This window comes from Crocodylus siamensis, chromosome 2 (genome assembly GCF_052110815.1).
Source record: "Crocodylus siamensis isolate JL-2025a chromosome 2, ASM5211081v1, whole genome shotgun sequence".
In the NCBI taxonomy this organism is placed as follows: domain Eukaryota; kingdom Metazoa; phylum Chordata; order Crocodylia; family Crocodylidae; genus Crocodylus; species Crocodylus siamensis.
This window is the reverse complement of record NC_143396.1, coordinates 282,123,108-282,267,286: the sequence shown is the minus strand read 5'-3', so window position 1 is coordinate 282,267,286 and position 144,179 is coordinate 282,123,108. Positions and strand designations below refer to the sequence as shown.

The 144,179-nt window shown below is 43.6% G+C and overlaps 1 protein-coding gene across 7 annotated transcripts; it reads right to left on the bottom strand.

Annotated features, from left to right (window-relative positions):
* Positions 1-36,893: 36,893 nt before the first annotated feature.
* PPP2R5E (protein phosphatase 2 regulatory subunit B'epsilon) lies at positions 36,894-143,804 on the bottom strand. 7 transcript variants are annotated; one of them, XM_090034219.1, is made up of 16 exons: positions 139,835-139,974; positions 139,288-139,470; positions 137,708-137,871; positions 82,187-82,383; positions 61,359-61,460; positions 59,274-59,366; positions 51,953-52,083; positions 51,810-51,869; positions 50,017-50,125; positions 49,020-49,073; positions 48,879-48,929; positions 45,900-46,019; positions 44,181-44,308; positions 42,150-42,251; positions 41,391-41,522; positions 36,894-39,088 (listed from the first exon to the last, which is right to left on the bottom strand). In XM_090034219.1, the coding sequence occupies exons 2-16, from the start codon at positions 139,404-139,406 to the stop codon at positions 38,989-38,991; spliced, it is 1,662 nt and encodes a 553-aa protein (XP_089890345.1). In that variant the 5' UTR covers positions 139,407-139,470; positions 139,835-139,974; the 3' UTR covers positions 36,894-38,988. The 7 variants fall into 7 exon arrangements, with proteins under 7 accessions (XP_089890345.1, XP_089890349.1, XP_089890350.1 ...); XM_090034223.1 differs by lacking the exons at positions 139,288-139,470; positions 139,835-139,974 and adding an exon at positions 140,413-143,804; XM_090034224.1 differs by lacking the exon at positions 41,391-41,522.
* Positions 143,805-144,179: the final 375 nt, after the last annotated feature.

Here is a 144,179-nt window from a genome sequence, read left to right as displayed (position 1 = left end):
TCCCTGCTGTGGCCAGTGGGTGCTCAGTATCACCTGTCTGTGTGTGCCTGTGGGACACCACTGACCAGAGAGTCTGCTAGACACTTTTCTTGGGAAGGACAGCAATTGCAAAGGTGGTTACATACCACTGCAAACTGGGAACTGGAATGAGGGTTGCTGCTTTTCCAATTTCCAACCCAGACTGAGGCCCCTCATGGGAGGTACTGTGCTAATAGGAAGAGTCACCCAACAGGTTTCAAAGCTAAACAGACACAACACAGAATACAAGAAAGCCCCACGGGGAACTGATACACAGAGAAATGAAGGAATTTGCCCAGGGTTACACACAGAGCAAAGAAATGAACCCTAATGTCCTGAAAACAAAGCCAGTGCTGTCACCACAAGATCATCAGGGCATTTACAAATTGTAGTGATGGTCTATCATGAGAAGACCTGGAGGACCTGCAATACAGGTACAAGACTATGGTCAATGTTCTGCCTTGAGCTTTGTCTCCCATTTCCAAATGCCAACATGAAGCTGAAACAAAGAGTCAGAAGGCTTCAATAGACCCACTTTATCCTGCTTTTGTTTAAGGGCTTAGACGAAAAAGGCTAATAGACAGGGTCTATTTTAATGAAATTACCACCATACATGAGCACTGGGCTGGTCCTCCCATGCTTGGTCCCAGAGAAGTCAGTGGGACCTGTCAGCCAACCTGAACTTTATGGGGAAAGCCCTATCATAGAGTTATGTCAAAAAATACTAATAATTTTCTACAGGAAATTAAAACTTGTTTTAAAAAATGCTTTGATTTTGTTTTTGTTTTTCTTATAAAAATGGTTTGTTTGAAGTTTTTTGCTTTGTTTTTCATCTTTAAAAATACTTTGAAAGTTTGACCCAAATGAAAATGTTCTCTGCTCGGAGCTGTTCCAGGTAATTCTTTCAGGAAGTCTGGCACATGTTTATTTTTGGTGTGGATGAGGAATATGTATTTTCCAGCTCATTAATCACCTTGTCATTTCTCTGTGAGCAGGCTTCTGTCTGTCTTGCCCTCCAGGAAGAGATGGTTCAAAAAGGGGCCAGTAAGGAAGAAGTCAAGCATGTTTCTCTTCATGGGTAATATATACATCATCTTCCATTTGAAAGAAACTGGAAAAGGGGGAAGAAGGGACAGATCCTTCATTTCTGAGAGTCTGGGGAGAGTTACATACTAGGGCTGTGCAAAATTTCAACAGCCGTTTTGTTTCAATGCTGTTTTGACTCATTTTGAGGTCAAAACAGCAAAATTGAAATGAAACAAAGGCCGTCAAAATAGCCTCAAAACAAAATGAGGCTAGTTAAAACGTTTCGAAAATCGAAATGTTTCAACCATAGCGCTGGGGATGGGAAGGCAGTCCAGCTGTGTTGTCTCTCCATCCTTGGCACTGGATCATGGGGGAGGCAGCCCAGCTGGGCTGCCTCATCATCCCCAGTACTATATCATGGGGGATGGGGAGGGGAAGTAGCTGGGCGCGATCTAGTGCTGGAGATGGAGAGGCAGTCCAGCTGGGCTGCTTTCCTGCCCCTGGTGTGATCTGAGGAGTCAGTCCAGCTGGGCTGACTCTCCACCCCTGGCTGGGGTTGGGAACTCCTTTCCCCAGCCCCATGGTCTGGCAAAACTGTTGAAACAGGGTCAAAACAGCCTCACTGTTTCGACGAGGTGAAACAGCAAGGCTGTTTTGACTCAAAATTTTATTCAATACAAAACACTGTTCTGTCCAGACTTCAAAACTGAAGTTGGAATGGAACAGTGCTGTTTCACACAGCCCTACCACATACCACACACACACAAAAGCCATGCAGGTGATTCATTTTTTGCTAGTCCTTAAATATAAAAAAAAATTACCATGGCAACTGCTACATTGCATGACAATAATGTTACCCATGAGACAGTGCAACTTCTTTAAAAAGCAGCAGATGCTGGACACCCTCCTGGGGAAAGAACACCCAAGAGAATGAACATCCACCACCTTTGAGCAGAATGAATCAGAGAGACTCGCAATTCCCACCTCTTCCCACACACCAGCCCTGTCCCCTGGATCAGCTGAGTCATAGGTACCCCAGAGCTGGGCTCTGAGTATAACCTAAGGCAAGATGTCCTGGGTACAGTACCTCCAGCACTACCAGGACTTGTTCCCTTGATTAGCCTAAAAGAGCCAAGTTTGACTTTCTAGGGAACCATGATAGGCATCACTTCATGCTTTCTTTTGGGAGTAGGTTACATGAAACACCTCCTTTCCAAGGACTGAGTAGAACAGAGGTCAGGAGTGCCACAGCCAGGGGTGATTAAGATAGTATCACCTAGGTCCTATTCAGCAGCTTTCAACAGCAGATTTCAAAGTGCTTCAGAGATGGTCAGTACTCAGTAGCATTCCCCAGTGGGGAAAATGAGACACAGAGGACTGAAATGATATGTCCAGCATAACCTCTCAGGCCCACAGCAGAGCTGGGAACACAAGTAAGTTCCCCTGAGTTCTAGCCTAGTGCTCCTGCACAAAGAGAAAGCAACCATTAAGTCTGAACACAGCCCAAGGTCGCAGTGTAAGGAGGGTCAAAGATAGCCCTCAGGTTTCGAGGAATGGACTTATAGTGATGTGACCAAAGGCCACAGAGGAGAGGTTGATGGAGAAAATGAAGCCACCTGAGAGCAGAAGTCCCAGAGAGAGATGTCTGGTTGGATGGAGGCTGGTTAGGATAGAACGGTAGATCTACGGGCCATCAGATGAAGCCATCTGAGCAGAACTCAACCAGACCAATAGTGCAAAGCTCATTCCATCCACAGCAATCTCATCATACCCCGTAGGTTTTGATCTGGTAGTCTGCTTCTTCTTTACCTGTAGCTGTATAAGGAAGAAAATCCTTGTTTCACAAGCACGTTCAGATTCTTTAATCCAGTGAGGGGCCAACCTTTTTGGCAGGCATGCCACAAATTATCGCCATGCCCTCCAAGTGCCCCTCCAATCCCCTTTCACTGTCCAGTCTGCTGCTTCACTTTCTGCTCCCAGCCCTATGCTCCCTGCCTGATCTCCTGCTCTGCTTTTTGCCCCATCTACTGTCCTGTCCCTGATCTGTTACAAGACACACACACAGGCTGCCCATGCCACTTGTGGCACTCATGTGGCAGATTGCCCAGCCCTGGATTTATTGATCCATCCTCATAACTGCTATGAATTTGCCTTACAATGCGTCTTTTCACCAGGTGCTAAAAGATGTGAACTAACTTGGAAAGCAACGGACAAACAAGTTTAACTTTGCAAGGGGCAAAACAAGTTCGTAAATTAGAATCAAAGGAAATGTGCAAAGTCCTGCTGAATGTTACTGTAGAACTATTGCCAAGTGCAAGCACAGAAATCACATTGTAGCAATCAGGAAATGTGCTTTCCCTTAAGTAAATACTGACATGCCCTCCTGACAGTGGGAAGCCAGCCCTAAGCAAAGATTTTGGATGCACACAATTCCTCCCTCCCACCTGCTTGAATAGACTGCTGCTCATCACACTTCCTGAACTTGGAGCAACCTAAATTGGCAATGCCATAACACACATTCTGGGGAAGAGAAACGAGGTCAGAAAAGAAGATTTGTCAAGCCAGGAACTGAAGTGAACCTTGCTGTAGTTGGCACATTGCAGAAGGGCCCTTCTTACAGAAGTATTAATAGTTAATTACTGCTCAGAGAGCCGGGTTTGGCTGGGCTGTTATCTGAGAGGCAATGTGGTCCATGGATAGTGTGGTGACAAAGGACCCAGGGCACTAGGTTTGTATACCCTGCTTTGCTAATACCCCGCTGTGTGACTTTGGGCAAGTTATTTCACTCCCTGTTTCCCCTCCTGCTCCAGTTTGTTTGGTCTATCTAAACAGTAGTTCTTTAGGGAGAGGATTTTCTCTCCTAGGTTTGTGAAGTGCACAGAGCAATGGTATCCCAGTCTCAGCTGGGGTCTCTGGCTATTACTATATTACAACCATTAGTCCTGATGATTTAAATCAGTACTGCCTTCTCTTACGGAATCATTCCCACATGCCAGGGCAGCGATTACTCTGCTAGAGACATCACTACACAATACCAATTTACCACCGCAGCCCCAAAAAGAGAGCTCTACAGAACAAGTCACTCTAGCTCCTGTGGGCTGAAGCCTTAAACAAATGAAAGGCTTTGTTATGAGGCAATTGTGCTGAACCAGACATTGTTTCCAGACAAGGTTCTTTGGGTAAATGTGATATCTTTTATTAGACCAACTAAATACTTGGAAAAAATGTTCTTTGCAAGCTTTTGGGCACAAACACCCTTCTTCAGACCTAAGGAGAGTCTGCTGGTGTTTCATGAGGTCTTCTGGGTGGAATAGAAGCCAAAATGCAACATGTAGGTCTGAAAATGCAAACGCATGGCAATGAGGATCAGTGGGAATGAGATAATAGGTGTGAGACAAGTAGTAGGGGAGAAAAGAGGGAATGCTGACCTGGTGATAGAATGTAGCTGGTAAAATGCAGACGAGTTACCTGGGGTTATCAGATGGCAAGCAGGTTATATAATGTGTAAATCCAATATCTACATTTACTCCATGATTTTTTGTATCCAGTAGATTATGAAGTGAAGTTCGTAGGCTTGTCTATGAAAGGTGTTTTGTAAATTCCCTTTGTGGATTAGAACTGAGAGATTGGAGAGTGGGTGCCTTGTGAGTAATGCGCACACACAAGTAATTGGGTATTTCTGCCTTTGATCGATTTTCAGTGTGTGTTCATTCTGGTACACAGTTGCTGTTTGATTTCTCCTACATATTTTCCATCAGGTCATTCAGTGCACTGGATGAGACATATTACATTTCTGGAGGTGCAGGTATAAGATCCAGGAATGGTGATGGTTCTGTTGTGGAGTGTGGTTATTGTGAGAGTAGTGAAGATATTTTGGTAGGTTTTACATTTTTCATCCTGGCATGGTCTGGATCCATTTGGTGTGCTTTGGGCCAGAGGAAATTTGCTTCCGGTGATGAGGTTGGCAAGGATTTCTTTAAGAATTGGGTCTTCTTCTACTATGGGTTGCAACTGTTTGAGGATTTTTCATATAGGTTCCAGGGAAGGATAATGTCGTGTGTCACTAATGGGGTGCGATTCGTGGGGATTTTTTTTTTACTGAAGCAATTTTTCATGTGGTATCCAGGTGGCTCTTTCAAAACTATGATCTCTCTCTCCGGAGGCGTGTCCTTGTTGGGTGAAAACTCTTTTGAGATTTATGAGGTGACAATCATGGGTATTCTCTTCAAAATCAAAATCAGTGTATCAGAGGCCTTGGCTGTATATTACAGCATTCTTGGTGCATTTAGGGTGATTGCTGGTTCTGTGCACATATGTATGTTGGTCCATAGATTTCTTCTTTATGCTGGGTTGTATTTTTCCATTTTGGATATTGATCATAATGTCTAAAAAGGAAATGTTGGTGCTGGAGTATTCAGGAGAGAGTCTGATGAAGGGGTGATAGTTCTTGAATTTGAAATCAATCAAGATGTCATCTATATATATCTTAGGTATAATATGGGCTTGATAGTACAGTTCTTGAGGAGTTTTTCTTTCAGGTGGGCCATAAAAAGGTTGGCATATTATGGGGCCATGTTGGTGCCCATAGCTGTGTCCATGGTCTGGAGGAAGTGTTGGTTATTAAAACTGAAGTTGGTGTGTGTGAGGATGAAGTGTATGAGTCCAGTAATATTTTCAGGTCTTATTCTGAGTTGTAATCTTGCTCTTGTAGATATGAAAGGCAGGCTTGGAGTCATCCTGGTTGGGATGCTAGTATATAAGCTGGTAATATCCATGGTAGCTAGGCGGGTATTTCTGGGGAGGTGATCTACGTTTTTAAAGTTTTCATAGAAAGCCTGTTGTGTCTTGGACAAAACTCGGTCTTTGGGTGACAAGAGGTTTTGGGATGGATTCAATGAAACCTGATATTTCCTCAGTTGAGGTTCCATGGTTGGATAGAATAGGCGTGTCTGGGTTTCCTTGTCTGTGGATTTTAGGAAGCATATAAAAAGTCCCTAGATTGGGTAGTGGAGGGGAAGGAGAGGATCAAGTTCTGTAGTTTTTCTTGTAGTTCAGATAGAAATGATATAATGGTGATTTTGAGTTTTAAGGTGAAAAGAGAAGTTGGATCTTCCCCTAGTGTTTCGTTGTAGGTGGTGTCAGAGGGTTGTCTGTTGGCTTCTTTTATGTAGTCTTCATGGTTAAGGAGAACTATAGCTCCTCCCTTATCTGCTGCTTTTATTACTATTTGGTGTTTGGAACTTAAAGATGCTATGGCTCTCCTCTCTGAGAGGTTGTTATGATGGTGTTTCTTGTTGATTATTTCATTGTTTATTCTTTTCCTGAAGCAGTCAATATAGTGGTCGAGGTTTGAATTTCATTCACTGTGAGGTATCCAATTTGATGGGGGTTTTGGTGTTAATCTTTTCTTCAGTGTTGTCCCAGGATGAAGTGTCGTTGAAAATGGATTTGTTTTGGTTGTGGAAATATTCCTCAAGACAGAGGTGTCAGAAAAATTCTTCTAGTTCTCCACATTGTAGTTTCTTATTAGGGTATTTTTCCAGACAGAAATTAAGGCCTTTAGAGAAGATATATTTTTCAGCTGTGGTAAGTGTGTGCATGGAGAGATTGATAATATTTGAGGGTTAACTGGTTCCTTCAGTTTCATCTAGTATGAGGTTGATAGGTTGTACGGTATTAGTGTTGTTTCGCTGATGGTTGTTTTGTGTCTGGGAAAGTTGTTCTTATAGCAAGTGGCTCAATTTCTTCTTTTTATGTTGGATGGATGTTGCAAAAACTATTTGGTAGTCTTTAGTAGTTGTATGTTTGGGAAGATATCTGGATTTCTCTCTTTTAAGTTATTGTACCATGTTGATTTCCTTCTTGAGTTTCCTTCTCTTTTGGAGTAGGTTATGTGAGGAGATGGTTTCTAAGTATTTTTGAAGTTCTCCTACATAGCTGTTTAGCATATTTGGAGTTGTGTGTAGTAGTCGAGGATTGTAGATGTTCAGTCCTCTGGGCATGATGTTGCGTTTCTTGCATAGGCTTAGAAAATATATGTTGCTTCCATGCAGTTCAGGCATATCTACTCCAATGCTTCAGTACAGAGAGAAGCAACAGTTTGGACAGCCTACTTCGGTGGCAAGACCTTTAGCCTTTGTGGATTCATGGGCTAGGGACAGAAATTACACATTCACCTGTGTAAGCAGTTGGAAAACCAGTTCAGGTGACTCACTGGGGCATAGGCCACATGTCGCTGGGAAGAGGAAGCACAGGCAATGTAGTGGAGGGGGCCATGGTGTGTGGGACATGGGGTTGCAGCCGGGCCACATCAGCTCCAAATGAGCCACCTCCATGGCCCAGTGGGTGGGACTCTGTGCAGGAGGGAGTGCCGTGCCACCATGACCACCAGGGTGAGCTGCCCCTTGCCCACCTGGCAGCAGCAGGGGACAACTCCACATTGCTGCTGCTGCCACTGCTATGCCTCACTGTGTCGGCATAATGATCCCTCCTGCACCAGGTCCTGCCCACTGGGCTGTGGAGGCAGCTCCTACCTGGAGCTGATCTGGCCCAGATGCAGCCCCATGCCCCAGTATGGGTGCTGAAATCTCAGGGGGCATGTGCCCCTCATGACCCTGCCATGTCACCTGTGTCTCCCACAAGAATTGCCTGTGCCTACACCCTCCCTTCCCCACATTCCCAACCCCCTTCCTCACACACTGGGGGCCTGGGGGCAGGGGGCAACAGGTCAGGAGTGAGGGGCACCAGCAGGGCCAGAAGGCTGTGGCTTGGGAGTGAGGGGCAATGGCAGGGGCAGGGGCAGGGCACCAGCATATCAGGGCTACCCAACACCACAAAGTGGCTGGGGGAACAGCCACAGCTGGACCAGTGTCCTAGTGAGTGAAGGGGGCAGGGGGAGCTGTGATTTTCCATGATAAAAAAACCAAAATCAAATGCCAATATATATAGGTATTTAGAATTTATTGTATTATAATGATAGAGGCACTGGTAGGCTTCCAAGTTACTTTAAAATTGTAAATAAATTGTAAATATCAATAAAGCATTGTGTTCAATGGATACTTATAGGTATATGTAGTGGAGCTTCATTTTAATCACGGAAAAGCATGGATTTGGGGGTTTTTAATCCGAGACTTGGGGATTATCATCAGAAAACTTGGGATTTTTAAACAGAAAAAACCAGGATCCCAGGCTAATTAACTACTGAGACAAACTCACAGGAGAAACAGCAGATTCTTTATCTCTCGATATTTTAAAATCAAGGCCAGATGCCATGGTACAAGTTATGCTTTCCTCAACAGGTACTGGGCTCCACACAATAAACACAAGGCAAAACTCAGTGGCTGAGAGTCAGACTATGGCCTTGTCTATATTGTCCTGGGGAGCATGTATTGAACACACCCCACCACCTGAGTCTGCTGACCTACTCCAAAGGAAACAATTTGCCAGTGGGGCTGCTCAGACTCACCCCTAACACCTTCATGAGCAGTAAGGGCTTGCTGGGAATGAATCCAGAGCTAACCCACTGGTGAACTTCCTGTTCTGGAGTGAGTCGGAGAACTTGGGTGGGTGGAGATGCTAAGCCCTGTCCTCCTCAAAACCTACCACTGCTGATATGATACATACGTGTCCTAAGCATGAGAATTTAGAAAAGTGGGGTGTGGGAGCAGTGCCTGGCACTGCAGGTGTGGCTGTACCCTGGCTCCCAGCCTACCTGCACACACCAGGGTGGACAAATCATGCTCTGCCTTCCTTGCCCCTACTGCTCTTCCCAGTTGACCTGAGAGCAGCGGTAGAATCATAGAAGCATAGAAAATGAGGGTTGGGAGGAACTCAGAAGGTTACATCTAGTCCAACCCCCAGCTCAAAGCAGGACCAGCCCGAATTACATCATCCCAGCTAAGACTTTGTCTAGCCAGGCCTTAAAAAACCTCCAAGGATAGAGATCCCACAGCATCTCTGGGTAACCTGTTTCAGTGCTTTACTACTCTCCTCATTGGAAGGTTTTTCTCTAATATCTAACTTAAACTCCTGTTGGAGCCCATTGCTCTTTCCTCTGTCATCTGCCACCACTGAGAACAGTGTAACACCATCCTCTTTCAAACTCCACTTCAGGGAGTTGAAGGCTGCTATCAAATCCCCCCCTCAGTCTTCTCTTCTCCAGACTAAATAAGCCCAGTTCCCTCAGCCTCTCCTCATCAGTCATGTGCCCCAGCCCCTAACCATTTTCATTGCCCTCTACTAGCCTCCCCTCAATTTGTCCAACTCATTTCTGTAGTGGAGGGGGGGGCAAAACTGGACACAGTACTCTAGATGCAGGGGGGCAGTCAGGAAGGCCAAGGCAGAGATGGAACTGGGACTAGCTTCCTGGATCAAGGACAACAAGAAGTCCTTTTTTAAATACACAGGGGGCAAAAAGAAGTTACCGGGTAACGTGGGGCCTCTGCAAGACACGCTAGGAAATTTGGTCGTCACACCAGACAACAAAGCTAACCTATTTAATGACTTCTTTGCCTCCATTTTCCTGAGCAGGGACTGTATCAGCCCCCCCACTGAGTCCTCCTCAGGCCCCAGGGTAGGCGCACCTAGGCCAAGGGTCAGGGAGGACCTAGTCAGGGAACTTCTGGAGGGACTGGATGTATTTAAATCAGCTGATCCGGACGATCTCCACCCCAGAGCGCTCAGGGAATTAGCTGAGGTCATTGCGGGACCCCTGGCATGGCTGTAGGAGCACTCGTGGTGCTCTGGTGTGGTGCCAGAGGACTGGAAGAGGGCCAATGGGGTTCCCATCTTCAAAAAAGGGAGGAAGAGGACCCGGGAAACTATAGGCCAGTTAGTCTCACCTCGATCCTGGGTAAGCTTTTTGAGAGAATTATTCTGGCACATGTCCACAAGGGGCAGCAGGGGAGATTATGCTTAGGGGCAACCAACATGGGTTCATTAGAGGCAGGTCCTGTCAGACCAACCTGGTGGCCTTCTATGACCAGGTCACCAAATCCTTAGACAGAGGGGTAACAGTGGATATAGTCTTTCTGGACTTTTGGAAGGCCTTCAACACGGTCTCTCACCCTGTTCTCACTAAAAAACTGGGGGACTGTGGTGTTGACACCTACACAGTCAAATGTGTCGCCAACTGGTTGAAGGTCCACACCCAGGGAGTGGTGGTGGATGGGTCATTTTCGACATGGAGGGATGTGGGCAGTGGGGTCCCCCAGGGCTTGGTCCTCGGGCCTGCACTGTTCAACATCTTCATCAGTGACTTGGATGAGGGGGTAAAAAGCACCCTGTTCAAATTTCTGGATGACACTAAGATGTGGGGGGATGCGGGCATGCTGGAAGGGAGGAATAGGCTACAATTGGACCCAGACAGGTTACAGGGGTGGGCAGACGAGAAGAGGATGGGTTTCAACACTGACAAGTGCAGGGTGATGCACTTGGGGAGGAAGAACCAGCACCATACCTACAGGCTGGGGAACTCCCTTCTCGTCACTACAGAGGCAGAAAAGGATCTTGGAGTCATCATTGACTCCAAGATGAACATGGGCCAGCAGCGTGGGGATGCAGTCAGAAAAGCCAACCACACCTTGTCATGCATCCACAGACGCATCTCAAGCAGGTCCAAGAAGGTGACACTCCCCCTCTATGCAGCACTGGTCAGGCCGCAACTGGAGTACTGCGTCCCGTTGTGGGCACCGCACTTCAGGAGGGATGTGGACAACATGGAGAGGGTCCAGAGGAGGCCACTCACATGATCAGGGGGCAGCAGAGCAGGCCCTACAAGGAGAGGCAATGGGACCTGAACCTGTTCAGCCTCCACAAGAGAAGGCTGAGGGGGATCTAGTGGCCTGTTACAAACTAGTCAGAGGGGACCAGCAGGCACTGGGGGAGTCCCTGTTCTCCCAAGCACCAGCAGGAGTGACTAGAAATAATGGTCACAAGTTGGCAGAGGGTAAAGTCAGACTAGACATCAGGAGGCGCTACTTCATGGTCAGGGCGGCTAGGATCTGGAACCAACTTCCAAGCAAAGTGGTGCTGGCTCCTACCCTGGGGGTCTTTAAGACAAGGCTGGACAGTCACCTTGCTGAGGTCGTTTGACCTCAGTACTCTTTCCTGCCATGGCAGGGGGTTGGACTTGATGATCTCCTCAGGTCCCTTCCAATCCTATAAACTATGAAACTATGATGTGACCTCACCAGTGCTGAACAGAGGCGGAAGAATCACTTGCCTTGATCTGCTGGCAATGTTCCTACTAATGCAGCCCTGTATGCCGTTAGCCTTTTTGGCAACAAGGGCACACTGTTGGTCATAGTCAGCTTCTTGTCCACTGTAACCCCAGGTCCTTTTCTAAACAGCTGCTGCTTAGCCAGTAGGCTCCCTGTACCAGTGCATGGGATTGTGCTGCCCTAAGTGCAGGACTTTGCACTTGTCCTTCCTCAACCTCATGAGATTTCTTTTGGTCTAATCCTCCAGTCTGTCAAGGTCTCCCTGAATCCTAGCCCTACCCTCCAGCATATCTACTACTCACCCCAGCTTGGTGTCATCTGCAAACTTGCTGAGGGTGCACTTTGCACCATCTTCCAGGTCACTGATGAAAATATTGAACAAAACTGGCCTCAGGTCTGGGGAGGTTTTTGTAGTGTAAGGGGAGGCTCCAGCACCACTTCTGCCTAGCTCTAGCTGGACTAGACATGGAGCTAGGCTCAGCTAGACACAGTGCTGTTCCCTTCCCCCACACCTGTTCCTGGGCTTCAGGGAGCACCCAGAGAGACCAGTCAGGGACAAGAAACCAGCCTGCTGCTGTTGTCCCTGCTTCAACCCAGCTCCATCCTAGCCGCCCAGCTGGAGCAACTCTGGAGCTCCCCCATCTGCTCAGTGGCGACACGTAGGGGGTGTATGTGCACCCCCTGAGAGCGCCAGTGCACCCTCTGATGGCTGCACTTGCTGCTTAGGCGATGGGGCAGACAGGAATGCTGGTGCCCCCCCCTGCAGTGATCAAACAGTTCCCAGGCTCCCAGAAGCAGCTGTAGCCACTCACAGTCATCATGGGATCACCTGGTCCCCTACCCCCCAGAATACAGGATCACCTGTGGGGGACCCCCCCCTCCAGTTGGTGGGATTGGTCACAGGGGGGGCATATGCCCCCCCAACTAAGACAGTACCAATCACCCATGCCTCTACCCTCACCCCCAGGATAGCTGGAGTCAGTGGCAGCAGCAGGTGAGGGAGTTGGGAGGAAAGGGATAAGGGGGCGGGGCTCTTACTTGCTTCAAGGACTTAAAAACAAGGTCCCAGCTGCTACTCCCACAACATGATCAACTGAAAGAGGGGTGTTTCTGTGCCACTCCTCCATCCATGGTCTCTGGTGACCCAATGGCCCCTTCTGGTGCAGCCACTCTAGACTTAAGCTGGTGCATCAAGAGAAGAGGAGCTGTCATCACAACATTGTGTTTAGAATTCTTCCTTTTCAAGGGAAGAACAGCACTCTTGCTTACTGCAACCTGCTCAATCAGGGTGTTAAAGACACAGCCCACAGGGTGGATCCAGCCCATGGAGCCTCATCATCCAGCCAGCAGTGCTGCCCCTGGGTCTCACAGTAGACCCACAGACTGCATGTGGTGCTTGCTGTACTGGCCCCGTGCACTGCATGTAGGGCCAGAGTGGGCACACATGCTAAGTGATGAGTGTAGGGCTGCGGCCAGAGCTGGCACTCACTGCATGCAGAGCCCAAGCCAAGCCAGCCCCTCATGCTGGATCTGGTATGCAGAACCAGACAAGAGGCCCAGTCTGGCCCGCGGATTGACCCTGCATCATTTTTCTGGCCTGTGGAGCCTGGTGAGTTTGATACCCCTGCACTACATCAACAAAGATACAGGCACTCCTCACTTAATGTCATAGTTACATTTTTGAAAAATGCAACTAAGCAAAATGGAGTTTAGCGAATCCAATTAGGTCACAGTAGTTACCTACTAGCAGGTGGCGGCCAAACAACATTATAACTGAATATTGCATGACTTTAAACCAGTATGCTCTCCAATAGATCAACGGCCTAATAAGAAAACAACGTTATCTGAGACGAAATTAAGTAAGGAGTACCTGTACTATCATGTCTCCAGCACAGCACCAGCTGCAACATGCCTGACACCACAGTCATGTTTCTGAAGCCTGGCTTTCTGGGAATGGAGCAAACACCTCATCTATCTACCATCTTTACTTGTGTGTCGGTGAAGCTGGCCTGGTTCAGGTGCTCCTTTTTCCTTTGTTGCCACAACTTTTTGCCTCTGACTCCATCACTTAACGCAGCCCACAACCTCTTTAAGAACTTCCACTGATGAACATGGGCTTTTGTATCTTGTTTATGAAGGACAATCAGTTGACCTTTTAAAGGAAGCTTTACATAATATGCCCAGATTCTTAGCTGGCATAAGCCCACATTGCTAGAGTGACTTCAGAGCTGCTAGGCCAACTGGGCCCCAGATCTTCAAGTTAAAGCCAAGTGAATTGTCTGACGACTAGGGTCTTCACAAAGGGTGCTGTAGGAAATGGGAGCTGTGCAAACCTTAAGGAAGTACCCACCAGTTCTATGCTATCAAGAATTCGCCGAGCAGGAGTTGCTCTTCCCACAGAGGATAATTATTCAATTTTGTTCTGCAAGATGCAGATGAACATTGAGGCGTTGCATATTAATTCCTGCTTTTGTTTGCTCTGATTTGTCAGAACCTCTTTTCTGCACCTCCAGGCATTTTCTATATTAAAAAGAATGCGCAAAAATTCAGCCAGATCAACAGCTGTGAGGAGATATGGCTCATTATACTCCATAGCTATAGTAACCAAACCAGTCCTTGTGTGAAATTTCATCTCACAGGTTTCCTGAGAGATGAAGTTACTCCATAGCATACCAAACCCCCTGCCTGGTCAAAGCAATTCATAGAAATGGATTTTGAAACTTTACTAGAATCACAGGTGTCCACGGGATTTCAAGGTGATGGCATCCAGGAGGGAAAGAAGAGATTGCTTTCCCATGTCATGTCTTGCTTTTCCTCTGGAAAGATATACTTTGGTGCAAACTTGCACTAAAGATTTCAACTCCCAACAGGCACGAGTAGTCACTGAAAACAGGCAAAATCTTCCAGTCTGTTTCAAGCTTTGCAGTTCCTAAATATGCAGACTTGGTAGATTGGAAACCTGTAATATCTTGAACTGCTTTGCTTCTGAAATGAAAGTAAATCCTTACACCCAGGCCATTTTATACCAATAAAAGTCTAGCCTAAAAATTTCCAAGTGCTTAAGTGACTTTGGTGGTTACAGGCATGTACAGTTCTACGAGGGCAGAGATGGTAGGAGGGTCTTGCCTCTCCAGACAGGAGGACATCGGCTAACCGAGTGCAACTGTTTCATCTGTTTGCTCCTATCCCAACATGAGTGGGATAGGAGCTATTCCAATATGAGCCAAGCCATAGTAATTTAGGATGAATGAAACAGAGAGAAAATTACTGCAGTAGCTACATGTATCTTAGGTTAGGTGCAAAAACAAAATGGATACAGATTCTTCTGTACTGTTGCAAGCTCCCATGCCTTTTACAGAGTCTGTCTATTGCAGGGACGGGCAATTATTTTGGGGGGAGGGCCGCTTACTGAGTTTCAGAAAGCCATTGAGGGCTGCATGATAGGCAGCTCAGGGCAGATTAATATTAGTTTTCTAAATTTTTTAGGGGCCCCACAGGCCGGATAGAATGACCTGGCAGGCTGCATCCAGCCCCCAGGCCGCATTTTGCCCACCCCTGATCTAGTGTCTTTTACTCTGATCTATCCTTTCCCATACTTTAAGCCTTACTTACAACAGAGCTCCTGAGTGCCTAAGTTCATTGATTTGCATGAGACTTAGGACCCTACATGCTTCTAACACTTTTGAACATGGCACTGAGGAGCCTGAGACCTTGAGTCATTAAGCAGCTTCTGACACCAGAAGTCCTAGTGGCGGAGAGCAGACATCAGAGGAACGCCACGGGAGTGTGCACACACCCACAGCTCCCGCTACAACTGCAACATTTGATACCACGAGCTGAGATGAACTGTGCTGTGTCGTATGCAGTTGTATAAGTGGCAAAATGTGCGTCAGCGTGCAGAAAATGGCGGCGGCATGGTTTCAAGCTAAAGCACTTCCAATGTGTTTTAGTTCAAAAGTGCGCTGCCGCCCATTTTCTCAGCACTGACATGCATTTCACCACTTATACAACTGCAAGCACTGCAGTGCTGGGCGTTTTTCAAAGCACCTGGAGCTCCGGTGCTTGAATGTGTAAAATTGCCATCAGGCATTAGACCAAGTGATGTAAGACGACAGATTCTAACATCATTACTGGCAATAGAAGAAAGAAATGATGAAAATCACCTGCTCTATCAACTGTTAACCAAAGACCCAAACAGATGGAGGCTTAAACGGCTTGAAAGTCAAACTGTTTATACAGGAAGCCCACAAGCTCCTAGAAGAAACTGGGGATGCTAAACCAAATCAGTGGGCAGCAACGGAGTAGGCTGACTGCTGGGTAAGGTCAGACCTATTCCTATAGCATTTTATACCAACGCCAAAAGAGTCCCCTGTTAGGCATAACCTTGACAAAGAAGCATGGGTCAAGCTGAAGAGACTGAGGTCTGGATACAGACAATTCAAAACAATACTTCACAAAATCAACATCTTGGACAGTCCCCTGTGTAAATGCAGTGTCCAGCAAACAGCACAGCATTTAATCAAAAGCTGCAATCTTTAGAAGTGCCCAGACAGGATAGATGGGATCTGCCCACTGAGCAATAATACCACACAGTGGCTCGTAGATCTGGAAGTTGATATCTGAGGCTATATGAAAGAGAGACAGGCCACTCAAGGTAGGCAGAGCCGGTAAGGGGGACACACACAAGCCTCAGGAAGGCAGTGGCTGCCTTCTGCTGGTGCTGAGTTGCAGCAGGCACCTTACAGAAAGCTGAGTTTCACTGTAGTGATAGAAAGAAGAGGCCCTGCCTTTGCAGCGGGGCAGCAAGTATTCACTTTGTACCTAGAGTAGGCCCAGGTCATACAGCAAAGACCTCCAACAATGCCTCAATTTCCTTCCTCAGCTCTCCACTAAGCCATTTGCACATCATGACCATTCAGACAAACATTTAGAAAAGAAAGCGGCAAATAAAAAGAACAGGCCGGTCTCTCTGGAATCAATAGCTGCCAAACAACCCTCCAATTCCCCTGAGCTTTTAAAGCAATCTAGGGAAAGAGCATGTGTTGTAGGGGAGCAGGGAATCTAATCAAATACTAATTCAAAAATCAACCCAGATTCAAAGGTCCACAAATCTCCCAGAAACCTCAGCAGAGGCATAGCCAGGCAGCACCACTACCAATTGCTGTGATGCTGCAGTTGTGCCTATTTCTGCACCTTTCTGCAAATGGAGCACCTAGGGCAGCTGCCTTATTCACCTCTCCCTGTGCCGCGCCCCCCCATTACTCAGCTACTGAAACTCAGCCTGGGGTTTATTTTCCTAAAAAGCACTGAAAGACATGATTCTCCCCACTAACTCATGGCGCTTCACAGAAATCTTCTCCCCCCTAGCTTTGCTCCTCCCCTCCCAGCTCCGGTCCTGTCTTCAGGATGCCAGGGGGGAGAAAGGAGGGGAGGGAGCTCTGGGCTGGAATTTGCCCAGCCTGAGCTGGAGAGGGAGGGGGTTGCAGGTGCTGCAAGGCAGGAGGCTTCAATACAGCTTCCCCTCCCAGCTTAGGCTGTATAAACTCCACCCCAGAGCTCCCTTCCCTCCCATCTTGCGGCAGGGCTGGGCTGATTCAAGGCAGCACCAGCTTAGCCCTGATGGTGCACAGGGACTAATAGAAGTTAATGAAGATGCTCGTCTGAACCCTCATTAAAGTGCTCTGCATCTGTGCACTTCTGTCAGGGCATGGCTACAGAGTACTTTCAGTGGGCCGATGACATGACAAATGTCACTTCTGTCAGTGCCTGAAGTCCATGTAAATCCTTCCCCAGAGGTTTGGGCCCCACCGTTCCAAGCAAAATAAGGGGCTCAGAAGCCAAATGACCTTGTAAACAAAAACACCCAAGATGAAGATTGCTCTTTATTCAGTGCTTGAACCTATTGCATGACAAACTCAACAGGGAATATTATCCGAGTACTAACTTCCTTAGGATTAAATCCAAACACTGCTGTTCAGAATCGCCAAAAAATCCTCATTCTATGAGCTCTGTACATTATGATGCTTTTTCTTGCGTTAACTGAATTTAAGCCATTTTTTACAACCTGAAAATTGCTGTGAAAAAACACTTCAAACATCTAGCATAGCAGAGGGTTAGATGCAAACTGCAATGTCTGGCTCCCTTTATATTTGTATAATAGAAACACTAGGGCTGCATCCAGACACGTGCGGTGGCACCGCAGAGTCATCTGTGGCTCCACACACCACACATTCAGGTGTTCTCCGTGCTGCAAGGTAGCAGTGCAGGGGGGCGGTGTTTTGACTCCAGGAGATCCTGGGGTCAAAAAAACCCTGCAGAAAAAAAGTGGGACAGCACACATGGGGGCAGTGTGCACTGGTCAAAATCAGAGCCTGGGCAGCCAGAGCCACACTCTAGCTGCTGGCCAGGCTCCGAGCAGCAGGACTGCTGTGGCTGCAGGTCCCAAAGGCCCCCCCAGGACCCAAGGTAAGGCTGCTGGTGCTGGCCCCAGACTCTCCTATCCCACCCAGGGTAGCCTGCCTCATGCCAGAGGGTGCATGGCATGGGCATTCCCTGGGGTCAAGTAGCAGCGGCACAAGGTATGTCGTTGCTTCTTGTCCCCAGGGATTCAAATGTCCATGCTCGTGTGGACACAGTTTAGGATTGTTACAGTTAACACTCCCCTCTTTAGTGTTAAGACAGCTGACTGTACATATCTTAAGCCATTCAATTGGTTGTTCTTAGGATCATAGGAAAGTAGGACTGGAAGGGACCTCACAAGATTATCTAGCCTAGCCCCTCTGCTCAAGGCAGAATCATCCCTAACTAAACCAACCCAGCCAAGTACCTGTCCAGTCTGCTTGCGAAGATTTCCCTAGGTAGTTTGTTCCAGTGCTTGACCACACTCAGAGAAACTTCTTCCTACTCTCCAACTTAAATTTCCTCTGCTATAGTTTGAGGCCGTTCTTCCTAGTCCTGTCTCCATGTTCTTGTGTTTTGTTTTTCCATACATTCATCAACCCTACACACATTTGGCTGCTTTACACTACTTGGGATGAGATCCCAGTTCCCTATGTCTCCATCTTTTTAAAGGGTTTCATATCCCTAATCCTTGCTTCTTATGTTGAATTTCCACAGCTCTGATTATACTTGCATTCAGTTCAGGGTAATTCAAGAGTTCATCATTACTAGAACTGATGAAGTGCCCCCAGTATAAAGTTAACACAGGGAAGATCAGAAGCGGGTCCCGTATTTCTAAATCACATAATTACCTGGAAACCTCATTTCATTTCACTGGAACTTGGAACACGGTAGCTGCATTTATTAGACAATATGTAAATTATACCTGACTGACAATAAGCAATTGAGCTCAAATCACTTCTGCGTTCCATAGCTTTTCTCTAATGGCCTTTTGAAAGGCTTTTCTGTCAGCCTGGTGGGCAATGACATAACTTTAATAATCCCCTCCTCTAGGCTCCAAAGTTAAAAATGAAGCTTCATAATCGAGCAACAGAAGTTCAAAGATACATTATCTTAATGCATTAATTTCTCTATTGTTCATGTCCAGTGCACTGGAAAAAAAGACGCATTGTTCTGACATGCTTCACCACGAGTGTTAATGTTCTCTTGGCAGGATTGCCTTGGTGATAAGTGGAGTTTATGCATCAGGCAAAGATGGAAACGAGGCCTCTTGAAACCAGGCTGCAGTGTCCCCATTGAATTCAATGAGAATAATCTCACAAAATGGCTATGCTAATCCAAAGACGGTCAGGAAAATAAAGACACCAACAGCCCTGATGTCTGGCGAGCCTGAGAATCAAATCAACACTCTGCACTCTGCACAGGAGACCAACAATCTCTACAACAGGCTGAGCAAACCCCCTAATTCCACCCCCCTCCAATCTCTGGGAAAATTTGGGTCTGGGTCCTAGCTTTGTGGCTTGGGGCTTTTCCATCTGAAGTCTGTGGATCTGCAGGAGCCTCCAGATTGGAGAAGGGCTCCCGCCTGAAGCCCTACCAGTTTCAAGGAGAGTAGTTTGCAGGACAAGGCCAGAACAGGCAGAACCTGTGGTCATTTAAACACATGCACTAGGGGTGGGGGAGCAGGGCGCTTTAGTTAGAGTGGCTCTGAGAGCTGCCTTAATTAAAGCACCTGGAGTGTCTCAAGTATCAGCATTGCCATGCTTCAAAATGATGGCAGGGATGCTTTATCTAAAGCTCGTTAGACAAACTTTAGATAAAGTGTCCCCGCTGCCATTTTGGAGGGCAGGAATGCTGATACATGAGATGAGGAGGCTGGCTGAAGTGAGGTACTTACCACACTCCAGCAGACTTGATTAACTGAGTCTGCTCCAATGTGTTGTAATTACATGTCATTACAGCACATTGGAGAAGCCTCCATCCTTAAAAATTTATGAAATGCAAAACTCTAGAACTTTTGGCTCAGAGATGATACCTTTTATTAGACCAACTAAGAAATCATAAAAAAAAGAAAAAGAAAAAAGAAATATTTTTTTGTAATTTTTTTTTTTTTGCGATTTCTTTAGTTGCTCTAATAAACGGTATCATCTCTGAACCAAGAGTTCTAGAGTTTTGCATTTCTTTGTCTCAGACTAACGCAGCTACCAAATACATCCACTTAAAAATTTATAAGATTTTATTAGTGCGTGGGCACCCCCTCCCCAAGCTTAAACATCTAATAAAAATATGAGCACTTGAAAAATAACTTAGGAATGGCAAGAAGTGGTTTTGTTGTATATTCAGCCAAGTTGTGCAAGGCACTGACAAAAATCACAGGAAGAACATTATTGCCTTGGAAGGGATACAGCATGCACTGTGAATTATTGCATCCTGGGGAAGGAAGGGCCAGGGGTCATACTGCTGGCCTGGCATTTGAGAGACCCAACTTTAGTTCCCAGTACCTTGTGTGACCTCACACCAGTCACTTATTCTGCCTGTGATCTAGCTGTCCATCTGTAAAGCAGGGATAAACACACGTCCCTGCATCACAGAGATACTGGGAGGGTAAATATGCTGAAGACTGAGATACCTAAAACAGATTTGTGCCACCCTAAAAAAGTTATGGTGGTGCAAATGGTGAGCAAAGAACAATCAGTGGCATGACACAGGGTGGTAATAGACTCTGCTGCTTTATTGCAGTGGGTGGCTATTACTTCTGTACTACTTTTCTGGGCTGGGCTGGGCAGGGAAAAATCTATTGTCTACATTCCCTGGATCATCCTATAGAGATCTTTAGAGTGGACTCAGCCCTCCATGATGCTGTGTAAGTAGGGTGACCATACATCCCAGTTTGGCCAGGACAGTCCCAGATTTCATAGGCCATTCTGGAATCCCGGCGAGCTGGCTAAAATTGAAGCAAAAGCCCTACATTGGCAGCACCACCCCCTTTGCACATGCCCCATTCCTCCTGAGCAGCAACTGGAGGCTGTGGAGAGGAGGAGTCGGGCTGGGCTGAGCAAAGCATTGCTTCTCTTGGCTGGGGCAGGGCAAGCTGGGGCTTGGGCACCTGAGCAGGAAGAGCAGGGATGGCCACCTGCTGCCAGCAGCCTCATGCCCTACCACTGTGGCTGCTGCCAAGGCCTGGGCTGCATGTGGTGGCTTCAGGTGGCTGCCAACAGTGGTGGGGAGGTACTGTGTGGCTGCGCAGCATGGGCTGGTAGAGCCCAGAGGATGCAGCAAAGGGGCCACTCCCAGCCGAGTCCAGCCTCTGTGCATAGGGGATGGAGCAGGCCTGTGTGCTGTCCTGCCCCACCCTCAGGACTCCTGGGACCTTTGGGGGGTGTGTACGCATGCGTGCATGCATGCGCATCTCTTCCCCCCGCCCATCCTGGATTTCCTTCAAAATTAATATGGTCACCCTATTAGACAATTCATAAAACCTAGAGGAAAAACACTCAACCATGTTCCACAGGAGGTGATTCCTTGAGAGGTCGATGCCTGCTAGGGAGGAAGAAAGCCACAGCAGCTCCTCTGGTGAACTTCCAGGTTTGGAGCACAACACTGCCAGCATGGTACAGCTAAGTCAGATGTGACCCAATGGCTTTCCATTAAGGGGTTTACATTTGTTGAGTGCAAGTCATGTAGCTGGTCTCATACAGGACACCCAAGCACTATGCCTGCTAGGACTTAATATGATTATTATTTTTGAGGGACAAAACAAGCATGCAGCATCTGTAACATGCACTGGCAAATGACACTTTAGATGAAATGTCCAATGAGTGTTAAGATATCTTCTTATATACTAAGATTTCAATAATGCACAGGATTTAAATATCTTTGTTCTAATTTACATATTTCTGAAGTGCTGATCACCACAAAGTCCAAAAGCATTGGGAATTTGTAACCAAAAAAGTCTCTCATACTTCTAGAAAGTGATTCAAAAGTGAAGGGGCTACCTATGGGTTAGGAAGGGAAGAACAAATACTGAGTTTAGTAATCAGCATGGGAATAGAGAACTCAGTCCTGCAAAAACTTGTGCATCTATAAGTATGCGAATAACATGAGATGCTTGTACTTCAATCCAAATGCATGTGTAACCCTTTGCAAGACTTTAGTTAGTAGGAAAAGTGACTGAATGAGCACAGAAAACTTGTGTGTCCTGTGCCTCCATGTACTGGTTTCCTGTGAGCCAATCACAGATCCTTTACAAGCATCGGTAATCCTGGGCCTGAAGTCAATAGTAAAATCTCCCATGAACTTCAAATATTCAGGACCAGCTATAAGGAATGAATCCTTAGGACTTGGATGATTACACAGTCCGGTGCTGGCAAATTGGCTAGAGGGTCATACCCAGGGAGTGGTGGTGGACGGGTCAGTATTGACCTGGAAGGGCATTGGCAGTGGGGTCCCTCAGGGCTCGGTCCTTGGACCAATACTCTTCAATGTCTTCATCAGTGCCTTGGACGAGGGAGTAAAGTGTACTCTGTCCAAGTCTGCGGATGATATAAAACTGTGGGGAGAAGTGGACACACCGGAGGGCAGGAACAACTGCAGGCAGACCTGGACAGGTTGGACAAATGGGCAGAAAACAATAGAATGCGATTTAACAAGGAGAAATGCAAAGTGCTGCACCTAGGGAGGAAAAATGTCCAGCACACCTACTGTACAGGAAATGACCTGCTTGGCAGCATGGAAGCGGAAAGGGATTTTGGAGCCCTAGTGGACTCCAAGATGAACATGAGTCATCAGTGTGATGAAGTCATCAGCAAAGCTAACTGCACTTTATTGTGCATCAGCAGATGCATGACAAACAGCACCAAGGAGGTGATACTTCCCCTCTACTGGGCACTGGTCCGACCACAGTTGGAGTACTGCGTCCAATTTTGGGCACCACACTTTAAGACGGATGTGGATAACCTGGAGAGGGTCCAGAGGAGGGCCACTTGTGTGGTTAAGGGCTTGCAGGCCAAGCCCTACAAGGAGAGACTAGGGCACCTGGACCTCTTCAGCCCCCACTAGAGAAGGCTGAGAGGTGACCTTGCGCCTGCCTATAAATTCATCATGGGGGCACAGAAGGGAATTGGTGAGGCTCATCTCACCAAGGTGCCTCTGGGGTTTACAAGAAATAATGACCATAAGCTAGCAGACAGCAGATTTAGACTGGACATTAGGAGGAACTTCTTCACAGTTAGGGTGGCCAAAATCTGGAATGGACTCCCAAGGGATCTTCACGAGGAGGTTGAATGGTCATCTGGCTGGGGTCATCTGACCCCAGCACTTTTCTGTCTATGCAGGGGGTCGGACTTGGTGATCTATTGGAGGTCCCTTCCGACCCTAATATCTATGAATCTATGACTATATACAATATTCCCAAACTTTGGCAACAATCTGAATATCTTTACTTTTCAAACCTTGATCTTCGTCCCTTGTGTTTCAAGAGACCTAGCTAGTTCTACCAAGATAAACGTAGGGGATATTGCTGAAACATGAAGAAATGTTTAAGTACCACCACCATATTCGTGCTACATTTCTGGTATCTACAGGGCCAAAATCTGTAGGATGGGAGTCCAAAAAGCATTCACTAACTCTGCTATTTTTGATTCCCAAGGATTTCTGTGATTCAGGCATGTGCCCTCTTGAAATCTCACTCACGCAGTCACGAAAAAGCTGTTTAGGATACAGGAAGATCTGCAAGCTCAATTGCAAAGGACCATCATAGAGCCCTAGAGACACATATCCTACCAATACACTGAGAACTAATAGATGAGATGAAGCATAATGTTGCTTTTCCTTGTCTTTTACACAGTCTCAGGTACAGCATTTCATTACCCTTCAAGTTTCCCTATGTGAGAGCCACTCATTAAAGTCCTTTCGTTATTAAGCCCCATCTGTAATGCCTTCCTTTAGACCTCACTGTGGTGCATAGGCTTTTATTTTCTCCACTTCCTTTGCCATGAGTGAGAATCATGATCCCTAAAGCTGACACATTGCTCTGAAAACGTACCTTTTCAGTAGCTTCATTTCTAGGTTTCAGATTGAATGGCTGTACTGGGATTTGAACAATGGATTCTGGTGTATAGCCTGCCACATGCTAGCTGCCAGCTATGGCACACTAACTGCTGCACTGACCCATAATTTACACATGTTTGTTTGACCTTCGAACATAATGGAATAAAACAAAAATTATTTTAGGAACAAATAAAATAGGGAGTCCTCTGAAGCATGAAATGTCTTCTTAGACAGTCAGATCTTTATAAATTAATCTCTGGTTTGGAAGTCTCTTTAAATGACAAAAGCATTTTGTTCTTATCAGGTCTCATCTGTCTAATCTGATTAATTCAGACATAACTCATAAAGTCCACTGAATAAAATGCACACTTGAGGGAAAGCAAAGGTGTTTAGCAACAGCACCATGAAATTGAATTTGTGGTTCCCTTTCAGTTAATCTGTATCGAGCAGGGGAGAAAACAAAATTGGCTTCTATGTGAACCTCCCGTTTAAGCACTTAGAAAAAGCGGACCTTTTATTTTTGTGAAATCATAGCTGAATTGCAATCAGTGAAATGTTCCCGGTGGCATAAAAACATCCTCCAAGGAGAAATTCTATTTATGAAACTACTGTACGTGTGCGGTAATGGTTTGACACCTCCACGCTGAAGTGGTTACACATGCCATTGCTTTTGAAGTGGCAGAGTGAACAGCCAGAGTGAAAAACGGTTTGCTAAGCAACACTGCACCCACTCTCAGGTTGGTTTGTAAGAGGGTGTTCAGGCTAGAATGCAACAATAAAGTGTTAAATTCTGCTTTTGTGGGAGACATAAAAGTACGTTGTAACGTGCTTTCAGCACCACCTCCGTGCGTTGGTTTTGGCAGGAACATAATGGGTCAGCTTCAGTGGAGTTATAAAACTGGAGTAACACAATGGTGAATCAGGGTATTTTGATATTTAGCAATAGGTAAAGAACACCTGGAACATCACATCTGTCCTGCTTTTTGTTGATGTTGGAAACATCTGGGATGCAAACTGAGGTGGGACAAGAGAGTCTCCAACTGGTTGTTCTAACATGTGAACTGGCTCTGGTTCCCAAAAAACTATACTTTGGTTGACAGCTAGTAGAGCACAAGTGCCCACTATCCAACCCCCATGCTGGACTGGGATGTGGAGATGACCCAGCTATGCCACCGTTACATCAGCCAAGTGCTCCCCCATGCTGAGAGCATTCTTAGCTCATCAGAGCACACCAGAACCCAAACAGAGTGATGCAAAGTGGTCAAAACACGTGAGAATTTGGCCCAATATATATTACCCCATAACACCAGAATAATATCTTCTTTCATGTTACTAGCTTCATATTCTGAGTAGGTTCCATAGCTCCCCCTTCCTCCTTGTCTCATGTAAAATTGCTTACCATAAGGGCTGGTCTTCAAGGCTGATGCTTTCATACTCCAAGGTCTCCTCAGCAGGTATCTGACTGAATGATAGATTCCTTGCAGATGAGGGTGTTTGGTGGCCTATGAATCGACAACACACATCTCTTATAGACACCAATACTCACATAAGTCTATGTACAGTACTTCCTATGTAAGTATGTTTATGAAGCTAATGACGGTTAAAAAAAAAAAAAAAAACCTGCCGTGTCACATGCACTGCATTTTGGGGTAAGGAAGGCACACTGGCTGAACACATAAGCAGTTGTTTGTGTCACCAAAAAGCTGAGCAGAGAGTTTTCAGTCTTATTTTAGAGAAGGAGAGGACCACAGTTTTCCCTTGTTTTTTATGTGCAGGCATCGTATCGTTGCCTAATAGGCTGGATGCATGTCTTTGGGTAAAACTTCCTCACTTAACAGCATAGGCTCCCAGATATTAACATATCACACTGTGGTCTTGATCTCTACCATTGTGTACTGCTGATCAACTAGTAGGATGGTTGAAGGCAGGGCAGAGTGCCACCTTAGACACTAACTGGTTCAAACAAGCCTTCACAGGTGACAGCCTACTTCATCTGATGCTATAAAATGCCAAATAATTCTTCTACCATCTTGGCAGGTGCTTTTAAGACACTTGAGAAATGAGGTATGTTTGCCCATTCACACTATTAAGTAAGTGTGTGTGTGTGCGCGGATGCACACACACACACACACAGAATTAGCTGGATCACAACAACAAAAGTGATCTGTATGATCACAGATCATACATTTGGCACTCATATGATGTCATGCACGTATCCTGCTCTCAACTGGTTTAGCTTTGAGAGCCTCTGGAGAGAGGACAGAGTTAAAGTGGCTATTTCCCCTACATACACTCTCACGAATTTTGTTTCCATAAGGAGCAGGGCTTAGTTTTGTATCAGGATTTTGCCAAATGAAACCCCCTAACATCATAGGCCTTTAACTTATGTCTGCTTATTTCCTTGGGGCATTTTCTTGAATCCAGGGAAAACAGGATTAGTCCTGTAGGTTCCTTAAGCAGGTGAATTGACGTCTGATGGCATTTCCATTCTTTGACCTTCCTTCTCAGATGCTATAGAAAGATCACACACAGAATTTTAAGTTTAAACATTTTCATGGGGGATGGTTAAAAATTTTGTTCTTAAATTTAGCCAACAAGCAACTCACATTTTTCTGTTCTTGTGATCAAACTAACCTTATCTCAGACACAGAACACTGGTCTGCAGATGTCTGGATCCAGCTTCAGACAGGGTGCTACCAAATTAACACATGACTTGGAAGATGTATTTATAAGAGCAAAGCAACAAGGAAAATAGAAGGGCCTGGTAGACCATTCACATGCTATATCTTTAAACAATATAGGGAAGGAAGATATTGCACTCGGAGGAGCCATTTCTTTTTGGCACCTCAGCTCTGTCCGTACTTGCCAACACAGAGAGAGAAAAGTCAATACTGAAACAAGCCCATATAGTTTTATCCAGTTTCCACCATTTCTGAAGCAATTGTGTACAACCTTTTTGCCAGGTTCTGCTGGCAGTAAAAGGGGACAGATCTCACCTAGGAATTCCTGGTCAAAATAAAGCACAGCACTACCAACTTGAGCTGCCAGCCAGAAACCCAGGAAACTGAATTATGTTGTCTGAAGGCTCATGATGGATGCTCCTCCGCTCAAGCAGTAAGTCCAAAGGTTTGGACAGAACTTCATTGGAGGGGTGAGGTATGGCACCCACTTGGGATAAATCAAGCAGTGCCTGCTTCCAGAGTGCCTTGGTCCCACCCTTAACTGCACTCCTCCTCTGTAGTGGGTGTCTAGGGTAGCAGTCAGCAGCTCTCATCCTTCCTTTATTATGCCCCACAGTGCATTATTCAGGACTGAAACTCTTGATTGTGGGGCATCTCCCGCTCTTGAGATATGCTGTTTCAAGCAGTCTGTCACCCATCCCATCTGAAGTAATCACAGCATTGAGGCCTGGCCTGGAGGCCCTTCGATGAGGCTGATTGTTACATTACACCAAGCATTCCCAATTCCTCTGACCACCATGGCGTTTCTGCTCACCATCTCAAAGCTCCCAAAAAAATCATCTCAGCTCTTCAAAGAGGGAGCACACAAAACCAAGGCTTGATGCTGGAGAGCAGAGTCCTTGATTGCCTTCAAGAGAAAACTGGATGCTTATCTTGCTGGGATCCTATGACCCCAGCTGACTTCCTGCCCCGGGGCAGGGGCTGGATTCGACGATCTTCCGAGGTCCCTTCCAGCCCGAATGTCTATGAAATGTATGAAATGAAGTCCTTCCTCCCCTCCTTTTGATTTCCCTCACTTGCTTAATTCAGGGCATCTTTACTCCTTCATTCTAGACTGCAATTACCTTTGGGGTCTGCCCTGAGCCCCAGGCTCACTGATGTGGATAGCTTGTCCATTTACTATCTGACTGGGACAACAACATTTAGCAATCCCAATTCAGAACTTAACTGCATTGCTACAGAAGTGCCGAGGGGGTCCTATGACAAACCTGCAATTGAGGCCTGGCCCAGCCATTCTCCACTTCTCCCCTCGGCAGCCTGGGCCAGTTTGGAAGCCAGGGGCCACACTTCTCGCTCACCACTGGGGGGTCAACATTGAGTTCCCAAGGCCTCAAGCCACAGGCAGACTTGGAGAGCTGGCTCCATCTCACCCCACAATGTCCTGCCCATCCTGGGTACTGGAAAAGACTGTTCAGGAGGAAGTGCATAGATTTAATCTGACTCTTTTTGTTCTGCTCAATAAACACTTAGAGATAATAGCTTTTCCAACCCTGCCCAGAAACTACCCTATTAAAACTGATTAAGGTTAGTTGAACAGTTATCCCATGAAGTCATGCTTATATGGAAAAAGAAGGTTTCAACACTGGAAAGTGAGTTATTGCTTATTACTGCAAAATCTTAATTTCATGCTCATGCTCTCCCTGCAATGATGCAGTTAATGCAGGATTTCCCACATTAGTGACTAATTGAAACCTGATCAAAAGGAAATACCAGGATGACTTTAAATGGCTTATTTATAGGCAGTGTTTTCCCTGGCAATTAAGCCAAACATTGACATTTAATTATTAGATTTCAAATCCCAATAATGGGGCTGAAAATGGTTCCATTAAGTTATTTTCTGCACATTTCACTGCCAAGGGTTTGAAATTGGTTGATATTTTAGAATGGGAAAGCAAAGCAGCTTTAATGGCTGTGGATTTATAGGGGATATTGTTTAGGCTAGATTAAAAGAAATGACTGGGATGGGTATTTTATGAGCTAATTTAAGGTAATCTCTTCTCCCAGGCATTGCACTCAGGAAGCAAGAATTAGACTCTGGGAAGTACTAAGCTTCTGCAAGATACTCAGCACCTGCTTTTGAACGGGAGTTGTGAATACTTGGACCCTCTCAGGATCAGGCTCTGGACTGAATCAAGGGAATTGAAAGGGAGTTTGACGCCCTGGCATGGCACCTTCTATCCAGGAAGACTCCCAGTGCCTTTCACAGCCTGCCGTCTTTGTTTTCTTTAGGGTACGTTGGAATTTCTCACAAAGAAAAATGTAAGAGGGCAGTTTTTACATTTTTCTTAGTGAGAAATTCCGACTCTGCACACCAAAGCCTGGCAACTCTGCCACAACGCTGTCCAGGACCGCCTGGTGAGTGCCATCACGGCTGCAGTGGAGGAGATCTCCATGAACTGCACTGTCCTGGGCTGCGGGAGCCAGATGCAACCCAATGTCAGGATTGCCAACAAAAAGGCCAACAAGGTCACAATCGTGGACATGACCATCACCTTCGAGACTTCACCGATGCCTGGGCTCGCAAGTGGGAGAAGTATGCCCTGGTGGACAACATCCTGAGGGGGCTGCGGCTAAGACGTGATGGTCGAAGCACTCGTCGTGGGAACGCTCGGAGCCTGGGACCCCAGCAACGAGAGTCCTATGTGCCGCTACACCATGCTGATGCACTGCCTCGTGGTGTCCGATATGATCCACAGGTCCCGCAACAGCTACATGAGCACATCACAGGCCACTGCTGGTACTCCGACCCCACCAAATTGACTGCCACCGGACTAGACCAAGAACCCCCTGAACCCCCTCTGCATTAGATGGACTTCACTTCGAGACGAATGTTCAGCCATAGACCACCCCGCTCCACACGAAGAGGACCCCCATGGTGAGACTATATGGACTGAGACACTTTCTTCGACCTACTTCCTCCACCATTGCAGACCATTGTACAGGTTTGTGTGCATCCATCTTCTCTCTCAGCATTGCAAACCCACTCCCTTCCCCTCCCCCCACCCCCAGACTTAGTTGGCTAACACTGTATTTTCTGTAACCTAGTTGTGTTCCCTTCCTCACCCCCAGCCCTCTAATGTTAGTCCCTCGCTCAGGCGATTTGTATTTTCCTACTGGCCTTGTCATCTTTTTGGATTCACAGTCCTACACATCTACTAACAAGATTCAGTCAAGCAGCTAGTGGTTTTCATTACGTTACTTCAGTAATCAGACTCCGTGAGCTGGCACAGACCTACGTGGATACTCCGCGCTAAATCCCAATTTTGTTTTGCAGTAGAAAACAAATGCCCACTTATTTATCATAGATAAGGAAAAGCCATGTTGTTCCTGAAAGAACAGGGCCTATAGAAAGTTAAGTGGTTACTTATGGTGTTCTTTGGAGCACAGGGTAAGTTTATGCTTGGGGATGGATGACTACTGCCTTCCTGGTTCAATAAGGAGATATGAAAGGATTGTTGTAAAAACTTACCTGGACCTACTGCAAGAAAGGGGTATAAAAGACAAGCCCTGAGAGTAGTTTCTTCATCTTTTTTTTTTTTCACTTCTGCTTCAAGTGCCTCTGTAGTAACAAAAAATTTGCTCTGCAGTGAAAGGAAATGAACCCCTATGTGACATGATGCGACTAAAACGACAAATCAAATGCCTCCCCCCACCACCTGGTTGCTTTGTTACATTTATTATACAAATATTTTAAACAAAATACCAGAGGTGTCAAGAGTTTAAAATATTCAGCAGCTCCATTCACAGGAGTCACCTTGTTGGCTTGGAAACCCAAATACAGGCATCCTCCACTTAATGCTATTTCGCTTAGTGGTATCTCGCTATAACGCTCAATTTAAATTGGCACCTGGTTTCACTTAGTGCTCAGCAAGTTTCATTATAATGCTCATGGTCACCATCTTGGGTCATTAAAAACAATTGCGGTCACCGTCTTGGATCATCAAGGACTTTCGGTTTCGCTTAACGCTCGTTTCATTTAACACTCGGTTTTTCAGGAACCAATTAAAAGCGCTAAGTGGGGGTTGCCTGTATACCACAATGTTTTTGAAGTAGGTGAATGTTCTTGCTGTGATTTAGACTGGAAATCTTAGGAATTGATATATTAAAGCTTGATACCTGAATGTGTTTTTAAATAAAAGACTCATTTAACTATGGTCTGTTCTAAAACCTCAAGTCTTGCTATAGGTTTGGAAAAAGCACCGTCTTGAAAGGAATCCTGCTATGCTAGGCCCGTTAGCACAGCAGCTAATAAGACCAGCAACACTGCACGCTAGAAGACCCAAACTACCCAACGTACCCATAACAGTCATTCAACTTCTGTCCTCCTCTCACATGCCCGAAGGTACCTGGTGCTTTACTGAACTTGTTTGGCTGGGCAGCAGCTTTTAAACATTTGTATCTTTTGACATTTCCTGAAATTATACCTTCTAACAGCATATCATTAACTGTCTTACTGAATTAAAGAAGGAAACATTGTTTCCTTTGTACTCCTCAGAACGATACGAGTTCAGTCATACACGACACTTGGAATCTACTGTATAATCACTAGCCATGCGAATCAATAATTGTCTGAGGAGTGTCATGTACAGAAGATGGTGATAATGTGCCTTTGTGTGTGTGAAATAGTCTGTGAAGTAATAACTAATTAAAACTGTCTGAATTCCACATTTTCTTATTCAAGCAAACGAAGAGTGTATTTTGCCCAATTTCAGTTTAATTTGAGATGCATTCAAATCAAGTTCGAGTTTTCAGATGTTGTGCAATGCAGATGCATGTCCTTGTTCCAAAAACTGTCAGTGTATTATAACTTTATATCTTCAGCCATTTAATCCAATCCATGTCATCTGTATGACAAAAGGACCTCCCCAGAAAATGCCTGGGGATTGTCACACCAGTGGTTAGGGGCAAGAGATGATCATGTCCCACTGTTCTAGCTGCAAGTCACCTAGTACTTTTGTTAAAAAGACATCCGAACTGCATCCCTCAGTCTCTGTAGACAGAACAAACATGTCAAACCATTATAAACTGAGGTAAATTAAATTTCAGACTACAAATGTAAAAAAAGGCAATGCTGCAATTCCTAACAGACTGCTGGGCCAGTAACCCAACAGTAGCCACTCCAGAGTGAGTCCACCCACAAGCACCGTGTCAAACTGCTCAGAGCAGTAGCATGGCTGCTTTGACAGCAATAAGACCTAGAGCCAAAACCCATGAGAGAAAGCAGTATTTCTAAAAGTGAATCTCTCGCTAAGGCCTGATTTACACCAAAAAGTTTTGCCCACGGATGTCACCTTTAGTTGCTACAGCTTTGTCTGCATCTACCCACATTCCATCTATGCCAATAAAACCTCACCTTCCCATCACTTGACTAAAGCCACCTTCCAGAACGGCTTGAGATCTCAGCTGACAAACAGCAGCTGGCACAACACCAGCATGGGCCATTTCCTTGTCAAAACAGGAATCAGAAATGTGAAATGCTGACAGTAGTCCCTACCCTGACTCACACTTAAGCCCAAATACCCCCTGCCAGCTACAGACAAGTTGCAGCTGTCACGTTGGGGTGCCAAAAGAAGAAACTTTGGGCAAGACTCAAAAGTCTGCCTCTGCCCTCACACATTCCCCTTTATCCCAATAATCCCTCAGGAGAGCCTTCCCATGACTGCCACCCCTCAGAGTCCTGCAAAGAAGATCATCCTGCCATAACCCTACCTCAGCATCCTAACCAGACAGCCCCCCTAACTCCAGCTGCAGAAAAGCAAGAAGGCTCCAAACTGTCCTTGGCCAAGTTTCTCCCTGTTATGGTGGTTGCAGCATTTTTCTATACCGTCTCCCTGCAAGGTCCAGGACTGCCACACCCAACTGCTCCTGATTCCACATGTCCCAGGATGGCAATTAGGCAGAACAGGAGGCGTACCAGCCATAAACCTCAGTGCCTCCATTCTGGGGGAGTCTGAGGACAGCACTGGAGCATGTGCTCAAGATCCCTCTCAACCGTCCATCCTACCTTAGTTTGGGCATAGAGAACAGGAGCAAATGGACGGGACTTGGTTCTTGGAGGCAGTCCCGGGGCCTTAATATGAGGATAAGAAGAGGGAGAAACAGGGAAGTCCTCCATAGAATCGCACCCCAACCATTTAGTTATCACCAGTTCTTCGTCTCCCCTACCCACCTGCATATGATCCTCCCCAACACTTTCACTACTGACCCTCCATGGTCTCCTACAAATCTACCATTACTGACAACCACTGGGGCTGGTAAAAGGTTTAATCCATTGGCAGCTGACTGCTTTTCTATATAAGACCACAGGTGAGTTTTTATGAGGGTATCATGGCTGGCTGGAACCAGAGTGAACAACCAAGATGCGCTACAGTAGACAAAGCTACCACATACCGAGGTCATCGTTCACCCCAGTGATGGCATGCACAAACCAGTGCAAGTCAAGAAGGGTAAGTGCAGCTTCATCACTTACGTCATTACAGAAGCAGCTAAAAACAAGCAATTTAACTAAGTATCTTCTGTTCCATCTTTCATAGATACCCTGGTAAAATTATTTCAAAAGTATGGGCTACATTCACTTCCTTCCATCCAGGTTGATCAACATTTTAAAAACTAGCAACACTTATTTAAGAGCACAGCAGTGGACTGAAACATCAATGTGATGCGTTCTGTTGAACTGTACACACTGGGAAATGAAAAAAATTAAAGGGACTTTGGCATTTGAAAACAATACTTATTCCAGGTTTTTTGAAAATGCATGAAACTGAAATACAAAAACAAATGAAAAAACAATGCGATTTGAACATGGAATAGTTGAGGCCCACCCGCCAGAGAGCCTGAAGCATTCAGAGAAGGATGCTTGAGGTAGAGGGAGTTAGAAAGTAACTGTGGTACTAGTATTGCAAACGTTAGGGAACTATTTTTAATTATCCCCTGCCTCCTTAATTATTCTCCATCTTCAGAACATTGACAGAAGTCCTGTCTGAGGACTAACTTGGTACAAATTTCTTTTTTTTTTTTTTTTTTTTTTAAAAAGAAGTGGACTGGAAAGCCTACAGAAGACAGAATACCTACCCCACAGTGAAAAGACTGAAAGGAACTACATCTGTTTAGTTTATTCACTAGAAGGTTAAGGAGCGATTTGGTCTCAGGCCGTAAATACTACATAAGGGAATTGCTGATAGTCAAGGCCTCTTTGATCTAACCAGAAAAGGACACAAAGGTCTCAATGGCTGGAAGTTAAAGCAAGACGTATTTGGACAGGTAATAAGGCGCTGATTTTGAACAGTGAAATTAATTAATCAGAGGCACAATTCATCTAGAAATTTGAATTCTTCCGTTCACAGATCTTTCGTAAATACAAAATTTATTTCAACTGCAAGTAACCAGGCAAATGATCTTTCCACGTATATTAATAGGTTTACCTGTTCTTTACAGGGCTGTTTATGCAACCCAATGGACCAGACAAGCTCAATGCCATTTGTAGATCATTGTGCCTCCATACTACCTCCTCTTCTGTAGAAGCCATGTGCCAATGGCACCCCCCATCCCCTTGTGAAACCACAGTCTCAGGGTGGGGAGAGTGAGCAGGACAGGGATGTGGAGTAGAGGCAGGGATGGCACGAGTAGAATGATACCACAAAGAGAAATCAACCTTGCTTTTTTCCCATCTGCAGAGCTTAAGGTGGGTTGAGAAGAAGCAAGGAGTGCAGAGGTAATATCCGCTGTCCTATGTTCCCTGTCTTTTGCTCCCCTTTGGTCTTGGCTGTGGTTGCAAAACAAGGGGATACCACTCCCACTGCAATACAAAAGTTTATAATAGAAACTTTGACAGAACCAGGGAACGTTAAACTACCAGCTCCACATCTGTCCATCATGGAGGTACCCTAATATTTAACTTGCACAAGAAATGGTATCTGATGGCTGGAGAAACAGGGCTGAAAAATGGTACGTGGAATTTAGACTGAGGGGAAGGAGGCAGGGAAAAAAAAAGCCAACCACCTAGGAAACACTTCATTGCTTCTTTATTGAGATGCACCCACAGTACAGAAGCCTCTTGCACACGTGCCAGAGGAAGGTTACACATTTATAGCTGGGAGCACCATTGAGTTTGTTTTGTTGATACCATTTTAAGAAAGTAACTTATTTCCAAAGAACAACATTTTGAATCCATGTGTTTAAGACCTGCTTTACCCCGAAAGTGGAAGATTCTGTTTTCCTCATATTATTACTTTGATGTAAAGTAGAAGACTTTTTCACAGTCTGGTTAGACCAGTCTATATATTTTCATATGCAACTTTTCATATATAAAAAAAAAAAAAGTTCCATTTTATTCCCCTGACCCACAGATAGTTTAAATGCATCTAAGTTTAAAAACAGCAATGGACCAGAGCTTTCCTATGGGGTGGGGGGGTGGGGGGGGGAGGAATGAATGTCTGCTGCCCTCTCCAGCTTAAACAATGAAATGCTAAAATATCAAGACATCTATGAATCTAATGCTAATTTCAACAAAAAGCATGACAAGTCATTCTGTATACTACAATCAAAAGTAGGACAACGATAAGAAATGTATTGGTACTATTTATATTTGAAAAATCCTCATGGAGACATGAGGTTATGATTACATCTTATTTACAGTAAGTGATCCAAAAAAACCCCAACAAAACCTGAATCCAGAGAGGTCATGATAAAAAGAGTGTCCTGTTTCTCATAAACAAATGCTGCAGCTTCTGTCAACAGGAAGCAACACTGCATAAAACCTTCTTTTAAATTAAAAAATGAATTGTTTTGCTCAAAATACACAATCCTTTTACAGGCTTTGAAAATGTAATATTGGGGAATATAAAACCCACTGCCAATACCACCTAGAAAACCTAATTTGTGGCTCATCCCATATCTGACCTGGGAAGCAGGTGAGCCAAAATACAAAAATAAAATATTCATGTGCAAATAAAAACATTCGTTGATCATGTATGCTGTTACCTTTATTTTGTTAGAGGACTGTTACTTTGTGATGCAGCATTTGAAAAAAAAAAATTTTCTTAGCCATTTCTACATGCCCAATTAAAAACAGGATATATTTTTGGAAGGGAGAATCTATCTAGTTTTCCCTGTCTCCTTGTCCACAAAACAATAATTAAAAAAGCTTTTAAAGCTTCTAATATATTTTCGTTTTCCATAGTGTAAGAGAGCCTGAGGCAATACTTATACATGTACTATACAAGTACAGCTGCTGCAACTCTCAAGCAATTTTCTTGGCTATACATCCTAGATTTTTCCATATATAGAAGGAGAGAAAAATAAAGTAAATCCTTCTATTTATGTTAACAAAGCCAAGATTAATTTACCATAACCCTGCCTGTGAATACTCCAATAGCATTAGAGTATTTTTTTAAAGCATTCAAATATTTGGAAGAGACACAAAAACACTCAAAAGCAATGAAAAGAAAACCATAAGGGAAACTTCCAAGATGAAGAAAGCAACATGTGCTCAATTAAAAGTACCCAAGAGGAACTTTACTTTACAACCATTGTACCCCCATGGCCTGAAGCAGTGCCCTAGTAACACACATGTAGGGAGATGGGGTTTTTTTGTTTTTTAAAAACTTTTACCTGATAACATTTAATCACCTGAAACCAATATGGCACAGGAGATGAGTGACCACCCATCAGCTACAGTGCTAGCAGTCTGTGAAAGACATTCAACAACGAAAAAGGTTGTTTCTGGAAATCATGAAGCAAATAAAAGCTTAATAAAATGGATGCACGGATCACAATCAACTTGGGCCCATATACTGCCTTCATCTTTGCATAAAACTCCAACTGTTGCTCATGGGAGTCTTGCACATGGAACAGTGCAGGATATTGCATCTGGGTTGCAGCCAACAGTGGATCACATGGGTGCTGTTGTACTACTGTGACAAGTGCTCCTTTAAGTACATCACACAGTGCAATTTTTAAGATTACATCAGCTTTTTAGTCATGTGACTAATATCACATTGTCTCATTCAATTTAAAGAAATATTCCTTCTTGGAAGTGATATATCATCTATAAAGTTTAGATATTCCCCATTCTCCCCACATTAGAGGTATCACAATATTGCAACCAGCTAGGTTCTCATTAGTTTTGTATGATTAATACGAGGAGGTCACGCTGAAATCAAGAATATCCATGAACAGTCAACACCCACCCCATCTCTAAGTACAGGACAAGGTACCTTTTCTAATTTCACATTGTTCTATTTCACTCCCATCAGGTAGAAAACATGGAATCATTGAGATTTCTTTCTTCCATAATAGCTCAGTTTTTTTAAATTTCTCAGTCTAGCCAGGCATACGTCTCTCTGCCCTCTCAGAACGCATGTTAACTTCAAAGGTAAAATTCACCTTATCAACTTTAACTCTTATTCAAAGTAAAAACAAAAGACTGTCAAAACCACAGGGCTAAAGGGACAGTATTTGTTATAAATTTATTTAGTCTTCAGTATTTAAGCTTGCACCTTTGCTCCAGCACTTTGAAAATAAAACGTTTCACCTATGACAGTATTTGCCAAATTCACACCGAGTCCCAGTCCATATTTAAAAGAAGCTTATATTAATCCCATTAAACCATGTTGTGTTTGGTGCTTCATGACTAGTTTACTTCTGCTTTTTCCAGAATTAACAGTGTCAAGATTTTACAAAGTTGTTCAGTTTACAACATCCATATGTGCAGACCCAAGTATACACACTGTGACCTGATAATCCTGAAACAGTCTGTAATCTGGCAATTGAACCTTTTTCTTCCCTACCCCACACCCCCTTTTTTTTGCACTTGGAAACAGTAAGACTTCAAATTCTACTGTATGTTTAAATGGTAGGAAGAAAAATATATAAGCTTGTATTTATATTGTATTTCTATCAATGGCAACAGGTCATAAAATTCATGTCTGCAACTATCACAAAGACTCAAGAACACCAAGTCAGCTTTATACTGTAAATACTGCTGGACTGATGGTTTAGGATTATCAACTCACTGTTGTCATACATCTATAACAGTTCAAAAGCATCCTGGAGAAAAATCCTGAAACACATACCTTTCGGTATATAATAATGCAACTGCATTAGCTAAATATATACTGTACATAAGTCTTATCAGCATTGTACCTACCAAAGATGTAAGATTCCACTTTTAAATACAAAGTAGATAGCCAATAATGTATACTTATAATACAGCCCTCTTTTTCTTGTTGTTTTGTTTTAAACAATTTGGTCACAATGCACCTTTGATATAAAAGCATTTTAAACTTTATTATTAATACTCAGAACATTAGGATTTCCAGAATTTTTTTTTCAGTAGCATTTGTAGAACCACTTTTGGTAACAAATACAGTAGTTAGGAATGAGCATCCAGTTCAGAATGCAGGAAGTATATTATCCAGAATCCTTTCCAGCTAAAACCATAGGGCTGGTGCTGCGGTGAGTAATAGTACTAGAGTCACAAAAAATCACTGGAGTATGTTTTTCAGAGGCTACATCCTCTTTTGCTGGAATACTTCATAAATACATATTAAAAAGTAAGGCAACAACTCCAAACAGTCCAAACTGTTTGCTCAACTCTTTTCCCAATTAGATCCATGACCACTGGAGACCAATTTCAGGCTTGTACTGTTTAGCGTTTGTCTTTATTATTTCAAAATGGTCCAATAAAAACATAGATCTTGTAATAATTTACCTATTAGTAACAGCTCTAGTATGTGTGTCCAATAGCATGTCGCTAATACTGGTTAGGTACTGAACTCTGTACGCGTTACCACTGCCCATTTTCAAAGGATTCGAGAGACTAGTTTAGATTTGCAATAAATTGATGCATGAATCCAAAATCCCCTTCCCCTATGTTGATCACCTCTTTGTGTTTGCTCAATGTTCAAATCAAAGGAGCACCAGTGCTTGACTGGTACTAGAAAATGTTTGCACCAGTAAACAAAACTTTATTAGGGACCTATATTTTCCATGGCCCTGATCTGCATGGACATTCAACTCATGAAGATGTGCAAAAGGAAAAAAAAATTGTCAAAATTACAGTAAAGTTATCCAGAGAAGGAGGATGTTACACAAACTCATAAGGAAATGACAGTCATTTTTTTCTCTTTTACTATAAATACATTTAACAGTTTAGCAGAAAGACAAGCTAAATTTAAGATTGTTCACATCTGAAAGTTGTATCATACTCTCTGCTCATGATAAATAAGGAACAAAGTCCTGACAATGGAATTCTGACATAGTAATTTTCATCAACAGATCTTAGAAGACTGGTTTTAAAGAAGGGTTAAAACAATTATTATGTTTGCAAAGTTCTGAGAAGTCCATCTGCTGTCCAAACTTTGGATTAAAGTCCTTATTATTCCTTTACTTAGAGACAGGTATATACAGTGCTGTTGTAATAATGAAACAAATGTGAAATCTACTGTAAAGTTGCACAATACAGAAAACTGTTGCTCCATCTTCTACTACATAAATGTGTGACTCCACAGGTTAATAATGTTGGTTTGTTTCTTTTGTTAAGTTGGAATAATTCCATCACGTCTAAGACCTCGCTTTAATTCCAAATCCTCCAGTTTTTTCCAAAGTTCTTCACGTTCCTTTTCCTTCTTCTTCTCACTGTCAGATGAAATAAAATGAAGTGTTAACAGCCAGGAAAATATAACAACATTTTTCAAAAAATTACTCTGATGCAAACTACCAGCACTAATTTTCTCAATGTTCACATATTTTTCCTACTTATTTTTGATTTTGTTTGGTTTTTTTAAGCCACAATTTCTGGGTTTTGTTGCATACATCGCAACAACTGAAAAATACAGAAACAGAATAAAATTTAAGCTAAAGGCTAAAAAATCTTTATTTATTATAAAGTTATTTATAATCTAAGGCTAAGCAACTTTTTAAAGTAGAGTCAGCCATCTTATAAAAGTAATTAAAATGCACTCAAATGATTTTAAAATATTTTTTCTGAATCAAGTGTATAACATTTACAAATAACACTTTACTTTTAGGGCCAAGTTCTATTCAGTAATTTTCAACTTTGTGTATGGAGCTAATACAGATGTCTTTTCTCTCTTGCATTCCATAATGTTACAGTCACCCTATTTTCCAGAACAAGTCTTCCATTGCTATTTTAGGAGCAAACTGACTTTAGTACTGCTCCACTTGCATGCAGGCATCAGCTAGTTCAAGTCAACTTGCAGGATCTGTACCCTCAGTCTATGCTTTTGTTTCTTTCATCCAGCCATATCCCTAAAAATAATCCGTGCAGCGACTGCCTGAACAGACTGCCCTGGAGGATTTGATGGAATTAAACAACTAATGTAGGAATTTCTTAAGTTCATTACTGTCTCGAAGTGCCATCTCTGCTGCTGATACTACAAGATGCAGAGAGCTTCCCATCTCTTTTTTTAGTCACCTTACAGGGCATGAATGACTGAGAGCTAAGGATGTTGAAGCTCAACTTGCCTGACAACATTTCTAAAAAATTTCCAGTGATTTTAAAGTTTTATTCTTATTCATCTTGCTTCATGTAGACTGAAAATATTTGGTCACAGAGCAGTTATTTTGGCTCATCTATTTATATATCTAATTTTCCTGGAATCACTTTGACCAGAATACATACACACAACAATTCATAAATAATGTTTTTTTTCTTGAGCACCTATTTTATCCTTAATTTCTATTTCCATTACATACAGCTCACAAAAAATATTCAAAATAAACCATAAGAAAAAGTGAAATGACCTACAACTTACCTGATAACTATCATCTAATCCTTGTACTCCACATGGTCCTCTTACTAAAAGCAGTCCAGTAGTTTATCTCCTTCCTTCTTAATTCACACATGCTTCAACACTTATCCTCACTGATACTGAAAACTGCTCTGTGAAAACTGCTCTGTGAAGCTTTCTTATAACAACCATACTGCTTTTATTTTTACAAATTTTGTTCTAATAAGGCACCCAATGGACGTATATTATCACTTATTTCTATTCTGAGGCCCTGATTCTACGAAGATTTATGTAGGTGGATAATCCCAATAAAGACAACGATTCATCTCGTCCATTTGGGGAGGGAGGGTGTTTTACATTGGAATTTCATTCGTAAGTTTTCCATATTAAGTAATGTTGTTTTTTGAACTCTTTGCCGCTTTTGACTACATGACACCCTACAAATACTAATGCACTTACATCAGCACATCAAGATGTTTGAACACTATGCCATGTTTAACAGAGAAACCTAATGGTGTTGCAGAAAACAGTGACTGTTTAATTGTGAATATTAAAAAAGGTTTCATATTTCACTTATATATTCCATTGTATACATTTCATGATACACTTACACTTTACTTTAAAATAGCAATTTGTAAATAAATGTAGTAAAAGGATCAGCACCAGCCCTATTTAAGTTAGATGCAAGCATTAACTTAATGCAAGCATCAAGCATATGCTAGGAAAATTCTTCACACAGCTTGATTAATGCATGTCACATCCACTGCTGACAGCCTCGTGTGGGATGTGTGGAGAGCTCTTCAAGCAACGACTCACTTCACTAGCAGCAGTGGCTTCTTACCACCTTGATGGATCTGACTCCTTGTTTTAGAATTCTTTGGTCTCACTGATTACAAAATATAAAATGACTGCATCACCTGATTGGTCTATCTGATAGATTGAGCCTCATCTTAAGGCCTACAAAGAAACAATCAAGTCTCTTGTGACTTAGTGCAGCTTTAAACCCAAAGCTTCAGAAATAAAATATTAATTATTTCATCTAACCAATCCATCAATTACAGATTGTAAATATAAAACTTCATGTTTGCATATCTAAAATCAAAGCAAAACACGTGGATGGTGAACTATGACTCTGATCATTCAATAATATATCATGGCCTCCAAGAGCCTCCAGAGGCTATACTAACCTAACAAGGTTTGATGACATACAGTACCCTTCGCTTTGCTTGTGGGAACCCTGAGTCACACAAAAGGCACGACTTAAACCAGTCGGAGTTCCCGAAGTTTCCTCATTTTTTTCACCTGCCGCTTTGGATAAGCTGAAATTTTAGACAAAAGATGATGCACTATAATTGCAATATGAAGATTAAAGAATATAGACAAAACACATTTTACTAGGGTGCAACTAATGATTGTATGAATGGTGCCTCTATTGGATCCTGCACTCTAAAGGACTCAGATATAGCAAGATCTTTCAATAAGAAAAAAATGAAAGGGCTGAGAGGTGCCTCTCTGCTTTAAGACCATATCTAAGATATAGCAAGCTCTCTGAATGAGTCCCATGTTGTGGTTCTCCCTCATGTCTCCCTTCTAGCCTCTAATGTGATCTTTTTGAAGTCTTTAAGCAAAGTGATATCTTTAAACCCTTGCGTTTTCTTTATTACTGAAGATCTTGATATGTTTAAGTCTTTTGGAATGTGGAGCAAAAAGGAGTTCTGTGAGGAATGTGGATTCACAAGCTACGCAACGGGTACTGTATTTCATAAGGGGAAAACAACCACCTGTACATGATATTATCTGGTATTTTGCAAGGACAAGGCTAATGAGCATGCAGGAAAAAAAAATGAAGCATTGCCATCAATTATGTGTGAAATTATGCAAAGTGTAAGGAAAACAATAAGCAGCAGGCCATATGCACAGCTGACAAAAAAGCTTTAAAAAGTTACCGCTGACGATCTGACTTGTAAGTGGCTGTCAGCTCATCAAACATGGTGCTGTTCATTTCCATAAATGCCTTCAACACATTGTAGACTAAAGCCACAATAGCCCTGAAACATGAAATGAAAAGACAAAGAAAAGATGTCTATTAGTGTCAAATGAAATAGAAGAAAACAAAAAGAACTCCCTTTACCCCAACTTTTCTTAATGGAATTAATGGAGCTGATTCTATTCTTTCAGCTATGATGATGTAATTCTTTTGACTTTATAGAAGGTGATTTTTGTACTTGTACAAGGCAAAAATCAGGCTTTTCACCACTTTTTATTGGTTAAATGGAGCAAACAATAGTTAACCCACTTTCAAGGCAGTTAAACACATATATTTGCAGCCTTTTCACTATAAAGTTCAATAATTCTGAATGCAACCAAACAACTAAAATAATTAAATCTGGTTGATGCAACTGAAATGCAATAATCAAATGTGGATGCTTCATAGAAAAAAGTATCAGTAAAAGCTTGAAGACAAAAATAAGAGAAACTAGACAACACAGATCAGTGCATAATATAGGCCTGAGTTACTAAAAAGTGTAGTAATCTAAAACATTAGCCCCAGGATGTTTATACAGTTAAACCCACTTTATGCTGTACATGTGTTCCTGGAAAATGGTGCATAACTCTAATTCACGTAAAGGGAACCCACTTTACGATGTAACAAATAGGGATAAGTTCCAAGACCTTGACTCTACTGACCACCAGACCCATTTCTACCCTTTCTCCAAGACAATTTTGGTGTTCACCAACAGCAGACAGTACACACAAGCACAAGGTGGTGGTGAACGTTTAGCTGGTGTGAAGAGAGGGTGGAAAAGGGTCTTCAGGGTCAGACTCCACATCGCTAGTAGAAGGTACAGGCAGGGTAACATCCTTAGGAGAATCAACAGGCACAGAGCTCTCATCACCCTCCAACACCAGTGGGGTGGGACTGGGGGTAATCGTATGAAGATTCAAGAACTGGAACACCCACACAGGAGACTATATTTTGGTGTGTATCACTCCCACAATGCACTGCATGCAGCAGCTGGCTGTAGGCTACCACCACATCGATTGCATAAGAGTGAATTTACCTCGCATATAATTAATTTTTGGTATAAAAAGGGTCATCACGTAAGAGCAAATTTGCACATCTAAAACCCGCATAAAGCAAGGGAAACCTGTATTGTACCCACCAAACCCTAAACGTGCTCTGCAAGCCAGGTAGCAAATAGATGAGATGTGTGCGGAACAGTTTCATGAAAACTTTCTATTAACATCCTTATAAAATATAAAACTCGGGTTAACTGAAGAGTTGCATTTTCTTGATCATGTGAAGAGCCAAATATATTCTTAAAATAGTGTGCAGTAGTAGTTTTGAGAGCAGAGAGTTTTCAGAACAATAGTAAATAACCTGGATATCACATAGGGTAATTTAATTTGGATTTATGACATTTGATTACATTTATATAAAAGAAACTGAATCTGGAAAAGTATGTGCATCTTTAGAAGAATGTTGCTGTTGAAGAATACTTGTTATAAGAATTATGTACCTACAACAATTTATTATGACCTAGTGATGTTTCCTGGGTAATTTATGGTCCAATTCAGTGAGCAGGTTTAGGGAATAACTGCATTAACAGAGCATCAGAAATTCTTGGTGCTTGATAGTTTTCCTGGTAAATATCTCATTTCTATTATTTTATAGTTATAATGTATAATAAACACAAGGTTTTAAAAAAGGATAAGGTTACTTGCAGTAGTTGCTGCTATATATTCTATCATAAAAATATCTACTTTGCTTTTGTTACATAAAATTCAGGCTTTTTGCATCCTCCAGATAACTGAACTGCATTTTCTAAGCCAAGGTAAAATTTCACTGGCTTTAACCAAATGGCACCTGCTTTCGCCAGCTCAGAATTTGGCTCTTCATTATTTTCTTTATATGAATTTTTCCAAGTTAAAAAAAAAGAAGATGTTTTAAAAAATGGAAAGGCTCCAAAACTTACGGATTCCAGTGTTCTTTGGAAATCCTATAAAGACTGGAAAACATGATAGGAAGTATAACGTTGGAGTTCTCTTCTATTAAACTCATGATGTATTCATTATTCCAGTAATACAGTGCTCTTTCTGCCACCTTTGAGAAGAATAAACCAATTAAAAAAAATTCAGGGACTGACATAACATGTAATATTTTAAAGTAATAACAAGCCACAAAATATATTATGCCAGAACAAATTAGTGAAAGAGTATTATTTCTGTAATGAAATTGCCATTTTAATAAGCTGTATAACTTGAACTAATGTAAGATACAGGGGTGTGTGAAGCAGTCCACATTTGATTCCAACTTCACCTGATTTGAGGGACAGCAATTTGATTAGTTGATTCAGATCGCTGTCCTAATTTTATTTGGCTGAATCTGAAGATTTGATTCTGATTCAGAGAATCTGCGATTTGGCCATAGACACAGCTTTGCTTTTTCTACATACTTCAAGGTACCAGATGGAGCATCCCACAGGAGTGTTGGGGGGGAGGCATGCTGCATGTGCTCGGTGGTGGACAGAGAGGTGGACCAGAACTACTTCTGGTCCACTTTCGGGTCTGCTGCTGAGCATGCGGGGGACCCACCCCCCATGCTCCTGTGGGATGCTCCACCCACCCCACCATCTCAGCATTCATGAGCCACTTCTGGTACCTCGAGGTATGTAGAAAAAACATATAAAGCCGTGTCTATGGCTGTTGAATCTCTCTGTATTGATTCAGAGGGTTCTGATTCAATTCGGAGAGATTAAAGGGTCTCCTGATTCAATCTGGATTCTGACATTTGGCCACCAAATGGGCCAAATCTCCACCAAAGCAAATCAGTGACTGAAGCCTCACACCGCCCTAGTAAGATAGTCTTCCAAGTATATTTAAAATAAGATTAATGTTAAAATTAAGGTACAAACAGTCTGTGTTTGAGTTCCTTGCAAACTTTCACCTAGTTAAGAAAATGATTGACACCTAAATGCAAGACAGACACAGAGCACAATATGGAGTGCTCCAAGCTTTGACTTCCAGAGAAGTCAAAGACAGCCAAGAGTATGGATATGCTCAATAACTGGCATGATCTGGTTCCTCGATCATTTGAGGCAAGATCCTCTCCCCCATTCTAATCCCTCATAACATATAAAGGGGCTGAAACAGGGAAAAGGGGCTCCTGAAGCCTTAGAGCTGCCAGGCAGAATCCACCGGCAAAGAAACTATAGAGGAGAGAGTCAGAAGACTCTTCCAAGAATCCTTCACAAGCCTCAGCACAGACAGTGCACTGGGAACCAAGTCAAAGAGCACAGCACTACAGTGACTGTAAGCAACACTGCCTGCCATAAGGAAGCAGAAAGAGGCCAAGGCAGCTTAATGCAGTCCCTCAGAACGGTCTATGCAAGGGCTCAGTCCTTGGTGGAGCCTATAATCAGGAAAGCACAATTGTGGCTTAAAGCCTCCTTTAAGTGGGTATCAGAGAAAGCCCCATGGGAAAGCCTCTCTCTCCTTCCCCATTTCAAAATCCCAGAGTTGAGGGACTGCTGCTATAGCAGACTTTTACATGGAAAAGTGCAGATACACCAAGAGCAAACGTGTTCCGATCCGCATGGTACAACATCAATTCTTGGCATCCAATGTTGCACGTACATAGGATCTTGGGAAGTATGTAGATAAAAAAAACAAGATAAATTACTGGTCTTCCAGACCTGAAAGTGAGGGCTGGACACACACTTGGCAATTTGTTTAAACAAGGGCTCCTGAATTTTGACGAACTGTGAAGGTTCAATCACGTCCAAGATCTCTTCTAGCTCCCCGAGGAACATGACCTGAAGGTAAAGATAAGTAAATGCATGAAAGGGTCAGGATAAACATACTTTTTAGCTGCTTTGAAAAGGGAAGGACAACTGCTGCTCAGGAGTATGCAGCAGCTGTTACAATCTAACAGTTATTGTGTGACCCCCTAGTGATAAAATTAGCTAAATGGCTCTAACACTGACACTGAAAGAAGCATGGTTAATGACAGAGTGGTCCAGTTACAGATCTGCTAAAGACTCACGCAGCTCCTTTGTCATAGCTTGTATCTAGGGGTCTACCTAAACCATGTTTACCAATTTTGGGGGTTGATTGTGACATGTTTCTAATTCTACAGTCATTTGGTGGCAGCCCCACACCTTGGCACTGACTGGCAGGGAGGCCTGGGGGGAGGAAGGACAAGAGGGTGGCTGCCACCTTGATGCTGGCTGCACTTGGTGTAGCCATGCCTCTCAGCACGGACTGGCACCTCCCTCTCCTGGCAGCAAGGACTGCTGGCTCCCACTGGGGAGCAAGCATTTCATTTTTATTAAGGGTGGGGGGGGTTTCGTAGATTTTGCGGACAATCCTGGATTTTGCTGAAACCGTGAAATCCATGAAACTGAATTAAATAGGTCCCTACTTATATACTTTGATATGGCTATGATTGTTACATTTGCCTACATCCTTACGGTCAGAACTCAACTACTATATCTGAAATAGCTGAGTTTTGAAACGGACCTCAACTCAGGCTCTGAGCTTGCAAGCATAATGGAAGGCAGCTATGCCTTTCATTTATTGATCAAGTCATGTAGTTAGAGCATAAATCTTAGCATTCCTGTATAATTAAGAGAAAAAGCAGAATTAGAGAACATTTTTTAAGCTGGTACTGTGAAACTAAACAGAATTAAGGAAGGGGTCCTTTTTCTAGTTGGTTAGCACTGCACTTGGATTGATCATTATATTCATACAACTATAGGTAACCCATACAAATTCAGAGACCATATAAAAACACCAAACGTATCCTGTAATCCTGCAAGTACTTCCACTCATGTTTAACTTTATTCAACAAAGCAGTCACATGGAAGTCAACAATACTACTCATGTGTTGAAAGTTCAGTGTCTGAGTGTTGTGAGATTTTAATCTGAAATAGCTGCATTAAAGCTATGAACAATATAAAGCATCATATTCTTTCTTGCGTACAAGCTACTGCTACATTCCACGCTTTGAAAACTCTTTACTAATATCAGGGCTCGGCAACCTATGGCCCGCAGACTGGATCCAGGCAACAGGAGATCGGGAATTGGCAGCATGTACCCGGCACTGGCAGCAGTGTCCCCAGGGTCCTTGTACCTGCCATGTTCGTGTCAGGATTTTTCCTGTTACAGAGGCAGCAAGACCAGGGTCTGATTGCCAGGGGGTAAAGGGCTGAAGTGCATGGCAGGGGCTGGGTTTTGAGCAGCAGCCTAAAGTGGCAAAAAGGTTGCCAATTCCTGTTTTACATGTATGCAATGCCACTGTTTGACAGCAAAAGTCTAAGCGGGTATTGGAACAACTTTGGGATTCAGCATCCGTCTACAAAGCATAATGCAGGACCATGCAGAGAGACCAGAGCTGTCGCTGAAAGAGCTTGCATACATTAGTACAGCACTCTTCCCCCCACCCTGCTCAATAACTTCTCTGTAGGGCTGTTTAGTCCTGTATATACTCCTTCTTGCATCTGAGCTGGCTTCTTCAAAGCTAGCTCAAGTATTTCTATATGGCACTGCATTGTGCCATGTAGGTCTATCCTTCACAAACTTGTTTGATCTCCATATATCTGTGAAGTTTCCAAGAATATGTGCAGCAGTAACAGATGTCAAGGGGAGAGTGGCCAAAAGGCTCTGGGGAAAGACAAGATTTAACCCCAGTTGAGGCTAAAAGCCTTGATCTGCAAGATGCTCTGCACTTCATGCTGACTTCAACTGAAGTTGAAAGTCCTTGCTATCTCACAGGATCAAAGCCCAGATGTCTGGTATAAATGAGTGATTAATTCTAAAATCTAAAATCTCTCTCCTGTTATTACTTGTGGATGTGCCTAGTGGTAGATTTACACATAAATACAGTGGGGAGGGATGCTGGCACTGGCTCCCCATCCTAAGCGTCCCAACTACTTGCTCTAAGGAATCTAGATGTCATACTAGTATATCCCAGCTGAAATCTTTGCCTTGCTGAAGACAATGGCAAAACTCCCATTGATTTCTATGGCTAGAATTTTACCTGTAAAATAAATGACATCTTCAGCTAAACATCTACTGGACCCAACTTTCCAAGAAAACTCTTCCTGTGGTGTCAAAAATTATCATGGTTTAAACCAGGATGTGCAAGAACAAATAATGATAATGTCCATCTGTGTATGTAATTACATGCTTAGCGGATACAAGCATGGTTGCAAATGTAAACTGCCAATAGCCTCTTTAGCCCGCTGCTCTTTAACTCTGACACTCGCCTCTTAGCTAACTGACACTCATGCTCCTACAATTTTTAAACAGAATTTTTCCATATATGCCCACAAGATTCATTTTTGCTCCTAATATGGAAAAATCACTCCCTCTTGTGGAATAACATTTATATCAACATATGATTTTTATAACAGAGACCACAAGTGGCATTAGCTTGATGGTTCACCTGAACATTTAACATTATCTCAAAAAAAGGGGGTTCAAATACGAGTAATCATAAGTTTGATGAGTATTAGTTAGACCAATGACCAAGTCCAGTACAGCGCTTAAGAGAACTGTGTGCCATATCCAAAGCCAAAAATCTGGAGGTTGCTCCAAATATCTTCAGTTTTAATCTATGGAATTATCAGGTTCATTTCACAATCACATTTCAGTACAGACACACAACTTACCTCTTTCTGACTGCAGGTTTTTGGCCAGAATTTCATTAAGCCTCTAATGACCTAAATTAAAAAGAAAGCAAATTTTAATTTTAAAACTTTATAATTGGGTACAAGACATTTCAGATATCAAAATACCAAATAAATATTTACCGGTTCTGTGAGTGAAGGATCTTTCTCCAAGAACTGTACTATGCAATATGCCAGCTGTGAAGAAGAGAAAAAAAAAATTAGGACATTTTTCTCAAGGAACTCAAAAGAAAATATTCCGTGGTTAAAAATCCAGAGAGAGTAAAAATGTATTTACATTTAAATAAATATAGCTTATTTAAATGTTATCCCATTTTAACCTGAAGCACAGGGGAATACTCCGTCCAAATTCTAGTTTACAGTAAAGAAACAACAAGCTAGATAATATAACAAACAAAAAGTAAAGAAAGAGCATGTCCAAGTACATTTTGGAACAATTTGAATGTTATGAGTTCCATCTGTACACCAAAAAACCCAGTGTTTTGAAAGGCTCATTGTTCTGTGAATGTTTCTTTTACACTTTTGGCAGCATAGCATCATGACAACTCACATGTGATGACCTACTACAGCCAAAATCTGGCTTAATAGGTTAAGCAAACAAAGCTGTATCAGCATTAAAATGAAGAGGGCACTTCCTGGCACCAGGGAGTAGGAAGATGGGCATTGCTTCTAGAGGACAGGCCTAAAAAAAAGGAGGTGGCAGCTAAATGCACCAAAGGGAGATTTTGAGCCTGAACAAAGAATGAATGTGATAGGTCTTCTGCTACTGAAACAGGCTCCAAAGAGAGTGCAAAGATCAGGACAGGTTTAGAACAGAAGTGCAGAGAAGAAGAGAGTGTAAAGAAGTACCTAGTTAGAGAGAGAGAAAGACTGGGGATTGGGGAAGAGATTCTGAATAGTTTCAGAGCTAAAATATTTGACATGTTTTACTAAGGGTGGTGTGAAACCTATGTTTTTTAACAAACCCCCAGCTACTGAAATAGGACATGCTTATTTGTAAAATATTTCTTCCTTTAAAAACTTTTCCCTCCTATTTAGACTTTAAGCAATGGATCTCCAAAAGCAAACCAAGAGCACTTTCTTGTTCTAAACAAGCAAAAAATAGCTTTGTAATTTCTACCTGTGCATGGAAGAGCGATAAACTCCTGACAGTATGTAAAGGAATCAGCACCTTCACCAGAAACTGTTTGTGCTCTGCCTTCAGAGGTAAAGCAAAACCATTGATAATACTAGAAAAAAGAAGAAGAAAAACATTTTAGTGGCATCAAAGAAAATTTACAGGCACTCTTGACAAGAGCTTTCTAAATCAATGGCTGCACCGAAGCTGGACCACCCTTCTCTCCACAGTCCCCACACCCCCTGCCACCATCTGGCAACCGTCAGCAGCAGCTTGGCGGGGGGGGGTGATGGAGCCCCCCCTACATGCTCTCCCCCTCTAGCCACCCCTGCTCGGTTCTTAGGGGCAGGTAGCTGCACAGCAGGGAGGGACTCCTATCCCTCCCCCCGCCCCCCACTGTGAGCGTTTTAACAGCAACAGAGGCTGTTACACCTGTTGGGGCAGGAGGGGGAGGGAACAGAGCCCCCCCCCACCCAACTTGTGAGCCCAGCAAGGGTACCGCTTGCTGGGGTCTTGAGGGGAACCAGGCTGGGCCCATGAGATGGGGGAGCTTTGTTTCTCCCCCACCCCACACCAGTTCCAGGTGCATCAGCCTCTGCCACTGTCAAGATGCTCACCCCTGCTGGGGCTTTAGGGGGAGTCAGGCCAGGCCTGCATGGCAGGGGGTGCTCCCTTCCCACTCCTGCCTTCCCATGCAAACATCTTGACAGCAGCAGAGGCTGCCATAACCAGAACTGGGGAGGGAGGGGGGAGGAAAACTGATCCCTCCCCCCACCCCACCTGGCCCAGCTCCCCCCAGCATCCTAGCAGGTGGCTGCTCATCACGCTGAGCCAGCACAGTGGGTAGAAGGTAGCCAGGAGCTGGACTTGGAGCCCCATGCACTGTAGCCAATGCATCGAATACACACTATTGAGCTGTCCAGCTACAGGTTCCCCCTGCCTGGCTGGGCACCTGCTGCCCAGCATGCATGCCCATGGCATCCGTACGTTACCTGCTCCCTGGAGCAGCACAGGAGGAGGAGGTGGGGGGGAGCCAGGCAGTACCTGGGCAGCTGTTGCAGCACTCCCCCAGGAAGCTGTGCGTGCTGGCTAGCACTAGGGCCAGGGTGGTGGTGTCTGATGGGTGCTGGGTAGATGCAGTTGGAAGCATGGGGAGGACTGTCCCACACAGGCTTGGCCCCATGCAGTGCACCACAAGGGGCAGCTGCAGACCAGATGCAACCAATTGGCAGGCACCCGTCCGCAGGCTGGATCCAATCAACTGGCAGGTTAAATCTCGCCTGCATTTTGCCCAACCCTGTGTCAGACCCTCATACGTGCTCAATATGCATACAATTAAAATGTCTGAGATGCAGTCTGCCCCACAGTCCTGGCTATGCAGCATTTAAGCTCTTACATGAGAATAACTCTATGAGCAATTGTACAGCACTGTGCTCAACAGATATAACTTTGCCTCTTTGCTAACTGACCACAACTGTACTTATCCAAGACATAAATCTAACATGTTAATAACTGCTTAGCTTGCTCAAACAAAACCTGCAAATATACAAGGCAGAACAAAAGGCACAGCTTGCAATGTAAGGAAAAGAGCCTTTCTGTAACACATGTGCAATTATAGTCTCTTTGCAAAGAAGCTTTCAAGATCTTAAATGTGTGCTTGAAGTTAGGAATGGGCAAAAACCTTTTTTCCGGCTCAGAGCTTAATGTAACATTTTCATTGCCAGGTCTCTCTCACACTAACTGACATTTTCAGAATGAATGTCTGATGCAAGTTAGGAATAAAAAGGTTTATTTACCTTCCTAAAATTTCCAGCAGTTCAGCTACACCATTGAAATGTTCAGTTTCATAAACAAACCTATGGGGAAAAAAGCATATTTAATACATATTTAGTCTTTTAAAACATCTACCAGCCAACAGCTGTCTTCTCCCAGCACTTACCGTAGAAAAATATTGTTTATCTGTTTTCGGATAAATGCTCTAAGACCAAGAAATTTGCCATAAATTCTGTGTAAGACTGTTTTCAGGTAGTCTCGCTCTCGGGGGTCTTCACTGTCAAACAGTTCCAAAAGCTTTTGTCAAAACAGAAAAGAATAAATTTAGAGTTGGACAACTAACAACAGATAGTGAATTAGCTTGATTTTTAATGTGCCCTTCTGCTTACATGCCATTAGATACAGGTCCTGTATGTGCCCACATAGCTGCAATATATGTGGTGCCTTTTTCTACGTAGTGGGCTATAGAGACATGATACGCAACCTCTAGCATGCACCCAAGTGTGTCACGAGCGCTATGATCATTGTCATCTCTGCCAAGACTACTTCAAACATTAGAAACCTTCAGAAGCAGATGTCATCTTATTAGTTTACTTGTCACCCATGCTTAGCAGTCATTCTTCTTAAAACAGAGTTATAACTTATATTAAACAAATGAAAATGAAAAGTAAAGTAAGAAAACTTTTGACAGGAACACAATCTTAAAAAGAGGTTAATGAGCACTGGAAGAAGTCAGTCTGCTAATCCATTATCCCTTGGGTCTGCAGATACTAGAAATTATGGTTCCCTCTTAATCTGTCCCCACCTTTCTAACATAAGTGTAGTTTAGCCATTGCTGATAATTCACCTAAAGAGCTCAGACTGCTTTTTAGGGCTTGTATGACTTGCATAACAGAAAGACTTGAGAGCTCCCATGAACACGAGAGATGTGGTGGCTAGATCTGCTACCTGAAGGGTATCCCAAGGTGGAGAGGTCAAAGGACAGAGGTCAAATTAATAACCAAAATCCTCCAGATCAGGGAATGGGCATTGTTATCCCACAACATAAACTTCAATTGTTAAGGAATGAAATAAACCCTGGAAAAAAAAGGAGTGAACACTGCCATTTCAGATGAGGGAGACACATTCAGTCAACTATGCAAATACCAGCCAATGAATCTCATACACGTGGTATGAAATGTATCCTGGAACATTTGTACGTAACGTCACCACTGTCAAACCTTTAAAACAAATTAAAGTATTTATCAGTGACTCCACTTCCTCCTGAGCAGTTGACCCAAACTGGTGATTCTCCAGAATGATGAAAAACAAAACAAAACAAGCAAACAAGACTTAACTGGAAAATATGAATGCTAATGTACCAACACAGCCTTGCCTAGTTAATGATCAGATTCCTTAAATGGAGACAGGCATATGCTGTACCCATATATAATGCATGATTTTTAAATGACTCACAGTTTATAAAAACTACCAGCTCTCAGGCTTTTTTCCCCTATTTTTCCCCATTTCAAAGCACATAATACTTTTAATGGATGAATGATTTTGAGGTCTATGTTGAAGAAACTAGTATATAAAAAAAGAGTTGTTAACACTGTTCTCCCAAAGAGCTTTCCTTCCTCTTGTCTGCTGTCACATCTCCCATATCTGTAGCACCCATCCCCAAGGCTGTTTACAGCTTTTGTGCATAATTTATTTTATTTCAATTTCACAGCGGTTGCACTTAAAAACTTGACATTCGAAAGGTTTGCCAACTGATTCTGGGGCTTACTATGGAATATATACCAGTATTATTCATGAATTTTGTGAACAGGACATCTTTGGAGTACACGTGTGGTGTTCATCTTTGTTGGGACCTTATTTTTCTTATCTGTCTCTAAAATATCATTTGAAAAAAGGTGATGCCATAACAATAAATAGGTACACATGTAGACAAGTTACAGACTGTCTATTGTTAGCAATGGGAAAACAAAATAACAATGGAATATTTATACCAGTGATTTTCAATCTTTTCAGAACTGAAGCACTCCTCGTCAGACTTGAGGTACCCCTTGATGGCTTTTGTGAGTTGAGCAATGCCCTATTTCAAAAACTAATTTATTTATTACAGCACTTGCCTGCTTGCAGAGAGGCCAGGCAGCAGAGACAGGGCAGCAGTCAAGCAGGGACTGCCTGAGCCTGCATTTATCTTCCCACACTTCAGAGTACCCTTCCAAAGATCTTGGGGCACCCTGGGTGAGAGTCACTGACTTATACTCTGTAAAATAGTAACCTAATGAAGAGTTTCTTAAACTATAAGTGGGCATCTGCCAATCACAAAAGTTTACAGGCACTTTCAAAGACCTCTAAGAAAGGAAAAGAGGAACTACTGTTTAAAAATCATACTTTCTATGCAGTAAAGAGATCTATTAATTAACTTGATTTAGGGCATGTTCTCATACACTCCCACAGGGGAAAAAAAGAGCATAAAGAATCACTGTGTCACCACTGACAAAAAAAGATGTTGAGTTCTGATTTCAGGAATGTTACATTCTTGTTTTTCTCAAAGATGCCTTTTTAAAAATTATGACAACAATTTTAAGTCGCTTACACCTGCTGTGAGGCTACAATACAACATTTAGGAGCTCTGTCAAAACAAAGGAGGATAAGCAAGAGAGTAAGGGAGTGAAAATAAATGCGTGTCAATCTGATAATCCAGAGCACTTTTCAGAATCCATTAATTTAAGTAGTTAATTAAATCTTGTCAGTCACCACTTCAATTAAGGATTTAATAGTTAACATACAAAGAGTAATCATACAATCTTAAAAAATGAGGATGGGGAGGGTCTTCAGGAGGTCACATCTAGTCCAACCGCCTGCTCAAAGCAGGACCAGCCCCAACCAGATCATGCTAGCCAGGGCTTTGTCTACCCGGGTCTTAAAAACCTCCAAAGACAGAGACTCCACCACACCTCTGGATAACCTGTTCCAGTGTTTTACTACCCTCCTAGTGGGAAAGTTTTTCCTAATATCTAACTTCAATGCCCCTTCCTTCAACTGGAGACCATCGCTCCTTGTTCTGTCATCTGCCACCACTGAGCAGAGTCCAGCTCCATCCTCTTTCGAACCCTGCTTCAGGTAGTTGAAGGCTGCTATTAAATCCCCCCTCACTCTTCTTTTCTGCAGACTAAATAAGCCTAGATCCCTTAGCTTGTCCTCAAAAGTCATGTCCCCCAACCACCTCACCATTTTTGTTGCCCTCCACTGGCTTCTCTCCCATTTGTCCACATCCTTTCTTTAGTGGTGGGCCCAAAACTAACACTTTGATATATCCAATTTGTGTTCATGTTGCAACAACAAAATGATTTATTTTTAAGGAAAGGCTAATGATCCCCATCATTTGCATGATTATTCTGATATCCTTATACCAAATATAACCAGTATATGGAATACAAATTACTGAGTAGCAGCCTATAGCAATGCATATGTTTATTGGGATACTTGAATACTTTGCCTCTTAGCAACCACTGCCTACCATTTCAGGGTAGATGTAAACAGTCTTTAAAAATGAACAGCCAAAGTACAATCCAACTGATATATTGGGCTGGCAACATATTTACATATAAAAACACTAGCAAAAAAAAAATCAATTAGTATTTTTTTCATTTGGAAAAGTAATTAATCACTAGGAAGTACTTTATTAAAAAGCTTTTCAAAATTTAAAAGCGAGTTCAACAAGAAAAATTTAAGTCGAAGACTATCATGTTTAAGCTATCAACAACTATATTAATAGGGACTGAACGAGTTGAATTCATTAAATTTTAAATTCATCTATAGTATAAGTGTTGCATGATCACCTCATAAATCCTCATAAAGGTATGATAAAAGAACTTCTAGTATGGTATTGCTTTAAAAACCTTTTTATTACAAATCTAGGCAGAGCTTATCATTCTGACAACACATTTACTTTAATTAATACTCATTCCATTTAAAAATAAATGGTTACCTAACCAACAAAGCAAGAATAACCTGATTCTCAACACACATCCCTTCATACATTTTTCAAATGATCATCATTCCTAGCCTTAAAACTCCCTCTCTTAATGGTTACCTGGTTCGTTTGACAAACCATACTAGTCCATTTAGCAGACAATGATGGGTGATTGGGTTTTTAAAAAGGCCTTCTTCCTTTAGATCCGCTAACCTCGCCTAGTGTCCTATTATGAAACTGTGACGGGGCAAGAGACTGGGCTGCTGTTGTGGTGCTGCAAGCTTTCCATCTATGGGTAGCGAGCGTGGCAGCAGCAGCACAGGGTCCCTGGGGACTGCCATTCTGGTGCCCCCTCTAATTTGGTGTGCAGGACTTCCCCCCACTTCCCTGATTATGCTACTGGTTTGAGGCAGTCCAGGTGAAGCCTAACAAATGTAAGGAGGTCCCTTTGGCAGGATGAGCATGAAACAGAGAGACTCACTCCATCTGCACAGTAGTCCAGAGGGGCACTTGTAAGAGCTAACTTGGAGGAGGGGGAAAAAAGCAAAGCTCTACTTCCTCCTCTGAAAACTTATGTTCCTACGAAGCAAATGTTACAGCTTTGTGTTATGCAGAAGGTAAAGTAAGCCTGGCCTCCTATAACTCCAGCACACCCTCCTCCTGCATGTAGCTCTTCCTACGGAAGTTCCCTCCTAGCTGGCTGAGAGACTTAGGAACTTTCCCTGGTACAAGAGCAAAGTGGACTGCAGTTGCCACGTACAAAGTCATTCCAGCCTCTGCTTAGGTCTGTCCTCTGTGTTTCCACGTAAGTCTAGAGAGGGAAAGAACAATACAAAGCAGAACAAGCCTGCAGCTGGAAGCTGCAGGAAGGAGGCAAAGGAGTTTCAAACCATGTTCCCTTTCCTGCAAGAAATGCCCTTTTTCAGCCCAGTAACGCATTGTTCTAGAGCGGTGGCTCCCAACCTCAGGGAGCAACCCAAAACCGGGGTCGCAGGGGGTCCGCCCCTTGCTCTGCCCATCCCACCTGCGGGGGTCTCCTGGCCCATGCTCTGTGCAGCTCTCGCTGCCGCTACCCCTGTAATCCTGGCCCAGCCAGTGAGCCGGTGGTGGGGGTTGTGACCAAGATTTAGGGTTGCAGCAAAAAAAGGTTGAGAGCCACTGTTTTAGAGCTCTGTTAAGGCCTGGAAGAAAGTGAGCCCATCAGAAAAGCAGCACCAGTCACAGCTGCAGCTGGGGATGAAGCAGAGCACACGGGGAAGCCAGCCTACACACCAAAGAGGAGGTACAAGACTCCAGACTGACTACTGATCTGCATAATGAACAGACAAGGCCTTCTCCGTTTAGCTCTGCAAAGGAGCTTGAACTTTACGTGGCCTTCTGATTTACTTCCTCCCTCACCACTACAGCACCACTGTTTTCAGAACACTTCTGGGAGTTGGACTGTTAATCAACTTCTACCCCGCCTGCTTGCAAATAGCTATTGAGATTAAGTGGGGAGTACTTACAATGTTGAGAGAGATAATTTAACAATTTTTTAAGCCAGAGTTGGAGCTTAGCCAGATAGACTGTCACTGATTAACAGTATGTTTAAATCCACACTGCATGACTTTTTTTTTTTTTTTGCAACTGCTATAGTCACAGCTGAGTTATATAACCGCTAAGTCAAACTTTTTTTTAAGGCACTTCAGAAATGGAGACAATACAAACATTAGCCCTATCTGGTTATTTTTTCTGGCATGAAAAACTTTTCTTATTACCCAATTACCTTTTATGATGATGGAGGAGCTAAACATTTACACATTCCACTTCCACAAAAAGTGTTACTAGGAATAAAGTGCTGTTTGTGATACTAAGTACTGTCAGCATGCTTTTGACAGAAAAACATACTTTCGTAGTTTCTAGGGTCGGAAGGGACCTGAGCAGATCATCTAGTCTGACCCCTGCCATGGCAGGAAAGAGTACTGGGGTCAAATGACCCCAGCAAGGTTTACATCCAGCCTCCTCCTAAAGACCCCCAGGGTAGGAGCCAGCACCACTCCTCTTGGAAGTTGGTTCCAGATCCTAGCCGCCCTGACCGTGAAGTTGCGCCTCCTGATATCTAGTCTGAATCTACCCTCTGCCAGCTTGTGACTGTTATTCCTGGTAGTGCTCGGGGGAACAGGGACTCCCCCAGTGCCTGCTGATCCCCCCTGACTAGTTTGTAACAGGCCACGAGATCCCCCCTCAGCCTTCTCCTGTGGAGGCTGAACAGGTTCAGGTCCCGTAGCCTCTCCTCGTAGGGCCTGCCCTGCTGTCCCCGGATCATGCGAGTGGCCTCCTCTGGACCCTCTCCATGTTGTCCACATCCCTCCTGAAGTGCGGCACCCACAACTGGACGTAGTACTCCAACTGCGGCCTGATCAGTGCCGCATAGAGGGGGAGGATCACCTCCTTGGACCTGCTCGAGATGCATCTGTGGATGCATGACAAGGTGCGGCTGGCCTTCCTGACTGCATCCCCACACTGCTGGCCCATGTTCATCATGGCATCAGTGATGACTCCCAAGATCCTTTTCTGCCTCTGCCCTGACAAGAAGAGAGTTCCCCAGCCTGTAGGTATGGTGCCGGTTCTTCCTCCCCAGGTGCAGCACCTTGCACTTGCCAGTGTTGAATCCCATCCTGTTCTCATCCGCCCACCCCTGTAACCTGTCTAGGTCTGATTGTAGCCTATTCCTCCCTTCTAGCGTGCCCACATCCCCCCACATCTTAGTGTCATCTGCTATGTCCACTGCTACCCCTACATCTAAGGATTTGGTGACCTGGTCATAGAAGGCCACCAGGTTGGTCAGACAGGACCTGCTGCTAATGAACCCGTGTTGGTTGCCCCTAAGCATGCAGTCCCCTCATGGACATGTGCCAGAATAATTCTCTCAAAAAGCTTACCCAGGATTGAGGTAAGACTAACTGGCCTATAGTTTCCCGGGTTCTCCTTCTTCCCCTTTTTGAAGATGGGAACCACGTTGGCCCTCTTCCCAGTCCTCTGGCCCCTCACCAGAGCACCACGAGTGCTCATAAAGCCATGCCAGGGGTCCCGCAATGACCTCAGCCAATTCCCTCAGCACTCTGGGGTGGAGATCGTCTGGACCAGCTGATTTAAATACATCCAGTCCCTCCAGAAGTTCCCTAACTAGTTCCTCACTGACACTAGGCCTAGGTGCGCCTCCCCTGGGGCATGAGGGGGGCCCAGAGTGGGGTGTGACTGTTCTGGTCCCTGCTTAGGAGGCAAAGAAATAGTTAAATATGTTGGCTTTGTCATCTGGTGTGACGATCAAATTTCCTAACATGTCCTGCAGGGGCTCCATGTTACCCAGTACCTTCTTTTTACCCCCCATGTAGTTAAAAAAGGACTTCTTGTTGTCCTTAATCTGGAAGCTAGTCCCAGTTCCATCTCCGCCTTGGTCTTCCTGACTGCCCCCCTGCAGTATAGTCCTCCCTGGTGATGGCCCCTCCCTTCCATTAGGGGCTTACCTTCATCTGCTTACCTGTAATACAAATTTTTGATCTATGTACTTTTTGGCAATGCTGGGTTGGAATTCTTGGCTTTCCAAAAATCGTATGAAAAACTCATATACAAGCTGCAAGAAACAAAGTCACAATTTAGTGTATTATTTGATTTTTTTTTTTTTTTGCAGTTGTAAATTTTCCTCTGCTTTCTTAATTCCTCGATACAACAAACGTCTGTTTTCAAGGACTTTACATAAAAGGGTTTTTTTGATTTGCCAGTTACCCAAAAGCTAGAAACAATTACATGAACCTAGCAAATTAGTCCTGATCATTTAACCTTAAGCTAGGGGAATGTCATTTTGGCTCCTACTAAAAACAAGCATTTGTCATGTTTGCTCATTGGCTTGTAAAGTTTTCTGGAGTAGCTGACAAGTACAATCTAAGGCCCTCTGGACTTCTGAATTCATATGAAATAAAGCAATTATTATTTTAAGAGAGTTGCTGACTGTTTGGAAACATGTAATTGTAATTATAAACTGTTCTGAGCAGCATCCCACTATAACCTGAAAAAGAGATGCTGAACACAGAATGGGATTTAACCAAGAATTCCCAACTTGATGGACTGGGTCAGCAAATAAGTATTCTCCAACCCTGGGGCTCTCAGGTAAAACCATCTCTGCCCATATAATTGAGGGGAAAAGCAAATGACCAAATCATTTGTGTAGCATGTAACCAAAAGCAAAAAGAAAGCAAAACAGAAGAGACACTCTCAAGCCCTCCTAGGAAAGTAGCTCTGAGCTGCTGCTAGTCAGCAGACTTGTACCAATTATTTCTCTCAAACTTTTCCTTGGAGACCAACCATTTTAAAACATGTTCCTTTTCTAGCTTTTGTAACAAATGTTGGCACTGAAAATAAAATGCAAGCTAAAAATAAAGTTTAAAAAGCTGAAGTCTTTCTGTGCAATCTCCTCTGTATCCAGGTATTCTACACACCCTGCTTTCATTCAGTGGTTTCTTATAAAAACAAACAAAAAAGGGAAAGGAAGGAGCAAACTGGAAGGAAAGAATTATTACTCTATTTAATTCTGCACTATGTCAAGGGGTGACAAAGTGCTATCAGCCCTCTGACAACTACACAGGTCTGTTTTACTACCATGGAGGTGAAGAGCCAATTTAATACAAAATACGACCATTTGTTCATATGAATGACTTATGTGAACTACAGCAATGGAAGCAACGAGGATAAGATGAAAAGACATGCAGGGTAGAACAGTACAGATCTTCCCTAAGGGTTTTAATATAGAAAACTATTTTTGTATGATTTAATTATAAATGAGGGAGGAGACCTAATGCGTAAGTTTAAGTTTCTACTTCATGGAGGAATAACTGTTCGGCCTACTCCATCTCTCCCAGGTAGACCTGGGACCATGCATAAGAGTGTTTCAAACCAGTTCTTCAGTTTAGAGAGGGACTGGTTATATTCCTACATTTACAGAAATTCTTAGACTCCCCTTCCTGATGTTACAACTCTAACTTATTCTAAATTTGCTTCTGGTGTAAGTCATGGCCCTCACTGATACCCCTGGGAGCTATATCTATTTTTGCAACAGATTCATTTGATGTAGCAGCTATTAATGATCTTGGCCCACTCTATAACATGAGTTTGTTTTCTCTGTTCAAATATATTGGGCATTAATGGTTAAAGACACACTAACATATCCCACAATGAAAGTATAAGGTAGAGGGAAGAGCAACTCTTGAAGAGCAAAGATGGGCAACTTTCCCAAGCCTCAGCTGAGCAAAGTGAAACACTGGTTTCACTCCATTCCTGCTAAAGCTGCTGGAAAATGCTGTATGCAACTCTCCACATGGGAATATGTTTTAATCAACTGGAAGAAAATAGGAACATGTGGGAAACCCTCAATCCTGTGCTGAATGTAATTCCTTAAGTTAGGAAGACATTGAAAACTGCACAAAGATTTCTTCTGTTTTCACAGGTAACCCAGTTACTGTACTGTATGAACACATTTCCACCTGATTCATAGATTAATAAAAGACACATAGAAACACCAGACATGTCAGGCAGTGATCTAAATCTGATCTCAGATAAAAGCGTTAAATACCTGTAAATGTGGCCATGATGCCTCAAGGGTGGGTTCATCTTCTTCTGGGTCAAATTCATTGCTGTCACTAGGTGGGAGAGTTCTGAATATATTGCAAGATACCTAGAAAAAGTAAAAGCAAAGAAAATTAAGAGCTGCTTTTGAAATAATTCATTCTAGCTATCAAAACTCTGCACATTTATATAACTACTCCACATATCCACCTTGGATATTGCACTGGTATCACTTCTTTTGCTCAGTTCACATGCAAGGACCTTATGAAATGCTGCATTGCTAAGAAATCATTAGCCAAGTAAATCTGCCACCTGCTACAGCATTCTCTTCCACAAACATGTTAGGTCCTTTTTCCGAGTCATGTCCTTAACCAAAAGCTGCTGTCCAACTGTGCTCACTGCTGCCTCACCCTAGATAAACCAATCAGCTCATTACTAGGGGTCTACTTAATTTGAGTTTTGGGGTTTCCGCAGAAACTGTGAAAAACAGCATTGGCTGTGATCGCCAGAAAATATTACACTGGTCGTGATTTCCCACAAAATTAACCTAAAACCTTCCCCAACATATTACTCATAGAATACGCTCTTTTAGAAAGTCCCAATGCTTACTACAGTATGAGGACAACATGATTATCGCTGCAGCTGTAGATCATATGACTGAAAGTTACCATCTGCTACTGACATAAACTGTTTTTTCACCATCTTTTAAGACCCCTCCACCAATCAGCAGCAGGAAGGGTCGCTGGGAAATGCCTGCGAAATAGGCTCTTCAGGCCACAAAACCTGCTTTGTGTTGCCACGAGTCAAGCAGACCCCTATTCATTACCAGGGAGCCTGGTTTTCTCCAATTTAAAAAAAAAATCCCCAATTTTTGGTTAAAAGAAAGTAACCCCAAATCCACATTTTTCCAGGATTTAAACGAAGCACCACTAAGATAGATAGATAGATAGCAGTGCTTCATTTTAGTCACAAAAATGTGGATTTGGGGTTACTTTTTGAACTGAAAATTGGGGAATTTTTAAAATATTTGGAAGGTTTGCACAAAACTTTAGATATTTTCCTTTGCATGGACAGGACATTAATGAGTTTTGCCTATGGTCTCACCTGTTACTTGTTATAGTTTCTACTGCTATGTACACATTCTGTCTCTGGACACACAGTACCAAATTTTCGTATTTGGCACACACAGCAAGCAATAAATAGTATTTACTTGTCACTTATCCCATATTTTATTTCATGCTTGGTTTGCTTTACTTAATCTTATTGAGAAGTGCTTTGCTGAGACTGCCTGACATTGGTGCTAATAGCAAAAAAATTCCCAGCTGAAGTACCTTCCTGGATTATATATACCACTGACTGTGGTGTCTATATATTTGTGCGACAAATATGATAGACTGCAAAACTTGCTGCAAGGTCTTTAATTCCTCTTTGAAGGTAAAACTGTCCTTTCTTGGTCCAACTTCTCTAACGTTTTTTCCAACCCTAAGTGGATTATCAACTACGAAAGAAAACCTGCATGCCATGGGCTAGTCCAGTCTATACACAGCCCCTGTTAGCTCCTTCAAGATTCAGCGCAGTTCAGATAAACTGAGATACTGTTGAAGCAGACACACACAATGAATCTTTCTTCAAAACATTCTCGTCTCTGCACCTGGCCTTTTTACTCCTGTAATCCAGCAACCTGTCACAAATCAGCAGAAAGTTTCAAAGTATATCTCAAGTTGTATTTGTTAGTTTAGCAAATGCAAACATCAAAAAGCATAAAAGCAAGCAAAGAACTATTAAAAACCAGTATGGAAAAAAGTGTATTTTATGGATCATAAAAGAACAGAGATTCAAATACTATCAAGGAAATGGAGAAAGAATATAAGGGAGAAAGGAAGACAAGCTGGAATAATATGCAGCATAAATAATGGAAAAGGAAGAGTGACAAGAATGAGCGAAGGAAAGCACTAACAAGCAGATCAGTGTGTAGAGGACGAACACAGGAATGCTTAGATTTTTTTTCTTCTTACCACAAGGGGGTGTATTTTGCTACAGTAACACTGAACGCGGGGATTTTTACCAAAACTTACACGGTACTCCCAAATCTTTGCTTTCAGTTACTCTGCACTCGTACTGACCAGATGTGTTAATTAGGAGCACACACCCTTGTTAAACACTAACAGAAAGCAGATTCAATTACCCTTACAAACTGGTTAAGAGGTTACTAAATGTTTACTCCCAGGTTTTTTTCTCATTTCAGTACAATACAGATCGTCAATACAGTACAGATCATCCATGAGGAGGTTTCAGGTGTCATCTAGGCAATAAATCAAATGCAAGTGCCAGGTAACCAGAAAGATGTACTGCAGCCCTTGACATCTGCAGAAGATTTCTGAGCTCTCTCTGAACCAGGTCACACAGCTATAGATGAGGAAACAAGGCACAGTGAATACAAGGAAATATAAGCAGAACTAAAAGAGTTATTTCTCTGTGACTGTCTAGATGGCAAAGAAAGAAGGTAACACCCTGATCATTAGTGCCAGGGTGCTGGCCACTTAGGATGCTGCAATATCTGCTGAAGCACTTAATTAATGTGTTCACGCTGAAAAAATCCTAGCCTTCTCAAGACTTGGGCCAGAACAGGGAAGCACTGCAACAAAAGCAAGTTTGCAGCTGTGGCTCATTTTTCTACAAACTTGTAGGATACGAGAAAAAACACCTTCCACAAATTTAATCTATATTTCAGCTGATCCGGTTTGCACCAGTAGATCTCAAAAAGCATATGAGCTCAAACAGGCATAACCATTACAAAAAACCCAACAACAAATAAACTTTGCAACAGTCCCAAAGCGGGACAAGCAATAGGCAGACTGGAGTTTTTGACAAACACCTCAAATCAGCAAGAATTAGAGCTGCAACCCAGAACAGAAAAGAAATTGAAGTTGGTCAGTGCTGCTTCTTATAACTGACATTTGGAATAAAGCTTGAATTCCCATGATACCCCTTCCAGCGATGCACTGACAGAACTCAGTAACTTTATGCCTCTTTTACCTGCAAGCTCACTAGTCCTAGCTGAAAGGATACAGCCTGAGAGCATTTTGGTGTCCCTCAGTCAGCTTTTTTTTTTTCATTCAAGAAAGTTAATTCTCATTATTTAGACAGACATTTGCAAACAAGAGGCTAACAAAAATAGGTGCTGGAATCTAATTATCCTCAAAGGACTCAGCACAACTCAAAGCAAACAATATGCTTTCACCCACTGCTTTAAGTGACAAATTAAAAATGGCGGGGGGGGAGGTTGGAAATTAGTGTGGTCCTTAATTAATATACTATGCTTTTAACCAAAAAAGAAATTGTAAACATATTAAACTAAGGTTTTTCTTAATGCAGCTCCACTGATCTTAATGTGTGGCATTAATTTGCCCCATCCTTGTTAGCCAACATACTAAGTTCTAACGAAGTTCTAAGCTGATGTTTCTTGTGCAACTTGTTCAGAAATCTCTTTTAAAAGGACTTCTCTACAATCCCTGAACCTATTAAACCACCTCAGTTTCAACACCATGGCACTCCCTTATCAATACTGTTAGTGCTTAAAGGTAAATCAACTGAGAATGTTGCGGGTTATGGGGTACTGAATATAGACCTATTTTTATTCAGCGTAAAGTATCCGATTTCAGTTGATACAATATCTTCAAATGTTGAAATCAAGAAAAATAGCAGTCAATCTACTTGCCTTATTAAACACGTATTCAGGGCATCACTCTTTGACTAGTCAAAGCAAGAGTCATTAATTGAAGGTGCATGTAGTGATGGGATGGCTTTGTTAGTCTCCATGGCTGCGTGTGGTACGTGGCACTACAGACATCAGCAGTGCCACATAACGCAAGTTCCACTGTTCTCTGCGCTGCCAGGGAACAATGTGGAGGGGTTTTCTGACCCCTGGATATCTAGGGGTCAAAAAAACCCATGGAGAAAAAAAGTGGAGTGCACATGCGGCGGCAGCGTGTGCTGCCTGAAGCCAGAGCCTGGCCGGCAAGAGCCACGCTCCACTGCCGGCCAGACTCCCCGTGGCAGGATTGTCACTGCAGCCTCACAAGGCCCTCAGGACCCCAGGTAAGGTGGCTGCAGCCAGCCCAGTGCTGGCCCCAGCCTCCCCTACTTCATCCAGGGTAGCTTGCTGTGCGCCAGTGGACATGTGGCACGGGCGTTCCCCATGGACAACTGGGGCGGCACAAGGTGTGCTGCCGCTAGTTGTCCCCGGGGAACCAAACAGCCACGCATGTCTGGACACGGCCCATAAATCTATTCTAGTGTTACAGTAGTGCTTTTGCATACCATTATGCTTACTGCTGTCAGAAAGTTATAGTAGCAGAGCTAAGACTGTCCTCAAGAGGTCATCTACTTCCCTGTCCCAAAACAAGATCAGCTCTACTTAAACTATACCTCCACCACTTAGTCCTTCTTTATATATCTCCAAAGCTCCAAACTAATAAGCACAAGCTGTGAATGACAACACACGTTAAACGGCCTTAAACTGCATTGTAGCAATTCAACTGTTCTTCATGCTTTCACTTCTCTGCTCCTCATTCTATTTGTCTGGTGGTTTGAACGCCAATAACATGTTCCAAGGATTGGTGATTTTTATTAGGAGATATCAGGTGCTCTGTGAAGGAAGTCAGCATCAACATCCTCATTTGCAGACGAGACAACTGAAGTAGCAGGAAAGGAAGTAACGTGACTCTGGTCCCTCAGCAAAGACCAGAACAAAGATCTCCCAAGTTCCAGTCCTGTGCTCTACCCACCAGCCAATAAGGCCTCCGAAGTGGGACAGTTTAAATGCACCAATGGATGTAAACACTGTATTCTACACCTGCAATGGAAAATGAGTCTATTTATACTAAACGGAAGCCATCGATTTTGTTATAGGAAAATATGGGTGTTTATTATCTTGTTACAGCAAAGAAACAGCAGACAGTACTCTAAGGCATAATAAGCAAATGTTTTGGTGCTGAATTCACACTGTTAAAAGATAATATAATGAAACCATCTTCCAACTCTTAAGTAACTCAAGACTTGAGAAGAGTCTGGGTAAAACTGAATGCACACCTTAATAAATCCCTAATACAAACCAAGTGCTTACTAATTAAAAAACGATGGTAACTTAAAACAGAATGCACTCAGTTCCAGTATCAAAGGTTAACTGGAGATGGTGCCTGCTCATGGAAGCCCATTTGTTATACAGTTATGGAGGGCTAATCTCTTTCAGTGATTAGAGGAGTGGGCATTTATTTCAGCTGGAGGGCCGAGATTGGGCGAGCTGGCAAAGGCTACACACAAAATCTTTCAGAAGGTAGCATTTAAAAAAATTATAGACTAAAAAAAGTCATACTAAAAGTCAAACATCTACTATATTTAATTTTATTTTAAAAAATAATGTCCTGATTTATGTGCATATTAGTGTGTATATTAGGACTGTGCAAAATGTTGGCAGCCATTTCATTTTGGAGGTTTTACAGGCCATTTTGGCGCCTGAAACACTGAATCTAAATCCAAATGGAAGGCTCAAAAACATCTCCAAAACAAAATACAGTATCCGAAATGTTTCAGAAATTTTCGGAGTTTCGGAGCCGGACTTGCAGGGAACCAGCTGTACGCTCAGCTCCGCAGGAAGCAGATCCACACTGGGGGTCTCTTCACCACTGCCCACCCCGCGCTGCCCTAGTGAGACGGGGTTGCATGGCGCAGGCGGCAGCAGCAAGGAGACCCTGGTGTGGATCTCTGCTCTCTGCACAGTCAGGTTGCGCAACAGGGCAGTGCCGGTCCCTGCCACGTGACCTAGATCCACAGGGAACAGAGATCTGTGCCAGGGTCTCCTCACTGCTGCAGCCTGCCCTGTGCAGCCCCACGTCATCGAGGCAATGCGGGGTGGGGAAAGAGGTGGCGAGGAGACCCCCAGCGCAGATCTCTACTCCCTGCAGAGTAGAGTCATACAGCAGGGAGTAGCAGGCTTGCTTGCCGCTCTGCGTTGCTTCCCTGCCCTGCAACCCATGACAGGGATCAGAGATCCACGCAGGGATCTCCTTACCTGCACGGAGGACAGTGTCCCTCCCCCTCCCCCAAATGAGCCACCCACGGCCCCATCTTGCTCCCTGCTCGGGCCCCAAGCCCCCCAGCCTCAAGCCCCAGATAGCTGGGTAGGGCTGTGTGAAGCTTGCAGCCTGTTCAAAACAGATTCAGAGGAGATTCAGCTCTTCCGATCTCCAAAACAGATTCAGCCAAAACGAAACAGGACAGTGATCCAAAATATTGAAATGAATCACTGTGCTTTGAAATGCCCGAATCCAAAACTGAACCAAAACACAGTTGTTTCGCACAGTCCTAGTGTAGATACGGGCAACTGCATAACAGCTCAAAATACAGTCCAACTCTTTTATATTGTGTTAGGGGGTGTGGGGCAGGTGCAACTGCGGAGGGGGTAGGGCTGGGTGCATACCTGTGTGTGGGGAGGTGTTCGAGCGGTAGGTCTTGGGAGCTGGCTGGGCGTGGCGAGAGAAGGAGGAGGAAGGGCAGGAGGCGCATGCAGCAGAGCTCGCCCAGGCAGCACGGGACAGGTGCAGTCCACCCCTCTCACTGCCCCACAGCCGCCTCCACATGAGGCTGAACCCTGCCCGCTCCCACCTGGGGCAGCCCACACCATACTCCCACCTATGCCAGCTGGCCCCAGCCGCAGCCAGTATGCACGGCTTCCCAGCGGGGCTGCTCAGTACAACTGCAGCTGCCTGGGTGCTGCTCAGCTCCTAAGAGCTCCTATGCTCAGGTCCTCAGGTGGCTCCTTCTCCTGCCCCTGCTGTTTTGCTCAGGGCAGCAGGTAGTGCAGTAGAGATCCATGTTGGGCAACAGATGCCCAGCCAGGTACTTGGTACGGGGGGAGGGAAGGGGGAGCTGCAGCTGAGTGGCTCCTGCCCCAGAGCACAGGGCTCCAGCTCTCAAGCGCCTTGCACCCACTCAGCCCATGCAGCAGGATGAGCAGCTGCCTGCAGGCAGTCAAGTGGCTTGAAGGTGGCCAGAGGCTGGACCTGGAGTCCTACATACTAGGACAGGAGCCCTCTGGCTGCCGCTTCCACCATACCCACCACCCTTCTCCATGCTAACCGTTCCCCAGAGCAGCGCAGCAGGGGCAGGAGGAGGAGCTGCTGGAGGCAGGGGGAGCCAAGCAGTACCTGGGCAGCAGTAGCCCTATCAGGAAGCTGTGCATACTGGCCAGGCCTGGTGGAAGTGTGGCACAGGCTGCCCCTGGCAGGAGCGGGTGGGGCTCAGCCCTGTGTGGAGTGCTGTGGGGCAGCCATGGGCTGGACACAATCATCTGGTGAGCACGCACCCTCAAACTGGATCCAAATCAGTTAGTGGGCCATGTTTTGTCCATCCCTGGGTTATAGGTTCACTGCTAAACGTGTCCCAAGAATTATTCATTAGGAGGGTGCGCAAGTCAGAGGTTAACAACCTCAATGTCATGGGAGAACAGTGAGCAGAGATCTTCGGCTAGCACCCACAGCCCCGTGAATGCCATCTGACAAGCCTGTGGCCCCCCGCTGAAACTCCACTTAGAGATGGGCATCGGAGAGGGAAAAGAAGACAGAGAGTCTAACAGGTCACCCCGGGCTAACACCTCCTTCCTGGTCTGGGAGACGGACAGGCTGGGCAGCAGGAACAGGAAGTCAGTGCAGGCTCCATGGTGGGCTTTAAAACAGGGAAACAAATACTGACGAATTTATCCATGCAGATTCCAGGAGTCCCTTCGAACCCTAATTTTCTCTGACTGTTTCCATGATCATAAAGAATGAGTGGGAAAGAAAGCCTTTAGCAACAATTAGTCAAAAACCAATGCTGGTTCTGGGATACTATAAGCCTTGTTACAAAGCCATAATGATTTGGGGGGAGAAAGCAAGAACTTTAATACCAAAGTAACAGCCAGGTGCCAGCTACATCAAAGGCATTCAAATACACTTGGGCAGATGAGAAATTGAGCAGGCAGGAATCAACATGGAACAAATTAAGGGCACAAATGTAACTGCAATGAATGTACAATTCCTGTCATTTTATTTTTTCTTTTTCACTTGAGAAAGAATTGCATGTTACCAGATGCAAAATAAATATGTCTTGGTGAAAAGAACAGATGGATAATGTCGGCACTGAGTTACAGCGCATGTTAAAGTAACTGGTATCTAAAGGTAATCTTAGCTTTAAAAAATAAGATATATCATTAGCATAAGCACCCCCTTTTTAAAGACCAACACTTACGCAATAACAGATTATATATCTTCAAAATACCATACACGGGCTACTACTGAAACAAAGTAGCAATGCAGTGCAATGGTGCAATACAATACAAGGTAGTGTCAATTCATACAATGTTTATTAACTTGGAGCTGTTGATATAGCGATATTTAATAACAGAACAGCTCCAAAATAGAGCAAGACAAAAAAAAGGGAATTTCTCCTCAAAAAACCTTGTGTTGAAATTCCTCAAGCAGCACACTTTCTTACAATTTTGACCAACTTTATGTAATGATAAAAGCAAGAATTATTTTTTAAAGTTTTTCCTCCATTAATAGACGTATAAAATATAGTTCTCAGTCCAGTACCTACCAACTATCCATGTGATACAACTGTGAGGGCACCTTAACAAGAAACAGCTTAAAAAAAATTCTGTCTGAATTTACTTGTTCAGTACTACAAGGTATTCTGACGTGTGGGTTGAGTTTGCAAACCCCACCTCTCCCACTCCCCAAAAAGAGCGTGAAAAAACCCCCAAACCCAAACCATCTTAAGATCCCAAAAGTCTTAAAAAGTTTAAAAGCCCACCTGAGCCTGGGTGGCTCATCAGGCTAGTGTGGTAAGGTCACACCAGTTTCTGTAGCCTCCAAGGGAGGGATGTGACCAGCATTATTCGGATCAATTCTGACTTCCCAGCCCTTACACCCAGGCTCTCATTCACAGCTGGGCTGACAGGGAGGCACCATTCATCACGAGTGCAGAGCAACACTTGCAGGTGGGATGGCATAAGAACAGAGCATCTGGCATTTGTACCAAGGGTTTAGGTCCCTTCCAACCCAATGATTAACTGGACTGACAGCAAGAGGCCTTAAATGCTCTGCCTCTGCACCCGCAAAATAACAAGCCGTATTTCATCTCCATGTTTCTCCATCTTTTAGCGCTTTTCTTCCACGCTGTTTTATCTTGAAGTGAATCGTCATGAATTGTGACTGAAATGAGAACGCTAACCGTCTAAATATATTACAACTGTAACAGAGCAAGAGAGCAGGCTCTTCTGCTATTCATTCCTGGGGGATTTTCATGTTCCAGAAGGCACTGCATGTTTACACCAATTAGCAATACTTGAAGTTATCTACATAAATCCCTAGGTATAAATAAGAGATTGAAACTCAAAATACATAAATATGGCATGCATGCCGTTACTTATGCATATCACACACACACACACACACTACACTTAAGAGTATCCAAAGCCACACTGACTGAGCCAACCATGCAAGTGGAAAGAGCCTATTGAAATCCTTCTTCATAAGCTATAAACCTTTTCATAATTTTTAGATTCACAGACTCCAGTCCAAGAATAAACTTATCTGACCATGTAGTCTGACCTTCTGTACTTCTTACAGGCTATAGAATTTTTCCCAGAAATTGGATTAAAGCACGAGCTTTAGAAAGATAATTAACGCTAGCTTGCTGTCTTAAGAATCTCAAGTAATAGTGACTCCATTATCTTCCGCCATAACTGCTAGGAGATTACATCCTACTGCATGACTGAGTTTCTCTCTCCAACTTCCAGCCCCTGGAACTTGCTATACCTTTGTCTAAAAGGCTGAAACGCCCCACCAAGTATTGCCAAGTATCAGGTATCTTCTGGTCAGGTTACCACTCAACCTCGTCTTTAATAAGTTAGAGTGATCTTCTTAAGCTTCGCATAGTAGGCTTGCTTCTTAGCCCTGGAGTCACTTTTACAGCTCTCCTTTCCTAATTCCTTCTTGAAATGCATTAGTTTCAGTAGCATCACTGTGCTAGGACATCATGTTAACAGTTTTCTGACGTCCCAAGACATTTTCTAAGTCTCCTATGGCAGTGATGGCCAACGTCTTTGGCAAGCATGCCACAAATTAGCCCAACACCCTCTCTGAGTTCCATCTATGATCCCTTTCCCCCACCTGATCTGCTGCTATGTTTTCTGTGCTCCCTGCTCCATCTGCTGCTCTGCTTTCTGCTCCCTGCCCTATCTGCAAGTGTGTTCCTTGTCCCTCCCTGATCTGCTGCCTGTACCAGTTGTGGTATGCATGCCCAGTTGGCCATCTGCCCTATGTTATGGTACAGGCAGCAATCTTTGTCACCAGATATACACCCTTACAATTCCCTGTATTCGTGCATTTTGTTGGATGGTGACCCTTTAAATCATGCATTTCTGATTGCTTTGAAACAGCAACCCTCGCTTACCTGGCCTCAATCTCTGTGTTGTCTGCAAATGCAACCAGTAAAGATTTTATATCACCACCTAGATCAGCATTTCTCAAACTGTGGGTCATGACCCAAAAGTGGTGAACAAACTTTAAAAATAGATTCTCCTTTAAAGGAGAAAAAGATGGAAAAATGTGGCTTTTCCCTTGCAGGTTGTCAAGAGTTCCAGCCCACAAGGGGTTCCTTTGGGGCCCCTCATGCCCCAAATACACCCCCGTCTGCTCCACGTACCAGGCTCCTGCCCCACACACTGGGGGGCTGAGGCCTGGGGGCAGTGGGTCAGGACTAAGGGGCACTGGGTCGGGACCAGCCACTGATGTTTATGAATGTGTCCTGATACAAACAATGTTGAGAACCACTAACCTAGATCAAGACTATCCAACTTCGAAGTGGCCACAGGCCACATGTGCCAGGGTCCACGGTCCTTAGGCAGCATACCCCACACATGCAGGTGGGTGCTGTCCCACTCTACTGCACTCCACATAGGTACAGGCAGGTAGTTGTCCCTTGTCCAGTGCAGCAAAGCACCACACCACACCCCACCTTCAGCTGCCTGCAGGCTCCCCGTGGCGCTGCACCAGAGGGGCGTTCCAGGCTGCCAGCTCTCTCTGCACCACAGGTCGTCCCATGCCTTACTGCCCTGCCCCGCCCCACACCCTTGGGATAGAGACATTCAGCAGAAGCCAGGGGATGGAGGGGGAAGCCCTGAGACTCCAGATGCTGCCACAACTAGTGCAACACAGGCAGCAGCCGTGGTATGGGAGCCCTGGGGCCACGTGGTAACCCTTTGTACACCATATGCGACCCACAGGCTTCCATGATCTAATTCAACCCTGATCTAGATGCCTAAACCAATCCCTGGGCAAACCTGCTATTAACAATACCTCACTCCTGTTGCTCCATTAGATAAATTCTGAGATGTTTTAGCAAATCTGTATTTAATCCATCTAACATGTGCCCTGTTAAGTCCATAAAATGCACATTTTTAATCAAGACGCCATAGGCAGTAAGTTGAATGCCTTTGAGAAATCCAAGTATACTATATCCCCAGATCTCCTTGCTGACGCACACTGAAGTGACAAATTTGAAGATACGCAAACTTGGGTTCTCTCGGATTTCAAACTGCGAATCACAGAATTGAAAAATGTTTCACTTCTGCCCACTATATTTGATCAGAGACAAAATGAAACTAAACTAAACCAAACCCTGGGAGAAAAAGGAGATATTTTACATGCTTTTTTTAAAGTCCCTAAAGCAAATGAAAATCAACCCTCCTTCCTTGCCTCTCCCTCTCCCCCTTCCAGTCGCTGTTGGGCCCTGCTGGACGTAGCCATTAGTGGCAGAAGAATAAGCAAGGGCTCTGCTGACAAAGCCCCATGCACCCTACAGCTGCCTGGCCCACTGCCACTTGAGCCTCAGTGGCCTCGTACATCCAGTCCAGGAGGAGCTCCATGGTCTAGATATGGCCTGGGGTAAGTTTAACACCCCTGATATAAATAACGCAATTCCCCAACTCTTCCCACCCCCACCCCTTCCAAAACAGCAACCTGGCCAGGAAGAAAACACATAAAGCAAATCTTCAGAATTGCTCAGAACAGGCTTGCACCAAAACTGAGCCAAGACTACACTGAATTTAGGACAATTGGCAATGAGGTCCACTGCTGGCATAAGCATTATTAATGACAGTGCAGAAATTTACACCTACCCTAAGACTGACTGCAACCCGTTGCGCCTCCTTAACATAGGGCAAGCAGTTGGATGCTGGCTTCAACCATAAATCTCTCTGTATTAAATAGCTCTCATAAGATTAATAATTCTCAGAGTCAGATTCTGATCTCTTTTCTGCCAGTCTGGACCTAGAAATGAAAGCAATAGAATCACCCTTGAGGTATGTCAGAAGAAAAGAAATCAGAATCTGGCTCTTTGGAGGTATTTTAGTGTGCATGTCTATGGTACTTAAATTATTTACACCAGTTTTGCTCTTGCCTGTATTTAGCAGTCTCTTGACCACAGCTGACAGAACAATCCTGACCTGAAGCTAGCTTTTGCCTATACTGATTATTTTATTGCACCTGAGTTTTAATTATACAAGGTAAAAAGGGCAGCTAGAGGACCAGAAACAAGTTTTGCATTTAAAAGCCGGTAAGCAGAGCCACATTTTACTTTAGGAACTAGATTTTACAGTGGAGTTTCATTAGTCAGCTAATAAGAGGCTGTTTATTAGTGACCCTTATTCAACTTGAAAATCATAGCAAATGATGTCTTGTGCAGGTTTTACGACTTAGGAAGGGAGGTAGCAATGTTCACCTACCAAGAAATTAATCCATACCTTTATATTTAGTATCAAGTGATTTTTCTCATAGACTTTGTCTTTTTATAGGAAGAGTAATTTCTTTCTACTTGCTTCTTGCCCTCCAGAGTATATAAAAATCCAACTATGTGCACATTGTAGAAGAGTCCACAGGTAATAGCAAACATTTATTTTATTCCACAAACAATGCTTAATCTCCTGGTAAAATAATCATCATGACTCTAGCCAAAGAATGCAAATTTTTGCTTGGAAACCAGCAAATGATTTCAAAATAAGCATCTGATTATTTGCTCAGAAAATTACATTTAGTGACATTTGCTGCTGAGTACAGTGCATCTTAATTGGTGAGAACCATTTTTCCTTACATCAGCCTAATTCTAAAGAAAGCAAAAGGCTCAATAGATGACACACAAAAAACTGCAGGGGAATTGTGCAGAGTGAAATACACCCCTGAACAGATCTGCTTAGCTCCATTTCCATTAATACAAATGCCAGTCACGCTTCCCCAGCAAGTCTCATGGATGATCCTGATAAGGCCCACATTGTTAGGTAACCACTAGCTTAAAATTTAAAAAAATAAATAAATAAATGGGGGGGTGGGCACGGGAAATCTAAGCACATTCAAGGTCTTTGACAAGCTAAGAAGGTTGGCTAGAAAGACACGGCAACTATAATCAAAGTGGACGAGAGATGTATTTAGGGCCAGGCCGAAACCCAAAGGTGGCTATACAGGACTGAATTTAGACAGCTGACATCCAAGGAGCAATCCAGATTTGCCCTTCTAAACTCCCCCTCCCCACAGCTCAGGGTCCTCATCACTCAGCTACAGTCAGTGTGCTCTCTTCTTGGCCTCATGACTTTTGGCTGCACAGTGGCCCAGCATTTTTTTTTTCTTTAAATAAACAGAGGCACCTCATACCCAGACTTCTCTGCAGCCTGGCAGTTCAGGCACCGTTCTGGGAAGTAACTGATATAGGCTTGAATTCTGATGGAAAAAGACATATAACTTGAGTCCCTACTTCCTGGGTCAGGGCTTCAACTAGAGGCTATAAGGAAAAGGGTGGGCACTAACACCACCAGTTAGTTAAGGCTAACACCACCAGTTAGTTAGGCATTAACTCTCAAAGAGGCAGTCAGCAATCTTGAACCCGAGTGAACGGAAGCTGCGACTTGGAAGTCAAGAGCTACTGACCTCTGAGCCATCCTTTGGAGGCATATACATCACTGAGCTGCTAGGCACCCAACCCTGAACTGCTCTTCTGCGATACCCAACTCTCTCCTACTGACTTTTCAGGGCTCCTAGTGCTCAGCCCTGTCAATTTTGGGAGATATGCTATTTTCCTCGATATTATACTGGCCTAAGGCTAGGATAATACATATTAAATTCACTACTCAATACCTCACAAGCCATCAGGGCTTTCAGGTTTCAGACAGAAAAAAATCAACCATGTGATGAATATGCAAGACAGTCAGGGGGCTGCATGATTAACTTGCCAAGAGTGAATCTATTGCTGCTCTTCTGCTCGCTGACTGGATCATGACAGATCAGCCAGGAAGGAAACGGGCCTGACAGGTGGGTATACGGTTGAAGACCCTTCACAAAAGCAGCTGCTCCTAGTGGCTGTACAGGGTTACTCAAGTGAAATTAATAAAGTTGGCTTCATATAGTTAAGTCTATCTTAGGTCAAAGAATAAGAGGACCGGTGCATATACTGTAGATAAAATACGGATTTTTTTGTATACAAACGAGTGACACAAAATCCGACTCAAAAAACCATCAACTTCTCTCCGACAGCTGAAAGTGACCTGCCACCAGACACCAAAATGAGAAAAAGGAGTCGAGTTTTTACAAGCAAAAAGAGGAGGTAAAAAATAACTTTCCTGTAAAGTACCTTAGAAAAGTGCTATATAGCATGCATAAAATCCATGCTGGTATATATATATATATATATATATATATATATATATATACACACACACACACTCACACAATACAAACATTTTATTATTAGCACTCATTTGGAATGACCTGCAGAAATCATTCACAGATTCACCCCTCGTGACTAAAGATTCTCAGCATACTTATAAAACCTGCATACTCTTTGTCACAGCTTCATGCATACACAAAAACCAACTGACAAGTGCATGTGTGCACAAGCATACATGTTATGGAAAGCACAAGTAGCAATTTATACAGCTTGTTTGTCTGATACTTCCAATTTTAAGAACTTGTTTTCAGTTGCCTTTATTTATTTTATTTTTATTTTTTTTACAAACTTTAGCCATTCAAACTGACATTTTCCATGCTTTGTCTCTGACGTGGGCTGAAGTTTCTTGGAAAATTTCAGCAACATCTACTCGGTCATTTCTTAGAACAAGGTCAGGGGAAAAAAGATGTTGTTTTCCCCCATTTTAAAACAGTTTCTCCACTTCCCTGAGAAGCTGTAGCACCTCCATGCTTGGCAAAGGGGACTTCAAAGTCAGTAGAGTGGTTACCCCAGCATCAAGGATTTGTCTCTGGTAACCCTATCAAAATCCCTCAACTTTGGCCAATGACACACCAAAAAAAAAAATCAATTCACATGGGATCAGTCAAGCTTTCTTGTTATGGCAGCAGATTCTCTGAAGATTATTTGAATCGAGCATGCTCCACCTCAGTGAAGCAGGGACTGAGCACAACTCTCCCTGCAGCTGCTCCCCTTGACAGCCAGGACCCCAAGAACCAAGTGCCATCTCTCCTGTGCTCAAAACGCTCCCCTACCTGCACCCAGTTAGCAAGGAGCAGCTCAGCTAAAAGGCAGGTGGACAAGGCACCTGAGCCTGGGATCCGAAAGTAATGGAAGAGACTGGGACAAGGAACCAATGAAAGAGCTGGGGGTACCCAGCAGAACATATATAACCACTAAAGCATAACCCAGAAGGAGAACACAGCGTTTCTCGACCCGTGAGTCGCAAGAATATTTCAAAGGGTCACGAGCTGCAGCAGGGCAGGGGGCATGGGGAGGTGCATGCCCCTTCCAGCAGGGGAAAGGGGGTGAGGGAGAGCTGTGCAGCCAGGTTGGTGGCACCAGGGCCAATGCCTCTGCTCACAGAGGCGGGAGGGGCCATGACCAGGCTGCCTGGTGTGGCGCGGCAGCCCCAGCGCTGGCCCAGGGCACGGGGGTACCACAGGCCTCTCCGCCTCCCTCCAGCCTGTGCCAAGGCCAGACTTGCACCCCAGGGTTGGGGGGCAGGGGGCGACAGGTCAGGAGTGAGGGACCCCAGCAAGGCCCAGAGGGCTGGGGGTCAAACACCAGCATGGCCTGGGGGGGGCCAGATGGGTCTTGGATCTTTCCAAATGGGTCCCAGTAGGAAAAGGTTGAAAGCCACTGGAATAGAGTATCCCTATCCCTCAGTATTCCTTTGCTGCCAGAAAACCTCTCTTAAATTCACTGGCTAAATGTGTGCTGCACCTCCTCCAAATTGCTGTGCCCTGGGAGATGACAATCTCTCAGTGCTATCAATTAACCTGTCTAGTCCGGTGGCAAAAGTCAGTGTTGTGATCTAAAGGTTTCAATCCTGCTGATGAAGTGGAAACCAGCATGTGTGGGATGGAACATGCTACTTCAGTTTGCTTTTTTGAAAAAACAGGAAACTATATGCAAAAACTACATTACAAGTATGTTGAAGTTGCTAAGTCAAGCATTCAAAAGTTAGGAAATGCAATATGAATTTAGTTTCTTAAGTATACATGCACTACAGCGTTTAAAAATCTCATGATTATATACCATTTTTCATGGGACCACTGCCTCCACTCTGAGCAGGATGGGCTGTGCACAGAACCATAGAAAATTAGGGTTGGAAGGGACCTCATGAGTTCACCTAGTCCAAACCCCGGCTTAAAGCAGGACCATCCTCAACTACATCATCCCAGCCAAAGGTCCAGCCAGGTCTTAAAAACTTCCAAGGATGGAGAGTCCACAACCTCTCTGGGCAGGTTGTTCCAGTGCTTTACCACCCTCATGAGAAAGCTCTTCCTAATATTTAACCTAAACTTCCTTTGCTGCAACTTGAGACCATTGTTCCTCATTCTGTCGTCTGCCACCTCTGAGAATCATCTAGCTCAGTGGTTTCCAAACTCTGACAGACTGTGCAACACCAATTTAAAACGATACAACCTTAAGTACCACCAGCAAATTTTTGTCATATAAAGTAATTATAATAAACCTGTTAACACATACCACTGAGAGGTTGCCTGCGTACCACTGGCGGTACGCATACCACACATTGGGAACCGCTGATCTAGCTCCATCTTCTTTGGAACCCCACTTCAGGGAGTTGAAGGCTGCTATCAAATCTCCTCTCAGTCTTCTCTTCTCCAGACTAAGTAAGCCCAGTTCCCTCAGCCTCTCCTCAGATGTCATGTGCTCCAGCCCCCGCAACCATTTTTGTCACCCTCCACTGGACTCCCCCCCCAGTTTGTCCACACTATTTCTATAGTTGGGGGACACAAAACTGGACACAGTACTTTAGATGTGGCCTCACCAGTGCTGAACCAAGAGGAACACTTACCTCAAACACTGCTACTAACGCAGCCCTGTAAGCTGTTAGCTTTCTTTGCAAAAAGGGCACACTGTTGGCTCGTATTCAGCTGACTGCCCACTGTAACCCCCAAGTCCTTTTTACAGAGTGGCTACTTAGCCAGTCAGTCCCCAGTCTGTACTGGTGCATGGGATTGTTTTGCCCTAAATGCAGGACTTCACACTTGTCCTTACTGAACCTCATGAGATTTCTTTTGGTCCAATTCTCCAATTTGCCTAGGTCGATGGTTTTTAACTTTTTTTCATTTGCGGTCCCCTAAAAAACTTTGAATGGAGGTGTGGGCCCTTTTGAATTGTAAGTGTGGGTATTCACATACTTTTGATTGATCATAGTTATCTTTCATGGACCCCTGGGGGTCCGCAGACAACAGGTTGAAAACCACCAGTCTAGGTCATTCTGAATCCTCATCCTACTCTCCAGTGTATCTGCTACTCCCCACAGCTTGGTGTCATCTGCAAACTTGCTGCGGGTGCACTCTACACCATCTTCCAAATCACTGATGAAGATTTTGAACAAAACTGGCCCCAGGACCGACCTCTGGGGCCTTCTACTTAAGACTGGTTGCCAATCAGCCATCAAGCCATTGACTGCTAGTCTTTGAGCCTGACAATCAAGCCAGTTTTTAGGGTACATGATAAAGATTTTTTTGGCCGATACTGAAGGCCATTTATTAAATGAGCCCTAATGGCCAATACCGATATGCAGCCTGGCAGCTTGGAGACCAGTGTCTGGATGCGAAGTCTGTGCGAGTGAAGGGGCGTGGGGGGGTTCAGACTGAGGACCCCCATGGCGAGGGAGGGAGTGGGCAGGGGCAGGGACTGCCCAGCTGGGGTGAGGTCCAGGACAGAGCCACGGGCAGCTTGTCTGGGGGGAGTGGGGCGGTTCCCCGCTGCTGCGCGCATCCCCGGGGGAGTCATGGGGGGGCATGTACCCCCCTAGGATCTGTGCACAGGGCAAGGGAGGGCTGCTTGTTGCAGGCTCAGGGTTGGGGGCTGCGCTGGCCTCTTCCCAGTGGAGGGGCTGGTCTGGGGCTGCACTCAGGGTGGGCAGTGGTGACACTGGGGGGGGGCGGGGAGGGAGCTACAGCAAATTTTGGATTAGCTGTAGTCCCCTCATAGCCCCCCTCCCAGCGCCACTGCCGCCCGCCCCGAGCACAGCCCCAGCCCAGCCCCACCACAGGGAAGAGGCCAGGGCAGCTCCTGGCCATGAACCCGCAGCAGGCAGCCTGCTCTCGCCCCACACGCAGATCTGGGGGTCCACACGCCCCTCCATGCCTCCTCCAGGGGTGCATGCAGTGGCGGTGAGCCATCCCCCAGCCCATGCCCCCCAGATGAGCTGCTCATGGCTCCACCCTGCACCCACGCTCCAGCTGAGCAGCGCTGGCCCCTCCCTCACTGTGGGGGCCTCAATCTGCCCCCTTCTCTCCTCTCACACACCTCCCCCCCGCCACAGACTTCCTATCCAGATGCTGGTGTCCAAGCCGCCAGGCTGCATTCCTGGCTGTGCGCATGCACATGGCATTTAATGCTTAGCAAGTGATATAAGCCATGGGCATTCAACCCCTGGCCTGCAGGCTAGATCTGGCTCACAGAGTCACATTATCTGCCTCATCAGGTTTCTCATGGGTCCAATAATTTGGCAGTGGGGCCAGGGTGGCAGTATTAGCTGCTGCTCCCTTTGCTGCCAAACTTCTGGACCCACGGGGAGCCCAGTGGGCTCTGAAAACATAGCCCTGCATACTAGGTTGGGTGCACACAGCCAAATCTGGGTACACGAGGCCCAGTCCTATGAGGGATCTGACTCATGGACTGGCCCCAAACAACTCATCCGGCCCGCAGAGCTGAAAGATTAAGCACCACTGATGTAAACTGCTTTTCACAAGTGGCCGCTACCTGTACTTTCCTCAGTTTCTGAGCTAAGGAACTTGAGAGGGTTAGATCCTGATTTACAGTTGAACCACTGCAATTACAGTCCATGAGAGCTGTGTACTGAATTAACAAATCACTGTTAACATTCTGATTTCTCTGACAAAGTCAAACCATAAGAAATCTCTAACAGGAAACCCCAAATAGCATCCATTTGTATGTCTATGCATTTCCAAGACCCATCTGTAAAGCAGGAATAATACCAATCCTTCTGTTAGGAAGACAACACTAATGTTGTGAAACATTCAGATACTACACTGATGAACATCTCAGAAAAGCCCAGGAGAAAATTGATAATCCTGCATTACAACCAGGATTTGAATGACGTATAATAAATAATGCATGGGGCCACACATGCTGAAATACAAGATATTGAATAGCAGTTCATTCAGTGAGCTGCTGAACTGAATACAGCAGGGGTACCATGGAAAAAAAAATAGTATGCGATCTTGTCATTAGAACCCGTATATTGAAAGTACATGTACAAGAGGGAGAAGGAATTGCCACTTATGGGATTTTTCCTTATTTTGAGTGCTTGACTGTCTACCCATAACATTCTTTTAAGGCACTGTTTGCTAGTAATTACAGAATAAGTTTTGCATATATTCTAAATCCTAGACAACCACTCAAGTATTTGTGAACAAGAAAGAAATTGAGGAGTATATACACTGCAGTGCAAAATCTATTCAAGGTTCTTCAAAGGATGTAGCTATTATTGGCTTCTGTTATCACACAATACCATTATAAAACCAAATGCAACAAAGGTTCTGCTTGACTGTCTATTGCTCAGGTGGCAGCTTAATACAGAAAGTCTACCTGAAGCAGTAACATAACTTGCAATGAATATCCTTCACTTCATGTCAGATCCTAGTTCAGTTTTCCTATTGAAGGTACATGTGGTCACTGATAATTTATTAATAACATTCATGCTGTATGGCATTACCATTGAGAACTCCTGGTGACCCCTTAATATTGCTGCTATGAATCTACAAAGCCCAACGCAGCTTTTTCCAGGTTGATCCTATGTGACATTTTCACCATTATAATTTTCTTAAATTAATGCATCCCTTGTAGCTACCACTTTGTACTTAATTATAATGACAAAGGCAACAAAAGTTCCTTCATAAAGAAATCATTACATTTAAAACTGTTTTTATCCTAGAAACACAAACACTGTAAAGAGTTAGGATAAAATCACTCCGTTTTAAAATTCTTTTCCACTTGAAAGAAAGCAACTGAGATTACAGCAATTCAGTAGAAGCAACTTGAAATATTCCAGATTTACCTTCCACATGCTTTTTACACTGCTGGCCCTTTTGATGTTTATTCAAGTACAAGTGAAAATTTGAGCTTTAATTATTTTTGAAGAATTATATGCTGGTTATGTCTACTAAACCAAAGGACACATTTAATGCATTATCCCAGGACTTAGTTTGCCCCCTTTCCCCAACATCAAACTGGAATTGCACATGTCTCTACAGAGTCCACGATAAGGAAAAAACTCACCATTCTAACTACTTCAGGGTAAGTCTGTTCTGTCAAACAGCCTCTGCTTATTGTGATGTAGTCCACCAGTTCATTAAGAGTGGAGCGCTTGTATTCTTTCATTTTAAGGTCTGATAGTGTGTCCATGAAGTCAAAAATGACACAGCACTGTTGAAGTTTCTTTAGGAACAGTTCAGGCTGCTCTGAAGATGGAACGTCTATGGAACAAGAAAAGAAGTCTTCGTAAGTCTGTTATCTTTTTACATGAAACACTAATTCCTTTTGAAGTGCACTTTCAAAGGAAAGCAGTATCAGTACAGTTTTCATAAAACACTGCTCAAATCATCAACAACGTCGCTGCAGGAATTTCCCTAATATTTAACAGTTTGTATCTTGGATACTGAATTTTAACAGTACTATTTATTCACCTACTACTAAAAAATGAGATTTAATTAGAAGAAGCCAAGACTTACAGAAGAATACAAATTCATGCACATAAACTCTCTCATTGAGTTTCAACCTTTTTTCATTTGGAGACCCCTTTGAAAATTTCAAATGGAGGTGCAGAGCCCTCTGAATTGTAAGTGTGGGTATTTGCACACTTTTGATTGATCATACTCATCTTTTGTAGACCCCTTAGACACACTAAGTAAGGAAGAGCAGTCAGAAATATTACAGACTTAAACGATGAATTAGTATTTCACAAAAAAATGCAGTGCCATACTAAAATCCCATAACAATAAATCTACCGATTCTGTTTTTCCAAACATTTCCACAGATTTCATTATTTCCACATTGACAGTTTCTGTAATAAAATTGGTTGTAATTTTGCCAGTAGTCAGTGAAGTTTTTGGCTCACAAAAGCAGTGGGATACATTGCCCTTTACTGTATGCTATCTGGTGTCTATATAACCAGCCATTATTTTCCCCAGTGCTGTAAAGTATTCTTGGGTGGTAATGTAGGAAGTGTAATTGTTGCTTTTCTTTCTCTTGCTAGTCTTCCTGGGTGAGGGGCTTAGCAAAACTACATTAAGTAAAAACAGACTAAAAGGCACTATCAGATGTCTGTTTGAACAGTTTCACCTTACTTAGAAGGATGGGCAGATAATCTACTATTCTATCAACAGAACAGGTAGAAAACTAGATTTATTTTGTTTTCATGTACACAGGGGCCACCAGTGATGGACAACTCTTTTAAAGGAATCTTGATTTTTATTACATTTAAGACACCAGGCAACTGAAAAACTTCTCCCATTCCAACTCCTAAGTCTTTATTAAGAAATGGTTGCTTTGCATCAGCATGAATTAGCCAAATGCCCTTCAAAGATGACTACAAAATGGACACATTTATCTTATTCATTTGTTAAACTAGAAACAGAATTATACTCCACGCAAGTTTGCAATGTATACTGCTAATAATCCACAAAAAAACCCAATTACATCTATACTTTCCTCTCTCAGAGCAAGTTGTGTATTCTTTTATATACACTTCAAATTTCTTGAACTTGACATGCATTAGTGCACATGAGGACAGCATTTTTGACCAGCTGTTTATCATCGCGGCATGGTAATCATCAGGTTAAAGAAAACTGGAGATAAAAGGAATTTGCTAACTAACACAGAGTAGATAAAACCCAATGTTTTTTTTTCTTAAAAAGAATTTTAAAAAATCAGATTTTTCTAAAATTTAATTGTAGTTTTGTGTTTTTTGTTACGATACTTTACAAAAATTAACCTATATAAAGGTAGTTTTAATTTAAGATATGTTAGAGCTCAAAGATATCATCATGGAATAGGAATTATAACTTCTAATTATATATTATTATATTATGAAACAATATATTCATGGAACCTTTGTAGAAAAGGAGCCAGCAGGAGCCTTGAGGACTGAAAACTAAATCCTTTTCCCTCCCCACCCATTCCAGGCTTCCCCCCAGCCCTTCAGGGTTCCCTGCCCCAACATCAAGGCTCCCCCCAACATCAGCAGCTTACTTTTGCCTGCAAACGCTGTCCAGCCACTGCCGCTGCTACTCTTCCCTGAGCTGAGTCCTACCTAGAGAGCTGCGGTAGCACCCAGGCAAGATGGTTCTCCTTTCACGCCTGCGCCCTGGGACAGCGCCAGCAGCCAAAAGTAAGCCCAGGGACTAGAGGGGGTAAGCAGGGATATGGGGTGCTGCAGAAGCAGGCCCGATCCGAGTTGGTGGAGCATGGGGATGGGGTTGGGGGGTGGCTGCCCAATTGGAGGGGAGCAGAGGAAGCAATGGGCCCAATCTGAGCCAGGGCAGAGAGGGGGGTGGGTGGAGTGTTTACGCAGATGTGTAGCCTAGAGTGCCTACATGTTAGTGTGACAGGAGCCAGGTATCACAGATCAAAGATAAACCTAGCTTGGGGTGGTGCAACTTTAAGCTGCCTAAAGAGTCCTTAAAACTAATTTCATGTGTTAATGTATGGACAATCCAGGGGCTAAGAGCTCCAGGAGGCTCCTAAAACTAACATGGAACAAGGCCAATAGACACCTGGCTTTATTCCAGGTCACAAAATTCTTTCACACATTTCGTGAGCGCTGCAAAAGTTGTCTCAGAGCCAGAGAAGACAGAGATAGGCATCAGCAGTGTTGTGCTAATACTGCAGCTTGTACCCACATCCTAGTCCTGCAGGTTTTGCATAGATGCTACATAGGAGAGGCAACAGAGACTGGTGTCCTACAAAACTCCAGAGAGAAGAACCACCCATCAGTAGGTACCTGCCAAATTTGTGGTGGAAATGGGCTGTGTGGCAGCTCCTCTAATCTTGCCGGCTCCCCCGCATGCAAGCTGATTGGCAGAGGGGCCCCATTGCTCACTCCAGATCAGTGGAAAGGTGAAAACAACCATTTTAAATATGGCACCATTATTGCCTCCCCCCTCTGATCGGCTGCCCCCCCAACAGCTCCACTGCTTGGTCTCGACCGGTCAGGAGGCAAAAATGGTCCACATTTAAAACCACAGTTTTTGTCTTCCCGCCGATAAGAAGCAAGCAGCAAGGCCCCTCTGCCAATCAGCAGCTGGGGGGCGATGTGGAGGAACCTGCAAGATTAAAGGAGCCAGCCCACTTCTGCTGCAAATTTGGTAGGTCCCTACCCACCAGCATTTCCTGGGAATTATTAGACAGTACTGATCCAAGCTATCCTAGAGCCATTACTTTTCCCTTTTCTAACTTACAAAGCTGTGCCAGCAACCCCCCATGAGGGTCTGATAACAAATCAAAGAATAGCAGTAAAGAGATCTAGCCTCTGGCTAGTGCATTATGATAATCAACAACTTCCATGTACATCACTTCCAGACAAGCTGCCAGTCTGCAATCCTACTGAATGACTGAATGAGGTCAAGGACAGGGGGATGAATGAGATCTGGAGTTATGTAACCACCTTCTTGATCACCTTTCCCAAGAAAAGAGAACTTCAGGATTGGGAGTTGGTTGACTGGAGCCCAGAATTTGCTTCTTTTTGCTTCTTTTTTTTCTTTCTTCTCCCCCCCGCCCAAATAAAGAGGCTTATATGGGGAATATTTGAGAATTTCTGTAACAGTAACTCTCAATCACATGATCTATGGTTGCACTGATTGTCACATTGTCTTTGCACTGTGGTAAGCACTGGGACGTTCTAAAACAGTGTATTATGCAAATAACTAGCTGAAACCTGCAAAACATTTGCTATTACATTTTTATTGCAAAAGTATTTCTTTAAATACAGGATTTTTAGTTATCCTTTGACCGAATACTGTAACAGCATCACAGAGCCCCTGAGCTGCAGAGGAACCCGGTGCTTCCCTCTGAAGGGGTGGCGCCCCAGGCAGCACCCACCTGCTGGCACTCTGCCCAGGCAGCTCCAAGGAGCACTGCTGCCATGCAGGGAAGCACCAGGGCCCCCTGCAGCTCACCCCCCAGCCACAGGAGAGGCAAGCAGGTAGGCTCCCCGGCCTACCCCCCTGCATCTGGCCACCAGAGGTACACTTATTAAAAGACATGAAAATGTAAAACTAAAAAATAATAATGTAATAAGCAACTCTAAAGTCCTAATTGGATTTATATATATCAAAGTTCATTTAGAAGCAAGTTATATAGCTTATCTAAAATTTACAATCATGCTTGTTACAACCCTAACCACATCAAACGTAGTTAAAGGGCATTACAATTACCAAAACACAAAAGTTTTGTTGATTAAAATTGTGGGCAAAAAATAAAGCAATTTTTTTCAAACAGAAATCTCCCAGGAACCTAGGTGGAATTTCCTGTAAGCCTCACTGCATATCTGCAAACCACTCTAACCCTGCCATTGCAAGCTTCTCTCTTCTATATACAAGTTATGAAAACTCCTGGATGCATCTCTTCTTTAACAAGAGAAACACCAATTAAGCAATGAATTAAAGCAGCGATTACTCTTTTAGAAAAAATGAAATGTAATGCAGTTTTTAAATTTATTCTGGGGTTACATGAGGAATGGAATGACACTTAAAACCCATGTTTTTCCAGTTGCCGACAACTGAAAGACTGCTTGACCAGGTACAAAAATTACACTTTTACTGGTATAAGTGATCAGATACTGGTCTATAACCATAACAGAACAGAAAAGTTCAGCATACAAAACCGGTCTAGACCTGTAACAGAAGACAGGCTCAGCACACATAGACTGGTTTAAAAACGGTGGAACGGGGTCTATGATTTGCCCCCCCAAAGAGTGAATCTGTGCTCTCCTCACTTAAGATAAAGGTAACGAGGGACGCAGGGAAGCAGGATATGCTCAGCACGAGAGGAAAGGGAGGCACAAAAAATGACAAATCAATCTTCTATGTTCTCTTGCGTCAACTATTTTGAAAGCTTTCAAGCATCTTTTCCTCATTCTATACCTTAGAGATAAAGAGATTACATAAAGGATCTCTGAACCTCTCTTCACAGACTGAAATCTTGAGTGTAACTTACATAATCAAAACTGAATCAGAATAGTGGGAATTGGCAATATAAATTGATATTCAAGTCACTTTATCTTTAGAGCTGATGTTACAGGCAGCCTCTCTCTACCAATGTATCTGCAAATCCGGTTTACTGTTTCCATCACAGCCACTAGAAAGAAAACCCTACCACAAATAAAGGATGATCACATTATTGTTTCCACGGCACAAACCGCATTACCTATTTCTAGTTATAAGTGCATGGTGTTTACTTGAGGTATGCTGACATGCATAGTGACACACTTTGGAAGAATGGCTATTACAGTCAATACAGCGGATGACTTTACTACATATGTGTAATAATCGCATCATAATGAGATCAAAGGGAGAGCTTAGAACCACTACAGCTAGCTGGTTTTAATTCCTATACCACAACAAAGAAATCAGAAAAATCCCCCCAAAGGGGAAGGTATAGACAAGAAACGGATACAACAAATAACATTTAACAACCAAAACCAGAACAAATTCCTCTAGAGCCAAGTTAAATCTCTAGAGCAGTGGTGGACAAAATATGGCCCGCAGGCCAGATCCAGCCCACCAATTGACTGGATCCAGCCTGTGGTGGGGTGCCTGCCAAGTGATGGGATCTGGCCTGAGGCTGGCCCCGCAGTGCTCCACATGGGGCCAAACGTCGCCCAGGGGCAGCCCAAGCCACACTCAAGCCCACACCCATCATTCCCAGTCCGGGCCAATGTGTTCAGCTTCCAGCAGAGCTGCTCTTGGTACACGTGCCCAGGCGCTGCTCAAGTCCCCTCACCTCCGGCGGTGGCTCCTTCTGCTCCTGTTGCGCCGCCCCAGGCGGGGAGGAAGCTTCGCCTGGGAAGTTCCTGCCCCAGTGGGCAGGGCTCCAGCTCCGGACTTGGCACAGGAGGCCATTGGGTGGAAGGCAGCTGGGACCTTCAGCCAGGTGGCTCCTGCCCCAGCACATGGGGCTCCAGCTCCTGGCTCCCTTCCACCTGCCCTGGCGCACAGGGCCGAGTGGGTAGAAAGAAGCTGCAGGCAGAGCCATGTGTGCCAGGACTGGAGCTGCTCAGCTGAAGTGGCTTCCTCCAAACCCAGAGCGGCGCAGTAGGAGCTGCAGCTGGAGGTGAAGAGGGCTGAGCAGCACCTTGGCAGCTGCAGCCACACCAAAAGCAGCCCCGCCAGTAAGCAGCAGACATGGGCTGGAGCATGGCATGGGCTGCCCCAGGCAGGACTTGGCCCCATGTGGAGCGCCGTGGGGGCATCTGTGGATCACGAAACCCAGGTGGGCTTTGCTGCACACTCCCCTTGCTGCCTCCTCCCTACCCTCATCTCCAGTTGACCCCTGGGACCTAGCATCAAGTTGCCCCCCACACATATGTCAGCACCCCCCTATAGGGCAGGAGTGTGCAGGGATTGTGGCTCTACCCCAGGGCCTGGCCTTGTGCTGTCACCACCCCACAACACACCCTGCCCTCCTGCAGCCCTGTCCCACATAGGAAGTTTTGGTGAGTTGTTGCAGTGGCGAGGGGATGCGGGGAGAGGATGCTGACCCAGCCCACGACATCTCATCAAAACTCTCTCTGTGACGCACCCCCATGCCCAAATTGCCCCCCCTTCCTCTAGAGTGTCTATCAAGGTGTGTGTGTGTTTGGGGGGGATAAAGATCACCACAGTTTGACCAAAGTGGTGAGCCAGAAAAATGGTTACTGCAGGTTGATTCCATTAGAAAAAATTGGCTACATTTTCCTTTGAGGCAAGCCCATATTTTTACGTGTAGTGCACCGAGTCGTATGTCCATGAAGGCATCAGGAATCAATCAAGTGTGAATGCAACATCTGCGCACGGTTCCAGGCCTCTCATTCAGCTAGTCTCAGGGCCACAGGCCCAGCACTTGTTTAGACTGTTTCCTTAACTTTTCTGTGCCTGTTTCTTTCACATGCTTTCTGGCCTTTTTGCTTGTCTTCCACAAATGGATACAAAAACCTTCAGAAAGCTCTGCTGCACATGACTTCATGAACTACATGCACCCTGCATGTATTTCTGGGCTGAGCAGTGACATTCATCTGCTTTTGGGTTGGAGGCCGCAATTGTTTCAGGCTTACAGACAGTAACAGAACAGGTAGCCAGTTCTCTAAAAGGCTCAGTTTAAATGAATTACAGCAGTTATGCTGCACGAAGAATATTCTGCAATCTCCATAAATACGAACTAAGGCAGAGAACAAAAATTAGTTTAACTGATGCCCAACAGACAGAAGTCCCACTGTTTGCATGGAAATTTCGTTTATTTTTTTTAAAGAAGAAAAAAAGCTTTGTGACACTTTTAACCCCTAAAAGTTGTACTGAATACTACAATGCTTTCTTATTTTCAATTATTAACATTAAATTACCCCAGAAAGTAAGATGACTATGATAACAGATGAATGTAAAACAATCTTTATAAACCAGCACATAAAAGTAGGAATGCACGATACAACCAGCACATCATATGCTTTACTTAAGCTGAAGGCACATCAGAAGTTATAGTTTTAATAAAAATAATCACTTTTGTGAGTTACAGCAGAAATAGTCATCTTGACATTTCCAAGACAAAGACTTTTCTTGCAACAAAATTAATTTAAGGGCTACAAGTTTGACTGTTTCCTCTTTTGCTCTTCAAGATGTATAAAAATAAAGTTACTTATCAGCCATCTTGATTTACTAGCATATGTTCACACTGAACTAATTGGGTTGAAGTTATTCATAATCCAGCTGTAACAAAAATAAAGGTTTTAAGAAAAAAACAATCTAACAGAAGTGTATGGACAAATTTATCAACAGGTCTCATTAGCATTCTTAGAAAAGCAATTCTAAAGAGTTAATAATTTCAGTTTTTCTCCAAGTAATCCTAACCAAAGTCTGCATATTCCTGCTGGACATCCTCATTACCCTTAGCTACTCTTTCCCCCCCACCCCCATAAAGCCATCAAGATACGACAACATTAATGTGGACACAGCAGTGCTTTACAAAGCACATGCAGCACAGCACCTTCATTGTTATACAATACAGTCACTGTAATAAAAACAACAAATTTTATTAATGACTTAAATATTTACTTAAGGATTAAGTTGAACAAAAAAATATGTGTACTAGCTGTTCACCTCAGGAAAGCTGGCTTCAAGCCTTTCATAAGATCACAGACGACAGTGTAATCACGCCTATACAAATTCTGTGCTGAGCACCCAGGACCACTGCTGAGAAACAAACCCTGCCTGTTCACTCCTGCTCCACCACACCTGGCAGTTCAGAGCAGTGGATCTCTCAAAGGGATCTTGAACGTGTGCCTCAACACAGCTCTCAGCACCAGAGAGCCTGAAAGTGGTGCTACGACATGCCTGAAGCACTGTGGAGCAGGACTCTGAAAAATTTCAGCAGCTGTTTCATTTCAGAAGCGTTTCAGGCCATTTCAGCACCCGAAAAACACCGAACCCAAATCGAAACAGAAGGCTCAGAAACTTCTCTGAAACCAAACAAGGCATCCAAAACATTTCAGAAACGTTTTGGAAAATTTCAGAGCTGGGCTTGCAGGAACCAGCTGTAGGCTGCTGCCCTGGTGTGTGACTTGGCTCTGCAGGGAACAGAGATCTGCGCCGGGGGTCTCCCCACTGCCGCTGGCCACCCTGCGCAGCCCTGGAGATGCAGGGCTGAACAGAGCAGGCAGCAATGGGAAAGAGACCCCAATGCAGATCTCTGCTCCCAGCAGAGTCAGGTCACACAGCAAAGCAGAGCTAGTCCCTGCCGTGCAACTTGGCTCCGCAGGGAGCAGAGATCCAGGGCTGCAAGGGGCAGGCAGTGGTGGCAAGGAGACCCCAGCTCAGATCTCTGCTCCCTGTGGAGCCCGGTCACGTGGCAGGGCTGTGCTGGTCCCTGCCGTGTGACCTGGCTCCGCAGGGAGCAGAGATCCGTGCTGAGGTCTCCTTGCAACTGTTGCGTGCCCTGCACCGCCCCACGTCACTGGGCCGGCGTGGGGTGGGCAGCAGCGGCAAGGAGACCGCTGGCACAGATCTCTGCTCCCTGCGGAGCCAAGTTGAACGGCAGGAACCAGCAGGCTTGCTTGCTGCTCTGTGCTGCTTCTCTGCCTTGCAACCTGGCATGACAAGGATCAGAAATCCACGTGGAGATCTCCTTGCCTGCATGGAGGGCAGCGGCCCTACCCCAGAAGAGCCACCCATGGCCCCATCCTGCTCCCCGCTGGGGCCCCAAGTCCCACCCAGCTGGGTAGGGCTGTGCAAAGCTTCCCTTGCAGCTTGTTCGAAACAGATTCGGAGGGAGAATCTTCAAAACAGATTCAGCCAAAACGAAACAGAATAGCGATCCAAAATGCCAAAACAAATCAGCTTCCTCTGAAATGGCCAAATCTGAAACCAAATCGAAACACAGCTGTTTTGCACAGCCCTATTGCAGAGTTATCTATTCTGCCTAATCACTGGACTCAGGTGTGACCAGAGTGGGAACCATGGGGTGGGACGTGACTTGAGTTACAATGACACTTGCCTTTTTCCACATTATAAGCCCACCACAGACTTGTGACAACATAAGTCTTGGACTAGAATGAACAGTAAATAGGCTGTAAAAACTGTCTACTCATGCTACACTTCCCCCCAAATTAGCATTATCAGATTATCCCAATTACTATAAAATTCATCATCACTATGTTATAAAGGTAACCATAACTGGGCATTTCTGTTACTCATTAGCTATGAAGAGGTACCACATGTGCAGTAAAGATGATTATCTTCTACCTTAGCAATTTTAAGTGACAAATTGTTAAATTTTGGGGGGGATGGGGTTGACCTGACTTGAATTCAAACCGCATGTGAAACAATGTAGCCAAAAAGAAAACAAGCCAATTTTTTATCTCACTTAAACCATCAGGACTTGCTAACTTCTACACACCAGAACTCTCCACTCAGATACTTTCCCCAACGACCAACACTATTCTCTGCCCAATATGTCACCAGATTAATTAAAATAAACTTCCCAAATGTTTGATCAACCCTTTTACTGATGCATCTACAATCCTGTGTCCTGCTGGAATGTCCAGTTCTCGTTAAATACCTGTTTTCCTTGAGACAAATAACTCAAACCCTTCTATAATACTGGTTCTTGTCAGCCATGCGATCTTTTTCATGGATGGTTTTGTAATGCAAGCATCTGCTCCTGGGATTTCACAGACAATAGGGCTAGAAGGGACCTCAAAAGATCATTACATCCAGCACCCTGCCCAAAGGCAGGAAGTCAGCTAGGGTCAAAGGGTGTCTGCCAGGTGGGATCAGGAGCTCCAGGCCCCGCCCACTCCCACAGAGAATCCCCGCCCTCAGGATCGAAGGCCCCACTGGCCTGCACACATGCCCCACCACCAGCTCCAGGCCCCGCCCATTCACTCCAGCTCTTCCAGAGCATGCAGTCACTCTTCGGCTCCAGAGCATCACCATGACTCCCTACAGCTACCGTATGGCCCCCATTTCGCGCCTGCTTCAGTTGCCCAGCCAGAAGTGCCCCCCGGTGCTGCCGCACAGACCCAGAGCCCCTTGGCCCCTGCGCTACATCTCCTGGTGGGCGCTGCAGTGGCACCGGGAACCGGGCCTGGGTCGGGAAAGAGGCACCACATGGAGGGGCACTGCAGTGGCAGGAACAGCACAGGCTGCAGGATCTCGCTCCCTGCACAGACCCCAGCCCTGCCACAGGGGCACTCAGCTGCCAGGGCTGCAGGGCCAGGGACCCGGGTCTGCAGCCCCCTACCCCCAGCTGAAGGCTACGGTGGATGCTGCAGCAGAGCAAAACCCAGCTCCCACACCCCTTGCCTGCTTGGGCAGGGGTGAGGCCGGATCCCCACCCCAAGGGACAGGGGGAAAATTATACATTTCCACTGAAAAGCTAAAATATTAATATACATTTAAGTAAGTTTAGACAAATACAGAATTATGCAAATTATAAAGCACTATATAAAAGCATTGAAACCATTTCTGAACAACCCAAGTGCAGTTTTATTCTGAAAAAGTGACTAAAATGGCACCATTTCTCTCTCAATAGTGTCAAAATCAAAGGTGCTCAATTTGCATATGAAATGGTATTTTGCCAACTACCAGGCTTGTGAAATTTAAGAGACTGAAAGCACAGGTAGGTTTTTCCTCTTTTGAACATCACCACCAGTTACAAGTGTTCTGTAGAACAAACATCTCTCTCTACAAATCACTTTTATCAACCATTTTGCCTGACTTAACTACCTGGCCCAGCAACTGGAACTTAGGAAACAATTCTATTGGTGACAGAAAAAAAAAGCAAAAAAAAAAGCAGAACACAAGAGTTGTCAATACTATGAATGCCTTATGGAGGCAATAATCACTCGTTTATAACAAGCTATTTTTTCAAGGCTGTTTATCAAATCCTACTCTTTATATTTAATCATTATACAGGCAGAACAGAATTTAGGCACAGGGGTCCAAAAAAGTAGGGTTCAACTGGCACCAGCATTACTTTCACAGATATATAAACTACGGGCTAAACTCCCTTTCTCCTGCCTGCACATAAAAGGAAGTCTGAAACTGCAGCACTGACAGACTGCTCCTAGTTTTCTCGATATCTGTGGTTAGCTAGAGGCGCAGCCTAAAACAAGTTCTGCCATTGTCACTGCCTCTGCTGATCATCAGTGCTGAACCCCACGGCTTCAATTAGAAAGTTTATCCTCCTGAGCAAAACGCATTCTCTGAGCAACTTGTGGTTTCTGTCTTAAGCTTAAGTTGTGAATATGGCAAGGATACCCAGAAAGTTACAGGACTGAGTCTCTCCCCAAAACTTACTGAAACTCTATGAACTGCCTCATTTCCCACAAAATATTACTTTGCAGGTATGAGATGGGCGCCAAGGCGGTGGCAGTACTGTAGACCCACACTTCCCTACTGAGTTCAGTCCCTCCAAATGGTATGCGTGGATATCACTGTAAGAAGAACCTAGCCCACTCTTGGTCCTCTCATAAAAGCAATAAAAATCCAAAAAGTAAATAAGAAATTTTTTTTTTCCATAAATGGTCAGTATTGTTTAGCTCATTTTAATCCAAAATCCTCTATTTACTAGAACAGTGTTTCTCAACCTGTGGATCATGAACCCAAAAGTGGGTCACAAGAATGTATGAAAGTGTCATGAACAAACTTACAAAATGGGGCAATAAACTTTAAAAATGGATTCTCCCTTAAAAGTAGGAAAACGTAGGAAACAGGTTTTCCCTTGCAGGCCGACACACTTTCAGCCTGCAAAGGGCTGATTGGGGCCCTCCCTTGCCCCAAACATCCCCACCGTCCCACACACTAGGGGCTGGGACCTGGGGATGGGGGCAGCGGGTCAGGAGTGAGCAGCACTGGGTCAGGACTGGCCACGGATATTTACAAATGGGTCCCAATACAAAAAAGGATGAGAACCACTGGACTAGCAGATAGCAGCCCCCATAACAGGGCACAAGCAGCAACAGTTTTATTTTCCTGCATTTGCCAACGTGCCTCAATTCTGATACATAGCAGTCCTATTTAGAGTTGCAAAGATTTTCCTCTGTCCATGCTTAGTCCGCTGAGACTTGTCCATGACAGCAATAACTGTGCTGGTGACTGCTGTATGGTGAACATCTATCCACTTGGAACTGGACTAAAACCACCAGCTCATTTGTCAGAAGCCACTAAAGAGCCATAGTGAAATTTCACTATGTACTTATACTTTACCAAGAGCACATGGTTCAAAGAAGTGTGTTAATGGAAAGCAACAGAAAGATTAAGTGCTACCTCCAGGCTAGTGGAAAGCTGCCAACATGCCCCTGGTTTGCCAAGTTTAGATGCCCTCATTGATCTTTTGCTTAATATGATGAAGCTGTTATGGTTGAGCTAACATATAACAAGCTGTCCAGGCACTGTTTAGAGGGCCAGAAGGCTTTGTGGCCACCAAATAAACCAAAGTATTGGAGTAGGGGTTACAAACCTCCATCTAGGGTCTAGTAAATCCAGCTCCAAATTCTGTGCTGTAGCTGGCTCCACAGTACATGTGCCCAGTTCTAGTAGACAGCCCTTCTGCTTGAATGACTATCAGCCCAAAAATAGAAGTTCAATGAAAAATCTTGAAGTGGTTGGCTAGCCCAGAAAGCATATCCAAGATAACTACGCTATGCAAACCAAGAATGTGCATCTGCTGGCAGTACTGGCTGCAAACCATGCAAAAGTTTATTTTGACAGATTTAAGGAAGAGGTATTTCCCCTCTTATACGCTGTTCAATAGCGTAGGTAAAAATCTGAACTGTTTTATCCTATCAGAATGTAAAATTTTTCAAATTCTCAATATCCTAGTGTGGTAGCAGGGGGAAAAGTTAAATCATGCAAATTCACCATGCTTTTGCAAAAAGTTGTGTGGGGTAGATTCATTTATATGGAATTCAGATTCTCCAGAACTGATTCATGTTACCTTTTATTGCAACTGTTGCACGTTTCAGCACAGGTAGATTCATTACATGGAATCTACATATACAATATAGCCATGATATTCCTTTATCACGTATTCCTTTGACCAAATTTGAATTACCAACAGCCTTGTCTACCACATACTACCACAGTACCTGAATACCCCCCGTAAGTGCCTTAAGTAACATGACTAACATCTGTCAAGCCTGTTCTTTCTTCTTTGCCCTAGGGGAAGAAGCATATTCAATGACAAAGAAACAGTTGTTCCTCCCAAAGATCTTATAGTTTTGGGAATTGCTGATAAACACACAGAAAGAAGTTGCTGTATGTCAGAGAATGGCTGAAGTTACGTCTCTGATGGAGTTCATTTGAGTCTTGGGCCAGTCCTGAAGAAAGCACTGTTTCTGTTACATTTGAGGTTTGTTTAGTGCAGTAGTTTCCCTCATGCCACAGAAGTTGCTGATCTTGGCCTTCATCATTTATTCTGCTTTCTTATGTCCTGAATCTAAGGCATTGAGCATTTTAGAGATAAGGATGGAGACCATGGTCTTGATGCAGTATTTTTTGGGAAGCCAGTAGAAGGAGCACAAAATAGTTTCGCCCATTCACCATAGTCAACGCCAGAGTAGAAAGATGCTCCAGTCCTCCATACCAGTTGGAGTACATACGGCTGCGTCCTCACATATAAACATAGCTGTACTCCAGCCACGAGGTGATGAAAGCATGAAAAAATAAAACGTGGCTGTTGCTTGCTAAGACAGAATGGAGTTCCCTAGCTAACAGGAGAAAGTACAAAGGATTCATCACAGTTGCTGTTATATGAGAGCTTAGCATTTGCGAGGCATCTATGAGCACTTCAAAACTATGGACTTAATTATTCCACTGTGGTTGTTTGCATTCAACAAAATAAAAAACAGACTGTGCTGTGGCTGCAAACTTCTCTACCAAGTGGTTTGCTCTGACCACAAGTGAGACTTACCTTGTTCAGCTTCAGCCAGCTGTTCCTTCATCCAGGGTCATGTATAAGGGCCACACTATACTATCCAATCTCTTGTGATGGGAAAAGTCCTCTTAGAAGAACAGATTTATTAGTAAAGCAAACAGCCTTTTTCATGTCAGCCAATCTACCAACTTAATCAGCCTGGGTTATTACAAAAAAAAAAAAAAATCTATTGCAGAACATCATTTTCCTTCTTGCAATTATTGTCTGATTTCTTCCATATTCACTAATGCTGAGAAAATTATCACCCTGAATAATACAGTATTTCTTCAACAGTTGTTTGACTACTTTCTGCACAATGAACTCAGTGAGACCTTCTCCCAATCTAGTTTTATTCTCCAGTATAGAAAAGTGTCATATACTGAAGTATTTGTCAATCATCACATTCTTATATTTTCCTATCAACTTGCCCAGTTAATTTTCCTTGTAGGTGTCATTTGTTCTTTCTGTTTTATATTTCTAAGACATCCACTGTTCCTCTAAAACAGGGGTTCTTAACCTTCTTTGTGCCATGGACCCCTTTGGCAGTCTGGTAAAGCCTATGGACCCCTTCTCAGAATAATGAGAGTCTGTAGACAGGAAGACTGTGATCACGTGCGATCTAGCGGCGGGTCTAATAACTACCGTAATTTTGAAATAGTGATGAGAGTAAACGATATTTCGAGATATCTACAACAACTGTAATGTAATATGAAAACATCTGTGATTTCTATTGGTGACAAAGTCACAGGTACTGCTAATACTACTGTGGTTTGTTGCCTACATTCATAGTTGAAGGAAGTGCTAAATTTCAGTTAGCGGTTAGTGAAAATAAAGATGTAATTTTTTTCCCCATCCAAGATCACGGACCCCCTGAAATCTATCCACAGACCCCTTGGGGGTCCGTGAACCCCAGGTTAAGAACCCCTGCTCTAAAAGTAGCATGCATCTCCTCTACTCTCGCCCAATGAAGCTGCTCAAATGACAGGTTTTAAAACTACCTACAGACAAGAGACTCTACTACTAATGCTTGCTTGCAATTAGATGTAGTTGCCATCTAGTATCTTTATGTTTAGAGTGCTTTTGCTAAAAAAATTCAAATTCTGACTCAATTAGAGGATCCAACTACTGTATTTACTCAAATAGAAGATAACCCCAATTATAAAATAACCCCCCCAATAATTAGATTCTATATATGGAAAATGTATAAAGTCTGTTATAATTTTCCAGGTATGGAATCTAATTATTGAAGGTTTGGCTTGAATTTGTCCTTCTCCCGCTGCTACAGCAGGGAAAATAAATCGGGGGGGGGGGGGGGGTGTCAGGTAGCCCCTTTGCTCCCTTGTTTCTTCCCAATTTCTTTTTCCCTGGCAGCCCCTTCTCCCTATCATTACTGTGAGACCCTGCTCTCCCTGAGCACATGGAAGCGATGAGAAAATTTGAAAACTAATCAGAAATTAAACATGGCTGTAGCAATTTGCAAATAACACCCATGCACTCAGTTTCTCCAGAATCGATTCATGTTACTTTTTATTGCAACTGCGGCAGGTTTCAGCACAGGTATGCCATGAACACATACCTGTGAGCAGCACTTTGGCACCTATTTATGTGTAGCACAAACTATGCATGATGTTAGTCCAGAGCCAAAGTCTTGTGATTTATCACATAGTTCACAGGGCTGGGCCCAACCATAGTCACCACGGCATTTCAATCCATGGTGACCCAAAGCTCAGCACTGCTCAGTGTGCGTGAATGTACTGCAGACATCCCCGACAAAGGACCCATGTGGTAATTAGCCCCACTCATGACTGGAACCACGTGTTCTTGTCACAAGTCCAGGGGTGCTCCAAAAATTTATGTGCAGATGAGACCAGAGCAACCTGGTCCGACTTCACCTCACAAACAGTGCGGCCACACTAATCGTACGTGCCAGGCTGAGAGAGGAGAGAGGGATTCTGGGTTAACCGTATGCAGTAATGTGGCTCATCATGATGTGGAGAAGAGTCAATGGTAAAGGGAACTGTACTTAATGGGCACTATACCTCATTCAAATGGGCTGCACTAACCTATCCTTGTGATAGGTGCCCATCAGCATGTTTGCCCAATGTAGGCCATGGTTTGTTGATTTTTTGTTTTTGCTTTTTTTTTTTTTTTATAGTCATGCTCAGTGTTGACTACATTTAATCAAGTTCACAGTTGGTTTCCACTACTGAGCACATGCTGTTTTTGGCAGCAGTTTAATGACAGAAAACGTATTTAGCGAGACTTCCTTGCATGTGATTGTAAGACAAAAGGTTTTTTCCCCCATGCCAATTGGAGGGAAAATCTTTGCCTTGTATTTGCGTAAATACAGTATATCTTGTGTGATATTGCATTATACTTTACATCTATTTTCACTACCACCTCAAAACAGAGCTTTGACCCAATTTCTGAATACTTTTATTTTTCTACAGAACTATCATTTACAAATCCAAAAATTACCTGATGAGCATGGGAATCTCTTTCATATCATCTCTATCTTTGATCAATTCAGCAGATGCTGCAAATCCCCGAGACAAAATGTATCTACCTGTACATGTCTGTACATGCATCAACCACTACAGTTTTGTCTAGAAGAATTTATAGGTCTTACTGTGCAAATAATTTTGTGGTAATCATTATACCTTGGCAGCTCTGAAGTTCATTGTAAGCTGTTTCTACTCCAAGTCAGCAACTGTGCCACTGGGTCCCCTTTACTACTCTAAATAAAGAATTTACTAAAACAACTGTACTATTTTTATTTATGAAAGAATTATTATTTCTTTATTTTTGGTGCTAATTATTTATTTAAGAATTCCAATAAATTTAATTCATGGAAATGAACTAAGTTATTACTGGACACCTGGAAGCTGCATAGACGTGGATATATCCAATGTTAACTCATTATTGTTACACAGCCAAAGATCTCATCCTTACGCACACAGGTTTTACACTGCAAAATAAAGATAAATCAGTTACTGATAATGGAATGTCAGTTGCGTATCGGACAACAGAGCTGGTGCCATTAGCCTTGTGAACCGGTATGGCGATAAATTTAGGTATCAATAACAGATCAATACCTTGCCCTTTAACGAAATAGGAAGATGAAATTTCCCAAACCTAAACAAATCAAAATCATACCAAGTCTTTGCCACAATTACCGATAACAAATTTGCCAACACTGGGATCTCACTGCAGACATATGCTGGGCTAAGACAATCATCTAAATCAGTGGGCCTCAATCTTTTGGCCCTGCAGGCCGAACGAGTGGTGTAGAGCTGCTCCATGCACTAGGATCAGGCTCTGCACAGTCTCAGCTGGCCCCTATATGCCTCGATCAGCCCCGTTCTGTGACTTGTCTCTCTGCTCCCCATCTAGCGCAGGGTCAAGCTATTCAGCCTGTGGGATTCCCCATGGGTCGGTAAATGTGGCAGCAGGGGAGTGGCCACTGCTCCCTCATCACCAAAGATCTGGACCCAGGAGAATCCTTATGGACAAAATGACACAGATCAGTGGGCTGCATCTGGTCCGCAGGCCAAGGGTTGAGCACCCCTGAACTAAACGAACACCGACCAGACTGAACTGTGGTTTCCAAGCACTACGCACTCATAAATATAAAACTATCCATGAATACTCAAAAGCTACCGTTAATCTTCAACTTCCACTCTACCTAATTAGCTGCTAGCAGATACACTCCCATATGGAAGATGATCAACTTTGTGTTTGGTGGACATCACTGACAAGGATAATCCTGCCTCAAGTAGGAGGCTGAACTAGATGACCTCGTGAGGTCCCTTCCTGCCCGAACAGGGTGGTCTGATCCTTTAAGGAGCACCGGTCAGCCCTGCTGAGAAAGCCCAGCTGCAAGGCACTTACATAGGTAGGGAGTATCCTGCTAAGAGCTTTAAAAAGCTCCCAGAAGGGTAAGCCGGGGAAGAGGAAGCAAGTTGTGAATCTGACTGCTTGTTTTAAGAAGGGGGTTGGGCTGCTGTGCTGGGTACCAGAGCCAAAGGGCTCCTCCTCAAATGCCCAGGACAGAGCAGAAGGGTTTTTATTTCATCCATGCATCTGTTGGCTTGTTTGTTTCCTAAAGACAGAGTTACTTGGAAGGACTGGCTGAGGAGCTCTGCAGGGAACACAAGCTCCTGCAGAACCCTGTATGCTAGGTAACCCACTTACACAGCCCAACTTTCCAATGATCCTATGACAATACACACACATCTGGCCATAGGCTATACCCTGGCTGCAACATAAGTCTTTGGTTGAGGTCTTAATCTGACTGAAGTCAATGCAAGTATCACCAGTGACTACAACAATTACATCTGTTTCCCAGTGAAGTCTAACTGGGGAAGCCAGCTGCTTACTAACTGTGCAAAGGAACAATAAGATCACTGAAACCCTCCCAGAGAAATAAATGTGGAAGAAACCTGGCAAGAAAATCTACATTTATTGTTTCCACATGTTAAACCAGAAAATGCCTCTCAGGAAAGCATGTTATCCAAGTACACTTTTGATGAATTAATACAACTAACATCAGAAACACCAAATGTACAAATGCAATGCACAGGTTAAAGCAACATTTACCCAACAAAAAACATATATGCTAATCATATCCAAGAAACTGAGGGCTTTACACTCAAAGTGATAACCTCAAACTCATGCATTCTGCAGCCCACCTACAAAACTCAGAAAGCATCAAGTCCATCAGCAGATATTTCAGCAACATTAACCTGTGCACACATATGCTTAACATATGAAAATAATGGCACCCCCCACTTTTAGGCAAAAGCCCCCAAAAATTCTACTGTCTCATTACTAGTCTTTCCCGTTTACAGAGAACAGTGGTGCTGAACTTGTAGGCTGAATCCACTAAATTTGGCTGCAGCACATGGAATCAGCAGCAAACAGCCTTGCACATCCCCTCCTCTTCCCTGTTCCACACCATACCATTCAGCCCCTCCACAGCCTGGAGGTAAACTCCCTTCTTCTCCCACTCCCTCTCCCCTGACGCCAAAATTGGCAGCCACCTCCTTCCCCTATGGGAAGGTGCACAGTGCAGCTGGGGCGCACACAGCCAGCGTGCCACTCTAAAAGGTTGCGCTCCATTGTCATAGAACATTTCATTTCCTGATGCAACATGTGGGAGTCAAATAAAAGATACAACTGTAAAAATGAAAATTGTTTTAAAGTTCATCCTGGTGCAGCATCCTTTTACCCTGTCACTGAGGCTACAGCACTGTTGTGGGCCTCAACACCACCCATTGGTCAATACACATTCAGTGTGGGTTAGGCAAAGCAGCAATGGAATCTAAAACTGCGCTATTACAATGGCTTAAATGTCCAATAACAATGTCAAAGTGGGACTCTGAACAATGTTCCAGGACAGGGTGAAACTACAGCTACAGGATAAATCCATGCCATGGAGCCAGGGTTAGAGTATGAATGGATTTTACACACACACTTGAACCCCAGTTCCCTTGTCTTCATTTGATACCAAGGCCCAGTCAGCGATCTAAGCACCACCATATTTCTGCCCCTACCCCTCTCTTCTCTGCCTGGGTCACCAGGGTTTCAGCCATCCCAAATCTAACCAAAGCACAAGATCTCGTGGGCTTTACACCAGGCATCTAGTTCTCATCATTTCATTATAAAGCCCACAATTCCTCTCTTGAGAGAAGAAGCCACAGATCCTAGACCCACCCTCTCCGCTGCGTTCCAGCTAGCGATTCGCCGTTAGGCAGCTATGATCCACTCCTTAAGAACCCCTATTACTTCCTTGGGCTGCTCCTCCCTCTGCCTATGCCTGAGTGTCTCTCTCAATGGTATCCTGCAATTCTCCCTCTCTCTCTAGAGCAGTGTCTCTCAACCTGTAGGTCACAACCCAAAAGTGGGTTGCAAGAATATTTGAAAGGGTCACAAACAAACTTTAAAAATGGATTCTCCTTTAAAGGAGAAAAACATGGGAAACCATGGCACTTCCCTTGCAGGCTGGCAGAGTTCCAGCTGGTGAGGGGCTGTTTGGGGCCTCCCCATGCCCCCCCCACACACACCCCTGCCCCACATACTGGGGGGCTTGGGGCCCGGGGGCAGCAGGTCGAGAGTGAGAGGTGCTGGGTCGGGACTGGCCACTGATTCTTATAAATGGGGCCCAGTACAACAGAAACTGCCCATGCACATGTTTTTACCACGCAGTAATACATGCAAGGTCCTTTGTCTTGCAAAGGCAGTCAGAGAAAATACCTTGCATTTACCAGAAAGTAAGTGCAAGCACACAGATAGTTAGAGTAGCCGACATACTGTAAATACACGTTTCAACTTACCACACGATGACCCTTGGTATAGTTTAGTGTCCACAGCTGGAGAAGCGACTGGCCAGTTTACTAACCTTATTTTGGGCTGCTATCCTATTATATTTAGGCTTCATACAAACAAAGGTTTGTTTCACACGCTGTATGTGCCCACTTGCAAAAGTCAGTAAATGTGAATGGGCCTTTCGGAGAGTAATGTAAATTAGTCCAGTTTTATATATTATTGGTCTCAAAAGCGGTTAAAGATTATAGTTTATTTTTTTCATGCAACATCATTTCTACACAAACATTTTATACTGTTATACTTATAAGTTAAAAGATCAGATCACTGTAAAACAAACCACCATTTTCTAGCTTTTCACTAACAATCTGCTTACAAGTACAACCTAGCCTGTATATTAATTCATGAGAAGCCTGAAACATATTTAAACAAATCTGTAAGAGCTGAAATTTAAAAAAAATTTAAGTGTACACTTCCAGAAACAAAAACAAGCAATCAACCAATTCAGAATTAAGTGTCTTGTCACAAAGATCTCTTTCTTATGTATATGATATGGACCATCTGCCTTCATAATGTTATTAACAACGTTCACTAAATTACAAAGCAATGGTTTAGACAGCTCAGGGAGCCTCAATGCTTCTAAGACAACTGGATCTAAAGTATCCGCGTATTTCTTCTTAGCTATTGAAGAGATTATTCTGTTTCCCATGTGATTAGTAAACACGGGTTGTCAACCTAACAGGAATTGGCCTTGGCTGAATGAACAGTTCACAACCAGGAAAAACTAGATCGGCAAGTTTTTCTGGGGGATTAAAAAAAAATGGTCACCAGGAAAAAAAAACTGAATAACCCAAATGAACCTAATAATCTAAGCAATTTAAAAATTGCTGTAATGCTTCTGGTACCACTGGGAAAAAAATGAAATAATCTGAGATAATATAAAATCATATTATTTATCAAAAATATTAGGACATACAAATATGAAAGCATGCATTTTCATATAATAAGTTGACTTGGCTTTACTAAACACATAGTTAGCTGTGTTGGTGTGAAATGAAGCAGAAGGCAGGGTAGATTTGCACCTTATAAATCATCTCTAATATAGTTAGTCTATAGCACAAACTGGAGCTCATTTAATCAGATACTGTGAAAGGATGTGCACAGACCAATGCATAAAATTGAGTGATCTGAATACAAAGGTAGAAAGGGAGAGAGAGAAGGGGGAGGGGAGCAGGGCTGGGAAAGGCAACAAGCAAAGAACCCGTAAGAAAAAAAGGCATCACAAAAGCTAATCCAGGTAATGGGATAAGAATCCATAGTCTCTGTTTAAACCACATTTAACATAATGCAGTCTGTTGATGATTTCTTGTCCCACAATTTTCCATTCAAATCAGTTTTCAGAAGTTTTCTGACTTTGTGGCTTTCTAGAATTCAAGGAAGATCAGTATTGCTTCATGCTTTCATGTAGACATTGCCTTGTCTGTCCAATGTAGGCTGCAAGAGGGTAAGCAGGTGACAGCATATACGATGTTGGCAGGGGTGCAGGTAAATAAAGTCTGGATGGTAATCAGTGTTATTTGGTCCAGTGATGATGTTGTCTGTAATGATGTTGGGGTACAGCAGGGTATCCCAGCCCATTGCAAGGTATGGTGCTGAGCTCAGACTGAGTTAGGTAGCCCCTTGCTTGATAAACACCATTTGAGGTTGGACAAAGTGGGGAGTGGGAAGGTGGGGGGGGGGGGGGGGGGGGGGGAGGAAAGCTGCCCGTAAGCCAAGATAGGATGCCCCATGGCTACCTTGAGACAGTCATCCTTTTCCTGGAAAGGCTGGAGATCATTGATGGTATGTCCAAAGCATGAACGACTTGTGCCCCTGGCAGCTGGGGGGGCACAACGGCAGCAAGCAGGGGAGCTCCCACAGCACTGTCGGCAGTGGGAGGGTACGGGGGGTGGGAAGCACCGACCAACAGTTAGCGACTACCTGCAGCCACCACCGGCAGTGGGGCCATGGGGGGGGAGGGTCATGGACCACCTGCAGACACTGCCAGTGGTGTCAGTGGCAGGGTGGCGACCGGCGACTGCCCACAAACGCTGCCAACACTGTCTTTGTAGGGGGTGCACCTGGCCCAAAATGTTCAATGTACAGCAAGGGGCTGTAGATGACAACCAGAGGGATTTGTTGCCCTTCTCTCTGAGCTGGTATTGTAGCAGGCCCATGGCAAAGTCCAAGTATGGCTCTGTTAATTTGAGTGGCTTCCATTTTGTGATTGCACTGTAGTTGTAGGAATACCTGCTCCAAATCCTTAAGGTGTGCATCCCAGTCAGTGGGATCATAGCAGACACAGGTGTAATGCAGAACTTGGCAGTAGACAGTGGATCTAGTGGTGTGGTTAAGATGAAAGCTGGCAGCGTGAAGGTAGCTGTAGAGATCAGCTGGTTGTTTTCTGATACAAAGTCATGGCAATGAGGCCATCCCAAACTTTCACTGTAGTGTCTAGTAAATAATGAATTTTCTCGGTAGAGTATTCCAGAGTTAATTTGAAAGGGCAGTGGAAGCTCTTCAAGTTGTGATGAAGTTTCTCTACATTTTTTTTTCCACGTGTCTATGCCAGAGGTATCTTCACTGTACATTGATGGTAGATGAGAGAGCAGAAAGACACAAAGGCCTGTGGCAGACCACTGTAACTTCCCCGGAAACTCCATCACTGACTTCTGGATAGCCACGCCGAGGCAGCGAGGCAGCAAACCTTTCAGAATGGATTTGAACAGGAAATTGTGGAACAAAAAATCATCCACAGACGGGATTGTGGTAAGTATGGGTTAAACAGGGACTATGGATTCCTATCCCATTACCTCTGTTAGCTTCTGTCACCCCATTGTTGCTATGGATTTTTTGCTTGTTGCCTCTTCCAGCACTGCCCCCCACCTCCATTCATCTTCCTTCTCCCTCACCCCCTTTTCACCCTCCCTTTCTACCTTAATATTCAAAACACTCTCCATCTTACACATTGGTCTGGGCACATCTTTTTATTGCAGCTGGTGAAATTATTATATATAATTAGTTATATACCGTGCAAATCTACCCCGCCTTCTGTTTGGTTTTGCTAACCAAAGGGCGAGATTCCATAATAGAAATAGGTGGACCATCTCTAAAGATCCTGGCCGTTCTACTGACCACAAGTTCCTTTATTTATCAAATAAGTGATCCCAAATATTTAATGCTTATGTAACAAAAAGAGGTGTTAAACCCAATTTCCTCAAAACTAAAAGGTACAGCCTTTTGACAGTGTGTTTGCCCTGCACCCATTTAAACTATGGGAGAACTAAAAGTCTTCACTGGCAAGAAAGAAGGGATCCTAATCCACTTCAGAAAGGCTGCATGAATTGCCAAGCCTGAGGGGGAAGATGCTCAGCTTAGGGGTAGCCATAAGACGACCAGGATTTTATATATAAAAATGAAAAAGAACATGGAAAGAACCTGCAGCCAAGTACTCTGAAGCTACAGGGCTGGATGTGTAGGAGACTACTTGTTTTGCTACCCTAGTGAGAAAAGGGTTTTAATTTGAGCTAAAAAAAGGAAAAATAAAGCACTGTGGGACTACGACTGCCAAACAGGACAGGCTTTTATTATCCCTCTCAAGACTGGGTGGTGAATTCCAGCCTACCCAGGTGAATCTAGGGCACTCCTGGCCCGTAGTAATCTTCCACCTCCAGCACGAGCCAGAAATCAACAGCTTTTGTTTTCAGTATGTGTAAACAGAAATAATTTTAGAAAGTTCTCTATACAGCTGTGTACAACTGGCCCAGGCAATGGCCAAAAACAAGAGGGGGAAACCCATCCTGAAGCTTTTATGTAAAAACACCATACATAAAGTTTGCTTCCTTTTTTTTAGCATTCAAGGAAGGCCTCAAGACCAATACTTTTTCTGTCAGGGCAAAAAACACAGGCAAACACAAAATAATAGAGTTTACTTTTTTTCTAGAAGGAAATAATATCAACCCATCCTCAGTTTGTCAGGGTAGTTTTATACTACAGGCTGCAGGGCCGTGTAGAGTACCTGAACTAGCTGCAGTCCTTCACAGCCGCACAAAGCTCCATGCAGGCTCCCTTACCCTGCGGAGAAGCAGGGTGAATCAGCCCGTGCGGCTCTAGATGCTGTAACTGGTAGACATCCTGCAGTACTCAAGCTATCCCAGTAATTCTATCTATACTACAAGACAATCCACAATACAGGCACACCATACTCCATAACTAAGGCAGGGGTTGGCAATTATTTGGGCCCGTGGGCCACATAGGGAGTGCTGGGCAGCTGTCACAGGCTGGGTCATCACCCCCCCAACCCCAAACCTCCCTATGTGGGATGGGACCGTGAGAGGCCAGGCAGGGAAGGGGATCTGGTGTAAGCTGTGAGGACGTGCTACAGGTGTGGGCCAGTTCGTGGTGGGGCAGGGACAGAGGGAGGCGACTCGGCCAAGGATGAGTGGTGGCAGCTGGTGCTGGGCACCAGGAAGAAGCAGGACCTGGCGGCAGGCGCACACACTGCTGCCGGGTCCTCGTGGCTGCAGCCACCTGGAGCCCTGCATATCAGGACCGCCCTGCAGTTTTCTCCTGCCATCGCCTCCCCGTGCCACCTCTGGGCTGCGCCAGGCCCACATCAACAGGGAGGAGCCACATTTTTTCCACAGCATGGCCAACAAAAAGTGAGGTATTACAGCTATTTTGGAGTGACAACATGCCAAAAATTGCTTGAAAATATTCAAGAGACATCATAAAGTTAAAATTTCTTTTCTAATATTTCTCCAACCACCCAAAAATATTCTATGCTGGGATGAAACGTAACCTATAAAAATTCAGTTGCATTGGCTTCTTTTTAGCCAAGTATCAACCGTTCCTTTTTTATTAGTTGTAGTACACAGATGTTCCTTAAATGCAAAATTATATTTTTAGCTAAGCAGTCAACATTTCCATAGAGAGAAAACGTGATATTTAGAACAGATGAACAGTGGGAAAGCTTCTGGATTTAGAATTTTGGAATCAAGTGTCTGGAAAACTAGAATTTTATACTGCTTTTAAATAGCCAGTTCTGTCTCATTTTGCCCCTGAAAATAATGCTGAGGGAGTCCTTTTGGTATTATTCCATCTCTAATTTCTGAAGGAGGGCAGATCCACTCCTTGCCATATTAAACAGACTTCAAACCATGTCCCAAAATATTAGCAAAAAGTTTATTGAAAAAGATTATTTTTCCTTGCTAGAACAAGAAATTAATTTAGTACCACTCATGCTGAAGTGTTCATCCAAATTTTGCCTATAGTAACATACAGGTCCCTTGGAACATCTTAGAATAGAAATCAGCCGCTGCCTTTCAATGCTACCACAAAGCGCACACACCAGAATTAAGACCAGAGAAAAGAGGTTATTACCTGCCTTAAAAACCAAAGGTTCAAACCAGCAATCCCCCATCAGACATAAGCCACAACATAGACTCATAGATGCCAGGGTCGGAAGAGACCTCAGTGGATCATCGAGTCCGACCCCCTGCCAGTGGCAGGAAAGAGTGCTGGGGTCCTGTGACCCCAGCCAGGTGCTTGTCCAGTCTCTTCTTGAAGACCCCCAGGGCAGGGGAGAGCACCACCTCCCTTGGAAGCCCCTTCCAGATTCTGGCAACACTAACCTTGAAGAAATTCTTTCTGATGTCCAACCTAAATCTACTCTCCATCAGCTTATGGCCGCTGTTCCTGGTCACTCCAAGAGGTGCTCTGGTAAACAGAGCATCTCCTATTCCCTGCTGCCCTCCCTGGTGAATTTGTATGCAGGCAGAGCTCGACTTACAACGTTTCCAGTTACAACATTTCACACTTACAACGTTCCTAAACTGACACCTTGTTTCAACTTTGGTGTCAGTTTCTACTTTACAACACTTGATCTGATGCCAAGCCACGCCAGCGAACAAATTCGCTGCATCACCCACCTCCCTGGAGAACATCTGTCCAAACTTCCTTGCCCACTTTCTTTAAGAAAGCAAGACAAGACTCCAGAAAAACCTACAGCCAAGACTCCTGAGAAGACTCCAGCCAAGAACCCTTCAAAAAGTTCAACCAAGAGCCTTTCAGAATGTCCCTCAAAGTCTCCTCAAAAAAGTCCTTCCAAATCAATATAATTGCTATTTACAATATAAATACACTAATGTAGCTATATTACTCATCTATAATTGCTTGAGTACAAAATTCTGGGTTATTTTTGGTGAAAATAGAGTATTGGGCCTTGGTTCAGGAACCAATCCCGCATTTATAACATTGTTTCCTACGGGATAATCAGTTCCAAGTTACAATGTTTTGACTTAAGACGTGATTTTCAGAAACCAATTGTGTAATAAATCTGAGGACTGCCTGTACTGCCACAAGATCCCCCCTCTTGCCTTCTTTTGCAGAGGCTGAAAAGGTCCAGGTCCCTCAGCCTTTCCTCATGGGGCTTTTCCTGCAGGCCTCTAACCATACAAGTAGCCCTCCTCTGGACCCTCTCAAGGTTGTCCACATCTCTCTTGAACTGTGCTGCCCAAAACTGGAAGCGGTATTCTAGCTGGGAGCTGACCCTGCCCAAGGAGCATCCAGACTGGGGGTGCCAGGCACGGATGGGCCTAAAAGGCTAGCCCTGCCCCTTGGCACCACCCTACCTTCAGTGGCATTTGCCCGCTCCCTGCGCCACAGGGCACTGAGAGTGGGCAACAATGAGCCCAGCTACAGCTCAGGGCACGACATGCACACATGTCGTGTGCATTAACATAATTAACTGGGAGTTGTGCCAGAGGAAGGACAACAAAAGTTAGGCCATAATTTTTAAGTATATTGTGCAAATTTCTGGATCCTGCTTTTTTCAGATGCTAGAACTTTTAAAGTCGCAGGGAAGTTTGCATATACAATGAATGTAGGATCAGGCTTCCAATTTGATGGAACCTTTTCCCCCTCTCCATGACACTCATGACATACATGCAAATAAAACAAGTAAATAAGCTAAGCAAGCAGTTAACGGCAGAGAAGACGCATCAGTGGTCAGCTTTAATGTCAGAAAAGAAAATGTCAAAAAGAGCAAAATACAGCCATATTAGCTAGCAGAAAAAAAGATACATTAAATCTGTTGTTGTACCATGGGTGTCAGAGCAGATTAATAAATTTTCCAGCTGAGAAGCAAATTTTACTGGGGCAGGGGAGGTTAATTGCCACTCCCTTTGAATTTTTAAGGCCATATTCGGAGATCTCTATTTTATGCCCCAATACTAGCATGCACAAGTACAGTCATCATTCCATCAAGAAGGGACAGACCACAGCCATCTTGTACACAGTTCTTTTAGCCATGCTACTGCATGATGACAATAACCCAAATCATTTAAGAAAGTTGAGAATTCTTTCTGACTGAGTGGAAATACAATATTCCTAGGCCCTTATACTGCAATTTTAGATGCAACAAGATGGGTGTGCCAAGCACGCATGATATCTAAAAGCAGCAATGCACAAAATACTGCATGAACCCACACGTTACACAATGAAGTTTAAACAACAGCCAGCTACTTAAATAAACCAACATGCACGCACACAAGAGATGCTACATACATCACAGTCTTCCAGTAAGATTAGTGGAGGCAAAAAAACCTAACTGCCTTTCAAAAGAAACTGAAATATTTTATGTAATGGTCTATTGAGATGTTTGGCTTAAAAGAGCAGGGGACTGGACTCTAACCCATCAGATGTCAGATGTGCTTTCTAGCTGATACACACATCACACCTGAAAAGACCACCTCCACCCAAAAGCACATACTAATTACCACGATTACCATATGCCACTGACAAAATCTGATGGAAAGTCATGGCTCTTGACAGAGATGAGCTTATGTATCCTTAGGCACAAATCAATCTTGCACACGATAGTCTACAATTAGTCTAACCCAGTGATTCTCAAACCAGGTGCCACTGAACCCTGGAGTGCCTTGCGAGCCTTTCAAGGGTGCCACAGGGTGCTGCACAATTCACTGCTAGGTATGCAAACATGATTCATAACATGAACCCAGAGATTTCAAATAGGAATCCACAAAGTTAAAACCATTCTGAACTGTTGTGCTCCAAGTGCTTTGCAACAGAAAAACAATCTACCCCTTTACACCATGCTTTCAGTTAATGCAAAGTTTGAGTCAAACAGAGAAAATGAAACCCACTGAAGAAAAATCCAAATTCAAAGGGCAGATATTAAAAATTTTAAATACCAAAACAAAAACTACAAAGTAAATTGACAAGGCAATAAAAAAGTAGCCCACTACGAAATTCCACACAAGATTAGCCACCTACTTCTAAGGAAAAAAAAAAAACCTACCTGAAGATATTCTTCAGTATCTTAAAGGTTAAAGGAACCTATAGTTAAATATATTAGAAATGATTTTTTTTCAGGCCTCTCCCTTTCAAGAAATTCACACTCCTCATCTCAAAAGCATACTTACAGTCCCAGTCTGAGTATATTAAGACATCACAGTTAATAATATACCAACATTGTATTGATTGTACTTCCTTTTCAGCAAAAGCACTACATGGAGGTGTGTACAGTAACACACACATCCTCATGTAATGAATTTCATGCATAACTCACTGGTGACTAATGTGAAACAGTCCTTGCTTACACAAACAGGATGGCAGATAATTCTTTTCAATTAACCAGTTGTTAAAGTTGAAACCTTCATGCTTTTAGTCATATTCAGTCTCAGCTTCCTCCCCACCCATTCTACTTGCATTACTGTTTATTCATGCAGCAACACAAACTTGGTGGCCACTTTGAGATGGCACACCGTGTCTATCCAAGGGAAAGGAAAGATCTGTCTTCAGGAAATACAGCATATTTCCTCAACATTTTTCCAGATTTTTCTTTTCTTTTTTTCCTGCCTCCCCGTTTTTATTTTATAATCAGGCTCTCAAAATATCTTGCATAGTGACTGGCCCCTACCACTCCAAAAGGTAAAAATGCTCTAGAACACTAGACAGAAGAAATGGCACCTAAAACACACACTTACAAACAGCATGTCCCAACATTTAGGAACAATGTAGAACTAATTTTCATTAATAGATTCATGGATACAAAAGCCAAGGACTTGGAACAAATTTCACAAAATGAGAAAATTGAAAGAAATTATATTTCTAGTTCAAATTGTATCTTATTTATCATTCGAGCTAATCTGGATTTCAGAGAAACCACTCAGCTGGAAATCAGGTATTCCTTCCTCATCCCAATAAAAAAAAATGTATTCTCTTTGAAACGTAACATAACAAAAGCAGCACTATTATCATAAGAAATAAATCATTCTGAGACCTTTACTTAGATACAGACAAGTTTGGAATATTAGTTAAAATCAGTGTTGCTGAGCATTATTCACATCCAGGTGCATCAGATGAAAACAGAGATATCAAGTTTCTGCTTACCTGTACGGTTCTTTACATATCTGATGACAGGAGAAACACAACTGTGATCCCAAGTAGAAGACTCCTTTCACACATGCTACTACTGTCTCGAACTTCATTCAAGTTGTTAGGATGTCAAGATAGGCTAGAATGAGACCTTCATGATCTGCATAATCCCAGCCCACTTGATTACAGTACACTTATGCACAATACAATATTTCATTCCTGAACTACATTCACCCAGATTATGAATATGGGCAGTGCTGAACAAGGTTATTAAAACAACAGAACATGACAGGACAGGAACTATGTTACTGATTACTGCCTACAGGTTGCTAGCTATGAGGCTGATGGCTATGTGCGGGCAATAGAAGCAAAGCACAATAAGGACATGGACTTTAAAAAGTTTTCAAATAGAGTAATCTTTTGCTCATTGGGCAATTCAGTTTTTCTTCTTTTTGACAATGTGTAGTTCAACTTTTTGCACGTTACTGCTTTAAAAAAAAATCTTCTTTGAAACCACTTAGGGAGAATACTTTAAGAAATATAAAAACTGATCTTCAAGCCTATTTTTAGAAAACAAAAGACCAATCATGGTCACAGGATAGGCTGGTAAGCTTTCCCTCTTAGTAATTTATTACTCATATTAAAGTATTTCAGGCCCTCACAAGTATAATATTTAGTTGCACACACAGTTGATGGTATCAAATTATTAGGGCAGTAAGTCAAAAAGCAGAAGCCACGTCTGCAGGTATACAGGGGAACTGTATGACATTCGTTTCACTGGGTCACAGAAAAGGGGCAAATCCAGGATTTTGCAGAGGGAGGTATGGAAGCAGCAACCTGTGTCACAGGGATGGCTGCACCTCCGCTTGTGGTGGGCAGACCAGCATGGGAACATGAGCCAAGGACTTAAGTCCCCAACTCAGGTAAGAATCCCCCTTCCATCACCCCTCTTGTCCCCTCCATGCTCACTGGAACATCCCCCTCCACTCTCTTCTCCTGCCACCATCTCTGGCTTCCTTGGAGACAGAGAAATCTCCAGAGTTGCTCCTGCCCTGTTCCAGCCAGACTGCAGAGGGAGCTGGGTTTGGCTGGGGACAGTGACAGTGGCAATAGCAGGCAGTCCCCAGCCTGGCCGGGAATGCCCAGTGAGACCAGGCAGAGAAGAGGAACCTGCCTACTGCTTGCTGCTGCTGTCCATAACTGAGTCCAGCAGCTCTAGAGCTTCCCCTACCTCTGGGGCAGCTGGAGACAGCAACAGCAGTGAGTGGCAGAAGAAGAAATGGGATGGGGTGGGGAAAGAGAGGGCATGTGCCACTAAGCACGGCAAGAAGCGGGGAAGGGAGGAGAGGAGATTCTTATAAAAGGGGGTAAATGCCTATAGCATGGCACCCCTTCTAGATCCACTCCTGTCATAGCATCTGTAAGGTTATATTTTTACTTTTGTAAAGAAGGCCATACACTTACTTACCCCATTTAAGACACTTTTCCAGGGGGAGGAAAAGCATAGAAGAGGCAGAAATGAATTAAAAGGTGTTTAAAATATAAGCACAACATGCAACTATGTATTAGACTACAGGGTCAGTGAGAAAACCAAGATGCAGGAAAGCATTCGCCTATCCCAAACACCCATAATTTGGGCTAAATAAAGAAAAACAGGTTTGAGAAACTAGTAGCACCCAGCCTTTCACATATGTAATCAGGGAAGGGAACACTACGATTCTACACTGAAAAGTCTAAACCCATATGATGTGAAACTTATCTGCATGAAAGTAAGTTCAATAAAAACAAAAAGCAAAATGCAGCACTTTGCATGCAGTTGTAGTATCTTGATGAAGGTTGTGGCATGGGAAACAATACTATTATTTACAGGAATGTATATATTTACAGTAAAGCAGCAACAACAGTCTTGCTGTTGCCCTTGCAAAAGTCTAGGACCTAGCCTTGTTGTCATCCTGCCTCGTAAGGAAGTTTATGCTGCCTCACTCAGATAGTTGCCTAGGATGCCACACTTCCTGGGCACTGAGACAAAGTAAAATTTCTGAAAACAGCTACAAATCTGAAAAGCTCTCACTCTCTCTCTACGTTCTGACTTCCAAAAAGACACTGTGCATCTTACTTGGGGTGTGTGGTATGCAATAAAAATATGGTATTCAACAATTCAGAATTCAGGCAGAGTAGTTATGACTTCCTACGCAGTTGGAAGTGTTCATCATTTCTGCAAATCAGGCCTTAAATTCTCAATTGGCAGCAAAAAATGAAAAAAAAGAAGGAACACAATTAATAACCACCTCTGAGAAGTTTGATTTAAGCAAACTTGTGAGCCGTCACACAAATGTAGGGGAAAAGGCCAGCGCATCATTGAACTGCTAGAACCATGAGACTATCTTTTCTTCCAGACTCCTCCAGGTTCCTTCATCACATGCATTCCAACTTGGAAACAAAATTAAAATTCAAAGCCAGAAGGGATCATTAGTCTCATCTCCTGAATATCACAGGCTGTAGGATGAATCATGCCCAGTCCGTCCAGCAGTAGAAGCTGCAAGGAGCTCAAGCATGCTCAGTGAAGGCAACATTTAGAGATTTTAGACGTTAACTCTACAGCACATGTACAAATAATGCTTGTAATGCAATCAAATCTGGACAGCTATTCATGGATATAACAAAAGGCACAAGCAGCCACCTTCTGCCAGACTTTAAGTCTGTAGAGTCCACAAATCTCAAGACATTAGACCATTTCAAAAAAATACTGTCAGAACTTTTTACATGGGCAAAACAAAGCATTTTTCCCTGGCCTCTCTCTCAAGAACAGCTAAGCAGTTTTTTACTAAAGATTTTCAAAAAATTCAGCCTGAGGCAGATACCCAACACAGAAAATTTTAGCAGCTAGTCTGGCAGGGTCAAAAGCCATTGAAAACAGGGTCTTATAATGGGAAGTGTTATACAATCTTCAAAACTGACCTAGAGCTTTCTGCAGATTTCAGAACATACCACTGCATTAGTTCAAATTCTGCTTACTGTTATAACCATAAGGGAATAGAGGTGGGGGCCAGTAACTGTGCTGGCCCCAGCAGTATAAAAAGCTGCCCTGGCGAGCAGCTCAGGACTAATAGCTCTCAGGAGCTTCTGAGGCCCCTCCCCCTCCAGAACCTCCTCCTGAGGTTTTGATTGAATTTCGACCCCCACCTTTTTGTTTCTGGTCACCACGTCCAAGTCCCAGGACCTCCTGGTCAACCTCCTCCTGGCCCTGGCCCTGGCCCTGGCCAAGTGGGCCCTGTACTAGACCAGGAAGGAGGCTCTGGCCAGGAAGGTGCCCAGAGACTGCAGGGCTGCTTTCCTCTTACTAGTCCATGTACATTTCCAGGCAGAGCACCAGCGCATGAGTGACTGGTGCCTCCTGAATCTGGGGGGGCACCCACAGAAACCGCCAACAGCTGCAGCCCTGTCGGGGCACCAGCCCTATCAGCAGCAGTGTTGGCTGTTGGGGGGGGCGCCAGCCCCTTCAGTGGGGAATGTGCACCCCATACCAGTCGCCTATGCACCAGTGGGCAGTGTCCACTGGCTTCTTAGATGCCTTTGAGGTTCAGTATGTGCAGCCCAGGGGACTCTGCTTGGTGCACCCCTCAGGCACACTTATTTTCACATTTTGACCCTCTAACCCACACAAAACTCCTATCCGGTTCCTGCTTTTGTTGTCCCAAGAAATTAGTTGCATCTTTCACCTTTTGGTCCCACAAAGGGACTATTAGTTAGCTGGGTGGGCTTTAAGGCCCATGTAAATATGGAAGATACAAATAGACAGGAGCTTCTGAGGCCCAGCCAGCCGGTATCTGGGGATACTAGGCCCTTATGCCAGTTGAGCTGCTGAAGCAGCCTTAACCTAGAGTGGCCCCTGCACCCACTGCAGCAGTCTGACAATAGGGGCTGCTGCCTGGCTGTCACCTGCAACAGCATCCACCCCCTCAGACCTGTGGCCCCATGGCTGCGTGCCCACCAGACCCAGACGGGGACCATACGGCCACCTGGGTTGTGGTACGGGCACTGTGGCAGAGCTGCCTGCACCTCTGGGCTAGATGCCAGTGGGCTGTAGCTGCACAGTTAGCCTTTGGAAAGCACTGCTGTCATGTCTTCTGGTGTCCCCACTTTGCCATCTGGGCAGCTCTTGCCCCAGAAGATGTGCTCCTTGCAGTGACCCACGTTGAGTGTCCTCCCAGGCATTTGGAGATAAGCCATCTGCCCTCCAGCTGGGTCCCTGGTGCTGGCCCTGGGCAGGCTCCTCTGTGTTCCTAGTGTTCCCTGTTTAAAAACTGCAGATTCTCTGAGTAAAACCCCCTAAATTCTCTCGTTAAAATACCCAAAATCTGTGTTCTTCCACAATTAAAATGAAACACCACTATATAGAGAGATCAGTTGGGCAATGTTTTATTGACGTTTACAATTTTAAAGCAATTTGGAAGCCTACCAGTGCCTCTATCTTAATAATAAAATGAATTCTAAATATCTATGCACTTTGGCTTTTGCTTTTGGGGTTTTTTTAATCATTTAAAAAAATAATCAGAGCTGCTCCTGCCCCCTTTGCTCACCAGGACATAGGGCGCTGAGCAGCACTGATGTGCTGGTGCCCTGCCCTTGCCCCTCACTCCCAACCCACAGCCTTCCCAGTGCTCCTCACTCCTGACTTACAGCCCCTGCCTGCCCCCACTAACTCCCTCCCAGCAGCAGCTCCATCCCAGCACCAGGACATGAGTCCAGCTACAGTTGTTCCACCTGCTGTTTTGTGGTTCTAAGGAGCGCCAGTCCTTGCTGTTCTGCTCCCTGTGCCTGTGTCCAGGCCCCGGCAATCTCCATGTCATTCCTGGGAAGCCCTCAACTGGGGCTCGGACTATGCTGTGTAAGCCCCTTCCCTTGTAGACTGGCCTCCCCCTATACAGGCTGCTCTAGGGGGGCAGGGGCGCTCTAAGCCTGGCTCTGGTGGCCTCTCGTACCTGGAGCACTCCATCCCCAACTCCCATCTTTCTCTCCCTCTCACACACCCCTGCTGCCACCTCCACCCCTGCCCCAGCCCATGACACACCCAACTGGTTCCTGGGACCAGAAACCCACCCAGGCTGGGGCCACATGCCCAAGCACCAGTGGGGGTATGGGGCAGGTCTGCAGGGCAGCAATTGCCCCTGCAACTGTCTTAACCTGTCTGGCAGCTGGGCACACAGGGTGCAAATCTTGTGATGGGGATGTGGGGTTTGTGGGGGGAGAGGGGGGTTTTGTTTGAGTGTAAGGGTAAGTGTAGGGTTTGTGGGGGTGGTGAGTTTGTGGGTAAGGGGGTCTGTGAGGGTAGTTTGGCAGTGTGGGGTTTGTGGTTCGATTGTGGGGGAATTCTGAATGGGTGGGTCCCCCACCCATCACCCATCCCCCCACCAGCAGTCAGCAGGATGCTCCTGGCAGAGACCCCCAGCGGTGTGGCACCACCTCCAACCCAGAGGCTGTACATGACATACGGCACAGGCCTGGCCTGCTGACAAGCCTTCAGCAAGAGTGGCCTAGTTCTGGCTGTCACCCAGGCTGCCAGCACCACAGACAGAACCCACACATCCTTGGGTGGGCCAGGCCATGCCTCCATGTGTACTGTGTGCTGTCGGGCAGGCCCAGCTCCAAGGAGGCAAGACCCAGTCCGGTCTGAGGATGCACAAGCACTCTGTGCAGTGCTGGCAGCCCAGGGGACAGCAAGAGCAGCCCAGTTATATTGAGGGCATGCGATAGCAGACCAGGCCCACACCATGTGAAGCACCCAGGTCTTAGGCCGTGCTGCATGCTGCCAGAGGACTGTGCCTGCAGTGGGCCACAAGTGCCCCAACGGCTACTGCTGGCTGCTGTAGTGGGGGCTATGCACCGTGCATGCAGGCAGGGAACCCACCCCTTCCAAGCAGTTTCCCCCACCCTGACATTCCTACTTACTGGGGGCAGAGCCTGGGTCAAATCTACCGCTGTAGCCTTGCCCCGCTCCTATTTGCTTCAGCACACTGAGGCAGTGTGCTGGGACACCAGGGGCACTAGACAGCCATAGAGACGCTCTGGCCAGGTGTCAAAGCATCTGCCTGGGGGGCCCAGCCTCCAGTTACCTGCGCCGCTTTTTTTCCAGCATCTTATTTTTTGGTATCAAACTTAGAGTCCGTGCTGCAAATATGCCCCACAGGGAACAATTTTTTGTTCCCAGCATGCCTCTTGTGGCATTTCAAACTGCTTTGAGGCACTGCAACAGGCACATGTTCACTCATCTAGATGCAGCCAGAGTGTCCAAGAAGTATCACAGGAAACAGTCTGCCACACCAGGAAGTTCCTAATGCCACACTTCTTGAATACTCAACATTCCTGGAGGACTTATTCTGTCATACAGTTGGCCATGACTCTAGAAAAGTCTTTTTTCCTACATTTTGCCTTCCAAAAACAAGGAATGTGGTGTATTGGAAGGGATAAGGGATATTGTATGCAAGAAAATATGGTACCGAGGATGCACACATTTCTGACTTAATATGAAAATCAACTCATAGTCAGACAGTAAGTACATTTCTTAAAATCAAAACAACTCTTGCATTTGTTACATTCTGTTCTGTAATTTTTCAAGTTGCTAAAAGATTTCAGGCAAAACAGCTGTTGAATGCTTCCAAGCCATTTTGGTCCAGGTAGCATCTGCAATCTCCGTCCTATATTTAGCATCCACCCACAACAAAAGAACATTAGCAAACTTTTCTATTGATACTTCACAGTGACTATACAGTGTCATTGCTTTCAGGCAACTGCAATTTTATAGCTCATGGCTTGGGATTACAGAAAGCACAACATGAATGCATGCAGCAAAATGAGTATTTTGACTGATTACTTTGGGCTGTCCAAAGGGAACAGTGCAAATTCTGAACTACATTGTCTTAATGTCCTTTAATGTCTTTTATTTTGAAATTATGTCACTTGTACACAATTGTGCCCCTTTTTTTTTTTTTAGAAGTGGCATAAGTGTGTAAATATATATATATATATATATATATTTTTTTTTTTTATGAATTACACCCCCTTGCGGGATTTTGAAAAGGATGCCAATCAGACAAATGTGTAATACCTAGCAAAACCTGTGCAGCTTCTTTTACCTCCTGCTCCCAACCATAATACACAAATATTATTTTTTTAAATATATATACACATTTTTGTATACCCTATTCCAGCCACACATATGGAAAGCAAACATTTCTAGCATAGTAGCTAACAGAATCACCCTTTTGGGTGGGACTCCTGCTCCAAAACCAACTGATCAGCAGCAGCACTGGTATTTCTTTTTAGGCAGCTAAAGAGTGAGTTGATTTAATGGTTCATTGTTTTTCATTCCACCGGTGTTAACGAACCTGATGTTCCACTAACCAAGTTATCCTTTCTTCTGGCCATTTTAATGTCTACTGGCTACTCCTGGTTTCTCTCTCTCTCTCTCTCTCTCTCTCTCTCTCTTTTTATATCACAGCCTTGCAGACTGCTTAGGTCTGTCCTGCCTCTGTGCAGCCGTAACTCTGGAAAAACCTTTTCTTCTTCATTCTGCATTCAGAAATACAAAAAGCACATTTTTTCCTAAGGTATATAAGATGCAAAAAAATATGGTATATTTTTAAAGCAGAAACACCCTGTTTCCTGAAGTTATTCATCTAAATATCAACTCCAAAGTAATGTATTTCTTTAAGCACAACTGCTCATATTAAGAAATTCTTATTTTGCACCTACCTCAGGTTATACTCTTTGAAAAAAGAATTGTCTGCTTAAAAAAAAGGCTCATTCTGGCTCTTTCTAGGTAAGCAATAACAGATTAAAACTCCCCCTTCAAACAAAAGTAACTACCTTTCCTGAATGCTATTCTTCCACAAAACGTGGCACAGAACTCAGCAATTTAAATAGTGACATTAATGCTCAAAGTTAGTAGGCCAATTAAAGATGAATTACATTTCACAAATGTGAAATGCCGAAAAAGTATTTACATTTGGATCAATTTTACAGTAACTAAAATATCACCAGGATTTAATTGCTTTACCTAAGGCTTTATTTTTTTTCTTCTATTTGAAATTAATGAAGGAACCCTGTGTTATGCCTTATTAGACATGGATGCTAACTCCATTTCTCATGCCCTAGAACTTTATAAATTACCTATCGTACTATGTTCTCTCCTGCCCCAACACAGTTACCTAAAAATGAAGTTGATTAAAACATATTGAGGATTATGGATTATACAGTAAAAAAAAAAAATCCACAGCCATGTGATTCAAATGGCTGATCCTAACAGAAAGACATTACATTCTGTTCTGAAGGTAGTACATGCAAACATTAAGAATAATGTGTGCTCCTATATTTCAGAAATTGTATATAAATAACACAAAGCTAAGAATCAGAAGTGGAAAGACAGTATATCAAAACCAATATCAAATTCCTGTCAAGTATTACGAGAAAAATTTCAATTTATATATTATTTGACTAGGCTAAAACAATTTCTTCCCTTCCAACATTAGAAGGTTTCCATGGGACTTCATCTCTATTTTCCAACAAAATCCCAGACACAGCATTAATTCAAGTTGATCTGGACAGAAAGAGAGAAATTCAATAACTTGAAACACCTTAAAAGGATAAAAGTAAACAGCAACATAGCCTGGGAATAGGCTACTAGGTAAGGTACTCGTTTTAAGTAAGGGCTTATTTTAAATCCAATCACTATCTTTCTTAATAATCTAAAGAGAGTAAAACATCATAATAATGAAATCTGCAAATGATGTTAAATTAGGAAGAATTTTGAGCAGAACTGAAGTCAGAATACAAAGGCAACTAAGTTAATCACTTACACGGGCAAAAATAAGGGAAATTCTGTCTGGGAAAAATAATCTACTAATAACTATACCTAAGGAAAAAATAGCCCAGACTTAAGACTTTCAATAGGACAAAGAAACCTGGAAGGCAATAACGCAGAAACACTTTTGGAACAGCTAACAAGATTAGTTAGCCATGTAACAGGACAGCAAAAGACCGATGCAATTTTACATTGACTACAAAGAGGCATCACCACAAAAAAGGTAAACAGTTCTTTTTCTGGTAAAAATCTAGTGTGACCACACCCTATGTTCATTTAAAAGAGTTTTTAAAGGACACCACCAAACTGAAGCAATATCAGAAAACAACAAAAACCAACAGGAGAGAGAGAAGGAGACTGATTTATGAGAATACTCTGACACACGTATAACCACATCATGTAGCAAAGAGACACCTGGAAGGCTGGGTAGAGATGTCATGCTAAAATACTATGAATATTAGAAAAAAAACAAGTATACTGATAACACAAGCAGCTATAACTAACAAGAATGGACTAAAATGAAGAAAAACATTTAGACTGGCTCTTGGGAACACTTCTCACACCGAGCCTTTTTTGGCAATACAGTAGTCTCAACAAGGGAGGTGAAATAAGCCCCAGTTCTTGTGGCATCCAAAGAAGTAGGCTAAACACACATTAATGACTACACCTAAGCATTTAAGTAAAACGCTCTGCTGAACCAGAGACTAAAAAAGGAATACGTACATCAAACAGCAGCACTACCTACACAGAAAGAAAATCCTCTCTAAATCACATGCGTATTAGCATTCTCTATCACATGCTCTCATTGGATTTTTCCATGACCCGGGTTTAAACTAGGTTTGCTTGGGGGGAGGGGGAGAGTTTAAATACTCAAATGTAACATTTATCTACAAGCCAAAAAAAATATTTTTCACTTCTTGCACATTTGCCTTTTATTGACCAAGAAATTTCAGCACATCTCACCATTAGTAAAGTGTCTCTATAGGACAGAAAAGCACAAAGAAAGAGCTGGGATTTATACACTAGACTTTGCGTGTTGGCATCTACCCAAGAGATCCATATAGATCCAAAATGTGATAGAGCTTCTTTGGAAGCCACAGTTTGGGACAGAAAGATGGTAACAACTCCTGGTGTTCAACAGAAGGCAACGTGGACCTCATGAATAAGGATGCTTAGTTTTAACAGAGCTTAACTAACACGCTTTGAGCTCCAGAGAGGGGCCCAAATGGTTTCTCCTTTTGCCAAGGTTTACCCACCAAAGTGAGGAAACACCTGCATGAAAGGAAGAAGCTTGCAAACAGAGGAATCTCCTTTGTGAGATAAGGTATGAAGACAGTTCGTAAGATATGAGGCCAGCACTGAATTTTTATAAAACAGCCAGTCAAAGGGCTAATGAAGAAAAAAGTCCCCTCTCCATTGCTTGCAAAGAAAATGTCAAACAGTACATATTTGATGATATGCACTTGCTTTATTAAGCAAGTCACAGAAATGAAAGGTCTACAGATGGGACTTCAATCTTGAAATAGCCTCTGCCTACAACTGTTTTTTCAGGCCACATGTCAGCATCCTGGCTGAATGCATAAGCTCCAACATCTGAAAGTCAACAGCCATCTGGACACAGGAATCAGGTGGAGTGGTATAAAATGACCGCCATGTTTCTGTGTTGGTCTTGCTAGAGCTGGCTTTTCTGTCCTTGAAAGGATCAGTAGAAGTCATAGGAATAGGAGCATTCACATAATTTTATGGTTTGATGAAAGGGAAATCAAATCCAACTGGATCCACGTCCTAAGAAAGACACCTACTCAGGAGCCACTCTCAGGGAACCCAGCCACAGAGCAGACACTGAAGATGCAACCCTAAACAAAGAAGAGCCACTTCTTCCTGCCCTATAAAATCCAGGGCCTCCTATACCTCTGAAAAATGACTGAGTCAGAGGGAAAATATATTTGAAAGTTACCAAGAGAAATAAGTAACAAAATAGCAGCTGTGTCGGCCAAATCTCAAGGCACCAACCTCAGGTAAGCTGCAGGACTTGCTTCTAAACTGATCCAGTTTGGATCTACACCTGTTTCTCTAAACTGATCCGAGTCATCCACAAGGATAGGTGATCTAATGGGCCTACACCAGCTCCTTATGCTAAAGGGGCCGTGGAAAAGGCAGCCTAAAACAAAATGGCCTTCTGCTAGCAATAGTGCAGACCCCTTATATAAACCATGGTATTTGGGGTCCCAGACTGACTCATCAACACCAAACTCTCAGGCACCTCCAACTACAAATTCTCGGGCATCACTGTACACTCTTGACTCGGCATTGCAGCCTCATGCCAAAAAGTCTCCCAGCAAAAATGAGTCAGTATTCCTGATACTGGGGTAGAGTGTTTCCCTTGCTTTATGCTGTACATGCGTTCCCGGAAAACGGCATATAACTCAAATCTGCACAAAGGGAACCCACTTTACAATGCAACAAATAACAATGTATTCCAAGACCTTGACTGTACTGATCCCCAGATCCATTTCCACCACTTCTACAAGACAATTTTGGTATTCACCATCAGCAGACAGTACACACAAGCACAGGGTGGGGGTAAATGTTACCATAATGGGGATGGCAACTACAGAAACGTGTTGCAGACAACAAGTGAGGAGCACAGATCCACACAGGAGACTATACGTTGGTGTGTGTCACTCCCACAATGTACTGCAAAATGGCTGACTACAGGCTTTCACCACACTGATCACATAAGACTGAATTTACCTCGCATATAATGAATTTTTGGTATAAAAAGGGTCATTACATAAGAGTAAATTTGCACATACAGAACTCACATAAAGCAAGGGAAACCTGTACCTGTGCAGCCCCAAAGGATACATTGTTTATTCCAGGCATCAAAGGACAAAGATCTTCATTATTTTCATAGAGAGTGGGGTGCAAGGGAAACACTAAGACACCTAAAACCACTGCAAAAACCAAGTCAGAGAGGAAAATTCCCACCCCTTAACATTTTACCTCCCGTGTGATTATAATTTCTGGAAAATCTTTACACATACTGCCTTTAAAGTTTTGGGTCAGTATTTGCTTGGGGATCTCCCCTCTCTTCTTTGTTCATAACTGACTGCTGGTTTGTAGGAATACTCATCCTCAGCCCTGGTCTCTCCCACCCACCCCAGCAATACACATATCCCTGTGGTCATGACTGCTGTTCTGGACAAGCTGAATGTCTTATGCCAGGCAGTTCCTGAACCTGAGCATAGTACTGCACCTACCACAGCTCCCCTTCAACACCTCTTACGTTGAAGGATCAGATGCGTCATCTGGCAGTTCCTACAACTGCTACTCTGGCCCTTGTGGCAATGGAGAAGTGGGATGTACAGTATGTTCCTTCTCCCTTCATGCATGCACTCTGTCTTGCAAGCTGCCAGAGCTTGGCCAGAAATGTTTGTTTTGTGTGTTGGGCCTTACTTGTTTTCCAAGAGAGAAAAGAAAGCGCAGCAAGAGAAGCTGCACGGAGTCATTCGTTCTCTCCGCACATTTAAATCCAGGAAATATAGCATGTTATCTATGTTTTAAGTATTATTTCTACTTTGCCTTAGTCTCACTTTGGCAATCTTACTGCCTTTTTGGATAAAATCAAATGTATGCAAGTAATTTGGCTTGTCTCTAGACTTCATGAGAAACACTTTCCTCCCAGATCTGGGCTGCTCTCTAGTTACCTGCTTTTGCATGGTCTCTGGTCAGGGTTTGGTTTAGCAAGTCATCCAGGCAAGGTGAACGTGGGTTCTATCCTATCCCTGTCCTGCTACAAGACCTCAAGTGCCTTGATGAAAACCCCGACAACTGGGACCACCTCAGAGCACAAATTTTTTTTCTTACTGGAAATAATGTTATGCAAAGGAAAAACAAAAGAATTTGCTTGGGAGAATGGGCTGCAGACACAGCCCTCTTCCAAATCTCGGACCGCTGCCAAGAAAAAGTGTATTTTGAATTTTAGCATCCTCAGAAAGTGTTTTTTGGATCCCCATATTCAGCTTCTCTTCCATCACTTGCTGTGAGATCTCAGGGAAGACATTTGGTAATGCTCTGCCCAAGGGCAAGGGCAGTATTTCCCTGCCTCCTAGGAAGCTGCTACAGCTAGATACATTAAATATTGAGAAATGCTCAGATGCTCCAGCACCAAATACCCAAGGTAAGTACATAACATGCTTGTTCATGCTAGTTTTGGTCAGTCAACTCAAGGACAGACTGTGATGATACTCTCATGTCACTTCAGGTTACCTCAAAGTGTTAAGCTTCTTCTGGAAACCATGCTGCCACCCACTACCAAATTTCTGGACCCCTGGGGAGCCCCACTGGTTGAATGACAGATTTGGCCTGTGAGCCGAACGTCGAGACCACTAATGTAGAACATACACTTTAACGGAGCGTGCTGTAAATCCAGCCCAGCATCCCCACCTTTACAGCATCAGTAACGAAAGACTAAGAAGAAGAACTCTAGCACAATGGGCAGAAAGGAAAGCATAAGGAAGATGACAAACTGTGTCCAAACCCTTCATACTCTGTTCAGAGGTAACCAGCTCCTAACTTCAAGTTCTCCGGCTCCATCAATGCACAGAGAGAGTTGTCTAGTGCTGGAACTGATGACCATTTCTCCAGCAGCACCATTTTCACTCTTCACCTTTCCTTATTCTGGAGTAACCTTTGCTTACCCTGAACTGCATGCCACCGGCCTGGATTCTGAACAAAACAGACACAGCTTTCCATTAGGGATGTATGTTTTTGAGAGGCCACCTCTCTTGCCTTCTTCCTTTGCCTTGCTCTGTCCACCACTCTCTGCTTGATATGGAGGTGCAAGAGCTTTGGCTTCTGTGGTGCTTCAGCTTTCTAGAGAAAAGGCAACTGTTTCCTCTGTCAAACTGCAAAAAGGTGGGGACAAAATATTCCATTAAGGAAGAAAGAAGCCCTGAATGAAGCAAGGGGGTCTGAAACGACTTGGATTCTGTTCCAGAGGCAGAACGAAACAGCCAGGCTCTCCAGCAGGATACACGAAACTTTCCCATCAGATCTGGTCCCATCTCCAAAACTACTAGTTGACTTCAAGACTCACTGGAGCATTTGTCTCATTAAAACAGCTAACATTATTACATCAAGAACTCCAAGGCCCGTCTAATCCACCCCAAATGCTCACCATGGGGAATACCATTGTTCACATGTGTGTATGAGCATATCACTCTCTAGTTGCTTCAACTGAGGACGAAGTGGGGAAGGAGGCAATGCCACCCCCACAATAAAACAGGAAGAATGGACAGAAAAATGAACAAAGATGAAAACGGAGGAAGGGAAAGATACCTAATGTCAGAATCCCACAAATCAACACTATTCTATATATAAACCAGTTAATTATTTGGCAAAAGAAGTCTGCTGCTCAAAACCTATCCCTGAAGTACCATTTGAAAATGCCTCAAATAACAAGACTGCCAGATTTACCCTCTCCTCACTAGTATGTAGTCTTTGCAAAATCCAGCAATTAAATTAAGTTTGCTGCACTGGCAAAATATTGTCTGGTTGTAATGATAGGCTTTTCAACCTTTGAGTCTGCACGGAGGGAATATATAACCTCCTACAGTTTAATATGGTAGATAATCATTCAAAATTTAAACTGCAAATATTTAGAGAAGTATTTTTAGTCGCAATTCTATCCAACATTTAAGCCATCATATAGAAATGTAAAGTCTCTAAACTCTGAAAGAAAATTAATTTAAATGTATGCATTCTTATTTGAGATCAAGTTCCTTCATAAAAACAGAAATATTTCTTTCCCTTGACCTTCAATCATCTTTGTGCCAGTTTCTGACATGCCCCAAACACCAACTGTTTTTATACAGTCTTATATCAACTCTCAACAGCCTTTCATACACACTATAAGCCAAATGATAACATTTACAAAACCCTTAAAGCAACAAATACAACCAACCACACAATTTTCATTTTAAAACCTGAAAATTCAAAGGGTCTTTTATCAGCCAACAAAGTACAAACAAAGTACGGAACAAGAATTCAACCCAGCATGAAATGTGATCCATGACAAAGCAGATGTGGCAGAAATCCCTGGTAACAAAAAAGAAGAAAGAGAGATGGGTTGGGGTGACAGTCTTTGTGAGAGATGAGAACCACCTCCAGAAAGACCTCACAACACACATCTCCATGTCCTCCACAAGCTCTTCCATCAACACCACAGAATCAGATCCGATACAAAAGACAAAAGGTTTATTTCTCTCTTCGTTTAAATTTTCTGCCCCTTAGGTCTTTTTCATACATGCAAACCCATCTTAAGATCCCTTCCACATCAGACTTTAGTTGTCATGCTTCTCTCAGCAAGAGTGGACACTCTTGGAGAAAAGGGCTTGGGTCCCAGAAGAAAGTGTGTTTCCTGCCTCCCTTAGCTTAATTTTGTAATCTAGGTTTTAAACACACTGAAAATTACATGGTGGCACAATTTCTGTTGCAAGATCTTCCTAAGCACATTGAAAAGACGAGTAACTTAAGAAGTATGTTCCCTGCCATAGCATAACAAATTCCAACCTCTATATCTAGGTACTGTTTGCAAGAAACAACATGAAATGGAGACCCATATAAAGCTAAAGTATATTTCTTCTTTAATCAGACGCTTAAAAATATTCTCTGGCTATTATACAATTCCAAATGATCATTTTGTTCATATAATGCTGGCAGCAGATTTTTTTTCTGAATAAAATTACCATATTACTGAGTTTAATCCTATTCCCTAATTGGGAAGTTAGTCCTAAAGATTAATATTTTGACATTGGGAAAATAATGAAACAGCAGTTTCTCATCATCCCTCAGATTCACTTCGACTCTTCAGGCTAAGAGTCAACTAGGCTGACTGCCTAAGTCAGAAGTCAAAATAAATTTAATACCCCCCCCCCAAACCAATGATTCAGAAATGTTCAACTGTGCACAGAACTAACTCGGGTAACCATGTTAAACTTGTCCTCACATCTCTCTTTTGTCCAGTCTTATGCTAAGTTATGAGTTTTTCAGGGCAGTGATCATCTCCTCTAACGTTTGTAGAGCACGTAGCCCAGTAGTGCCAGAAATAAAGCAATGTTGCTCAAGACTCTACAGGGACATGGTATTTCTATCTTTCGTTTTAAGAAAAAGGAGAAAAAAAATCTCTCCAATTTGCTAGGTAGAGTGCAACTAGACTAGACTGTGCTCTTCATAATAAAAGCCCACAAATCCTCAATCCTGTATACACACAGAGATGTTAATGAAGGTACTCCAGCAAATCTGTTGCAGGGTTAGGCCGAAGTGAAAAGAAAGATTTGCAGGAAAAGATGGGGTGATGCAAAGTTTCCTTTCATCTACAAGTCAAATTGACTCTCAGAAAAAAAAAGGAAAAGGACACAAGGCAAACATCTTAAAAGAATACTGTGCCTAATGAAGTAAACAGCACAGATGGCCTTACCACACAGTCATTTAACCAGTTATTAAATGGAATATCCCAATGTACCTATTTGTGAACACAATGAAGGCTGAAATACATATAATTTTGGTATCTTAAACGTATCTCATCAACCAGAGATATACAAGTTTACATGACAGAGATGGGTTTCTTTCCCCTCCCATTTCACATGCAATTACAAATACAGGTGGCACTTTGGCATCATACACCAATTATTCGGTAGGCTATAAAGCAATACAAGAGAGCTTAAATAAAACAAAATCGATCTGGATCAAAACCACTTGGGGGAAGGATTGTAAATGTACTGTGTTACGATTTTCCTAAACACACACAGGACTGGATTTGCATGTAGACAGCAATTTCCTTAATGTTATGAGAGAGATAAATACTACCAGATTTGTATATAATATGGGCATTCTAGCAAGTTATGGAAAGAAACTCTGAATGTAGTGATGACAAGTCAGTTCAGTTTAATTTAAATGAAAGGGTTAAATAAGGTGCTTGTTTATAAAAAAGGTCCGTAACTATATTTTAAAAGCCAAATGTTGAGAAATTAAAGGAAATCAGGTAGTGAAGTCAATTGGACTGAAGATCTCAGGGATTTAAATGTGGAGGAGTTGTGAAAGGTTTTTAAGACAGATGTAAAAACTATCTACAATTTGCCTCATAAGAACAAAGTGGGGGGTGGGAAGGAAGCATTCCTAGGGAAGGGCTCCCAACCTAAATGTATGAATAATCATCAAAATGAGGCTATTAAGAGCAAGCCAAGGGTTTATAAGAAATAGGAAAAGCTGCTGATCAGCAGAGAAAGCTGCAACCTGAAGGCCAGAAAACACAGGGATAAATTAGTGAGAGTAGTTAGGCCTTGCAAAGAAAACCTACACAAACAGCAAAACACACTTTAGCCATGTAAATACTTAAGAACAAAGCGGGGTGTGTCCAAATGAGTACAGATATTTTTCCTTGTGCTGCTGCTACCTGTCCCCGGGGAGCACCCATGCCATGCGTGTTCTGGCACGTGGCAGTTTACCCCGGGTAGGGCCGGGGAGGCTGGGGCAGGCAACTGTGCTGGCCCCAGAAGCCTTACCTGGAGTCCTGGGGGCCTCCCAGGGCTGAAGCCACAGGAGGAAGCCTGGCCAGCAGCCGGAGCGTGGCTCCCGCCCAACAGACTCTGGTTCTGGGCAGCACGTGCTCCTGCCATGTGCGCCACCCCAATTTTTTTGGTGTGGGTTCTTTGGCCCCAGGATCTGTCAGGGTCAACCCTCCCTCCCCTCCCAGCATGGGGAATGCCGGCATGTGTGATGTGCGGTGCTGCAGATGGGGCAACGATGTATACTGCACATATACACGTCTGGACAAGGCCTCAGTGAGAAAAGTGAGGCTGCCATATAGTGAGGATTGGCAAGAGTAAAATAATCTTAGTACAGCCCAAAAAACTACATGAATACTTTGGTTCAGTCTTCAGAAGGGACAATGATGGTGAACATGGGAACAAAGGTAAGATTACTAATGATAATGAGGCACATAATAGAAATGGAAGATGTAAGCGAAGCTCAAAAAGCGAAGTGTACTGAAGTCGTGGCAGAGGGTGAGGTGCTGGGGTGTGGAGGGAATCAGATGTCTCTATCCCAGAATTCTGAGCCATCTAATACAGGCAATCACAAGTCTGATAGTTGGGACTTTTAAACAGTGCAACCCTGCATTTGATAGACTTAGCTGGAAAAAAGAACATAAAATGTAATAATGATACATATTAGAAAGAGAAGAGAAATTATCAAGGCAACTACAGACCCACTAATCTGAGTTCAGCAGCATAAGTAGCAAGAACAAAATTTGAAAGAAATTATAGTTAAAGGCAGGGAAGCATTTTATCTTGCTTTCAGCTGGTAACACAGGCTTATCAAACATCAATCAGGCCAAACTAAGCTGGTTATCTTTCTGGAATATTTTTTTAGAAGGGAAATAATACATCTAATCTAGTTGTATTTCAGTAAAGTGTCTGATGCACACCCACATGAAAAATGATTAGCTAAACTGGAGGTGATGGAAATTAGTACAAAATGTTAGGAAGGACAAAGAAACAGGTTAGAGAGGAAATGGCAACAGATTACACTGAAAAAGGAATTGTCATTTGAGAGCGAGGTCATTAACAGAGTTCACCCAAGACTAATTTTAGGATTACTTTTACCTAGTATTTATTTTCATTAGTGAATCCAACACAAGAGGCACAAGTGCACTAATTCAATCTGCCTGTAACCCAAAGTTGGAGACTCACTGCCAATACAGGAGGAAGGCAAGAATATCATGAGGGAAGAAACAAACAGCCTTCAGGACTGTAGTAACAGAAGAGAGAGAAAAACACATTTGTGCAAAACAAACTCAGGCATTTAGAGACTAATACCAAGGATTTCCACTATAAGCTCCTAGTTTAGAAATGACTGAGTAGGAGAAAGACCTATGCATACTGACCAGTCACAGAATGACTATGAACCATCAATGAATGTTATTGTAGAGTGCTGTGTATAGTCCTAGTCACCCATGTTCAAGAAAGATACATTTGAGCTGGAAAAAGTCCAGAAAAATCCGTTAGAGGTAAACACCAGCGAGGAAGAAAAGCTATACAAGCTATGCAAAGACAATGTCAACACAAGAACAAACAGAGTATAAACTGGCCATGAATAAATTTAGACTGAAAATGAAAAGATAGTTTCTAACCATCCAAAGAGCAGCGGACTAGCACTGGACAGCCTGACAGTAGGAATAGTGGGGGTAATTAGTCTAACTCCATTTTAGCTGGGGCCTCATAAGTTGGTGAACCATTGCTGATGATGTTGCCAACAGCAGAGGAGTAGATTCAGTGACCTCAAGGACCCTCCCAGTCCATTATCACCTTGCATTTGTAGGCTTTTGTCTAACGTTTCTACAAGATACCAGGATAACAAAAAGCAAGATCAGGGAGCCAAAGTCTCAAAGTTGTATATTTTGGGGAAACTAATGTGAACAGTATAATTGCCGAGAGCAGGAGCATACCTAAGAGCAGCTAAGAATAAGGAAACAGCACTGAAAAATTCTCTAATTCGTGACATTACTTTTAAGTTACTTCTGCTTGGTTTACAAGTCCAACATTGTGTTTCTCCAAGGATAGGGGCCTGGGAGCTCCACTGTAACAAGAGAAGTTACTTAAACCACGAACTCCTTGTAATCCTAACTGTGGACAGAGAGGGTATACGGTACCTAACTAAACTGTTGATCCCTGACTGCAGCAGCTAGTTGCTACTGTAACAGAAATGATTATCTGTCCCTGACACTGCAATAAATCCCATAGGAGTACACGGCGATGCCCACAGAGAGATCACAACAAGATCAGGTCCTTAGACTAGACTCTCTCATCACTCTAGTCTCCATTTATGTATAGCTAACTGAGAGAGTTAGATAAATTCTGACTTGATCCCATATAGTCATTCAGCTTCTTGCAAATCCACAAACACCCAATCAACAAAACTACACTCAAAATATGGCAGGAAAGTAACCAATACCAAAAGTTTCAAAGAGAGGTAATTCCGTTAATGAATGGAACATTTTGAAATCATACACATTTGGAAAAAAAACCCACCTGATAACATTTTAAAGAGTAATGAAAATAAATTCCATAACTTCAACCAAAAGCAAAAACAGATTGAGCCAAATGCATCAAGAAGCACTACCCAGAACACAAAAAAATAAGAAGAGCTTCATCATAAATTTGGAGAGGAGCGATGTCCATGAAGTGAAGGTCACCAGCATTTAAAAAACAAAAAACCCTTGAAAAACTTAACATTCAAGACACAGGATAATTCTTCCCTCTTTTCACAGGACTGCAGCCACAATCCTGCAGTCCATGCATACAGGTGGACCCTTTTGATTACAAAAAACCCTGAAGTCACAAAAGCTGAACAAAAGTGGTGTCTATTAGACAGTTTCACAAAAAACCCTCCCACTGTTCCAACTGTACATCAGAAATATGGACCTAGGTTATACATGGTTTATTGATATTTGTTAAATGTTCCAAGATCTTCAAGTGAAAAGTACTTTATAAAGCTAAGTATCTGGCCCTCAGTGAATTAAAAAGAAAGATTACTACTGAGAGTAAGGGTTCCAATTGTTTTACTTCTCACCACCTAGAAAATACCAAACAAGTATCAATATAAATAAGGACTGGACAATTGAGGCCTATGAAAGAACAACAAGAGAATTCAAACAATTTTATAATAAAAAAGAAATAAAGATCAACATTGCTCTTGTTTGGAAATGAAGGCCCAAATCCTGCAGTCTTTGCTTGACTAAAACTTTCACTGAAGCTGATGGGATTTTTACCTAAACAAGAAATTTGAAAAGGTGGGATTGCATTAAGAACAGATCCTAAAAGGCAACCCAAAAGAAGACAGAATCATCAAATACATAGCCAAAATGAAAAGATCTGCTCCCTTGTGAATTATACAGTGCTGCTTTGTTGCTGTTACAAAAACTGTTTAATACCATGGAAACTATCTGATAAATGTACTAGAGGTCTATAATTTTATAATATTGTGGTAACAATGTGATGATTCTTTTTGAGAGAGGATTTTTCTTAAAAGGCCCTGGCTTCTAGGGGAAAGTAACTTTTCCAAAAATAAGCTACCTTTTAAGCTGAAATGTTTCAGTTTCAGCCTAAATGTAAAAAAGTTTTAGAGAAATGAAAAGCAGACCAAGCAGAATTGTCTTAAGTTATTGCAAAACACAGGAGATGATGGATACAGAAAGTATTTTTCCAAGTATAAAAGATCACTGAGGTATTTTGCGCGAGTCCCAGTAACACAAAAAATAGCTAACAAATCTGCTATTTTAAATCTATGTAACTAGTCTCCACAAAGGAGCACTTTGTCTAACTTAATAAAACCTCACAGGTTATTAATGAGAGGAAAATTACTGTGTGCAGAACGTTATTTTCATGTCCAATCTCAGAGCACACTATTCAAGACTTCTAGGTATGTTCTCATATGAGCATATAAGCAAGTCAGACACCTGCATGCATACCTTCACCATCTGAACTCTTTCAAGACAAATATTATTCTCCTATGCCTCTGAATTCCCACCACCACTTTTAAAGACAGTGCAGGAAATAATCTGGAAAGTATGGCAGTATTTCGGTTGGATTCTGGAGCCTAATGTTTAAAATACAGAATTTTTACTCCACCCCAACAATTTCCCAACTGACAGATTGCATGCCGGCTGATCTGTAGGTACTTTACAGTAAAAATACAGTAAATGAACCAACTTAATTTTAATGAATGTTAAATACCTGCCATCCGAAAGACACCCCTAGACACCACACACAAACACACAAAACCACTACTTCTGTGATTAAGCCGATGTAACAAGAGTCATGTCCTGAAGGTTAAACTAAAACTATGTCGGACCAATAGGCTGAGGTGGGAATATGAATTCCAAAGCCAAGGGCCCTCCACTACTCAGAGCCTAACTAGTCATTCTGTACAGCAGGGGTGACAAACATCCAGCCCGCAGGCTGGATCCAGGCTATGGAGCCATACAATATAGCCCATGGAGCACTGGACCAACCGCATACACCAGCCCCAGCCTCACACACTGCATGCAGCACATGGGCAGGACCTGGCACCAGGGGTCAGTCTGGGATGCTGCACACAGTCCAAACCCCAAAGCCCCTGTGCCACATGCACAGTGAGCCCCAGGGTTAGCATATGGTGCACACAGCGCACAGGCAGGGCTGGACTAGTTGTGTGCACTGCACACAGCACGTGAGGCCAGCATCAATTGTGCACTGCCTACAAAATGAGGACTGAACCCAGTGCCTTGGATGCTCCACAGTCCCAGTCTGGCTCACAGGTTGGCTCAGCAATGCTAATCTGGCCTTCAGGGCCAAATGAGCCTGACATTCCCTGCTATACAGGATGCAATGCACTGAGATGGCCAGCGCACACAAACACTGAAGTGAACTTTAGATCTAGGGATCATACATTCAAACCTAGTTAAGAGTATAGTTATTCAAATGTATGACAGCTAGATCACACTTTCACACCTTCACCTCTCTCTCCCCATTTCCCCTCACTTGAAACAGAGGGAGGAAAAAAAACAAGTTAATTCAATGTTATACAAGAGATTTTTGCCTCATGAAAGAATTATGCAGTTCCAAATAGGCTCAGTTGCACCAGTATAAATTCAGAGTAATGCAATTATCCTCTACTTTATTTACACCAATAAAACAGAGCAAACTGTGGTTTCTAAAAGGCACAAGGGGACTCAGCTTCTGAGCACATGAACTGTACATAGGCGCAAAGCTAGACCTCATATTAACCACGACAAACATTAGTATTTTTAGCTATGTTCAATGATTTCATTTTTTCACATGCTTCTACTGGAAAAGCAGTACAGGAGATGCTGTATATCCTACTCATTATATTTTAGTTCCTGAATAGAGGGTCACAGTTCAGAGTTGCATGGAATTCAAGGACAGCCCCTCCTGCACTGCATACTCTCTTCTGTTACCTGCAGTGACTCATTTCTATCTGAAATGCTATTATTGAAAAAGAACCAATAATAAACTATCCTATCAGCTTGCTTTGGTTTGGGACTCCCAAGTTTCTGTGGCGGGGGGCAGAAACCAAACTTAAAACCCTACAAAAACAAGACACTTCACTGCACATATTTTTCCCTCAGGGGAAAGAATGAGAATAGACCATGTCTGACAGATGTGCAGTCACATCACTTACTGCACTACTCCAAGGAACACAGGTATTACTGTAATGAGTGCACCGTAAAAAATGTACAAAGAACAGAATGGACACTGTCCTGCTGTTCTGCTTACTCCATTCTTGTAATTAAGGAAAGTTTTGAGGCTTGTAATAAGCCTGTTCTTGGAGAACAAGCTTTCTGTAAACGTCAATGCCTTACATGCTTAAACAAAGGAGCAGAGGGATGTATCCTATGCATATGTGCACCTGCAGCCACAATTCTCCCTCCATCACACACACAAAAATAGGCTTAAAATTAAACTTGAGAGCTATCAACCTTGAAAACTTTCTTTTTGCATACAAATGTTATGCTTGAAAGACAGCCAAAATAATGAGAACTAATTTTAGGAACTACACACCCCCAAATCCCGCTGCTAATTTTTGCAGCTTATAGTGGACATTTCTAAAAATGTTTCTTTCTTCTGTCCCTGTCTGAAACACCCTTATAAACAATATGGGAAACTGAGACAATACATGTGTTAAGTATAAACCTAACATTTTTGTTTATGGTTACAACTTTAAACAACTATCCAGGAGAAATAGCACAAAAAGAGACTGCATGTAGAATCCTGGCAAATGCACAAGGAAAATAAAACATAATTTTCTAATTTCTTAAGGTTATAGTCTCATTACTTTAGTATTCTGAGGTAATACCTTTAATAATAAAAAGGAAAAAAAAATTCCAATGTTTCTAGTTGATCTGGAAAAGATGTACAGTACTCCAGTAAGATATCTACTACTAATAATGTGTGGATATTAGGCCCACAAATTGATCTACTCAAGTACATCCCTGTATCTCATTGAATCCCTCACGGAAGTCAGTGGAAGGGAGAAAAATAACCGTAAGAGCAAATCCTTCATTTGGAAGCCAGGGCACTGTAACTCACAGTGGTATTCCAATATTCCGTGTTCCCTTCCATCTGTTTGTTACATCTCATGCAGCCTTATGCCCCAGACACGTACGCACAGGCTCATCTTTACTACTACCAAGCGACCTCATTGATTTCAATGGGACTATACAAAGGAGACAAGCTCAGAACATGCACATGTATTTGCAGGATCAGGGCCTCAGGCAATTGGGATCACAAACTCTTTTATCAAAGTAACTCACAACTGTTTACTTTCTGAGAATTAGCCATTTTAATCAAAAGGTCAAAATGTTTCCACTTTTCTGAACTCAAGCTATAAGAATTTTAAAAGGAAAGTGTCAAAGATGACAAGCTGCAAGTGTAATTAATCCTTACATTGTTGAAAGCATACCAAAATCTATATCAGCCCCATTATAAGACACTGTTACAGAAGTGAAAACTCAATAGTCATCCACTAATAACAAATCCCTGAATTTATCCTTACTTACCTGGCAACCAGGTTTTATTTGAACTTTCTATCTGTTTTTCTTCTATCTTCCAAGGAAACAGAAGCACACAAATACCCCAGAATGATGATTACAAGTCCATTTTACATTTCAATGCTCTGACTAATTACAAATTAATCAGATAGGTAGAGGAAAGAGATAGGGGAAACGCATATCTGCAAATCCAAAAGGTAACAGGCCTAATATTAAGCCTCCTAGCTTCAATACTGTCTAGAATTAGTTAAATCCAATATCAATGACAAAAAATAATCAACTACAGCATCAACACTAGTTATCTGTACTGACATTTTCTTTGCTTATAAACAAAAAGGAGACTGATGACATGAAAAAGATTTGCACGTGATACCACAAACCCCTTCAATATGTAGTATGCAAAGAATTATTTCTGGACCTGATTCTGGGAGATACTGCACCTGCACACTTGCACTAAAAAAAAAAGTCAGTGAGTTGAGGTGACATGGCCCATTCAGGGAGTGCTAAGCCTATTTTAGGAGCCTACCCAAATTCATACTCCTCACACTTGCTCAGAAACCCATTAAAAACCCAGTGCCACATTAAATTAAATGTTGAAAGTTAAAACTTAGACAAAACCTGCCTGCCTGCAGAGCCCAGGAAATGGTTCTGTTCATATTAGCATCCAGACCTTCCACAGGTATTACTAACAGCACAGAGGCAAGATTTCCACTTTAAAGATATCAACTGATGGCAACATTTTTGCAGAGTTTGAAAAGCTTGTTTGTCAGGCACCTTTTCTCACTTACATGCTACATTTCCTCTCAAATTTCTGGCACAACAAAACTTTTGAGCACAATTTTGATGTCAACTGTAAAAAAAAAAAAAAAAGTATTTTAATCGCACACAAAATCTTGAGCCTTACCTTTTAGCAGAGGCAGAGGCGTTAATTCAATAGGCTTGCCCTGAGACCTAAACTGGGAGGAGCTTTGCGACCTCTTCTGCCTGGCTTTCCTGACGGACTTCCGAGAAAATCCGTCTACTTTATCCACTGACGGAGGAGTGGTTGGTGCTGAGGACATATCCCTACTGAAAAGAAACAAGTGTTATAAACGCATTCCCAATGCCCAGAAGTAGGTAAAGATTAAATGAATTTGCCAAGAGTCACTTTGTACCTCCTTCACTTCCCTCCTAAAAACACCCTTTTGAACTATCACCCACAAGGACTTGAAAAAATTAGTGGGCCAGATGGATAGGAGAGAGATGGTCTGTCTATTGATTTATTTACAAACTTAAAAAATAAATTCCTGGTACTATTGCAAACCTTTCCTTTCCTCTCCCCTATTTTGTAGCATCCTCACTTGTTATATATTTGAACTTAGGCCCAGATCCTGAAATCAGATCCAGGCAGATCGATTGCTGTATTGACATGGGGACCTGTTGACTTCAAAAAGAGTCCATACAAACACAGGGGTGATCTGTCAGTCAGCAAGAAGCGGCCTACGGGACCACACGTTCTTTGGATTGCCACAGGATCTCCTTCTTTCTTCCCTAAAGCACCTATTCCTTAATGCAGGGGTGGGCAAAATGAGGCCCGGGGGCTGAATGTGACACATCAGGCCATTCTATCTGGCCTGCAGGGCCTCTAAAAATTTAGAAAATTAATATTTCTCTCTCCCTGGCTGTCTGTCATGTGGCCCTCAATGGCTTGCCAAAAAACTCAGTAAGCGGCCCTCCACCCAAAACAATCACCCGCCCCTGCCGTAATGGGTGCACAAGGAAAATAATGAATTTTACCATCAAAACCATGGACATTTAGTAGACAATTAATATACCATGGAACACACATAAAATAGGCAGACTGCTTTCCATAAAAATAAGTTGAAAAATGTATGAAAGTTTAGCCAACCAACATCATTAAGCTTCAAAACATCAACAAAACGTACTAAGCTTGACAGACTTACTACATTAGTCATTTATTCTCCACTTTAGAAATACCCAGCTTTTACACTGTGAATCTCTTTGCATATCTCCAGTTTCATATTCTAGTATTCCTGAGCAGATTCCATGCTACTTTTACAAAATTATAAAGAAATACTGAAAGAGTTGATTCAACAACCAGTCTCTTGATTTTTGCCAGCCTTGTCGTCTTCTCTGTCAAAAAGTCCCATGGTATCTTCTCAGTGAAAAAGAAAGATGTAAGGGGGAAAGATTTAGCTATGAATCCTACCAGTGCTTATGCACGTTTAACTTTGATGCTCTGAGCAGTATTTCAATGACAATACACATGGTAATCAAGTGAAGCTTGCATGTAAGCACGCGCAAAAGCAGGGGCTTAAAGCATGAGCTTGGAAGGTGTTAATCACCCCAAATGTTTGTTGGCTTCAATTTATCAAAGGGTCACCTACTGCTACTGGGAGAGACCACCTTCAAATAGCTATCATGTTGACGGACTGGTCTACCCCATACAAATACAATAGATTTAAATCAAGTCGTTTGATTTACGCTTTAGAAGGAGGTCTTATTATTTTCTTTATGACGGTGTAAGCGTGCGTAGAAAGACGACAGGTTTGCTGCGAGGCCGTGTGCGGGCATGTAACAAAGTCCGGGTCCGCCGAAAACATCAAACTCTTCGCTTCAAAGGACCGAGCGGCGTCCTCGGAAGCCAAGCTGGGACACTGGTATCATCTTTAAAAAAAAAACCATTTATCCTCTTTTGTTTTTTCCCCCGGGGCAGGCGCTGCTTCACGACCGCCCTGACAGCCGCGCCCTGCGTGGCGCGCCTGGACCGTGGCAGGCTTCGAGGCTCCGAAGTGATGCTCCAGAGACAAGTGCCACCTCGCCGGGATGGACGGGGGGTCTGCCAGACGATGTGCTCGCCCCCTAGCCTGCCGTCCCCTCCAATGGAAGGGGACCTGGGGGCTCCCTGAGGGATGGGGGCACGAGGAGCCGCCCTCACCTGGCCCTCGCCCTCGCCCTGCCCCAGCCTCGCCCGCTCCCCTCCCCGGCGGGCCGGGGGCGTCTGCAGCTCCTCCCCCGGGGGCAGCGTTACCTTGGCCTTCCTGGCAGAGAAGGCGGAGGGGGCGGTGCGGGGGAGCGGAGCAGAGCGGGCCGGGCGGGCCGGGCGCGGCAGCGGCAGCGGCGGGGCGGGAGGCGGCGGCGGCAGGCCCGTGGGCCCGGTGCGGGAGGCGGCGGCGGCCTGGCTGCGCGGCCCGCGGCCTCTCTCACATTCCCGGCGGAGGCTGCGCGCGGCGGGGGCGAGGCGGCGGCGGCGGCGGCGGGTCCGGGGCGGGCGCGGGATCCTATTGTCAGCGGCGCGGGGCTCCGGCCATGGCACTCGCGCTCGCGCTCTCACAGCACCCGTTCCTCCTCCCTCCCCCCGCCCGCCCGCTCGCAACCCAACGTGCTGCCGCCGTGACGTGACGCGACGCGACGCACCGCGCCGCTTAGTTAGCTCCCGGGCCCTGCCTCCGCCATAGCCGCCGCGGCGCCGACGGGGGTTTTCTTCCCCCCCGGCCAGCAGCCTGTCGGCTCCAAGCGCCTCTGCCCTCCCAGAAGACGCCGGGGCCTTTCTGGGGCTGAAGGAAGTGGGATCGGCTTGGCGCTGCCTGCGGTTCCTCGGGCACTTACGCCGGGGGAGAGGGCCGCGAGGCGGACTTGAGTCAGTTCGTCTGAGGGCCGAGACGGAGCCAACCCTGGATCGGGAGATGCCGGCGCGTGAGTGCAGTGGCCCAGGCCGGAAGCCGGGGGGCGCTAGAGCACCCTCCCTGCTGGGCTGGAGCAGGCGAGGCTAGCCCCCCTGCCAGAGGGGAAGTTGTGGGTAGGCACAAAGCATCCTGGGATGCTGGGGGACTGCGAGTTAACTTGAATCTGGAGGGAATCTGGGACGGACATTCAACAAACCAATTTAATCTAAATCCGCCGAGTCTGATGCAGCATCTATCCGTATTTATCTTAAACTGGTTTCGGCCGTTTATTAAAGTGATTTATGTGCCCTGAACTTCTGGACTAGGGACAGGTCACAAACCTGTTTCAGTGATCAGAAACTGGTTTAAATCTGTAATAGAGCAGACATTTGGTGCACATAAACCAGCTTGAAAATGGCGGAAACTGGTTTGAGATGCACCTGGTTGAATGTAGTATCAGACTTAACTGATTTGGGTCAAACCAGTTTATGCAATGTCTGTCTCAGACCCCTTGCTGGTTTAAGATAAGCCAGACACCCCCAGCATGCAGTCTGGGCTGGACAGGGCTTCCTGCTCCACTGCAGGGCTGGCCTCCTCTCTGCTCCCTGGTTGGAGCTCAGCACAAACTTGCAGACACAGAGCATCTGCCTGGCTTTTTGCTGCTAGACAGGGATTATTTCCCCATCTCCTCTGCCTTACACTGACACCTCAGCATTATCTAGCAGACCACACGCTGACTAAGGTCCCTGCTGTGGGGGAGGACAGAGGCAGACATGCTTTTTGGAGCTAACCAACAGGTAGCTTAACAGCTTTCCTTGGAAGAGCCCCATTATTTAATGGAGAGAGGCTTTGTTTTGTGAATGAGTTAATAATTCTGAGTAAAGGGTGATAAACTTTCCCTGGGCAGCTTGGGAGCTCTGCCCTGTGGAAGGGAAGGGAGAGCTACTGTAGCACCCCTGGCTTCTAGCCTGAGCCACTGCACACTTTTGCCTGCAATTCTGGGATGTCTGTGGCTTACAACCTGATTTAGCCCAGTCAGGTTAGACTAACCTGCAAAGATTGAATCAGTTTAGGCTCAGGCTTTTAGAAGCCCTGTTGTGTTACAGACTTGAACTAGTTTATACTCACTTACACTGGTTTATGTGTGATTTCTGTCCCTAGCCTTAGTATCTTGTCAATCCTTATCGGGTCTCCCTTTAAGCATCTTTTCTCAAAACTGAATAGACCTAGCTTCATTAGTCTCTCCTCACATGGAAGCCCATTCCCATCACTCATCCTCCTTGTTGACTTTCTCTAATTCTTCTATATGCTTTGGATTGGACGCAGTATTCAAGGTGTGGCTGCACTCAAGTTCTTTGTTCCTACAAAAATGGTAGGGAACTATCTAGTGCTCCTAGTCTGGGGGCTCAGATTAAATGACCTCTGGAAAGCCCTTCTAACCCAAGTCCTCTGGGCTGGGCTTGTATCTCTGTCACTGGTGTAACTAATCCCATCTAGCTACATAGGTGCAATCTCCACTTAAATCAACTTTGTGTCCTTTGGTAATTTGCAGCAATAAGGTAAACTGCTTGAGTTTGCCCTAATAATGAGATCTGCTTTAGTTGCCAGACCAGGTTTTCACTTAATGCCCTGTTCAGTGAGTCAGTTACATCTGTCTTTTAATTTAAGTTCTCCAAATTAACCAGATTTATTTATTTATTGTCCTTCATACCAAGATTGAGCTGGATTCCTGTGCACATGAAAGCTACATGAAACACAATCTGTTTGTGAAGGAAGATGTTCGGGGTTGCTTAAAGGGTGAAATAACATAGCCTACTGTTTAGAGAAGAACCCTTGGCCACTGGCCTACTAGGTGACATTTGACCGTTTATTTGAAATATTCCTGCCTCAGTATCCCCATCTAAAAAGTGGAGCCATGTATTTACCTCATAGTGTAAAGTGCTTTGTGACATACAGAGTTGAAGTGCTGTGTAAATGTTTGGTTTTTGGTTTTTTTAAGCAACAAAAGTTCCTACTGATAACAAGACTACCAAAATGCACTTTTTTTCAAGTGCAGATTCTACTAATCTTCCTGTTGTGCCATTTTTATAAAATTGTTAAAGAGCTTACTGCTACAAATTTACACCAGAAAGTGGGTAAATGGTTTGTATATATACCATTTAACAAAACACTATGCATGGTGATGCATTTTAACAGCAACAAGCATGTTTCTTATGAAATTACTTCTTATAATACTCAAGATGTACCGATGAACCCTTCAAGAATACATGAGTCTTAACAGGTGGTTCTTTTTTTTAAATCTTAATTTTTTTTTTTTTCCTTTTTGTATCATCTGGTCAACAAACTTTCTACTACCCTGGTTTTTTGGTGCTCAGATTGTTTTATTGCTAATTTTCTGGTCATTCCCCATAACTACTTTATATTCCTGTAACAGAAGAAGTCTGTATTCATCCACATGTTTAAGGGGCATTCAGTCTGTAGCTGGAGAGTCCCACACTTATGAAACTCCACTGATATTCTAAAGGGATGCCCCAGCTTTCTCCTCCTCAAACCCTTGGTCGACATTACAAAATGTATTGTTTCTGAAAAGTTGAAGTATATGGCCTTTAGGCAGAAGGAAGTAGAAAATTTCACAAATACATGTTCATTTGTTGACAGTGTCACATAGCAAGAAATAAAATGATTTAACTCAACAAGTAATGCTCAGATGTCATCAACACTTCAAGGAAAAGCTTGTACAGGTGTATAAGTCTTCCAGTTGTCCTCCAAGAATTAAACAAATCAAATGGATGTGTCTTGGGACTGTGATTTAGAACATTTACAATGTTCCAGGTGATAACCCAGTGGGGAACACTAAAACTACTGCCCAGAACGGGCTGCATCACCTGGGAGCATGAACAAAACCAAAAAACCCTACATACTTTCTTGCTGCCAAGTTTAACTCTCTACTAACTTTTAAAACAGATTTTACAAGAAAATGTTTAAAAGAGCATTCCTTAACACCAGATTTACAAGGCACAAATGCTCTATTGAGTAGTATCTGTTTATCTTAGCACCCATAAAACTAGAAGAATACTGGTGAGCTCTTCCCTGCATAGAAACTGTTCTGCACCAATGGGTCCCAGGTGTGCTCCACCTCAAGGTTCAAGAAATTGACTCAAGAGGCATGCTTTAAGGTTTACAGCCTCATCTGTCATTCAGAAAATGTGTTAATATAAAGAAAATGAGGCCACAGAGCCTTTTTTCCAAGCCTGGCACAAGGGACAAACTCTCTAGTGGTCTTTATGTAGAGACTTTTTAAAGACAAGGTTGCTGGATTGATAAGTGAAAGTCATTCTGTCAGGTAATAAACAGAATTTTACTCAGCTGGAGCTTGTGGTGTCTCAAATGTGTGTCTATAGTGAGAGTTATTTAATGGTTTACTAAAGGATCTTCAATACGCTGAAAGAGGATGGTCGCTGGGAATTATTTTTACATGTCCTGCTTACTACTTACTGGAACAGGAAAAGACTTGGTATCCCCAAGGAACTAATGATTTGGACCATCAGATAAAAAACTAGAAAGAAAGTGTCCTCCAGGAGTCAGTAACATCATCTCAAGAACTGAATCAGCATGTAAACCAGGCTCTTCTACACAACAACAGAAATTGTGACAAAGGTAAACAAACAGTGAAAAAGTGCTCCAAAATAATGAACCTGCCTTGTCAATTTA

Excerpts from the sequence above, each read along its gene's own strand:
- PPP2R5E (XM_090034219.1), bottom strand. The coding sequence starts at position 139,406 with ATGTTTTCGGCGGACCCGGACTTTGTTACATGCCCGCACACGGCCTCG. Across the intron at positions 52,084-59,273 it reads ATCAAAAATTTGTATTACAG|CTTTTGGAACTGTTTGACAG; the intron begins GTAAGCAGATGA and ends TTTTGACAAAAG. Across the intron at positions 39,089-41,390 it reads ATGTCATCAAACCTTGTTAG|TGAGAAGAAGAAGGAAAAGG; the intron begins GTTAGTATAGCC and ends TTCATCTGACAG.